At 43.9% G+C, this 144,179-nt stretch overlaps 2 protein-coding genes across 6 annotated transcripts; one reads left to right on the top strand and one right to left on the bottom strand.

The window, feature by feature from the left end:
• The first annotated feature begins 57,029 nt into the window (after positions 1-57,029).
• MUC4 (mucin 4, cell surface associated) lies at positions 57,030-118,157 on the top strand. Of its 5 annotated transcripts, XM_045851211.1 has the most exons (27): positions 57,039-57,206; positions 77,456-77,496; positions 84,391-88,851; positions 92,307-92,438; positions 92,799-92,951; positions 94,266-94,399; positions 95,181-95,345; positions 96,107-96,265; positions 97,320-97,450; positions 99,098-99,186; positions 101,002-101,181; positions 101,335-101,460; positions 102,267-102,386; positions 102,777-102,985; positions 103,509-103,587; positions 103,995-104,162; positions 104,730-104,831; positions 105,217-105,438; positions 108,381-108,521; positions 109,910-110,091; positions 111,276-111,435; positions 112,359-112,538; positions 112,974-113,047; positions 114,158-114,222; positions 114,308-114,546; positions 116,431-116,593; positions 117,561-118,157. In XM_045851211.1, exons 1-27 carry the CDS (start codon positions 57,175-57,177, stop codon positions 117,751-117,753), a joined length of 8,100 nt encoding a protein of 2,699 aa, XP_045707167.1. In that variant the 5' UTR covers positions 57,039-57,174; the 3' UTR covers positions 117,754-118,157. The 5 variants fall into 5 exon arrangements, with proteins under 5 accessions (XP_045707166.1, XP_045707165.1, XP_045707168.1 ...); XM_045851210.1 differs by lacking the exon at positions 77,456-77,496 and having other exon boundaries at positions 57,030-57,206; positions 92,310-92,438; XM_045851209.1 differs by lacking the exon at positions 77,456-77,496 and having other exon boundaries at positions 57,030-57,206.
• Positions 118,158-130,813: 12,656 nt separating this feature from the next.
• On the bottom strand, positions 130,814-143,506 carry MUC20 (mucin 20, cell surface associated). Its single transcript, XM_045851377.1, has 4 exons — positions 143,352-143,506; positions 136,851-138,164; positions 132,803-132,894; positions 130,814-131,224 (listed from the first exon to the last, which is right to left on the bottom strand). Exons 1-4 carry the CDS (start codon positions 143,425-143,427, stop codon positions 131,156-131,158), a joined length of 1,551 nt encoding a protein of 516 aa, XP_045707333.1. The 5' UTR covers positions 143,428-143,506; the 3' UTR covers positions 130,814-131,155.
• Between the last annotated feature and the right edge of the window lie 673 nt (positions 143,507-144,179).

The following is a 144,179-nucleotide window of genomic DNA, read 5'->3' as shown; positions in this document are numbered from 1 at the left end:
AAAGCTTTCATTTAGAATGGAAGGGCAGGTAAATTGCTTCCCAGATAGGGTCAAGTTCAAGGAGTTCATCATCACCAAGCCATTATTATATGAAATGTTAAATGGATTTATCTAAGACATTGAAGGAGATCAAAACTATGAACAGTAAAATAACAACAAATCACAACTATCAACAACTGAACCTAAAACAAACAAACAAACAAACCAAAAAACTAAACACAAACTAAGCAAACAACTAGAACAGGAATGGAGTCACAGAAATGGAGATCACTTAGAGGGTTAACAGCAGGGAGGGAGAGAGGGAGAATGGGGGAAAAGGTACAGGGAATAAGTAGCATAAATGGTAGGTACAAAATAGACAAGGGGAGGTTAAGAACAGTATAGGAAATGTAGAGACCAAAAAACTTCTATATGACCTGGGAACATGAACTAAGGGGGGTGGGGTGCTGGAGGACGGGGGGTTCATGTCAGAGGGGGTATTAAGGGGAGAAAAACATTGGGACAACTGTAATAGTATAATGAACAAAATATATTTAAAATATAAACAAATAAAATCTTTTTAAAAAGAATAAGAAGTATGCAAGTGGGTTTTTCTTAAAATGAAACCTATTCAATTTCTTTTAAAAATATTTATTTATTTATTTATAGAGAGAGAAAGGGAAGGAGAAAGAGAGGGAGAGAAACATGAATGAGAGAGAGAGAGAAATGCTGACCGAATCAAACTGATGACTTTTTTTCTTTTTGGTGGGATGATGCCCAATCAACTGAGCCACACTGGTCAGGGCAAAACTATTAAATTTCTAGGACTGTCTATTTTGAGACTTTTGTGCACCTACATTTTTGGTGTTGAATGGCAATAGTAGGTGGTAAATTTGTCCCCATGCCCTTATGTAGTAATGCCATGTCCAGTAGCCATGCTATGTTTAGCAATTACTATTTTATTTATTTAATTTTTGAGAGAGGGAAGAGAGGGAGAGAAAGATTGGGGACCAGACCTGCAGCCCAGGATGTGCCTTTACCTGGAGCCAAATCTACAACCTTTCCGTCTACAGGATGATTCTCCAACCAACTGAGCCACCCAGCAAGAGGAGGGCCAGCAATTACTAGTTTAATGATCCCTGAAATCTTATCTTCAGAACCTTTGGGCAAGAGTGCTTTTGAGTTAGGGAGCACCACCTATTGGCAACATGTGACATTGCCATCTCAGCCTGTTAGGGGAGGGATAAGATTGTGTAGTCATTGCCTATTAAATCAATTAAGTCTAAAAGCTGCTGGCTCGGGCCATGGGTGCTTAAAGATAGTCATTCCAGGGAACCTGGGAGGGAGGGAACACTATTGAAGCCAAGCAGAGGCCAGCTAGGATCTAATGCCAGGGAAAGGGACTACTAGATGGGGGGTTCTGAGGGAGGCCACCCCTAAACCAAGGGAAGAAACCCTGGATTACCTGGGAGGATGCTACAGACTAAGAGAGAGCATGCAGTCACTCACCAGTGAAAAGGCCTGGGATGACATAGTGCCCTTTGGGAAGCCCTGCACTGCCACTGTTTTTTTCTTTTAATGTTGTTTTTATGATTGTCATATGTATTCATTGTTGAATTGGAAGATTTGGGAAAGCACAATGAGAAAATTAAAATTACCCAGAAAGCCACTTGAAATTTTGAAATATTTTCTTCCAGTTTTGTTCCTGTGCAGATATATATGTTGTGTGTATTATGCTTTTATAAAAATAAAGTCACCTAGCTTCTACTGTTTTGTCACCTGCCTTTTTTACTTAATATTGTGTACCACAAGCAGTTTTCTATATCTTTAAATTCATATTTTCAAAGGATATTTAGATCCTGCATATTTTTCATTTTATAGAAATGAAAAAATTCTGTTATTTAACACATTATTTTAACATTTTTATTTAGTGACAAAATATTTTAACAGATGTTGCTAAATGACTTTCCTGAAAGATTGGCCTCCTTTACTAAAGTAAAACATATGTGCTTTTAAAGAGAGCACTTATATTTTGGAGATATGTTTTAAAGTATTTCTGAATGATCTATTGGGAATAGTCCAGATAGTTGGGGGAAAAGGCCATGAGTTGATAATTGTTGAAGCTAGTCATTGTACTACTCAACTTAAGAGGATGAATGCACCTTTCCACAATAAAAAGTTAAAGAAAAATACTCTTCAGGTGGGGAAATTCCCTCTGGTCCAGTCTTCTCTGAAGCTGCCCCTTTGGAGGTTTCTCACTTTGTTCCTGCTGCCACCACCAGGATGGCCCCCAGGGATGCATGGCTTCTCCCTTACATCAACCTTCTCAGCTCCTGAATAAGGTGGACAGAATCCTTTTTCTTTGCTGGCCTTTGTGAGATAGAAACAAGGTACAACTTTACAAACCACTGGACCAGATTCTGAGGGAAACATCTGCAGTAGTGTCATCACAGCCTTCTGTGTGCTTACCTTTTATCCTGGCATCTTGCTGCTGCTGCTGCTGCTGCTGCTGCTGCTGCTGCTGCTGCTGCTGCTGCTGCTGCTGTTTCTCCTCTTCCTTCTCCTTCCCCTCTTTCTCTCCCCCCTCCTTCCTTTTCTCCTCCTCCCCCTCTTCTTTCTTTCTTTTTTAAATCTTCACCTGAGGATATATTTAATGATTTTTAGAGAGAGGAAAAAACATCTATGTGAGAGAGAAACATCAATTGGTTGCTCCTGTACATGCCTCGACTGGACCAGGGATTGAACCTGGAACCTTGTTTGTTTGTTTGTTTGTTTGTTTGTTTGTTTGTTTTATACACAGGATGATGCTCCAACCATCTGAGCCACCAGGCCACAGCAGGTCTTGCTTCTTAAAGGGTGGTATGAGGTCAGGCAGCATCAGCATCACCTGCAAACCTGTGATAAATGCAGAACCCAGGCTCCATCCTGGATCTACTGACTAGCATCTTTATTCTACCAAGATTCCCCCAGGATTTGTAGATGCACTAAAATGGGTAAGATCTTGTAATAAGGCAGCTCTTGTCTAAGGTCTTGACTCCTGGGAGCCACTGAACCTCTCCAGGCAGGAATTTTGCTCTCTACTCACCTTCCCTGATGACCCATCCTAACTATCACCCTGTTTTTTTTAATAAAAAATTAATTTAGGACTTCCAGCCAAGATGGAGATATAGGTAGACACCCTGTGCCTTCTTGCACAACCAAAAGAAGAACAACAAATTTAAAAACAAAAAACAACCAGAACTGCCTGAAAATTGAACCCTATGTAAGTTCAACAACCAAGGAGTTAAGAAACACTTATCCAGACTGGTAGGAGGGTTGGAGACAGGCAGCCAGGTGGAGAGGACTCGAGGCAAGGTGGCTGCTGGTGGACCCGGTGAGGTGGCAGATTGCAGACTGGGCAGTCCCACATTCACGTGCAGATAAACCAGGAGGAACAACTAGGGAGTGAGACAGTCTGAGCAACCCAGCATGGGGAAATAAAGCCTCAAACCTCTGATTGAAAACACCTGTGGGGGTTAAGGTGGCAGCAGGAAAACTCCCAGCCTCACAGGAGAGTTTGTTGGAGAGACTCACAGAGTCTAGAACGTACACAAACCCACCCATTCAGGAACTAGCACCAGAAGGGCCCAATTTGCTTGCAGATAGTGAGGGAAGTGACTGAAAAGTGGCAGAGAGTGGATCAAGCACCATTGTTCCCTCTCAAACCCCTTCCCCACAAACAGCATCACAACACAGTGAAGTGGGTTGTCCTGCCCTGGTAAACATCTAAGGCTCCACCCCTTACTACATAACAGGTGCACCCAGACAAAAAAAAAATGGCTCAAATGAAAGAACAGATCAAGGCTCCAGAAAAATACAACTAAGCAATGAAGAGATAGCCAGTTTATCAGATGCACAGTTCAAAACACTGGCAATCAAGATGTTCACAGAATTAGTTGAATATGGTCACAAATTAGATGAAAAAATGAAGGCTATGCTAAGTAAAATAAAGGAAAATGTACAGGCAACCAATAGTGATGGGAAGGAAACTGGGACTCAATGGTTTGGAGCAGAAGGAAGAAATAAACATTCAACCAGAAGAGAATGAAAAAACAAGAATTCCAAAAAATGAGAAGAGGCTTAGGAACCTCCAGGACATCTTTAAACGCCCCAACATCCAAATCATAGGGGTGCCAGAAGGAGAAGGGGAAGAGCAAAAAATTGAAAACTTATTTGAACAAATAATGAAGGAGAACTTCCCCAATCTGGCAAAGGAAATAGACTTCCAGGAAGTTCAGGAAGCTCAGAGAGTCCCAAAGAAGTTGGACCCAAGGAAGCACACACCAAGGCACATCATAATTACATTAACCAAGATTAAAGATAAGGAGAGAATCCTAGAAGCAGGAAGAGATAAGGAGACAGTTACCTACAAAGGAGTTCTCATAAGACTGTCAGCTGATTTCTCAAAAGAAACCCTGCAGAAAAGAAAGGGCTGGAAAGAAGTATTCAAAGTCATGAAAGGCAAGGACCTACATCCAAGATTACTCTATCCAGCAAAGCTATCATTTAGAATGGAAAGGCTGATAAAGTGCTTCTCAGATAAGGTCAAGTTAAAGGGGTTCATCATCACTAAGACCTTATATGAAATGTTAAAGGAACTTATCTAAGAAAAAGAAGATAAAAAAACAGGAACAGTAAAATGATAACAAAATTGCAGTTATTAACAACTGAACCTAAAACAAAAACAAACTAAACAAATAACTAGAACAAGAACAGAATCACAGAAATGGAGATCACATGGAGGGTTATCAGTGGGGGAGTGAGAGGGGGAGAACAGGGGAAAAGTGCAGAGAATAAGCAGCATAAATGGTAGGTAGAAGATAGACAGGGGGCAGTTAAGAATAGAATAGGCAATGTAGAAGCCAAGGAACTTATATATATGACCCATGGACATGAACTAAAGGGGGGAAACGTGGGTGGGAGAGGGTGTGCAGGGTGGAGGTGAATAAAGGGGGAGCAAATGGGACAACTGTAATAGTGTAATCAATAAAACATATTTAAAATAAATAAATAATTTAAAAATATACATTGAACTTAATCACAACAGTGTTTATAATAGTAAATAATCAGAGACCATTAAAATGTTCCATAATAGGGGATTGTTTAAATATATTTTATTTCATCCACAGAGTAGGAAATAACACAGCAATCCAATCATCCTTAAAAGAGTTAATTAAAAGTCAATTAATATTAAAATAGATTATTTCTGAGTGATGGGATTGCACCTATTGAAAAGAGAAAGTAACTTCTGTATTCTGTAATATTGCAAAATGGCCTCCTGTCATACTTTTATTTTCAACTTTTTAAAAATAGAAGCCCCCCTAATGAGCATGAGGTGGAATCTTGTGGTTTTGAATTGCATCTCCCCAATCATTAGTGATGTTGAGCATCTTGTTGCTTATTGGTCATTTGTGTGTCTTCCATTTTTTAATTGGATTTTTTGTCATTCTAACTGCCTTCTTGCTGGACCCCATGACCTGGAGCCTCATTTCCCGCCATCTGGTTCTCTGGCTTTGGGAATCCTGCTTCTGCCTCTCTCTTCTCTCCAAGCAAAGGATGTGGGCCCAGCTCTCCCTCTGTGCACACCAGCACCTTCTATCCTGGCTGTTCCTTTTTTCAGGGTATTAGTGGCCTGCTCTTGGAGGAGAAGCACCTTGCATGTGGCTCTTCTCATCCCCACTAGCCTGGCTGTATACCAGGAGACTGCTGGCAGGCAGTCCTGCTGACGACCACCACCCTTGTGAAATGCTGCCTCCCCACGGTCTTCCCAGCCCCTCCAACCCAGGCTGCCTCTTCCGTGTGCCCATGGCCAGCGGTCCACGGGTCATTTCTCAGTGGTCCCATCTAGCTGTGCCAGTTATTGGCTACCATGGGCTCACAGTGATGAGGGGAGATGGCCACACACACAGATCCTTACATGAGACCCAACCAAGAGCTCTGACTGGGCAGACAGAGAAGAGGATCCCTGGACACCCAATCAAAGAAATATATGGACCTTGAAGGATGAGCAGTTGCCAGGAAAAGAAGGGGGAAATTAGAAGGAGCAAAGGTGTGTGTGTTGAGGTTGGGCAGGGTTCAGGGAGGCAGGAGAGAGGCCCAAAGAAAAAGCTGTGAAGGTGGTTTCAGGGGATGGTTTTCTCTTGGTGATTAGGTTTTAAGTTCTAGAGAACAGACCTTAATTCTTTAAAGTTCTCTAGGAAAGTGTCAATTGATTTCCTGTTTGATTTTGTCATTTTCCTGGTCAGCATTTTAGTTTCATTCCCCTTTCTTCTTTCTTCCTATTGTCCCTCATTCCCTCCCACCCTAAGTGGCTGTGTTGTGACTGAGCAGTACTGTTGGGTACTCAGAATACAGACATTTTTTTCATGTAAGACACACTGTCTATGATGGTAAATCACTGCCTCCCCAGTCCCCCCTCCCCTGTCAGAACCAGAGAGGCCTCTCAGGACAGTGAGCTTCTCCATCAGGGGCTGGCCGCTGGTGGCACACAGCCTGCAGCAAGGGCCCGCAGGTTTCTTCTTGGCCTGCCAGCCCATCTCTCTCATTTACTTGTTTCCCCTAAGACCCTCAGGTTCGTCATGGCATGGACGTAAGCAAAAGCTGGTTGGAGAAGGATGGCAGGGGTGCAGAGCATCAACATCAGGCCTATGTCTTGTCTATGCCTTGTCTATGCCAACTGTTTTGGCTGTTGATAGCCCTGGGGTTATGAGCACTGTGTCATGTCCGGTAGTTACACACTGTTTAACCACAGCCTGGTCCACAGGTAAGAAGGCTAACAGTTTCCTCTAATATGCAATTATTTTTCTTTGTCTCAATTACATAGTTCCCGTTTGAAATAATTCTTTAAAAAAATCCTCACCTAAGGATATGTTTACTGATTTGTGAGAGAGAGAGAGAGAGAGAAACATCAATCTGTTGTCTCCTGTATACACCATGACCGAGGATCAAAACCACAACCTAGGTATGTGCCCTGACTGGAAACGGAATCAGCAGCCTTTTGGTGTATGGGACAACACTCCAATCAACCGGGCCACCTGGCCATGGCTAGAATAATTCTGATTTTCAACTCCTTATTTCTCTACTGGGTGTTTTTAAATTTCAAGTATTAAATACTTCTAAATATGTCACTCATCCATCCATCCATCCATCCATCCATTTATTCATCAACAAATATTTCTGGCATTTTGATTGTACACCTGACAGTGAACTAGGAGGTAGAGATACAGCCATGAGCAAAATAGAAATGGGTTACCAGCCATGGAGTTTGCTTAGTGAGACAAACTATTGTTCCAGCTATCGTCCTCCCACCAAAATAAAAGAGTGGCTTCCCCCGCCACCCACCGCTGACAAAATAAACCACTTTTCTTTTTTATCAAAAGAATATTCTCATTATAGAAGTTCTGGAACATAGAAAAATATAATCTTCAGCTCATCTGTAGCCTGATACTTGAATACAACCACTGTTTAACATCTTGATGTTTCTGTTTTGTTAAATTAATTAATTGATTAATTAATTAACACTATATTCACTTCATCATAGATTCATAAACATAGTCCATTAAGTATACATGCCAAAATATTCTTAATCATTCCCCTTTGGGTGACTATAGAAGTAGCTCCCACTTTTCTTCTCTAATTCTTATTATCAAAGCTAATTGTGCTAAATCTATTACTATTTAATCAGCTCCTCTCAGTGCTTAGCATTTAATCTGGAGCATTCCTTTAAAAAAATACCAAGTACCCATCATGCTATTTTAGCAAAATCTTTACTTTGGACATCTAGACATAAGAAACTTTTTTTCTTGAACTGTGCACATTTTGGTAGAAAAGAAAAGAAAAGAAGAGGAAAGAAAAGAAATCCTTAATAAAACTTCTAAAAATCTTATAGTACTTAATTCTTCACAAACAAAGAAAGTTCAGGAAAGCAGATATTTCTGTCTTTGGTTGCATGACTAGGTAAGTTCCTCTTCCTTCCTGGGCCTGAGTTTCATAGGCCACGAAGGAGAAGGCGCGTGTTGGACGAAGGTCCTTGCTGCCTGCCTCTCACACTCTGGTTTTTGTCCCTGGAAGGAGACGGCTGGTGCTTTAATTCATCCCACAGCTGCCATCTGCACTCCTCTCTCTGCCTTGTTTCTCTTGTCTTCCCTGTTGAAAGGGCCCAAGGTTACAGGCAGAGCCCTGGTTTCAATCCCAGATCTGCTAAGCGCACGCAGCCTCATTCTCATCTTGCAATCTCTCAGGAGCATCAGTTTCAGACTGAGTAACTGCAAGAGCTCAATGTGTCAGGACCTCCAGCTGTAAGATCTTATTACCTATTAACTTTTGCTGCTCTCCTACAGCACTAGTTGGAGGTGAGTCTTCAATTTGCTGGACCTCCTGTGCCTTCTGCTGTGTGCACAGCAGTTCCAAGACAGAAAACCACCAGTCCCTTCCCAAGGGAGCTTAATTGCCCTGCTTACCACACACTTCCCATGACTGCAACGGCCTCTGACCAAGCAGAGAGAATGGAGAGAGAGGGAGACAAACAGTGGGATTTCCCTCATATTGTTGGGACCATGGGTCCTCTGAGCAGAGAGAAAATCCTGTGGGGCTTTAGGTGCCTGTCCAGCTGTTGTCACCACTGCTGCTGTAGGTTTGCTGGGGAATGGGTGTGGAAGAGAATGGACAAAACTACAACAAAAAACGTAGATTTCTTCCACTCACTTTAATCCCTAGGAAGCCCCTATTTTGCTCCTTTGACTGGAAATAAAGAGCTTCTTTTGGAGCTCTTTCTGTCTGCACTCAGACCACAATTCTAGGTTTCAGCTGTTTTTGAGTTCAGGATAGGAGATGCCAGAGTGGGGAAAAAAAGAAAAATTCATTGCTGGCTTGATGATACTTCAGGCTCCAGTTTTCTGCTCCACACACCTGCCACCACTTACTTCCCAGAGTGTCAAACAGCAAGCCTCAGACTAGAACAGAGATTTGCTTCCCAGGTTACTGCTCCTGAGGTGTTCATGTAGGAGAAGGCTATAGGCCAATGGAGAATTTACCCCAGTGTAGAAAACTTGGCCCTGCCACTTAATTAACATTGCCCTGATGACTCCAGTCCCACTTACCTACAAACCCCAATAGCATTGGCTCATAGGCCAATGCTAATTTTATTGAGCACCTACTAAGCAGCTGGCACATTCACAGACCTCACCTCATATAATAACACACAGATTAGATTTTATTGGTCCCATTTTATAGACAAGGAAACTGAGAGTCAGAAAGGTTAAGTGAGTTTCCCAAAGTCAAGGAACAAGATGGCTCTGGAATACAAATTCAGATCTGGGTGATCCCAGCACCAACATAGCTGCCTGCTGCCTAAGCACCCAATGTGACTTCCAAACTGGATTCTGGGACCCCAGCCATGAAGAGAGTCAGAGGACACTGAAGAAACCACATGACTTTTTGGAACTTCTCCTAGTGACCAGAGCTCACCTGCCAGATGAGCCTGTGCATTAAGGCTGCTCCAGACAATCCCCTAGGAGGGTTCTTTCACCACCCTCTGTCTTCAGTGAGTGGGCTGACCATCCTCCCCTCCCATTTCTCTGGTACATTCCTGTTTATGCCTATTGCTCCTGGCTATTGCTACCAGCATCCCTTTGCATTCTCAGAAGTGCCCCAGTACAGCCCTGGCTGGTGTGGCTCAGTGGACTGACTGCCAGCCTGTGAACCAAAAGGCTGCCAGTTCGATTCTCAGTCAGGGCGCCTGCCTGGGTTGTGGGCCAGGTCCCCAGTAAGGGGTGCTAGAGAGACAACCACACACTGATATTTCTCTCCCTCTTTTTCTTCCTCTCTAAAAATAAATAAAATCTTGGGGAAAAAAGTGTCCTAGTACACACCCCACAACACAGGTGGCAAACACAAGGCCTGCAGGCAGAATCCGGCCCTCTACCTTGTTTTATCCAGCCCAGCATCTTGTTTCTACCTGGCAGCAGTACTGAGCTCCTTGCCCCTCGTTAAGGAGTAGTTACATTTATGCAGCCCTAAAATTACATTTGGCCCTTTGAAGGCAACCATGAGGCTGATGTGGACCCCGGTGAAAATGAGTTTGACATCTCTGCCTTACAATATAACAGTCACTGCACCACTGGGGGATGCTTAGCCACATGGCTGGCCATATGCTCAGCCTTGTTCACCAGACAGGACAGGCACTGGCCCTATCAAACCTCCACATGGACAGTAGATATTTCCTGAATCTTCCTCTCACCCTCTTCTCCAGCCTGGAAGATCCCTAAGGGCTCTGGCAGGCTGTCCACCGCTGTGGAAAGGGAAAGAGCTTTGAAACCCAGAGACCTGTGTTCTCTTCTTGCCACTTCTAGCAAACTATTTAGACTGTTTGAGCCTGAGTTTCCTTATCCATAATATCGGCATGATAAAACACACATTTTAAGGTGGTTATAAGGATTTGATGAGGTAAAGAATGTAAAGCACTTGGCTGAAATGGCAGATTCTCCTTTTGAAGCTGGGAGAAGCTAAGGGCTAGGGATGCAGAAGAAGGCGCCAGAAGAGGCAACTCACAGCTGTGGGGGAGCCCTAATCAGTGGACAGCAGCATTGCTGGAGCACGCGTTCCTTGAACACATGCTAAGGTCTTAATAAAAACGCAGCCATGATGGTAATGGCTACTGACAGCACTTCAGAGAAGAGAACCCGGATGTCATGTACCCTGAAGTTAGCAATGCATGACCGTAGGTGGTAAAATTGTGGGAAATCTTCAGTTATTTTATTTTTATGAGATTTTCAATGTTCTAAATCACATATGTGTGTGTGGGTGTTTTATACTCAGAAGAAATCAAACATTATAGAAATAGACCATTGCAATAACTGTGGTTTTTAGTGTGTCAGAAAATTATTTTGGGCTAATGGATCCTGACTCCCTAAGTGGTTGATGGAAGAGCCTGTATGGAAAGTCAGAAAAATGCAGAAAAGTGTGTGCGTATCCATTTGCACAGAAAATGACCACTCTGTTCCCCTACCTGGGCCCTTGCCTAGCTTTCCTGGGGGCCCTGGGGCTGGACTGAGCCTTGAGGACCCAGACTCTGGGCAGAGGTGAAATTGCCCCAGGAAGGGGCTGGCACAACCAGAGGAGGGCAAAGTTGCCATGGAAGAGCCCCTGGGGTCTCCCACTCAGGACCCACCCCACTTCTCCTCAACTGGGCTCCAGTCTCTGCACATCTCTTCGACAAATGAGTCAGTGAGGGCCTGGGTGCAGGGTGACATGGTGGAGGGATGGCCACAGAGGGAAAGAGGCCCAGTGTGGGTTCAAGCACTCAGTAATAATTGAATGAATGAATGAAAGGACGGGCAAAAAACGACCATAATTGCCACCCAACTTCTTCCTCTGCCCCATGCTGCATTTCCCAGTCCTCATTGGTGTTTTCAAGAGCACACCCTAGTTCCCCACCTGCACAGAAATCTCCCTCCTGGAGTCTGTTTCCAGGGGAACTCACCCTAAGACAATGTCCTGTCATACAAAAGGATGGATAGAAGAAGTGCAATGTATAACAAAACATGTTCTGTATGTGTCATTGTTCAGGTGTGACTGCACTAGGACCTGGCAGCATCTAGGTCTCCTGGAGGCTGGTGAGAAAGGCCTGTCTCAGGCCCCACCTCAGACCTGCTGGAATTTGAATCTCTGCCTCAGTAAGGTCCCCAGGGGATGTGTGTGCACAGACAGCTTTAGAAGTGCCTCACCAAGAGATACTGCAAGGGTCAGATGTGACGTTACGAATGTGGATTGACGCACGGTTATCTCCCAGCCACTAAGTGGCAGTAAGGTCAGTGATAAGATTTTCCAAATCAGTAAACAACTCTTGGTAAGAGAGAAGCATCATGAAATTCCCTCAATTTATCCAGTATTTGTGTTCCTGGAAAATTCAGTGTGTCTTAAAATTGTGGAAAAACAAAAACCCTACTTGCCATGTAGAGCAGAGGACTTGTCTTCATTGTACATTATTGCTCTGCATTTACATTGTAGATCTCTGGTCCCTGCCTTTCACCCCAGTGACCACTAAAAATAACCCCAGGGTTTCCCGAACTTTCCACTAGGGGTCGTTACTGTCCTTGTTGAAAACCACTGGTCCCCTAGAGAAAACCCTGAGTGTGGAACTTTGCATATTATTTATCTAATCCTCCCATAACCTTAGGAGTTCCGGGTTGTGATTTCTCTCCTTAGCTGAAAAAATCAAGTTCAGAGAAGTTAAATAATGTGTCCAAGTTCACATAGCTAGTAATTAGGGGAGCAAGAAAGATTTGAACCCAATTCTTCCTGCCACCAAAGCCTATGATTACCCCTATGGGTTTCTTTGCAGGTGTTTGTAGTTTATTAAAAGTTTCCTGGTCACCAGGGTGTGGCCAGGTTTGTTTATACAGAAAAGAATAAAGTTTGAGGGCCCACCTTCTTTGTGGACACAGGGCAACTGTAGAAACTTGAGGCTGAGAGACGCTGGGCTTCCCTGGGAACTCCCACCTTAATGGCCTGTAACCTTGGAGCTTAGTGGGCAGATGGCCCTCTTCCTCTGGTGGCACCTCAAGTAGCTGTTTACCCCCATGTATCACAAACAGACCCCCAGAGAGACCAGCAGACCCAGATTCAGGAGGCACCAGTCAGTCTCTGCAGGCCCCTCCCACGCCCCTCACCCCCACACCTGGGCCCTAGATGGAGCAAAGAGTGTTCCAATATCTAGTTCAGATGTCATGCTGCTTCACCTTGAATTAACCTGGCCTTGAGTGAGGGTTAGAAGGGCAGCTAAGTTGGCAGGTGTAAGTGGGAGCCAACAAAGACATGGAGGTAGGGGCTGAGATGGGAGGACAGGGAAGCACATTCCCGCCATGTTTCCCCTGCCTCGCTGGACCTGGTGGTAGGAGAGCTAAGGGGCCCGCTCCCTATGCTCCTACGCCCCCTGCTGGCAGAATCCTGCTCAACTTCCTCAGTGAGTTGGGTTTGGTTGGGGCTGAGGGTGTGTGAAGATTTGCAGAGCCCAATGTTAGTCCAAATCCTCCAAGGAGCAGTCACCAATTTGGGAACAATGTCAAGGATTTTATTTGGGGAAGTGACTGTGTGAAAGAAAATGCGAGGAATCCAGAGACCCTGGGAGAGCCTTCACTACCACACAAGTCTGAACCTGAGTGAGGGAAAGAAGGAGGGAAGGCTGAGTTGAGTGTCCTAAGGCCCCTGAGTAGTCTACAGAAGCTTTGGCAAAGCCGTCCAGAGTCCTGGAGCCTGTCTCTCTCAGGAGTGGGCAATATCCCTGCCACAATCATAGTTAGGGAGCCCTGGGGATTTTCTGTGCTGACCCCAACCCTCACTGCCCCACACACATTGGGCTTTGTAGACCCCTCTGTCAGCCCAGGGTCTTGGCTCTGTCAACTCTTACAACTCCTGGAGCTGATGAGGAAACTTTAGCAGGGGGAGAGGTAGAAAAAAGACAGCCCTCCATGTGGAGCCTCAGAAAGGCACATCCACCAAACCAGGAAACCTTCCTTTTGTCGGTACCGATGGCTTCACAACTTTGGTGCACAATTTTGCTAAGAACATCTCTATTTTCTCCTCCATTTTCCTAAAGAACCCATCCAAGGAAGAGTGTGAGGTGGGGTGAATGTGGTGTCTCTTATATTGTTCATAGATTAGTGGGAGAAACACCTGGGAAGGTATGTTTCCAGCCAACCCCAGAGGCCAAGGCAAAGTGTCATGCTGTTCAGCAAGAGTGGGGCACCACAGAGGGGCTACTAGAGTTGGGGTGATCGGGGAGGAGGCTGTTGCAGGGAGCAGGACTGGGGCCAAGCAGGAAGCATGTTGATGTGTTGTCACACTTGAAAGAGAGGGAAGAGCCAGTGCGGGACTGGACACCCAGGGAAGCCAGTATTCCTCTCCTCTGGGCGTGCGAGCCACTCAGGCCAGTCACTGCTGGAACCCTACACCCAGTAACAGCTTCAGCTGGACTCACCACGGTCTGTGCTTTCTATTCTCTCAGGCAGGCTTGCTGTGGTCATTCAGAGTAGCCCAGAGTCTGTGAGACCCCGAGGTGAGTCCTTGCTCTGCAGGCCAGAACTTCTTCCCTGTCCTCCTGGTGACCTTGTTGTCTCTGTCATTCTTTTCTCTCTGAGCCAAGGGACTCATGCACAAAAATCTCCCCAGGAAGAGCAGAGACCAGGCTGAACTCTGCTGTGGAAATCAAGCCGAAAAGGATGTGGTTAGCAAGCCTGGCAGCAACTCATCATTGTCCATGGGTGCCAGGAGAGAGGAAGGAAGGAGGTCAAGGGAAAGAAGAGAGAGGGGCAGGTGGGGGAAGTGGATGAAAAGGGATGGGGAGAGATTTCCCAACAGACTGGGAGCTTCATGAGAGCAGGAATCAGGCTTGGATCATGTCTCCACAGCCTGGCAAGCAACTGGCACACAGTAAGCACTCAGTGAACATTTGTTGATTGACTGATTTATTGTTTGATTTTGAACAAAATCACTTAGAGGAGCTATTTTACTTCTTAGGAGAGACACAGCTTCTGGGCAAAAATGTAGAATGGCGGTTCTTTGGAGATGTCTAAGCAGGGGCATGGGAAAGGTCTAGCATGTGCACTCCAGGGAGGGACCTCCAATAATCCTGTGGCCCATGGTCAGTCACCAGTGTCCTATGGAGCATTCAAGAGGGAAAGATGACTGAGGACACAGGATGTGCTGTGCAGTCATTTCTTGACATGTGCTTGCTATTCACATCACGTTCAAGGGGGATGCCTGCAAGGTCCAGGATGGCAGCTACTAGCCACATGTGGTTCCTGAGCACTTGCAATGCAGCTAATCCCAAGTGAGATGTCCAGTAAATATAAAGTAACCTGGACTTACCAGACTTGGAGAAAAGCATTAAATATCTCATTAATACTTTTTCATATTTATATGTTTGAAATTATATTATTTTTAGATATATTGGGTTACATAAATATATTGTTAAAATGAATTTCATCTTTCTCTCTGTCTTTCTTTTTACTTTTTCTTTTTACTTTTAATATGGCTACTGGAACATTTAAAATTACATGTGTGACTTGCATTATATTTCTACTGGACAACACTGCCCTGAACATCTTCTTTTTTTACCTAACATATTATGGAAATTGTTTCAAATCAACACACATGGAGCTGTCTCATTCTTTTCAATGGTTGCATAGTATACAAGTATACAATTATGTGAAGATGCTATAATGCAGTTTTGACAGGGCGAGTTCATAGTGATTACAAAATCCCCAAGAGTTCATTGCTGGGAGCTGTGAGTCTTCCATCACACAGTTGAAAGGCACAGAGGGAATTCCAAGTGGGAGGTAGTGGGTTGCAGGTGATGGGAGGACTTAGGGTCAGAGTATGGACAGGTGAGCTGTCCATATAGTGACCCAGATGTCATCAAGGGGATGTATTGTATGCTGAAGGAAAGAACTAAGACTCGGGTGTTGGAGTGAGTTCACAATTGGGAGGGGAAGAAAGAGGAAGAGGAAAGAGGAAACAAGTAGACAAAGGACCAGTCAGAGAGTCAGAGAAGAGAACCAGGAAGGCCCAGGGCCAACCAGGTCAGGGAATGACCTTTTCTTAAGGACGATGAAGTCAAGGAGAGGTGGACATTGCATTGATAGGGGGGTTTTAACTTCAACAAGGAGTTTTCAGATTTGTGACTTAAAAATCATTCTGTGATTAAAAATACTGTTTTCACATTAAACATATATTAGTCATTGAATATATAGTTACTGAGCCCCTTCTGCGTGCCAGGCCTGTTCTGATATGGAGGTTCTGAGGTAAATAAGACAGGCAAGATTCCTGCTCTCAGGAAGTTTATATTTTAGTGCAAGGAAATGAATAATAAACAAGCAAATAAATTAGTAAGATTTTAGGTACTTATAAGTGCTTCAAGTGAAATATGATAGAGCGACTGGGGTGAGCAGTGGCCTGGCATTATCAAGGAAGGCCTCTCTGGAGGTGACACTGTGACACTGAGTGGAGATTTGAATAAGGAGAAGGAGTCAGCCACATGACCAACTGAGAGAGAGGTATGTATGAGAGTGTACCTCAGTGTTCTGCCACGGGCAGGCTCGTGTGGGGCTAGTCCACTTTGGAAGGTGGGCAAGAGATGAAGAAGAATGTCAGGGGATTCCAAGGTGGCTGTAGAGTAAGTGGAAGCTACACTTACCTGCTCCTGGCACCAAACTAGATTTGCAGCTAAATTATAGAGCAATGAACTTGAATACCAGCTGATGGCTAGCTGAACTGAAATATTATAACCAAACATTTACAGAAGAAGCCACATAGAGAATGCTAAGAAGGGCAAAGACACAGAAAGGGCCAGCCCCTGAACTCAGGTGTGGCAGCGCCTGAGAAGCCAGAGGGCTATCTCAGCTGCAATACTCCACACAGGGATCCCCAACCCAGAGTAACAGAGATAGAAGAGGAGCCTGCATAGCATCTGGTGGTGAAAATCAGAGGAGATTCAGTCTGTCTGGGAGAGAGGAGAGACTGCTAGAGAGCCAGAGGCCACCTTCTCAGGGTAGAGCACTCCTGTTGTTACAGCACAGGCCTGGGGAGTGCCCTGCTCGGTCCTCCAACTATTGGACTTTCCTGGGTCCCTTGGAGGCGTCAGTTGGCTGCACCTGGCAGGGACTTTTGGGGTGCTCTTTTTCTGGAGATGCTCTTGGCAGAGACTCAGACAGTGATTGAACTGTGTAGCTTTGGAAAGGGGGAAAGAATGGCCTCCAGGGGGCCATTCTTCCCCACCTGGAGTGCTCACCTGGCACCCACTTCCTGTCAAATCACTTGACCAGACCTGCCACTCTGTGGCCCTGCTTTGCTGAGTTCAGTTGTGCAGGAAGATCAGAGTGCTGTGCAGAGCTGAGACTTTTGAGTTTGCCACCTGGGTAGGATTTTGTCTGGGAATCAAATGGATGGGAGCTGGGTTATGTGACAACTTTGTGGGGGGCCACTCCTATCTCCTCTGTGAGCTTAGCCTGAGCTATCCTGGGAAGGAGAAGAAGTACCTGCTTCCCATCCTGTAGGCTTGCTCACAACACCCCCAACAAAAGACTGTTTGGATCTTCCCTCTTAAGTCCCAGTGGCCCCACCCTGCTGAGCTCAGTTCCACAGAGGGAAGGGTGTCCTGCTTAGAGCTGGGATACTTGGAGTGTGTCTCCTACAGATATTATTGTCTGGGTCTGGGATGAAGTGCTTGGCCCCCTCCTCTGGGCTCAGCCAGCACTACCCCCAGCAGGAGACTATTTTGATCAGTTCTCCTGAGCCCCAGTGGCTCTGCCCTGTTGCACTTGCTCCTGCAGAGCGGATGGCTGGCTGTACCCAACCTTAACCTGTGTGCTCCTCCTGGGGGAGCTGGAGTTGGAGTCTTTGGCAGAGACTGAGTGGTTTGGCTTTGGAGTACTAGCTACTTTGCCCTCAATAAGTGCTTGACCACATATCTCCCAAGTATAGGAACCATAGGCCCCGTCCTCCTGACTGTGGTCACTCTGCCCTACCAAGGTTGTAACCTATGGAAGGGACTGTGCATTTTGGTCAGCCTGGTCCCACTCTACAGTCTTTTTTTAAAAAATATATTTTATTGATTATGCTATTACAGTTGTCCCATTTTCCCCCTTCATTCACCTCCACCCTGCATACCCACTCCCACCCACATTCCCCTCCTTTAGTTCATGTCCATGTGTCATAAGTTCTTTAGCTTCTACATTTCCCATACTATTCTTACCCTCCCTCTGTCTATTTTCTACCTACCATCTATGCTACTTATTCTCTGTGCCTTTTCCCCCTCTTTCCCCCTCCCCTGTTGTTAACCCTCCATGTGATCCCCATTTCTGTGGTTCTGTTCCTGTTCTAGCTGTTTGCTTAGTTTGTTTTTGTTTTTGTTTTAGCTGTAGTTGTTAACAATTGTGAGTTTGCTGTCATTTTACTATACATGTTTTTTTATCTTATTTTTCTTAGATAAGTCCCTTTAACATTTCATAAAATAAGGGCTTGGTGATGATGAACTCCTTTAACTTGACCTTATCTGAGAAGCACTTTATCAGCCTTTCCATTCTAAATGAAAGCTTTGCTGGATAGAGCAATCTTGGATGTAGGTCCTTGCTTTTCATGACTTGGAATACTTCTTTCTAGCCCCTTCTTGTCTGCAAGGTCTCTTTTGAGAAATCAGCTGACAGTCTGATGGGAACTCCTTTGTAGGTAACTGTCTCCATTTCTCTTGCTGCTTCTAGGATTCTCTCCTTCATTTTTACCTTGGCTAATGTAATTATGATGTGTCTTGGTGTGTTCCTCCTTGGGTCCAACTTCTTTGGTACTCTCTGAGCTTCCTAGACTTCCTGGAAGTCTATTTCCTTTGCCAGCTTGGGGAAGTTCTCCTTTATTATTTGTTCAACTAACTTTTCCACTTGTTGGTCTTCCTCTTCCCCTTCTGGTACCCCTATAATTCAGATGTTGGAATGTTTCAAGATGTCCTGGAGGTTCCTAAGCCTCTCCTCATTTTTTTGAATTCTTGTTTCTTCATTCTTTTCTGTTTGATTGTTTCTATCTTCCTTCTGGTCCCCTCCATTGATTTGAGTCCCAGTGTCCTTCCCATCACGATTGGTTCCCTGTACATTTTCCTTTATTTCACTTATCGTAGCCTTCATTTTTTCATCTAATTTGTCACCAAATTCAACCAATTCTGTGAACATCCTGATCACCAGTGCTTTGAACTGTGTATCTGTTAGGTTGGCTATCTCTTTGTCTCTTAGTTGTATTTTTTCTGGTGCTTTGATCTGTTCTTTCATCTGGCCCCCTTTTTGTCTTGACATGCCTGTTATGTAGTAAGGGGCGGAGCCTTAGGTGTTCACCAGGGCAGGTCAACCCAGCCTCTGGGTTGTGATGCTGTATGTGGGGCAGGGGTCAGAGAGGGAACAATGGTGCCTGCTCCCCTCTCTGCCCAATTTCAGTCCCTTCTGCCACTTCCCCCAAGCAAACTGAGCCCCTCTTGTGCTGAATTCTATGTGGGTGGGCTTGTGTATGTTCTAGGACCCTGTGGGTCTCTCCAACAAACTCTCCTGTGAGCCTGGGATTCTCTCCCTGCACCTCAGTTCCCACAGGTGTTTTCAATTGGTGTTTTGAGGCTTTATTTCCCTGCACTGGAGCCCTGGGTTGTGCTGTCTGTCTCGCTCCCCAGTTTTGCCTGGTTTATCTGAATGCGAATGTGGGACTGCCCAGTCTGCCAGCCGCCTTGTGTGCTGCGCCCCTCCACCATCTGCCGCATTGCTAGGTCTGCCCATTGCCACCTCATGCCCAGGTCCTCCCACTGCCATCTTGTGCACTCGGGGTCTGCCAGCCACCACTTTTTTTGCCATGACCCCTCTCCGCTTAGCCACCCAACTCCACCCCTCCTACCGGTCTGGATGAATGTGTCTATTTTAACTTCTTGATTGTCGGACTTCTATACAGTTCAATTTTCTGTCAGTACTGGTTGTTTTTTCTTGTTTGTTTGTTTCTAAATTTTTGTTGTCTTTATTTTGGTTGTGTGAGGAGGTATAGTGTGTCTACTTATGTCTCCATCTTGGCCAGAAGTCCACTCTACAGTCTTTATCAAAAGGCTCTGAAGGAAGACCAGGCAACTTCAGGGGGAGGCAGAGTAGTTGATGGGTGGAGGTGGGCCTTTTATAGATCTGTCCCTAGCTCTAGGCTGGAGGAAGCCGATCCTTGTACACAGGTTGGCCCACGTACACCCAAGCCCAGTAGATGCAGACATAAACATTGAATAGTGTGGTGGCTCCACACAGGTAGCCAAAGGCCAGTTACACACAATGTCTGGCATTGACCTGTACCTGAACCGTGCCCAAGTGGACCCAGAACCAACAAAACCAGTGATGGGCTTCAGACCACACCAGAGCTAGACTCAACTAGCCACATCTGCAGCACACGCTAAGGGGCATTCCAGCGGACACCAGGCCCTCTAGGAACAACTCCATCTTGGGGACAGCCCCTAAAGAGTGACTCTTACATGATGATGAAGGTTTATGCTTATAGTCAGCCAGCCTGAAGGGTTAAGTCCACCTATGAAAGGGCAAATAACATTCAAGACTCAACTACAACAGGAGGATGAGCGTAACCCTCAAGAAACTTTCCTGGAACACTGAACTCAGGTGATCCAGAAGATTATGCCACTAAGACCAACAAAACACCTACATCATAAAACCATCATAACAAGTTTGTAAGTCATAACAGATATACTTAATACAAAGAAATAAAATGGGGAGACAAAGAAATATGCCTCAAATGAAAAAAACAAGAGAAATTCCCAGAAAAAGAATTAAATGGAATGGAAGCAACCAAGACACCAGATGTAGAGTTTAAAGCAATGGTTATAAGAATGCTCAAGAATTACAGGGGAAGAATGGATCATCTCAGTGAGAACTTAAACAAAAAGATAGTAAGCATTAAAAAGAACATAGAAACCATAAAAATAACTGGTTAGAAATTAAGAATACAATATCTTAAATGAAGAATACACCAGAATGAATCAACAGCAGATTAGATGAAGCAGAAGATCGAATCAGTTACTTAGGGGACTAGAAAACAGTATGCACCCAAACAGAGCATCAAAAAGAAAACAGAATTTTAAAAAATGAGAAAAGTACAAGGGACCTCTGGAACAACTTTAAGCATAACAATATCCTCATTTCAGGGGTATAGAAGAAGAGAGAGAGCAAGGGATTGACCACAAGTTTGAAGAAATAATGGCTGAAAACTTTTTTAACCTGGTGAAGGAAAAAGACACAAGTCCAGGAAGCATAGACAATCCTAATGAAGATGAACCCAAAGAAGCCCACATCAAGACACATGATAATTAAAGTGGTAAAGGCTAAAGACAAAGAGAGAATCTTAAAAACAGTGAGAGAGACAGGTATTTACCTACAAGGAAGCTTCCACAAGACCGTCAGTTGATTTCTCAACAGACCACCTCAGGCCGTAAGGGATGGGCATGAAATATTCAAAGTGATGAAAAGAAAGGAATGACAACCAAGATTACTCTATTCAGCAGTGCTATCATTTAAAATTGAAGGACAAATAAAGAGCTCCCCAGATAAAAACAATTAGAAGAGTTTGTTACCACCAAACCAATGTTGCAAGATATATTCAAGGGCCTGCCAGAAGAAGAAGGAGGAGGAGGAGGAGGAGGAGGAAGAGGGGGAAGGGGAGGGGAGGAGGAGGGGAAGGAGGGGAGGGGAGGGGAGGGGTGGAGAAAGAGAGAGGGACATAGGTATAAAGAACAAAATGGCGATAAATAAGTGTCTATCAATAATGACTTTATTTTTTATTATATTCTTAAAATATATTTTATTGATTATGTTATCACAGTTGTCTCATTTTCCCCCTTTATTCACCTCCACCCTGCACACCCTGTCCCTCCCACATTCCCCCCACTTTAGTTCATGTCCATGTGTCATACTTATAAGTTCTTTACCTTCTACGTTTCCCACACTATTCTTACCCTCACCCTATTTTCTACCTACCATCTATGCTACTTATTCTCTGTAACATTTCCCCCACTCCCCTCTCCCCTTCAATGCTGATAACCCTCCATGTGATCTCATTTCTGTGATTCTGTTCCTGTTCTAGTGGTTTGCTTAGTTTGTGTTTGTTTTTGTTTTTAGGTTTGGTTGTTGATAGTTGTGAGTTTGATGCCATTTTACTGATCATATTTTTTATTATCTTCTTTTTCTTAGATAAGTCCCTTTAACATTTTATATAATAAGGGCTTGGTGATGATGAACTCCTTTAACTTGACTTTATCTGGAAAGCACTTTACTGCCCTTCCATTCTAAATGATAGCTTTGCTGGATAGAGGAATCTTGGATGCAGGTCCTTGCCTTTCATGACTTGGAATACTTCTTTCCAGCCCCTTCTTGCCTGAAGGGTTTCTTTTGGAAATCAGCTGATAGCCTGATGCGAACTCCTTTGTAGATAACTGTCCCCTTTTCTCTTGCTTCTTTCAAGATTCTCCCCTTATCTTTAATCTTGCCTAATATAATTATTAATAAGTGCCTTGGTGTATGCTTCCTTGGGTTCAACTTTTTGGGACTCTGAGCTTCCTGGATTTCCTGGAGGTCTATTTCCTTTGCCAGATTAGAGAGGTTCTCCTGCATTATGTTTTCAAGTAAGTTTTTTATTCTTGTTCTTTCTCTTCTCCTTCTGGCACTCCTATGATTCAGATGTTGGAATGTTTAAAGTTATCCCAGGGATTCCTAAGCCTCTCCTCATTTTTTTGAATTCTTGTTTCCTCATTCTGTTCTGGGTGAATGTTTATTTCTTCCTTCTGGTCCAAACCATTGATTTGAGTCCCAGTTTCCTTCCCATCACTGTTGGTTCCCTGTACATTTTCCTTTATTTCACTTTTCATAGCCTCACTTTTTCCTCTATTTTGCTACAATACTCAACCAATTCTGTGAGCATCGTGATTGCCAGTGTTTCGAACTGTGTACTGGATAGGTTGGCTATCTCTTTGTTGTATAATTGTATTTTTTCTAGAGTTTTGATCTGTCCTTTCACTTGGGCCATATTTTTTTTTTTTTTGTCTTCATGCACCTGTTACGTAGTAAGAGGTGGAGCCTTAGATATTCACTAGGGCAGGGCAACCCACTTCACTGTGTTGTGGCACTGTATATAGGGGAGGGGTCTAAGACAGAACAATGGCACTCGCTCAGCTCTCCACCAGCTTTCAGTCACTTCTGCCGCTACTCACAAGCAAATTGGGCCCTTCTGATGCTGATTCCCGGTTGGGTGGTTTTGTGTACGTTCTAGGACCCTGTTGGTCCCTCCAACAAACCCTCCTGTGAGGATGGGAATTTCTCCTGCCTCTTCAACCCCCACAGGTTTTTTCAGTCAGAGGTTTTGAGACTTTATTTACCCTCACTGGAACCCTGGGTTGCATGGTCTTTCTTGCCCCCCAGTTGTTCCTCCCGGTTTACCCACATGCAAATGTGGGACCACCTGCTCCTCCAGTTGTCGCCTTGCCACATGTCCTCTCCACCCCTGCTGCCCATCTCTGCCCCTCCAACTAGTCTCATTGAATGTTCCTTCCTTAAGTCCTTATTTATCAGACTTCAATACAGTTTGATTTTCTGTCAGTTCTGGGGTTTTTTTTTGTTTTTAAATTTGTTGTTGTCCTTCTTTTGGTTGTTCATGGAGGTAAAGTGTATCTACCTACACCTCCATCTTGGCTGGAAGTCTCAATAATTACTTTAAATGTAAGATATTAACTGCTCCAATCAAAAGACAAGGGGTAGCTGAATGGATAGAAAACATGACCCATATGCTGTCTACAGAAAACCAACCTCAGAACAAAAGATACTACAAACTGAAAGTGAAGAGATGAAAAAAAATATTCCATACAAATGAAATAAACCACCCCCCCTGGGATAGTACTACTTATATCAGACAAAATAGACTTTAAAACAAAGGCCATAAAAGAGTCAAAGAAAGTCTTTAAAGTGATGGATCCAACAAGAGGATACAACATATGTGTTTGTAAACATATACGCACCCAATACAGGAGTACCTAAATATATGAAGAAAACCTTGGTGGACACTAAGGGAGAGAATGACAGCAATATGGTCATAGCAGGGTATTTTAACACCCCACTGATATCAATGGATAGATTTTTCTAAACAAACAAACAAAAAAAAACAAACAAGGAAACAGTGAGTGACCTTAAATGACACACAGGATTGGATGGATTTAACTGATATTTAAAGAACCTTCATCCCAAAGCAGTGGAATATTCATTATTTAAAAAAAAACATATATATAATGTATTTATATATAAATATATATAAAATATATGTATATTTTACCCCTCTGAGCCACACAAGCCAGGATCACTGGTTGATTCTTTTTTTAAAGTATATTTTATTCATCTTGCTATTACAGTGGTCCTAATTTTTTTCCCATTTGCCCCCTCTACCCAGTATCCCCCTTCCCTCCAGTAATCCACCCCCTTTAGTTCATGTCCATGGGTAATACATATAAGCTCTTTGGAGTCACCATTTCCCATACTATTCTTAACACCCCCTTGTCTATTTTGTACCTACCAATTATACTTCTTAATTCCTGTACCTTTTACCCCTGTCTCCCCATTCCTCCTTCCTGCTGATAACCCTCCGTGTGATCCCCATTTCTGTGATTCTGTTCCTGTTCTGGTTGTTTGCTTAGTTTGTGTTTGTTTTTTAGGTTCAGTTATTGATAGTTGTGAATTTGTTGTCATTTTACCGTTCATAGTTTTGATCTTTTTCTTTTTCTTAAAAAAATCCCTTTAACATTTCATATAGTGAGGTTGTGGTAATGATGAAACCTTTAGCTTTACCTTGTCTGGGAAGCACTTTATTTGCCATTCCATTCTAAATGATAGTGTTGCTGGATAGAGAAAACTTGGTGGCAGGTCCTTGCTTTCCATCACTTTGAATACTCCTTTCCAGGTGTTTCTTGCCTGCAACATTTCTTTTGAGAAGTCAGCTGATAGTCTTATGGGAACTCCTTGGTAGGTAACTGCCTTCTTTTCTCTTGCTGCTTTTAAGGTTCTCTCTTTATCTTTAACCTTGGCATTTTAATTATGATGTGTCTTGGTTTTGCCCTCTTTGGGTCCAATTTGTTTGGGACTCTCTGCTTCCCAGACTTGTATGCCTATTTCCTTCCCCAAATTAGGGAAGTTTTCTTTCATTATTTTTTCAAATAGATTTGAAATTTCTTGCTCTTCCTCTTCTCCTTCTGCCATTCTTATAATTCAGATGTTGACACATTTGGAGATGTCCAGAATCTTCTTATTCTCTCCTCATTTTAAAAAATTCTTGTTTCTTCATTCTGTTCTGGTTGACTGTTTATTTCTTTCTTATGTTCCAAATAATTGATTTGAACCCTGGTTTCCTTCCCTCCACCACTGGTTCCCTGTGGATTTTTCTTTATTTCACTTAGCGTCGCCTTAATTTCTTCCCTTATGCATTTGCCCTACTCAATGAGATCTCTAAGCATCCTTATCATCAGTGTTTGGAACTCTGCATTGGATAGGTTGGCTATGTTCATTTCACTTAGTTCTTTTTCTGGAGTTTCAATCTGTTCTTTCATTTGGACCATGTTTCTTTGTCTCCTCAATTTGGCAGCCTCCCTGTATTTGCTTGTGTATTAGGTAGAGCTGCTTTGACTCCATCTTGGTGCACTTATTAAGTTGTAAAGGGTGGAGCCTTAGGTATTTGCCAGGGTAGGGCAATCTGTTTCACTGCTTTGTGGTGCTTTATGTGGGGGAGAGATCGGAGAGGGAACAATGTCTCTTGCTTGGCTCTCACCATGTTTCCAGTCACTTCCCCCATTTCCTGTAAAGGACTGGTGCCCTTCCAGCTGCTGCTGTGGTGCTGAATCTGAGTGGGTGGGTTTGAGTACATTCTGGGGCCATGTGGGTCCTTTCAATGGGCTCTCTCGAGAGACTGGCAGTTTATTCTGCTACCCCAACCTGCACTGGTTTTTACAGCCAGAAGTTATGAGGCTTTATATTTCTGGCACTGGAACCCTGGGATGCATGGTCTGGCCTGGGCCTGGGCCTGGGCCTGGGATGGCCCACTCCCCAGGTGTCCCAGTTTTTGGATAAAAACTACAGGTGAATGTGGTATTGCTTGTTCCACTGACTGCCACTGCTGTTGCTTTACCGCTGCTACCACACTGCATCCTCTCCTCCCCGGCTGCACCCCTCCTACCCGTCTGGATGAATATTTCTCTTTAAATCCTTGGTTGTCAGACTTCCATACAGTTTGATTTTCTGGTAGTTCTGGCTATACTTTGTTTTGAGATTAGTTTTGACCCTTCTTACGGTTGTGCAAGGAGTCGAAGTGTGTCTACCTATGCCTCCATCTTGGCCAGAATCCCCTTATTTATTTATTTTTAGAGAGAGGTGGAGGGATAAAGACAGAGAGGGAGAGAAACATCAATGTAGGAAACATCAATTTGTTGCCTCTCATTCATGCCTAGGGGGATCGAACCTGCAACCCAGGCATGTTCCCTGACTGGGAATTGAAACAGCGATCTTGTGGTTTGTGGGACAATGCCCAATCAATCAAGCCACACTGGTCAGGGATGAATATACATTAAGTGTACATGGAACATTCTCTAAGATAGACTACATGTTAGGACACAAAAAAGTCTTAATAAATTCAAGAAGATTGAAATCATATCACGCATCTTCTCTGACCACACTAGTATGAAACTAGAAATCAATTAGAATAAAAAACTGAAAAACATTCAAACACATGAAGGCTAAATAGCATGTTATTAAGCAATGAATGGGTTAACAAAGAGATCAAGGAAGAAATCAAAAGTTACCTGGAGACAAATGAAAATGAATGCACAACAACAAACAAATCAATGGGACACAATGAAAGCAGTCCTGAGAGGGAAATTAATAGCATTACAGGCCTACCTCAAGAAGCAAAAAAACCCTCAAATAAACAATCTAATCCTACACCTAAAAGAACTAGGAAAAAGAACAACAAACAAAGCCCAGAATAAGTAGAAGGAAGGAAGTTATTAATAAAAAGTAGAATGGAAATAAATGACATGGAGACTGAAAAGACAGTACAAAAGGTCAATGAAACCAGGAGCTGGTTCTTGGAAAAAATAAACAAGATCAACAAACCTTTTACCAGCCCCATCAAGAAAAAGAGAGGACCCAAATAAATAAAATCAGAAGGGAAGGAGGGGCCCTGACTGGTGTGGCTCAGTGAGCTGGGCATCATCCTGCAAACCAAAAGATCACCAGTTTGATTTCAAGTTAGGGCACATGCCTGGATTATAAGCCAGGTTCCTGGTTGGGGGTGGGCTAGAAGCAACCTGTTGATTGATGTTTGTCTCACACATTAATGTTTCTCTTTCTCTCTTTCTTCCTCCCTTCCCCTCGCTCTGAAAATAAAAACTAAAAAAAAAAAAGTGAAAAAGGAGAAGTAACCACTAACACCACAGAAATACAAAGGCTTGTAAGAAAATACTATGAACAACTATGTGCCAACAAATTGGATAACTTGGGTGAAATGGATAAATTCCTAGAAACATACAGTTTTCCAAAACTGAATTAGGAAGAATCATAAAACCTGAATAGACCAAATACAACTAATCAAATTGAAGCAGTATCAAAAAACTCTCAGCAATCAAAAGTCCTGGACTGGATGACTTCACAGGTGAATTTTACCAAACATTCAAAAAAGAACTAACACCTCTCTTTCTCAAATTATTCCCAAAAATTCAAGACAAGGGAAGACTTCCCATCTTTTTACAAAGCCAGCATTATGCTAATTCCAAAACCAAATAAAGACACTACGAAGAAAGGAAATTACAGGCCAATATCCCTGATGAACACAGATGCTAAAATCCTCAGCAAAATATTAGTAAACCAGATCCAGCAGTATGTTAAAAAGATCATACATCATGATCAAATGGGATTTATTCTGGAGATGTAAGGTTGGTACAATATTCTCAAATCGATAGATGTGATACATCACACAAACAAAATGAAAGATAAAAATCACATGATCATATTAATAGATGCAGAAAAAGCATTTTATAAAATCCAGTACCCATTTATAATAAAAACTCTTAGCAAAGCTGGAATAGAGGGATCATACCTCAACATAATTAAGATAATGTATGACAAACCCACAGCCAACATCATACTCCATGGGAAAAACTGAAAGCATTTCCTTTAAGATCAGGACTAAGACAGGATGTCCGCTTTCACCTCTCTTATTCAACATAGTATTGGAAGTCTTAGCCACAGCAATCAGACAAGAAGAAGAAATAAAAGACATCCAAATTGGAGAGGAAGAAGTAAAACTGTCATTATTTATAGATGGCATATTGTATATAGAAAACCCTAAATACTCCATCAAAAAATCACTAGATCTAATAAATGAATTTGGCAAAGCAGTAGGATTGAAAATTAATATTCAGAAATTGGTGGCATTTTATGTACCATTAAAGAACTATCAGAAAGAGAAATTAAAAATAATTTTATTTATTATTGGAACAAAAAAAACAAGGTACCTAGGAACAAATTTAAACAAGAAGGTAAAAGACCTGTACTCAGAAAATTTTAAGATAGTGAAGAAAGAAACTGAGGAAGATACAAATAAGTGGAAGTATATGTTGTATTTATGAATAGGAAAAATTAACATCATTAAAATGTTCATACTACCCAAAGTGACCTACAGATTCAATGCAATTCCTATTAAAATACCAATGGCATATCTCACAGATCTAGAAAAAATACTCCAAAAATTTGTATGGAACCACAAAAGACACCGAAGAGCCACAACAATCTTGAGAAAGAAAAATAAAGTTAGAGGTTTCACACAACCTGATATCAAACTATACTATAAGGTCATAGTAATCAAAACAGTGTAGTATTGGCACAAGAACAGGCATATAGATCAATGGACATAAAGAACACAGAAATAAACCAATTTCTTTATTGTAAATTAATATTTGACAAAGGAGGCAAGAAAATACAATGAGTAAAGACAGTCTATTCAATAGTGTTGGGAAAAATGGATGGACAAATGCAAAAAAATGAAACTAGACCATCTTCTTACACCATACAAGAAAAACTTGAAATGGATTGAAGACTTAGATATAAGTTGCAACATCATAAAAATCCTGGAAGACAACATAGGCAGTAAAATTTCAGACACTTATTATAGCAATATTTTTGCCAATATATCTCCTTGGGCAAGAGAAACAAAGGAAAAAAATAAACAAATGGGATTATATCAAACCAAAAATCTTTTGTACAACAAAAGAAACCATTAACAAAATGAAAAGGAACCCATTGAATGGGAGAACATATTTGCCAATGATATATCTGATAAGGGGTTAATTATCAAAATATATAAAGAACTTATACTACTGAACACCAAGAAGACAACCCAATTTAAAATTGGGCAAAGGACCTGAATAGACACTTCTCCAAAGAGGACATACAGATGGCCAATAAACATGAAAAAATGTTCAATGCCACTAATCATCAGAGACATAAAAATTAAAATCATGCCTGTCAGAATGACTACTATCAATAAATCAACAAACATCAAATGCTGACAAGGATGTGGAGAAAGAGAACCCTTGTGTACTGTTGGTGGGAGTGCAGACTGGTGCAGCCACTGTGGAAAACGGCATGGCAGTTCCTCAAAAAATTAAAAATGGAACTGCCTTTTGATCCAGTGATCCCACTTCTGGGAATATATTTGAAGAAGCATGAAATGTTAATTCAAAAGAATATATGCACCCCTATGTTCATTGCAGTGTTATTTACAATAGCTAAGATCTGGAAACAGCCCAAGTGTCCCTCAGTAGATGAATGGATAAAAAAGTGGCACATTTACCCAAAGACATACTACTCAGCTGTAAAAAAAAAAAAAAAAGAAAAGAAAAAAGAAATCTTACTTTTTGCTACAGCATGCATGGAGATTATTATGGTAAGTGAAATAAGCTGGTGGGAGAAAAACAATACCATATGATCTCACTCATATGTGGAATCTAATGGACAAAATAAACTGAGGAACAAAATAGAAACAGACATTGACATATGGAACAGACTGTCAGCTGTCAAAGGGGAGGGTGTTGGGGGCGCTGAATGAGAGAAGGTGAAGGGATTAAGCAAAAAACATATCACACACACACACACACACACAACGCATAGACACAGACAACAGTGTTGTGACAGCCAGTGGGAAGGAGAAGTAGGTGGAAGTGGGCAAACGGGGTGAAATGAGCACATGATGCAGTGTGCAGATAATGTTTTGTTGAGTTGTACACTTGGAACCTGTATGACTTTGTAAACCAATATCACCCCCAATAAATTCAATTAGAAAATAAAAAATGAACTGTCCCCGTGAGTCTTGGTGGATGAGTCCCTACTTGTCATGGGGACAGCCTGGCTGGTCCGGACAGAGCGTTTGGTAAGCTGAAGTTTGGAATGCAAGATGAGGCTGAGAGCCAGCCAGGGCACATGTCCTGGAGGGGTTTATAAGCCATGATGAGAAATGTGGACTTTATCCTGAGGGCACTGGGCAGACATTGGAGGGAAAGCAGGATAGCAGGGAAATTAAGGTAGATCACTGTCACCACAAAGAAGAGAACGGATGGAAGGGACAGGGCTGGAGGAAGGGTGACAGTCCAGGGGTTGGGCAGTCATCTAGGTGAGAGAGGAGTGTGTCCTAAACTAGAGGAGGGTCCACGATGTTAGAGGACAGAAAAAGGGTGGGGAGGAGAGATTTAGAAGAGAATAGAACTGACAAGACTTTTATCTTGTCTGAGTGGATTTTGAGGGTGAATGGTAGGAAAACATCAAGAAAGACATCCCAAGACTTGGTTTGGAACACTGGATGAAGGGTGCTACTCAGTAGATACAGAGACAGATGCTAGAGCAGGTTCAGGATAAACAAACAGTACTCTACCCATACAAGGAATATTATTTGACCGTAAAAAGGAATGAAGTACTGATACATGCTACAACATGGATGAACTTGAAAACTTATGCTATGTGAAAGATGTCAGATGCAAAAGAGCAGATACTGCATGGTTCCATTTATATGGGATACTTAATGGGTATGATGATGTTTTGGGGGTGATCAAACTGTTCAGGAATAAATGGTGATAGTCACACTACTGAATTATACATTTTAAAATGGTTAAAATGATAAATTTTATGTCATGTGAATTTTATCTGAACGAAAGTTTTCATTGAAATTAAAGAGCAGTTTTATTATTCAATGACAAGGGGAGACCTGAAGTTGAAGTGTCTGAGACATCAAATGGAATAGTCCAGTAGGTATTTGTGGCATTTGACTCAGTGAAAGAGGCCTCCAATGGAGTTCTCAGTGAATACATAGAACTACACGGATGGCACCTCAGCCCCAGGCTGCCCCTGTCCTTCTTGTCCATTCTACCTTGGGAGCCCCTATTGGCTGCTTTAGGTCCGTGCCCATGGAGACAAAGATTAGGTCACTCTTTGTGCTAATTATTAGTCTTCTTTGTGGTGCAGATTTTGGAATTTTCATATAAGGAAATAGGGTCAGCTTCATGTGCACACTGTGTGATGAAAAGAGCTACCAAGGTAGACTCAGCCCACCAAAGACTTACACTTCTTGTCACAGAGCATGACCTCACAGTCAGTTCTTTGGGAATAGAATCCAGCTTTTCCCAGTGTCAACACTCAGAGTCACTCACTGGTTGGTTTCTCTGGGGTCATATATGTATATAATGAAAAATAGCTGTTTAATTCTCAGAAGTGGTAAAAATGCAAATTAAAATAATAGTATAACTTTTAAACTCTGAAACTATAGAAATAATTTTTCAAATACTTCCTAGGGCTTGCAAAGATTTATTTAAAGTGGTGCTATGCTGGTTAATTTTATGCATTAACTTGGTTGGGCCACGGTGATCATATATTTGTTCAAACATTATTCTGGATGTTTCTATGAAAGTGTTTTTTGGATAAGATTTACATTGAATTTATGGACTTTACATAAATTAGATTCCTCTTCATAATGTGGTGGGCCTCATTCAATCAGTTGAAGGTATAAGTAGAACAAAATTCTGACCTTGAGCAATAGGGAATTGTCCAGCAGACTGCCTTTTGATTTCATCTGAACACTGACTCTTCCTGGTTTTCTAGAAGACTTCCTCTGAACTTGAACTGCCACTCTTCCCTGAGTCTCCAGCCTGCCAGCCTCCTCCATCAGATTTTGGACTTACCAAGGCTCCACAGTTGTGAGCCACTTCTTTCAAATCAACCTCTCTCTCTCTCTCTGTGTCTCTGTGTCTCTGTCTCTGTTTCTCTCTCTGTTTCCCTCTTGTCTGTTTCTCTTGAGAACCCTGACTAATACAGGTACTTGTACATTGCTAGGTACAACATTTTTGAAAAACAATTTGGCAGTAGGTATTAAGAGTCAATAAAGAATTTATGCACCTTAACTCAGTAATATCACCTCTGGGAATCTATTTTTTAATATATTTTATTGATTATGCTATTACAGTTGTCCCATTTGCCCCCCTTCATTCACCCTCACCCTGCACACCCTCTTTCACCCACATTCCCCATCTTTAGTTCATGTCCATGTGTCATACTTATAAGTTCTTTACCTTCTATATTTCCCATACTATTCTTACCCTCCCTCTGTCTATTTTCTACCTACCATCTATGCTACTTATTCTCTGTACCTTTCCCCCCTCTCTCCTCCTCTTACTCCCCTGTTGCTAACCCTCCATGTGATCTCCATTTCTGTGGTCCTGTTCCTGTTCTAGTTGTTTGCTTAGTTGGTTTTTGTTTTTGTTTTAGGTGTGGTTGTTAATAATTGTGAGTTTGCTGTCATTTTACTATACATGTTTTTTATCTTCTTTTTCTTAAATAAGTCCCTTTAACATTTCATAAAATAAGGGCTTAGTGATGATGAACTCCTTTAACTTGACCTTATCTGAGAAGCACTTTATTGGCCCTTCCATTCTAAATGAAAGCTTTGCTGGATAGAGCAATCTTGGATGCAGGTCCTTGCTTTTCATGACTTAGAATACTTCTTTCCAGCCCCTTCTTGCCTGCAAGATCTCTTTTGAGAAATCAGCTGACAGTCTGATGGGAACTCCTCTGTAGGTTACTGTCCCCTTATCTCTTGCTGCTTCTAGGATTCTCTCCTTCGTTTTTACCTTAGCTAATGTAATTATGATGTGCCTTGGTGTGTGCTTCCTTGGGTCCAACCTGTTTGGGACTCTCTGAGCTTCCTGGACTTCCAGGAAGTCTATTTCCTTTGCCAGCTTGGGGAATTTCTCCTTTATTATTTGTTCAAACAACTTTTCCACTCGTTACTCTTCCTCTTCCCCTTCTGGCACCCCTATAATTTGAATGTTGGAACATTTCAAGATGTCCTGGAGGTTCCTAAGCCTCTCCTCATTTTTTTGAATTCTTGTTTCTTCATTCTTTTCTGTTTGATTGTTTCTATCTTCCTTCTGGTCCACTCCATTGATTTGAGCCCCAGTTTTCTTCCCATCACTATTGGTTTCCTGTGCATTTTCCTTCATATGACTTAGCATAACCTTCACTTTTTCATTTAATTTGTGACCAAATTCAACCAATTCTGTGAACATCCTGATCACCAATGCTTTGAACTGTGTATCTGATAGGTTGGCTATCTCTTGGTTGCTTAGTTGTATTTGCTGTGGAGCTTTGATCTGTTCTTCTCTTTGAGCCATTTTTTTTTCTTGTGCCTGTTATGTATGAGGGGCGGAGCCTTATGTGATCACTAGGGCAGGTCAACCCAGTCTCTGGGTCGTGATGCTGTATGTGGGGGCAGGGTCTAAGAGGGACCAATGGTGCTTGCTCTATTCTCGGTGGGACTTCAGTCCCTTCCACTGCTTCCCCCACCTTTCTGGTGCTAATTCCTATGTGGGTGGGCTTGTGCATATTCTAAGACCCTGTGGGTCTCTTCAGTGAACTCTGCTGTGAGGCTGGAAGTCTCTCCCTGCACCTCAACCCTCACAGGTGTTTTCAATCAGTGCCCTGAGGCTCTGTTTCCTGGAGCTGGGACCCTGAGTTGCACCATCTGTTTTTGCCTGGTTTATCTGCACTTAAATGTGGGACCACCCAGTCAGCCAGCCACCTTGCACACAGTGACTTGCTTCACAATGGCTGCCTTGCTGGGTCTTCCCATTGCCACCCTGTGCCTGGGGTCTGTCAGCTGTGATCTTGCATGCTTGGGGTGCCTTATGCGCCAGATCCCACCGCTCTTTGGGCCTAGGCCCCTCTCTGCCGGCTGCCCGACTCCGCCCCTCCTACCAGTCTAGATGAACATGTCTATTTTAACTCCTTGGTTGTTCGACTTCCATACAGTTCAATTTTCTATCAGTTCTGGTTGTTATTCTGTTTCTAAATTGTTGCTGTCCCTATCTTGGTTGTGCAAGGAGGCACAGTGTGTCTACCTACACTCCCATCTTGGCCGGAAGTTCTGGGAATCTATTTTAAGTAAATGATAACTGGAAGGAAAAGCTATTGGTATATTTATCATAGCATTATTTATAATAGTTAAACCAACCAACAAACAAAATACCTAAATATTCAACAATAGGAGAATAGTTAGATTATGGTATAACTACTTGATGAAACTTTCCACTGAAATTATAGACACTGTATAATATTGAAGATACTTAATAAAGTAAAGTAAAACAACTGATGCCAAAATTATATCTACAGTGTTGTTCCAGCCATATTAAAAAATATATATATATGGATGAGAAATAGGTAGAAAAAATTATTAGGTTTATTTTATGAAGAAGATGGGTTATATGTGATTTTCCACCCTCTAATGCTAGGGTTTGTAGAACATTTATATATTGCATTTATTCTTTTTTTTAATAAAAGGAATAAAGGAAGAGAGGAAGGGAGAAAGTGAGAGGGACAAAGGGAGAGAGGGGGAGGGAGAATGATTGAGAGGATACCTCCCAGTTACAAGTATTCTGGACACTGTTTTGGTGGTGAGCACAGTTATGCCTCCTACCTCTACCTCCCTCACAACCCCCTCCAGGAAGGAAGTGAACACGCTGCAGCTCCTGGAGGGGAGGGAAGAGTTTTGGTCTGGGCCTCCTTGTGCCACACCTTGTCTTCCACACCTGGGTTCCTCCTCCACCTACTCCAGTCCTACTATCCTTCAATGCCTGCTCACACCTAATGATTTGATTGATTAGCCAGAGTCTCTGTTGCTCTCCCAATGGGAATAAAGCAGGGAGCCAGGGTTAGGCCCAGACTCTCCCACCCAAAGATGGGGGAGAATGGAAACTCCTGGGTGTTTGCATATGCTTCTCCCTTTGCCTAGTTAATTGCTATAGTCCTGAAAGACAGCTAAATCATCACCTCCTGCAGGAAGCCTTCCTGGATACATACCTCCCTATAAGCTGGCTCAGGCTGGGAATACCAGGAGGACAGAGGGTGGCTTCCCAGGCTCTGGTAGAGCTGAAACTTAAAAAATATTTGTCAACTGAAAATAATTACTTGTTTATGATTGACTTGGCCCTTGGCCTCACATCTCCCTGGGCCCACAATACCCTGCACCACATATGCTATCTTTTGAAGAACAGCTTCTTTGATTAAATTTATGAACAATAGAGAGTGGAGAGACACTTTGGTGTTATGACAGCCAAAATACACTGCTCAGCTCTCCTGCTGAAGGGAGCATAATTGACTGACACCCTAGCTATAGCCCCTCTGCATCCACTACAACCTTTTCCCAGAGGCCATGCTTCCCCTGGGCTGCTCCCAGACAATGCCTGAGCATAGTGAGGGTATAATGCAGGCACATTCCAGCAAAACATGGTACTCCTCCAATGCATGACACTGGCTTGAGGAGATCTTATTGGCCTGCTGGAAATCTTAGACTGGGCTGCAGTCTGGGACTCTTCCTATCCAGCCCTTCTTCCTTCTTCCTTTCCCTCCCACAGGTCATTGAGGTCTGAAGGTTCTGCTCACCCTTTTGGCCTTCTTCCCTGTGGTAGCCAGTTTCCAAGATGGCTCTTAATGACCCCATCTCTTGCATTTACGTTCTTATGTAGCCTCCTCTACCAGTATTGGTCTGCATGATCAGTAGAATATGGCACAAGTGATAGTTAATCACCTCTGAGATTGGGTTATAAAAAATACTGCAATCTCTCTCTCTCTCTCTCCCTCCCCCGCTCCCTCCTTCTCTCTCTCAGAAGGCAGCTGCCATGCTGGTGAGCAGTTCTAGCCCACATGGTGAAGAGCTGAAACCTCTAGCCAGCAGCCACATGCGTGAGCTTGGGAGCCTTTAGCCGACTGCAGTCCCCATGGACAGCTCACTGTAACCCTCTAAGAGACCCTGAGTCAGGGCCACCTACCTAAGCCTCTCCAGATCCTGATCCTCAGCAACTGGGTGCAATAATAAACGTTTGCTGTTTTAAGCCACTAAGTTTTAGAGTAATCTGTTATGCAGCAATAGATGATTAATACACTCCCCTTTTCCTTCCGAGGCACTTCCTCCGATCTGTTTTGTGCTTGACCTTGTCACACCAACATTTCAGAGGATGGAAACAACAGAGGTGTCAGCAGATGGCCATAAAAACAGCTAAGCTTCATTGAACTTGTAGCAGTGGTAGACACTTTTAATCACCTATTAAATTAGCTAATCCTCACAATAATCCTATGTGGTACTATGACTGTCTCCATTTTATAAGATGAAGAAAAAAAAGAGAAAAGAAAAAAGAAAAAAAAGAAAAAAAATAAGATGAAGAAACCAAGATACAGAGATATTAACTCTTCTGACTGTGGAGAGAGAACCTAGAAGAGCGAAAAGAGCTGTGGTTACTGCAGGGGCTTCTGATTCTGGCTCAGCTGTGTGACTTTGGACAAGCCATTTTACTCCTCTGGGCCTTAGTTTCTTCCACCTACGATGAAGATATGGAAATAACCCATCTCTGAGGCCCATTTTAAGGGGAACACTAAGATATCAGTAGGATTCCAAGAGTTAGACTAGTAAAACTAACATGTAAGAGATAAGATCACACACACACACATACATGTATGTTATGTACAAAACTGTAAGTGACTCAAATGTTAACTGGAGTCACCCTTTCCTTGGGGTCTAAGGAGAAGGTTGGATTAGATCCCAGTCTACCTCCTTAATCGAGTCCAGAGTTCCCACTAACACTGAGAATCCTCTGGTGATGAGTGGGAACGGTGAAGCTCTGTGCCACCCTCCCCGCTCAAAGCCCCCTTTACTGTCCTGTCTCCTGGTGTCTTGAACTCCACCCTGCACAAGGCTGTTCTGCTTTTTTTCCCTGTCCCTGTGTCAACCCAAATGTGAGACACGGCCTTTTTCTCCTCAATTGCTGCCACCATGCCCCACCCCCAGGAGGCACTCATTTGAGCAGAACTCTGACTGTGCTCTCTGGGTCATTGGCCTCACTGCATGACCAACAGCTGCCCGTCACAGAGCAGCAGGCAGTCTTTCTGTCTCTCGCTTGGCCTACCTCTCCCCGCATTCCCCTTACTCCAGCCACCCAGGTCTCCCCTCTTGCTGCTGCATAGGGTTGCCAGATAAAAGTACAGGATGATCAGTTAAGTTAGAATTTCACATAAACAACAAGTACTTTTTAGTATAAGTATGTCTCAAATATTGTATGGAATATGTTATTTTAAAAATTATCCATTGTTTATGTGAAATTCAAATTTTACTGGACATTCCATATTATTATTTGTTAAATCTGGCTTCCTCTCCTTTTCCAAGGCTTCTCCTTACCTTTGCAAGGTCACCCCTGATGCTCAGATTATGTTTGCCGTGTAAGTCAGAACAATTCTGGTCTCCCCCAAATCTCATTGCCCAACTCAGCCCAGGTTCATGCCTGCATTTCTGAATCCCTCAAGGACATCTGCTCCTGTATTAGGTAGTGTACCCACAGTTTATAGATTGTTTTCTCGAATTCTTTTATCCTGTTCTTTCTAAACAGCACTTTCCTCCTCTGCTGCTGATGAAAATCATCTCAAACACAAAAAGGCTTCCAGAGCTGACATGAGAGTATAGAAAGTCTGCCAATTGCTTATGCAACACAAATAACACTGATAAAGAGTTTTCCAGCAGTGTTAGCCAGTTGGCTCAGTTGGGTGGGTTTTCATCCCATACACCAAAAGTTTGCTGGTTCAATTCCCAGTCAGGACACATATATCAGGTGTGGGTTCAATCCTCAGTAAGGGTGCATAAGGGAGGCAACCAATTACTGTTTCTCTTTCTCTCCCTCTCTCAAATCAATAAACATATCCTCGGGTGAGGATCAAAAGTTTTTTTGACAGCAGAGGCTAGGCAGCTGAAGTGTGTGGGCAGAGGCCCTGGGTGTAGGGACACAGCTGCCCTTGGAAGTGATCACTTCCAAGAAACCATCCCTGGTAGTAGCCATTCGAGAGTGTTAGGTAATAGAAGGGAAATGGTTTTGAGGTCAAATAAATTTGAAAAATTTCTGCTAAACCTGTGCTCGCTTCAGAGGCTTGAATAGGCTGACACACATTGTGAATTTTCAGGAGGAGGTGAAGTACACAGCCTTCTCCAAACTTAATTGGTTTTAAGAATCCTTTTCCTGTTCATGCAAGAGTGTTCTGCTTTGGGAAATGTGGCCTTTCATTCCCCTCTCCCCTGATTCTGATTCCAGGCTCACCAAACTACCTAATTGAGTCTTGAGATACCCAGAAGTTGTGAAGGGGACACCCTGTCATCTAATCTTTGCAAAGGGACAGCCCTCACTGCAGACTAGTAGACTGGAACAGGGATGAATAAATCAATAGGCATCATGCATTCGGCCAGTTTGAGAATTCTATCTTACATTTGCAGTTAATAAACTGCATTCTGATTTATGTATCAGCTGAACTCATGGATTTGCTTAGCAGGAGTCACTTCCTCAAAGGCTGGGGTACTGACAAGACGGGTCTCTCGGTGGCTGGGCTGAAAGGACAGGCCCGGCCACAGTGATCACTGGGCTCCTTGTTCTTCCCCACAGAGAGCCTTCCAAATCTAGAATGATGGGCTTTAGGAAATGTGTACTTTTTTTTTTACAAATTTTTGTTTCTTAACTATAGCTGACATTCAATATTATTATATATTAGTTTCAGATGTACAGTATAGTGATCAGTTACATACTTCACTAAGTGTTCCCCCTTTAATCCCAGTACTCACCTGACACCATGTATAGTTATTATGCACTATATTATGCAACTATATTCCCTATGCTGTTCTTTACATCCCTGTGACTATTGCGTAAGTACCAATTAGTACTTCTTAATCCCTTCATCTTTTTCACTTATCCCTACTGTGGATCTTTCATAAATGTTAAATTTTCTGAGGGCCAAAGGGGTCGCTGTGGGTCAGCCATCTCAGCAATAGACAAGAGACCAGTTAGTGGCCCGAAGTGCACGAGGAAGGAGAGACGTGAGCGAACGGGAAGTACAAAGAAGAGGAGACATGAGTCAAGGACGTGTGAGGTCAGACATGGGCAGGTGTGGCAAGTGCCCAGTACCGGAGGGCAGAGGGGACAGGAAAGTGTGGGAAATAGGAAGGCAGAGGAACCAGGCTGCTGTGGGCCTGGATTCAGAGCAGTTTCAGGCTGAACCAGGAGAACCAGCCAGGAGGAGAGATGTGCCCTAGCTGGGGAGACAGGGGGACAGCTGAGGGTCTGTGCTGCCATGGTGCGTTCTGCAGGGTGACCGAGCACGGAGGCCACCCCAGGGGGAGGCCCCTCTGGGGAGTTCTCACAGCTGGGGAGAAAGGGCCCACGGCTGGCGAGGGCCTGACTGGGGTTCTTGGTGACAGCAAGAAAAGTCTGGAAACGGAGGACTCAAAGCCTCCCCGTCCCATCTTCCCGCTGGACATCCCTTTCATCAACCACTGCCCTAGTCCTGCTCTTCTGACCTACCCTGGTTGTGAGAGGAGGGGGAGCTCCTTGTGGATCTGTGGAGAGTGGTGGGACTCCCACCGTAGGTGATCCCCCGACACACCTCTGCCAGGATACCATGGCAGCTGATTCCATTGCCTCCTCCTGGCTTGGGGCCAGAGCTCACAGCCACCTCCTCTCTGCCTAGTACATAGGAGCTGTGACAGCACGCCCTCCCCTCACCCCATTCCCCACCCAGCTCTCAGAAAAACCCAGACTGAATCTTATTTGAAACATTTTCTTACTTCCTTGTTCCTCTTGGCACCTGGGTCACTGTCGTTCTGGCCCAAAACACTCATTGTTCCAGCACCCTCTAGAACCAGGACCCACCCAGGCAAACTGAGTGCAACAGCGTCAGAGCTGGAACAACTTCCAGATTATAGTGACTGACTAGTCCAACCTCATTTCACAGAGGAGGAAACCAAGGCACAGAGTGGGCAGTAGCTGCCAAAGGTCACACAGCGGTGAGAGTGTTCAAGCTCTGAGATCTCCATGACCTCCCTAAAGCAAAGCAGTGCCCTCCCAGAGAGCCCTGGGGATCAAAGTCCAGAGGTCACTTTGTCTTGCCTCCTGCTTCCACAGACCCATGATAAGAGGGCTTGCTGCTGTCTCAACTTCTGGTGGGTGCAAGGACCACCCTGTCTGCCCCTTGACAAGTCCAGCCTGGCTCCCTCCCACATTTTTGTATTCTCCGACTTAACACAGGCCGTTGAGTAAATGGCTTCACTTAGTTGAGCCTCAGTGTATTCACCTGGAAAAGGGGAGAATGATACCAGTAACTCTTCTTCTTCCCAGAGGTATTGTAAAGCCAAAATGGGATTCAGATGCAAAGCCTTGTAGTGGGGATGTGTGAGGTGCCTACAAGGTGATGGGAGAAGGACACTTGCACCTCTGCCCTTTGGCTCTGAGAAGGCCAGTGGCTCTGTGGCTGCCTGGCCCTACCCACCTCTGAGCCACTTGGAACCTGGCTTCACAGACACTGTTCCCTTGTCTGCAGAGTCCCTCCTCCAGTCCTCTTTGCGCCCATCTGACACCACCTTCCTTTTAGAAGAGACAGTGTCCCTGTGGTCTGGAAGTCAGACAGAGCTGGATTCAAATGTACGCCAGTCAGCCTGCTGCACAGTTTGGGTTTCAACGGCTTTCCCTCTTCTTAGGAAAAGTCCCAGATCCTTGAAATGGTGGTAAGATCTAGGTCTGTATTCCTGAAAGTGTCCTCCTCCAGCCACCTAACTCAGCATCACTTGGGGAAACAGGTAAAACTGCAGGTTCTCTGGCTGGGGCTTGGGGGAGGGAGGACTCCGGAGCCGACACTGAGATCAGCTTCCCCAGAGATTCTTATTCCCATAGGTGGTTTTAAAAACCTGAAGGATCCACCTCCTACCCAGCTCTCTAGCCTCATTTCACTCATCCCTCCCATCAACCCCAGTCCCTCTGGCCTTCTTCAGATCCCTGACTAGGCAAAGTTTCTGTCCATCTCGGGGGCCTTAGCACATGCCAGTCCTCTGCTCACAGCTGTCTCATCCCACCTCCACCTGCAAGGCTGACTAGTGTTCCTCCTTTAGCCCAGCTTAGCCATCCTTCAGCCTGCCCCTCCACCTGACTAAAGTAAACGCCTTGCTGTTTTTCCCTGGAACACTTCCTGCTTTTCCTTCACAGCACTTATCACAACTGTAATTATTTGCTTGCCTGACCAGACTGATGAGGTCAGAAACTGTCAGTCTTGCTCTATACCGATGTTCAAGCCCCATATTTGGCACAGATAGGTACTCAATAAACATTATACAATAAAACAACCCCTGTGTTTATTTTTCTCTCTTGTAAAACACCTACTTCAAAACATTCCAGTGAATGATTAAAGATAATATGTCAGAATGCCAAACCCAGTGGATGCTCGACTCCTGGCAGCTTTAAAAAACAAAACAAAACAGCAAGTCAAATGCGATAACTGTCATGAAAGAGCCAGCAGAGAGGTTTGTTGTTAGTGGCAAATAAATTTTCTGTAATGAATGGTAAGCTCAATTTTCTTTTTATTTTTAAATTTAATTTATGTATTTTTAGAGAGAGGGGAAAGGAAGGAGAAAGAGAGGGAGAGAAATATCAAAGTGTGGTTGCCTCTTGTGTGCCCCCAACTGGGGACCTGGCCCACAACCCAGGCATGTGCCCTGACTGGGAATCGAACCTGTGACTCCCTGGTTCACAGGCCAGTGCTCAATCTACTGATCCATACCAGCCATGGCAATTTGCTCAACTTTCTTACCTGTGCATGTGGTGGCACTGGTTACCAGCCTCCGGGGGTGGGGGGTGAATGGGAGAGGTCTGTGTGGCCTGGAGGTGCCTGCTGGAGGGGCAGGGCTATTCGGGAGCTGGTTGAGGCCCAGAGGAGTTGGAGGGCATGTGGCTGGTAATATGCAGGTCACAGAGCTGGCTTCTCTCTCCCCAAGCACAAGGGATGGTTGCAGGCTGTACACAAAGCCTGAGTGGATGTGGTTCCACCAGCCTTCATGGGCGACTTAGCTTAGTGGTGACAGAGATGACTCGCATACACTCATCCTACCCTACCAGACCAGGGGCTCCTCAAGGCAGGTGGCTCAGTCTTTTTCATTCCCCAAATTGTCTTCCCTGAACCCAGCACAGAGCCAGACACAGAGTGGGCACTCAATAATTACTGAATGAATCTATGAATAAGTTAATGAGTGACATGACCTGGTATGGTGGCCTCAGTCCTGGGTGTGGGTGTGCGTGTGTGTGTGTCCCACATTAATGGACCAAGGGGCAGGAGAGAGGATGACTTCAGAAGAAGCAGTAGACGGCAAGGGTCTGGGAACCTGAGAGTGGAGGGTGGTTATAGATCTGAGTAGAGAGAGGGGAAGGTAGGCCTTGACTTGGGGATTACATGGGGACTGCCTTCAAACGTCTGATGTGCTGCCCAGGGAGAAGGGCGTTGGAGTGGCCAGCAGGGTAAGTCGGAGTTTGTTAAACTTAAAAAAAATATGTCTAGCAGTTTGTGCTGTCAAGAACCAGCACAAAATGTAGTGAGTTCCCCATCACCAGAAGGGCTCAGCCAGTGCCGGGGAGTGCTTGGTGAGGCTGCTATAGGCCAGCATGTCTCAAACTTTTTTAAAAAACTACAGCCTACATAAAAATACATTTCATGTTGCAGTCCTGGGCACGCGCACACACGGCTGGCCCACACCACTGTCAGGAGGCCCCGCGGCTAGGTGCCCGGCACCAGCCTTGGGAAAACACTGCGCCTGCCGGCCTGGAAGCCCCATCAGGCCTGGGCTTCCACAGATGTCTTCTCAAGGGACTCAGACTCCTTTTCCCTAGAAAAAACACATTTAGGAAGATGAATTGTTATTTAAAAAACTCACAAAATGTTTATCCTTTTAGTATGAAATAATATTTATTTTTGGAAGTTCCAACAAGCAATCTTCTTAAAAATTTTGGGGATCACATTGCATAAATCATTTTATAAAACATTTTCCTTCAGTGTTTTATTCACTTTTTCCTGATTGCTATATATTCTTCCACACGATCATTTAAAATGAGTGCATTATATGCCGTTGTACAACTGCATCATACGAACTGAACTGACTTCAGCAGCCATCCGTCAGGTAGTTTCCAGTTTTCGCCACAAACACGTCTTTGTGCCCCTGGCTTGTGATTTCTTCTGGATAAATTCCTAGAAGTGAATTTCGAAGTGTGGAAGTAAAATCTTGAGACTTTTGTTGTATATTAACAAATTACTTTCCAGAAATGTACCAATTTTTAATCCCAAGGACAATTATAAATACATGTTTCTCCACATGCCCATCAGCTCTGGGTATTACCATTTATTTCAAATCTTGACACATGTGATTTTTTAAAAAAATGGTACCTTGTTTTAATTTACATTTCTTTAAATACTAGTGGGATTGAAAATATCTTCAGGGTATTGCTTTGTTTATTCATGCCCTTTGCTCCCACTTTTATTTTATTTGAAAGTGTTATTATTAGTTTGCAAGGGCTCTATATAATTAAAGATACTATATCTTTCAATTATGTTGCAAATATTTTTCTTGAGTAATTTAAGATTTCCTTTCAAGTTTACATGCTTTTTGTTTTTACACATAGGGTTAACCTTCTTTCCAAATATTGCCAAATGCATTCAAAAACTAAAAATGATAATGTTTGGATTTTGCATGTTATTCTTCCCTCCTCCTCACTGCCCGCCCCCTGCCCCAATTCTTCCCTTCTCACGATGCCCACTCCAGAAGCAGACACTCAAGAGTTTCTTCAGGTTTGTGAGGCTTATCTCATTTTTCCATCTCTTATTTTCTCTGCCAATGACCAGGTCATAGATTACAACCATATAGTTAGTTAAACAGATGGCTTATGGGGAGGGGGGTACAACTATGGATATTCTACATCCTGGATTATCCTTCCATATAATCCAAACTGCAGCAATGCTGGTGGCTCTAGCCATGTATTCCTTCCCAGGCACAGTCTTCCCAAAGGCTGGCATCCCACTCTGCCCATGTGGCCTGAGCTCCCTCCCCCTGGCGCCTGCGCCCCCATTTCTGATGGGCTCATCAGGAAGATTCCAGGGAGAAAAGACCCTTCGAAGCCCTGTTTCTTGTGCCAGGCACAGCCATTCCTCACCTCAGACCAGCCCTTTCATAAGCATTGACCTCTCCACTAGCACACCGTCTTTCACTCTGTGAAGAAATCACAGGCTCTTTCAGCTTTGGGGAAATTTAAGTAACAAGAGCAAAAAAGCTGTGGAGAAAGAAAGACCTGCATTCTAATTCTGGCTCAGGCCCACTGTTAGCTGCATAATCCTGGACAATTTGCTTGGTCTCTGAGTTTAACATCTGAGGTGTTGCTTAGGGAAGAGGGAGTTGGGGGTGACTGGCCACGGCTATTTCCTCTGAAGGCTCCTTTTCCCTGAAATAACAGCTTTCAAATTCTGGTTTCCACCCACCTTCTTCTCTCTCTCGCTTCCCTCCATGAACTCAAGTCCTCCATTCCAGGTGGAAAGTGGGACATCCACTCCCAGGAAGCCCCCAAATACAACAACCCTCTGTTCAAAGTGCCACTCTCACCTCTGCCACAGGGAACTGTTCTGCATGGTATGGGGGATGTAGCCCAGCCCCTAACTCAGAAAATCCAGTGGGGAGTGAGGTTCAGCACCCAGGACCCATGCCTACAGATAGGTTCTCCCGTGGGGAATCAGGCCTTCATTGTACCTAGGCTGCTATAAGGCTCGCTTTTGCTGAAACTCCCTTACCCTGAATTGAGGCAGCAAACACCCACTGCATATTTTTAAGTAATTTCTTAAAATCTGTGCTGAACCTCCCAAGTATGGAGTGTAACCAGCTCAGCCACTTTTCCCTATGCATTTGCAAATATCCTTCTTCAGTGATATAATTAGCAGCATCATCTCCTTCATTATCTGTAAAAGGTAACCACCTACAGTAAACTTGTGCATAGTAAATGAGGACTATCTTCAATGTAATGTACCCAGAAAAGCAATAAAAGCCTGTCCAGGCAGGGGTCAGGGTCCTCTCTCAGAGAGTGGCCATGCCATACTTTTTTCTCCACAGGACTTCTGTAGTTCGTGTGAATTTTTTCATCGCATCCACAACACATGGACCCCGCGGGCCAGAGTCCACATCAACCCGCCCCCCCACCACACCTGCCAGCACAGTTGCTTCTTACAAAGCAGAGCCATTGGGCTCTTCTCTGCAGTCTCCCTCCTTTTTGATGCTCTTCCACTCCAGGCAGGCATTCTGCATGCCAGCCAGGTACCCAAAGGATCTCACCCACATTTAAGGGAGTTTGGGTGAGTCAGCTTAGCAGTACTTAATCACATTTCTCATGGTACCATGCAGGTTGGCAGCATTAAACCACTAGCACTCTGACAAAGGGTCTCTGGTTTCATGGCCTCATTTATTTGTTGTTAACATTCCCTCCACCCTCACACCTGGGCTTCCTTCACAGGGGTGGACCCCTGCTTTCACCTCAGTCAAAATGACTCTTCCTGTGTCCCAGGGACTCTGCCCACAGCAGCATTTTCCTGTTATTCAGTAGTTCAAGGGCTGGCCTGGATGCCTGGATGAACCTGTAGATTTGCTCAGCACTCCCCTCTGGCCTCCCCATTTTCTCCTTGCCTTCTTCACCCTCTGTATTTACCTGATAAAATGTCATATATAAGTTAGGTCCTGAGAAGGGTAGAAGTCATTGTTTTTTAAAAAATGCATTAGTCATTTATACAAAAATACAGACTCACAGATATATATAAAAACATGAATGAATTTTAATTTTGCCTCTCATTCTGCCCATGGCTAGTGAGGAGGCAAGGAGAGGCTTTAATCAAAGAACAAGAAGTTGAGTTTCTTGTTTTTAAGACTTTAGGAAAAGTATAGTGGTCTTTACTCTGATGGCATGGGGTGGGGGTGGGGTCGGTCTTCCCATAGCCAGGTCCTCTGAAAGCCAGGCCCTTGCACGTGTGGGCCTGTGTCTTGGCAGATGGGCAAACTAACCAAGGACGGTGGCCTCATTGTCTCAGAGCGGTGGGGGTCTGGCCACCCAGGTGCGTTAAAGGGAGTTAGATGTTCAGAGGCTCCCAGGCAGTAACAGTCATGAACCCTTTTCAAACGTTTTTACAAAACAACCTCACATTTAAATTAGGCTAATAAAATAATTATGTGTAATTTATACTATTATGTTACATATCACAATATATTCATTATTATAAAATAAAATATAGTAATTACTATAATAAGATATTGAAATCTTGTTTGGACTTCCAGTATACAATCAAGCTGCATCTAGGGCCTGCTGGCTTTCACTGCTCTGTAAGATCGTCTAGTGTTAGAATACAAAATGCCCTCAAATCAGGAAATGCCCTTCCAGGACCACCTCATCCTTCCCTTCACATGATGCTTTTTAGTAGATTGATTCAATACTATTGCTTTTGATTCTCCAAACCTCATGTTCTCAAAGAGGCTCCTCTCCCTCAGCCTCTAAACCATAGTCTTTGAAGAACTTACCAACCTGCATAATCATTGCATAAAATGAGTTTATCTGCATATGATTAATACCTGATCTAGCCAAGTGACCATGCCCCTGTTTACAGGACTGTGGTGGGGACACTAGCCTCCTGAGCCCAATAGCCTGGCCCAGCCGCTCATCTCCCTTCCAGGGCGCTTCACTCAGCAGGAGTCATACTCTAACCCCCTCACTTCCATGAGCAAGACCTTCCACCCAGAAAAACCCCAGGCTCTCGCTCCAAACAGTCTCTGGCTCTCTTTCCATGTCCATCTAACCTAGGGGGTGGGGGAGAGGGTAAACTAACACTGTTGAGAACCTTCTATGTGCAAAGCTAATAGGAAGTATGATTATTATTTCCATTTCACAGATGGAGAGTCTAAGGTTCAGCTAGGAAGCAGCTTGCCCATAGTGACTCCAAAGCCCTTGCTCTTTCCCTGGAACATTCACTCTGCCTTCCGGGACTCAACAGCTGCCCTCTCGAACCTCCTTCCTGAAGCACAACAGGTGATGATTCCTCCCCAGGCTCATCTCCTGGACCTGGGGCCAGGTCCTGGGCAGTTTATTCTGGACCTGGGACCTCACGGCTAAAGCAGCCACAAGACCGCAGAAGCTGAACTTGGATTTCAGTGAAAACTTCATCTTGGCAGTGATTGTGTCGTTTTGGGACACAGGCTTATTCATCGACATCCTCTTGCTTCCTCCTCTCACCTGCACCTCCTCTCTCTAGGGCTCCAGTGAGTGCATGTGGGAGCCCAAGGCTGGGGAGAGAGGACATTCCAAGCATACCTCAAGTAGTGACAAGGGGCTGGGGCAAGGTGAGAAGTTGCCTTTTTTTACTGTGAAAGGGGATCTGGAATTGTGGAGGCCAAAACCAACGTGTCTACTTCTTATTCTTCCCACCCTTAGAGAGTTGGTGGGGTGGGGGTCAGTTTGGGAGTGGGGAGTTGGAGACAAGTCCAGCTGTGGAACGGGTGGGGTTAGTTTATTTTGCAATATACTGGCCTGTTCCTCTCTCTTTGCCCAGCCTGTTCTCAGAGGGAAACCAGAAAGTAGCATGTCTTCACTCAGCTGTAGCAACTTTACCTTTGAGAGAGCGGGGCTGAAGTGTGTGCGGGTGGGGCATGGGGAGCCTGGTGGTCAGCTCGAGCTGGGCTGTTTTCCCCACTTCTCTTCAGCTCCCCTGAGCCTGCCCAGCTTCCTGCCCTGGGACGTTTGATCAGGGACTAGTCCAGCCGTTACCTTTGGTCACCCAGACTGACTTGTGACACAGTGGTGACAAGGGCAATTATTCGGGGACCAAGGCCAGCCAAGGATGAAATGGGCTCACCTGCTGGATCTCCCTGCCAAGGTCGCTGTTATTGTAATGATTCATAACTTACCTTGCTTAAACTTTTTTCGGAGACATTGTACTGAGTTGGATAAGTATCCCCCCAATATTTATGTCACCAAAACTTCAGAATGTGACCATATTAAAAATAGAGGTTTTGCACATGTATCAGTGACTGGATTACCATGGGTACAACTCCAGTGATCCGTGTCCTTAGAAGAAGAGAAAGCAGACACGGACACACAGGGAGAAGGCACCATGTGACGACAGAGGCAGAGGCTGGAGTGAACAAGAGGAGGATGCCTGCAACCAGCAGCTGTTGAAGGGGCAAGGAAGGATTCCTCCCTGGAGCCTTCAGAGGGCGCATGTTCCTAACAACACCAGACTTAGGACTTCTGGCCTCTAGAACTGTGTGAGAGAGAAAAATTTCTGCTGTTTTAAGCCAATGAGTTGGTGGTACTTTGTTATAGCAGCCCTAGAAAACTAATTCATAGATCCTGTCGGATTGCCCTCAGTGAGCTTCCTCCATTGCCCAACACACACCCAGACTGCAGGGCCACAGGCTGAGGGCCTGTCATTAAACGCTCTTTTCCACATGTATAGATCCCTCTAGATTGTGACCCTACGAGGGCAGGGGCTGTGTCTTGCTCATCTCAGCATTTCCTGTGCCAGACACACAGGTTCAGGGAGTAAGCTGGCTCTTGAAGTACCAGGCTGACCCTCCATCTGAGTTCTGGTGCTGCCACCATACACAGGGTGTTGGGGCTTGTTGGGATGCCTGGCTCTGCTCCCCTTGACTTTCCCCTGCAGCTTCAGCTGGTTCCTCTCCCTAAAGAGCCAGCCAGGCTTTGCTCCAGGACAATTTACATTCTCTTCTGCTCTAATCCTCTGGCTAAATGCCTCCCCTCAACCCCTTATCTCTTTCAAATTCCTTCTGGATCACTTCTCTAGGATATTCACCTGGGCTATGTATCAGGACTCAGGCATTCAAATGGAAGGCCTGGCAGTTGGTCATGGATCATGGCTGGGACCCTACACAGGGAGGCATCCTTCAGGGGCTCCACCTGTTTCCCAATCCACCTGCAGAGTCCTTAATCTACCCATCATTTTCAGCTTACCTGAGTAATTACCTCATTTTAATGTTGGTTTTACCTCTACCATTAGACTGTCAGCATTAGAGATTTTAAATGGACCCCAGGTGTCCAAGAATACACCCACATCCTGTAGACTTAGCTAATTCATGCTCATTGACTTCCTGCTGTAGGAGAACAAAGATCAGAGCAACCTAACGAAAACACACCAGGCCCTGGTTCCAGCTTAAGGAAATGAGCCTAAATACACAAGGAGCTTCAGGAGCAAAGATTCTCATCTCTGAGTTACTTATAATAGGCACAACTGTAAATAACCCAATTATCAAGGGTCCAATATAGTTAAATGATTTATAGTGGCAGTCTACTTAGTGGAATATTATGCAGTCTTTAAAAATATGTGAATAAAATATTTGTAATAACAGGAAAAAAGTTTAGGTTCAAAGTTATGTGATAAAGTAGGAATTCAAATCTTATCTATGATATGATAGATTAAAACTATGTATATAAGCTATTCATGGGGAAGAAACTAGAAATCTAATAGTGTATCAAGAGGGGCTTTTCTTGGGTGAAGAAACATTGAGTATGTTTTTTCTTCTCTCTACTTGTATCTTCCATACCTGCTAAAATAAGCATGTATTACTTTTATAATGGGAAAAACAACAACTAGTAAACTTTATTTTAAAAGACTATGTTAGGCATGGGCTAGGCTCTCTGTCAGAACCCTGTGTGGGTGATCTCTGCCAGGGTGGCAGCCACGTCCAAGAGGACAGTCTATCATCGTTCAGTGCCCGATACTCAGTAAAGGTTGTCACGACCCACAGAGCTTTAGACTAGGGGCAGTGGTTCTTTTTTTAAAAAAATATATTTTCTTGACTATGCTATTATAGTTGTACCACTTTTTCTCCCTTTTATTCCCCTCCACCCTGTAACCCCCCTCCCACCTTTATTCGCCCACCTTAGTTCATGTATATGGGTCGTATATATAAGTACTTTGGCTTCTCCATTTCCTACACCATTCCCGACCTCTCCTGTCTATTTTATACCTAACATTTATGCTTCTTATTCCCTGTACTTCCCCCCATTCTTCCCCATCAACCTCCCTGTTGACAACCCTCCATGTAATCTCTATTTCTGTGAATCTGTTCCTGTTCTAGCTGTTTGCTTAGTTCATTTTTCTTTTTTCTTTTTCTTTTTGTTTTAGGTTTGGTTATTGATAGTTGTGAACTTGTTGTCATTTTACTGTTCATATTTTTTATCTTCTTTTTCTTAGATAAGTCCCTTTAACATTTTATACAATGAGGGCTTGGTGATGATGAACTCCTTTAACTTGACCTTATCTGAGAAGCACTTTATCTGCCCTTCTATTCTGAATGTTGGCTTTGCTGGATACAGTAAACTTGGATGTAGGTCCTAGTCTTTCATGACTTCGAATATTTCTTTCCAGCCTCTTCTTGCCTGAAAGGTTTCTTTCAAGAAATCAGTTGATAGTTTTACAGAAACTCCTTTTTAGGTAACTGTCTCCTTTTCTCTGCTGCTTTTAAGATTCTTCCTTACCTTTCATCTTGGGTAATGTAATTATGATTCGCCTTTGTGTGTGCTTCCTTGGGTCCAACTTCTTTGGGACTCTCTGAGCTTCCTGGACTTCCGGGAAGTCTATATCCTTTGCCAGATTGGGGAAATTTTCCTTCATTATTTTTTCAAATAAGTTTTCAATTTCTTGCTATTTCTCTTCTCTTTCTGGCACCCCTATGATTTTTATGCTAGGACGTTTAAAGTTGTCCCACAGGTTCCTAAGCCTCTCCACATTTTTTTGAATTCTTGTTTCTTCATTTTGTTCTGGTTGAATGTTTATTTCTTCCTTCTTCTCCAAACCATTGATTTGAGTCCCAGTTTCCTTCCCTTCACTGTTGGTTCCCTGTACATTTTTCTTTATTTCACTTTGCATAGCCTTCACCTTTTCCTCTATTTTGTGACCATACTCAGCCACTTCTGTAAGCATCCAGGTTACCACTGTTATGAACTCTGCATTGGATAGGCTGGCTATCTCTTCATTGCTCAGTTGTATTTTTTCTGGAGCTTTGATCTGTTCTTTCACTTGGACCATATTTTTTTGTGTGCACCTATTATGCAGTAAGGGGTGGAGCCTTAGGTAGACACCAGCATGGGGCAACCCACTTCACTGTGTTGTGGTGCTGTATGTAGGGGAGGGGTCTGAGAAGGAACAATGTCACTTGCTCAGCTCTTCACTGGCTTTCAGTCACTTTTACCGCTACCCACAAGCAAATTGGGCCCTTCTGGTGCTGATCCCTGGGTGGGTGGTTTTGTGTATGTTCTAGGACCCTGTGGGTCTCTCCCATGGACTCTCCTGTGAGGCTGGGAGTTTCTCCTGCCTCCTCAACCCCCACAGGATTTTCAGTCAGAGGTGTTGAGGTTTTCTTTTCTTGCACTGGAACCCTGAATTGCAAGGTCTTTCTCACTCCACAGTTGTTCCTCCTGGTTTACCTGCACACATATGTGGGACCACCTGGTCTGCCAGCTGCCACCTTGCCCAGTCCACCAGCCACTGCCTGACTGTGTGTCCTCTCCATCTTGGCTGCCCATCCTCACCCCTTCTACTAGTCTGGATGAATCTTTCTTCTTGGTTGTCAGACTTCCATATAATTCGATTTTCTGGCAGTTCTGTTTTTTTGTTTTTTTGTTTTTAATTTGTTGGCCTTCTTTTGGTTGTGTGAGGAGGCACAGTGTGTCTACCTACTCCTCCATCTTGACTAGAAGTCTGGGTCAGTGGTTCTGACTGGGGTGCTAGGAGTATGCAAAGACAACTTAACAAACATGGGAGGCAGAGCAACAAAGCAGAAAAAGCACTGGAGACATGGGTTCAAGGCCCGCACCTGCCACTTACCACCTGAGTGAACTTGAACACTCCCTCTCTCTTTCTTGATAGAAAGAGGTGTGTGGACTATATGATTGCCAATATCTCTTCAAGTTCTAAAATTATGTTTAGATTCTTTTTTTTTTCTTTCAGAATTTAAAGAGGGAAGCCTAGCTATAGAACACAGCAAATCTGGGCACCTGGATTTTGGGTTTTTGGCTTAATACTGTTGCTATGTTCCTGGCCTTAGTTTTCTTCTTAAAGTTGAGTGAATGGATACATTTAGATTCCTGGGTCACAAGTCAGTGCTTCCCTTTTATCCCTACCCGTGCACTCAGTATGGCCCCTTCTTCACAAGGATCCTGTGCCCAGAAGGCATTGCTTGGGTAGGCATTATATTCCCATCTGTGTCAGAGGTAAAGTGAGAAGGGAAATGAGCTAATTGGTGTGAAAATGCTCTGCACTTTTAGAAAGTAGCTAAGAAACCCAATCCTGGGAGAATGATGGGGGATCTTGAGTGGCCCAAATGCCAGGGCTCCTGATTTCACCATGGCCTGGGAGCCAAGGCCTCAGGAGTGAGGCTTCCCCTTCACCACCTCAGTGCCCTCCTCTGCAGTAGCACTGATAGCAACATACAACACACTCCTGATGCAGGTCTAGTCACTAGCCCTGGTGTCAATTTCATTGGTCTGTATCTTTGCAGTATGAGAATCTTGTCTTATCAAGCAGATCATGTACTTCTCATGGACAGGGACTGTGCATGGCCAGGTGCCAGACCCACCAGGCCCACAGACCCTGTTGCTGAACAGTTGAGCATGGAGCAGTGGGAAGAGAACTTGGAGGTGTATAGATCTAAGTTTGGATCTCAGCTCAGAGGGTCAGTTTCTGTATCTGTGAAATGGGTGTCCTCTTTCAAATGAGTACTTCACGTAGGTCCTTCTAGAAGCAAACACTGAGATGGAGTGAAATGAAAGGCTTATTGGGAATAATACTTATGTTAGGAAAAGAAAGGAGGCAGAAGTGGGTAGGGGGACCCAACAGAGCTGACAAAGTCACAGGGTCCCTGCCAGCCTTATGGGGTGCTCTGGAGTGAAGACTGTCTGTTAGAGGAATCCCGTGAGGGTGGAAATAGCCAGAACCTTGCTCCATTGCCTTGCTTGATCATTGGCCCAAAGGTAACCCCAAGAAGAGCTTGATGTTGGCTTGACAGCTGAGGCCACCCTGAAGGAGCTAACAGCTGGAGGCTGTCAACTAACCACTCTTTCTTGCAGCTTGAACTGAATCCTTTTTTAAAGGTGCATCTCCATGTCTGCCTTCAGAAAACAACATAGTTCAGCACAGAGTGAGTACTCAGTACATATCAATTTCTTTCTTTTGCTTTGCAGCCAGACACACCTAGTCTCGAATTCCAGATTTCTGACTTACTGTGTGGCCTGGGCAAACATGATCAAGGAAATTACCATCCTCCAGTTTTACTTGATTACCCAACCTGGATCATGACTCAGTGATATTCACGTGTGAAATGGGGAGAATGATATGCACTTCACAGGGTAATAGGGGCATACACAGGACCTGGTACTCTAGTTACAAGTCTTTTTATTCAAGACTTAGTAAATCAAACTGAATAAATGTCTGCCTTCCTGCCCTGTCTCAGTCTAAATGCTTAAGTGTGACCAGAAGTAACTTTATTAGCATCATGAGGGTCTGTCAAGATATAAATTATATGGAGGTAAGCGATTTTAGCAGGCAGAGCACTCCCAAAATTGGTTAGCTTAAAAAAGAAATCTCCCTTTAAGATCTTTTCTTTCTTTTTTTTTTCAGATTTTACTTAGTTTTTTTGAGAGGTAGGAAAGGGAGGAAGAAAGAGAGGAAGAGAAACATCAATCAGTTGCCTCTTGCACACCCTCAGTGGGAACCTGGCTCACAACCCAGGCATGTCCCTGATGGGGAATCAAACTGGAGACCTTTTGGTTTGCAGGCCAGCACTCAGTCCACTGAACCAAACCAACCAGGGCTCCCTTTAAGGTCTTGATTTTGCCGTCCAGAACCCAAGCCATGTTTATTCAAACAAAACCTGTGTCTTCCTTCCATGTGAAAAAGTTATAATATTATACTTGCTCCAATTTACTTATACCCCAAGTCCAGACTGAGTTATCTTGTCCCCCCACCCCCCACCATGGAATGTCAACTTAAACTTGATTTCAGATCCCTGCCCCTGGGTAAACCCAGTCATCTGTGTTTCTAGGAGGTCTCCCCTAGGCAGAACCCAGAGAATCTATTTGTTTCTTCCCCTCCAACTCACCTCTCTCTGTCCTTATCAGATGCCTTGGGAGTGGAGCAGGAAGGAAAAATAGATAAAAAGAGGTATTTATCACAGAGACCTGAAAGCTTCTCAACTCTGGAAAATTTGCCAGTTAAGATGCAGTTGGGCTCCAAGGGAAACTGAGAAGGGAAATGGAGGTAGGCAAGGAGAAGATGAATTAGATTTGTATGTGCCAATGTAATAAAACCCAAAGGGGACACAGGAAAGACCTTGGTATGCAAATAGGCCTGGACATTCTTTTCCAGACTCTTCCTCCTCCTCCCTGTCTTCCCTTGTTTGTTTCTTTTTTTTTCTTCCAGAATTTTACAAATATTTTTAGTTTTAATTTTTTATTGTATTTTTCCATCACCACTTAGTCTCCTTATACCCCTGCCCTGCCCCCAAATCACCACACTGTTGTCCATGTCCATGAGTCCTTTTTCCTTTTTACTCAATCCCTCTGTTCCCTAACCCCACTCCAGCCCCTTCACTGTCACCCTGCTCTCTATCCTCCCTCACTTGCTACAACCTGTCAGAATGAAACTGAGGAGCTGAGGAGCCAAGTGCCCTCTACAGGTGTCTTAACATTTGTGATGCACTTTAACCTTTACAGACTCTTTCTCTTCTCACAACCTTTTGGGTAGGTATTATTTGGCACAGATTCTCTGCTTGGTCAAACTTTAGTCAAGTTCCTGAATTTTCTTCTAGGCCCATCTGTCTACTTCTTTGCAAAATCCAGTTTTAGCAATACCCATGCTAAGTCAGTTTAGCAGGAGTGTTCCCTCCTCAATATCTGGTCATCCAGAATGTCTGATCAGGTCCTTCATGCTCCACCATTCCCCAGGTGATGCCTGATCACTCTGGCCTGCCATCAGCAAAAAATCCTGTTAGGATGGTTTATCCAGAATTCCCTTCCTCCCTAATGTGTTCTCTTATTAATATTTTATTCACTGATCCCCTACCTGCTCCTTTGCTATGAATTCCCACTTGCCCATGCTGTACTTGGGAATTGAGCCCAGTTTTATACCTAGGTCTCTTTTCTCCTATTGCAGTAGTCCTGACTAAAATTCCCCTATGGCAATAATCCTGAATAAAAAATAGTCCTAAATAGCTTTTACCATTTCAACTACTGTCTACTTCTGGCTTTTCTTTGACATATTGCCCCTATTTTATAAATGAGGAAAATAAGGCTCAAAGAGGCTGTGACTTGCCTTGGATGACAGAAGCCAGGTATCCTGGGTTGGTATTTTGGCCACCACAATGGCCTCTGGAGAGTGCTCTGCACTTCTGGCCTTCCTTGTATTGAAAAGTGAGAGGTTATTTGCGTTAGGCCAACAAAACACCCCACTCTTACTTTGGTCTAATCTGGAGTGCTTTTTACTCCTCTTCTGTAGATGTGAAACTGAAGTCGAGAGTGTCACCAAACAAAACACATAGCAAACAAAATACACAGCAAGTTAATAGGAAAAATTCATGAGCAAGAACTGACACACACACAAAAATAATTAAGAAGACCAAGTTAGGCCTTGGTGTCTATGAAAATTCTCTTCAGTGATATCCTCCTCCTGTCCTGTCTGGGTGCTCTAGGCCTAAAATCTCTCTTCACTTCTGTGAGTTTCTTGCTCCCAGGAAAGAATGAAGTCAACTCTCCATGCAGAGGTGGAAGGACTAATGGGGGCACCATGCCCCTTCTCTGTGGTATCTGCATTATAACTGGAAGGTCCAGTGTTTGGGCTTCAGTTATAATTGGACTTTGAACTTCAGAAATCAAGTAGCCAACAGGGTGGGGGTTCCTCATGGTCCTCTGAGATGGCACCAGAGTGTTGGGCATCTACTTCTCCTTGGGCAAGGCTACTACTGCCAAGGAATGTGGAAATGTCGACTCCTCATCCTGAACTGCAGTGTCTGAGGGCCTGAGCTCCCTGCTCTGGCACCAGTCACTCCATGGACCCTACACTCAGAATCAAGTCTTCAGGAACCAGAAGCAGGGATTCTCACTGTGCCAAAGGGTTGGGGAAGGTCTCCGTTGTTTTCCTTTGCAGAGCTACACCAACTGCCTTCTCTTACCTCAGAACTCTGTTTGGCATGTCCTGCCAGGAGTTCCTATTCCTTTTATGGTGCCTGTGAATCCCAAAAAGTCAAAATGAAGTGACCTAAGGTCCAACGTCTCCATTATACCCTCATTTTCTTGTGCAGTCACAATTACTTCTACCCAGGTTCTACCCATCCCTGACCCCTCAAGCTACTTTCCCAGGTTGCCATGGCTCTCTGGACCCTGGCCCTGTGCTCCCTTGAGAAACCTACCATCTGGCCAGGGTCTACCATGTGCCTAGCATTAAGCAGATATCCTTAGCCTAACACTCCTTCCCCAAAATCACATACAGGGTATTTCTGATTCCTGCCTCTCACCCCACGTTGTTGCCCCTGCTCCCCATGTTTCTTAGGGACTTCTCAAATCTCACTCCTTTTCCTATTCATACAGTCCCTTCCTTCCACATTCTCCTCTGCCCTGCTTCTGGAACAACCCAGCTTCCTCCCACTATAACAGTCCAAAGCTCCAGTAGCATAGGGGTAGCCCTTAGGGAAGCAGAAGAGGGCCCAGGACCCCATGCCAGAGGGTGGACCACTCATTCCTAGTGTCCCCTGGTTTCTATTTCTTCAGTCCTTCCCTTCCCTCCTCCTACTTGGCTCAGGCTGACCAGGAGCAGAGAAGTGAGTACACAGGTTTTTTTCCTGGTGGGGGAAGGGGGTGGAGATTGATGAAAGAAAAGACGGCAAGGATGATTGGTATGGGGCCCCACCTTCTTTTGTCCTCTTCCCGTGGTACTCTGGTCCCTCAGGGAAATACACCTGTTTCAGTCCAGCAGCTAGTGGGGACAGGTTCACCTCTGCTTCTCACACCACTGCTCCTGCTCAGTGTCAGGGGAACCTGAAGGGCTTTTCTGAAGCTATGAGGGGAGCAAACTGGAGCAGGGTCCCCTCAGTGTTCCTGAGCTGCTTATGTTCCTGCCTCCTTTGGCCAGTGGTCCCAGGTAAGTGATGCCCTTGGAGCAACATTCTAAGGGGAAGGGAGACCATCAGGGAAGCTGGGGCCTGTCAAAAACAAGGAGTGGAATGAGAGAGAGAGCAAGAGAGAAAGAGGTGTGAATGGATGAACAGAGAGGGGCAAGATGAGAGAGAGAGAGGGGAAGAATGCTAGAGAGAGAAAGAACAGATGGAGACTGAACTAAGCAGAGAGCTGTCTCAGAGGCAAGAGTGCCCTGGTTTGGGGAAACCCACTGGGGGAGCTAGCACTTCTTTTGAAGAGAGAAAAAGACAGGCAGAGCTATAGAAAGATGAAGAAAGTGTTGAAGAGAGAAACTGACGCAGGGAAAAAACAGGAAAGCTAAGTAACAGAACCAGGAGAGAAAATTATACAAAGATGTACAGACAGAGGAACAGATGAATGAGAAACATGAATCAAAACAACGTAGACACACAGAGAGGAAAAAAATCAGAGGAGACAGGCAGAACTGAAAGGAAGGGGCAGCCTGGCTGGGAGAAACAAGGTGGGGAGTAGAGGGCTGCTGAGATGAGGGCAGTCAGCTTCTTGTCTCTGACATCTTGTTGGGTAATGTCTTTAGGGCAGGGCTCTTAGCCCTGGTGTTGGCCTGGGCCTCCCCCACACCCCAACCTCCCCTGTGTGTGTGGAGCTAGTGTGGAAGCAAGGCCTTTTGCAGAAGCTTCCCCAGGGTCCCCCACAGGCCTCTCCTCACCACCTCCTAAGCTGCCCCTCTGGCTGTAGGGCCAGGTTTCATTCTGTATTCTGGATATCCCAGTCTTCTGAGGATCTGGGGCTCAGGGGATTGTGAGGGGTCTGGAGATCAAGCCAAAGATATAATCACAGCTCCTTCCTTTTGCTCAAGAAGCCTGGAGAGGCTTCCACCCAATGAATCATTTCTTGGGGAGCAGGCCAGAAGGAACAGGCTCTCTTACAGATAGTAAGGGACACGATCCTGGTGAAGGGGAATATTCTGCCTTTTCTGAAATGTTTAAAGGCTTAGCTAAAAGCAGACATCCCCACCCATTCCCCACCAAGCCTCTTCCTCATTCAGCATACAGAAAACAGCAGCCAGAAGGAACCTTCAGAACCTAACCACTGAGAGTCCTGTCCTAGGGGTAAAATAGATGGATGTGGAAGAAGGTGTGTCCATGGGTCATGACTATGGGTAATGGGAAGAAGGTGGCTTAGAGTTAGGGGCCCTGGGACCCAGTCTCTTGGCTTTGCCACTAACTGATCTGGTTCCTGTGACCAGGTCCTATTGTATCTCTCTCTAGGCCTCAGTTTCCCAACATAAAAAGTGAGATGGTGATTTTCTGTGATTTAAAGTCAACACAAGAAGTGGTACCAGCTCCACACTTAGTCCTGTGTTAGAGCCATCAAGCTCAGGAGAAGCCAGGAAGTCTGTGGAGAGGAGCCCAAAAGGGCAAAAACGGGAGTGGGATTGGACAGGAAACTGAGGTGGGGAGCAATAGCGTGTGAGGGGTAGAAGGACTGTGAAAGCAGAAGGGAGTCCCTGTGATAACCCTGGAGAGGTGCGGGTATGCCCTGCAGTGCTGAGCCCTGTGCTTGGTTGAAGGGGACAAAATGGAGAAGGGCCAGAAAAGGAGGGGTTGTGAGGTGGGAGGAGGCACCCCAAGCATCTGATTGAGCACCAAGAGGACATTGGAAGGAAAAGTAGTCTCCACGGTCCAACCAGTTAGCCGCCCACGTCTTCTAGTGAGAGCTTCTGGGAGGATAGAAAATGGTTGGTACCATTGTCTTGGATCCCTGAGGGAACTTGTGGGTGATTTGACTATATTTGAGTCTAAGCTCTATTTCCACACTTACTTACCAACACCCTTGCCCAGGCCAAAGGGAGAAACCCCAGAGTTTCCACAAATGCACCACAGTGCTAAGGGTGTCCTTAACGAAAAGCCCTGACTCTAGGATATGAAAGGAGAAAAAAAGGGTGAATATAGGTGGGCTGGGCAGGTAGCCAAAGGAACTCAGTGGCTACTGGTGGCTCTCAGCAAGAATGACTCAGACGAAAGCCTGGCAACACTGATTCCATACCCTACAGTGATAAAACTGACTCAAAATGAGCCTCAGTCTCTAATACTATCAGTGACCCAGTAACCAAGGAGCCACCACCCTATGGGGCCACTGGGAGGTTATATGGGACTGTTACAAGTATAGGACGGGAGAGATCCATGGTCATGGGGGCCCCAGAGGGAAGGGTCTCCTGCTCTCCCTTTCCCAGAGAACCCCCAATCTGTCTGTTGGTCTGACAGAGGCCCACTCAACTTGCCACCAAGGCCACCAAAACCCCCCACAAGCCATCTGCAACTACCCTCCCCCAAATTGTCACTGTGCTTGGGGACACCCAAAAGGAGAGAATTTCTGAACAAGAGATGCTCACAAGAGAACTGAGCAAATTTAGGCCAATTGTTCAGCAAAATGTACAGCAAAGAGCAGAAGCTTCAAATCAGAAGATCCCATGTCAGGGTCACCACTTACCAGCCCAGGGTACTTGAGAAAGTTCCCTTTAATTCACTGTTTCCATTGGCAAGTTGAGTCAAATGGGAAGAGGCTGTAGAGAAGATAAAACAAAGTATAAAGTGGAAGAGCCATGAAACCTAGTTTGAGAGAGGAACTGCTCCATTTTAGAACTGGGAGATTGGGGGTGAGGAGGGTGATGGAGCCAGGAATGGGATGGGCACTCTGTCAGCCCAGAGGCATTTCCATTCATCCAAGGATCCATGAGTCTCTAAAAATGAACCCCATCCTTCCTGTGGGTTTGCAAAGGTCAGAAGGTGGCTCATTTTATGAACTGAATGAACACCAGGTCTTCCATCAGTCAGAGGCCCTGCTCTGGCTGACACCACCGCTTCACGGTTTCTTGCCTGGCAACTCCTCCACACCCTTGGTTTCTGGGCTCAGCTCCGGAGGCAGAGGCTATATTGTCTGTGTTTTATGTATGAGTGATTTATGTTTTCCTCTCCAGGAGAGGCCAAGAAGCAGTTGCTTTTTATGTGCTCAAACAACGGGGTTTGCTACTGTGTCTGTTCTCTGGTTTTGTGGAACTGCTGTGCTTCAGAGAGGCATATAATGTAGCCCTCAGAGCCACTTCTCTAAAGACCAGGACTGAAGACATTATAGGCTGTCTCTCCTCCTAGTTCCAACCTTTTGCCTCTGATGTTCATCTTCCTTCCTACTAAACTGAATTCATGGCAAGCAGACACTTAGTCATTATTGTATCCCCATTCCCCAGCATGGTGCTGAGGTGTTGATTTGAAGTGAACTCAATTTATTGGCACTTTATAGAGGTTTAAATACTATGCTTTTTCCTTGAGACTCTAAACAGGTCCCAGGAACTGGGCATCTGTGTGCGTGTGGCCTCTATAACCATGGCCTTGCTCACATGGAGGGCGCTGGCTTGTGCTGCAGGTGGCTCACTACTCCACATGGACATTTTTAAGGTCTATATGACATGTACTCTCTATTTAGGTAACCTCAACCAGAGTGGCAGTTTGAGCTCTAAAAGTCCTGTTGGTGAGTTTGGGGGAATTCAGAATAGGAAAGAGTCTGGAGTTATTCATTCGCTGACCTTCTACTTGTGTCAAGTATTCTGGACACAAAAATGATTAAGTTCAGACCTCCAAATCTTGTTTAAGGTCACATAGCTCATAAAAGGGGCAACTGGGACTAAAATTCAGCCTCCTGAATCCTTGTTCACTGGGTTTGCACTACAGCTCACAACCCCTTACAAACAAACCTCCAAATCAGCTCAGTCCATCAGTGGAGGAAGAACAGAAGCATTTACTTCCCCTGCTGATGTATTCATTTGTTCACTCATTCATGCATTCATTCATCCATATATTTGTTTTTTAAGTATATTTTATTGATTATGCCAGTACAGTTGTCCCATTCTTTTTTTCTCCCTTTTTCCCCCCTCCACCCTGCACCCCCCTCCCACTAGCATTTCCCCCACCTTTGTTCATGTCCATGGGTTTTACATATAACTTCTTTGGCTTCCCCATTTCCTATACTATTCTTAACTTCCACCTATCTATTTTGTATCTATCAATTACACCTTTTATTCCCTGTACTTTTCCCCCCATTCTTCCCCCAACCCCCTTCTCACTGATAACCCTCCATGTGATCTCCATTTCTGTGATTCTGTTCCTGGTCTAGTTGTTTGTTTAGTTTGTTTTTGTTTTTGTTTTTAGGTTCAGTTGTTGATAGTTGTGAGTTTGTTGTCATTTTCCTACATTTGTTAATTAAACTACTATTTAAACAGTACCTACCATGCACCTGACATTGTTCTAGGGCAGCACTGTGTCTGTACACAGAGAGAAATGGAACAGACAAGGCCCAGCCTCTTGGATATAAGATCTACAGAGAGACATAAAATATTTACAGAAAAATTCCCACCTACAAATGTCATGTTATAAGTATTGAATAAAAATTATGACAGTAAACTAGGGAGATTTTGTTTAGATTAGTAAATCTAGGAAGGCCTCTCTGAGGAAGTGCTGTACATATGAACTGAATCCTGAAGGCTAAGTAGTAAGCCAGATGGAGGGGTGGGGTGGAGCAACATGAGCTAGGCAGGGGGAAGGCACCCTGAGTCAAGAAAGAGTTTGACCCTTTGGAAGACTTGAAAGAGGTAAGCAGGTGCTAGATCATGCAGGACCTTATAAACTATGGAATGGGTTGTGAATTTAAGGAACTAAAGTGGACAGACAGGGATGGATTTTAGGTAAAGGAGTAGCATGATTGGATTAGATCCTTGGAATAATTGCTCTGGACACTGTGGAGGGAAACAGATTGGAAGAGGGCAAGAGTGAAATGGCAGACCAGGTAGGAGATGGCTGCAGGGGTTCAGGCAGAAGATGCTGTGGTTTGGCCTTCTGGTAGCAGTGGATATCTGGAAAGGGAATGAACACATATAAAAATAATAGTAAGTGGAAGTTCTCCCTTAATAAGGACACAGTCTCAAGGGTAGCTGCCTCTGCCAGGATCCCAAAAATTTATGGAGACCAAGATAATAGGCAGCACAGAGTGACATTTATTGAGCTTATGTACTGAGTTAAGCACTTTACATACATTACTCCATTGGTATTACCATTATCTACTATCATCTCACTTTTATAGATAAGGATCCCAAGCCTCAGAGAAGTCAAGCAACTGGCCCCAGTTGCATGGTGAATGTTGGTCAGTTTAAATCTAGAACCCATGGTCTTGTCAGATTTTGCTGGTACTAGTCTATCTCAGACTCAGAAAGGACCTTGTTTGTTAGGTGGTGTCAGAAAGTACCATGTGTGTCAGGTATCACCAAACCACAATAGTTACTACAATACAGCTTTCCTGCTTCATTTCCTCCTCTCCCAAGTCAAAGACCAGCTGACCTGTGTTCTGAGGCAACAGGGATATCTGAAAAGTCACTGACATCATTATAGCTTTCTTGAGTATCCCCATCCTTTTTTATTGGTAAATGGAGCCACCTCCTTTGAACTGACCTCAATAACACTGTTATTAGGTCACTGACACTGTTATTAGGTCAATAACACTGAGGAAAATAATTTAGAATCCACCCTTTACAGTTGACTCCAAGGCAAGAATCTTATCTCTTCTTTCCAGCTATACCACTGAAGTCACACCTCAAACAATAACTATCAACAGGTTTTTTCACCTTGAATATTGCCATGGGTCATTTGACTTAATTTCTCTCAGCCTCTGGTGTGACAAGCACCAAGGTTACTCCTGGAATAACCCCCGAAGCTCCAGAACCAAGCCAACAAGTGTCAAAACCCAGCTTTGACCATATGCTCACCAGCACAGCCCCAATTTTCTCTTCCCCCACACATTTCCCTCCTCAGAAGTTCAGCCTCTAGCCTCTACCATCTTGGTTTTGGAGCTCACCTCTCCCTAGCTCCATCCAAGAGAGGCATACCCTCCTAGCCTAGGGCTGCCCACAGAAGTTTGGCTGCCTTCTGCCACCATGCTGGTCACACCTCCCAGGCCACAACCATCAGATTGGTCTCCTCCTGGCTTGGGACCACTGTGACAGGCAAAGGAAAAACAGGTACAACCTCAAATTCTCTCCAACCTCAGCTAAAGGAACCAAAGAGGTGGGACATGTGACTTCACTGATTCAACAGAGGTCTATGAAGTAATTCCTGTGTGCCAGGCACTGTTCCAGGTGCTGGGGATAGGGCACTTTGAGGTAGCTACTCTTCTCATCTTGGTTTCTAAGAACAATGGAGGAAAAATGCCCCACAATCCCAACACTGGTCAGTTTCTGTTTCCACTAAGATAACAGCAGGAACACAAACCTCTGTCACCTGTCACAGTCATCAAACCCTGACCACGAAGGGGCAGAAGCCTGAAATCACCTACAATCTCGGAACTTCTTGGAAATTTCAATATTTGGACAGAGAATCTTCATCCTTGATCCTGGGAAGTGCCGATTTGTGTATAACAGTTTCCACAGCCTGCTTCCTCCACTATGAGGAGGGCCGAGGCTGCATCCAGACACGATGTGGGGAGGGGTGTTGTGCCGATTCTAAAGCTGAGACACACACACACACAAGTGGCCCTGGGCTCCCTACATGGGACAGCAAGGCTGGTGGTTCTGCCTCCCTCCTCCAACTTCCTCACACCTTTCAGGGCACCCACCACCCATCTCAGAGTCAGTTTTCTCTTCAAAGCTATCCTTGCAATTCTGGGCTTTCCTGGGCTCTATACTGTCCGAGGCACAGCCTGGTGAAGAGCCTCACAAATCAGGAGATAACAGCAGAAAAGCGAAACTTTGTGAGTGAAATGGCTAATGGGTTCCTTATCTCAAGTTCCAGGAATAACTTAAGACAAACAAATCAGGCACTATAAATAAGCCTCTGCCCACAACACAGGCACGCAAGACACAAGCTTTGTTTCCTCTTCAGGGAGGGACTTCATCACTCTGAGGGAATGTTACCTCCCACCATCATCACCATTTCTGCCACCACTCCTTTACCTAACAGCACACCCATCACCTCATCATCCCTGTGGGCCACACAGGAGAAATGCCTATCAACACCATCGACCTTGTCACCCCTGCAACCCTAAGGACTAGGACAACTGCTAGACATCTCCCAGCAGACATAGTTCAAGGAGGGAAAAACCACCTTGCAGAGGTAGCAGAGAAATCCATGAGGGCTCCAGGAGTCACAGTGAGGAACGCCACATCTCAGTGCTGGCTCCAGTGCCCTCACTGTCCCATAGAGAACTTATTTAAAATGATCAATTTTAGGTGATATCACACTCATGTCTTCTGACAACAGTCTTGTTCCTCCAGGGGTCAAGAGCCATCACAGCTCACTCTGACATCATCACAGAAAAGGAGGCAATAGGAAAACTGGCAGAAATATCCTGGAATCATATCACTGGCCCCTGAAAATGTGCCAGACTCATCCCCAGGGTCAGATCACTGCACATGTGGCAGGCCAGGAACTCAGGGCAGGTAGTCATCATTTCTCCACTTCTCACATCAGCTCTTTGGAGGAAGGGTTAGAAGAGCCCAACTGTGACGAGGCCATGCACTCAATGACAGTCCCACTGCTGAGCCACAGATCATACCTTCCAAGTCTTTACTCTTACCTGTGAGCCCCAGCCCTGTCCCTTACAAGTTATGTAATGTTGGACAAGTCACTTAGCCTCTCCAAATCTCATTTTCCTCATCTATTACGTGGGGGTACTATTAACTAAGAGTAACTATAAAGAACTATACAAATATATGGTATGAATACAACTATATAAGTTGTAAATCCCCAGTCAGTTAATACTCAAGGACTCAAAATGAAGACATCTTCCACAGAAACTGCCTGTGGGGTGGCAATGCCGTGGAAGTGGGCATTCCTCATTACAGAAATTATTCTATAGTGCATACAGACCTGCTGACAAGACTCTTTAAAAAAATTTTTTAAAAATTTATTTTTAGAGAGAGGGGAAGGGAGGGAGAAAGAGAGGAAGAAAAACATTTAACCCATAATCCAGGGATGTGCCCTGACCAGAATCGAACCGATGACCTTACACTTTGCGGGTTCACTTTGCAGGACCTTTCACAACCCAGACACGCCAGTCAGGGCCATTGACAAGACTCTTGAACACTTCTCAGCCACAATCAAAGGAAGGCTAGCCAATTCCAAATGTCCTCCCTTTGAGGACACATGCTTCAGGACCTTGGTTTTCTTATTACGGTTGTGAGAGAACTGTACTAACAATTCCAATCACCATTCTTCGTGGCTCTGATAAGACACCTAGATCCTCGCCCCCAGGATCCAAGCAGCTGCTTCCTGGGCAGGCAATACAGGCCTTTTCTAAAGCAATCTCTGCTAAGAAAATGATATAAGAAACTCTTTTTCCTGGTCCCCATAGCTGAAGATCAATTCAGCAATGATGTGATGAAAGCTAAGAGTCAAGGTAGGGAATGGAGGAGTCAGGAGGAGCAGTTAGGAGGCTGTGGCAATAGTTAGAGCAATGAGAGTAACACAGCAAAGTGAACAAGAAACCATGATGGGAGACATAATTTGGAGGAATAATAGTTGGTGCCAAACTATGATGTTGGGGACAAGGAAGAAGAAGGAACCAAAGGCGACTCAGGGGGTTCTGGCCCCAGTATCTGGGGGACTGATGTTACAATTAACATAAGGAAGGAGAATAGAAGAAACAGTTCAAGGAAACGTTCAATTTAGGCATGTTGCATTTGACAGACCAGCCAGGAAACCCCTGGAAATGTGAGTCTGGAAAATGGGTGTGAAGTCAGTGTAGTATTATAGATTTGTAAGGCATGAAAATAGGTGAAATTTAGCCAGCAAAAAAAAGTGTGGAAAGAGAGGGAAAGGGCTGGAGATAGCACCCAGAAGACTGACTTCATCAGGGATCTGATAAGAAGAGTAACAGCAAAGAACAGAAGGAACAGGGAAAATGTTGGGTGGAGAAGAATTGTCCAGCTTCAAGGAGGGCAAGTCTGTGCAAACACCAAGGGACACTGTTCAAGAAGGGAATGTTGAGGTAGATGTTCAATGAATATTTGTTGAATGAATGAATAAGTGGACGGCACCAAATTTTACAGAAACTAATGGGAACTGAGAAGAAATTGTTTTTGGTGACTAGAAAAGAGTTTCTTGGTAACTTTTGAGGAAAATGTTTTCAGTGAGGGGATTCAGGTGGAGGGCACATTTTGAGAAGTAGATGATGAAAAAGAAGTGAAGCTCATGGGTGAAACAAAAGAGGGGGACAAGGAGAAAATAAGACATATGAAAGACTTTTATTTTAGGTCAAGAGAAATGTAAATGTGATTGTCAGCCAAAGAGAAGGAGCAATGCAGAAAGAGGCTCTTGGACAGAGAAATGTGATGGACTAAGCCATCCAAGGAGGGAAGAGGGGAACAGACAGGGCCGTGTGTGTGTGTGTGTGTGTGTGTGTGTGTGTGTGTGTGTGTGTGTAGCCTTTCAGTGGAGATTTAGCCTCTCTTTTGGTTTGAGATAAGGGACCTGGTGAAGGCAGAGACATTTTCTAGTGGAGAGGGTTCTAGGACGTTAAAGGAGATCAAATAAAATGGTTTTGGTTTTTTCAGTGAAGTAGAAGATAAAGTGTCATAGAGAAAGGAGGGAGAGGAGAGGAGAGGACAGATCAAGAAAGGACAGGAGAGGAGAGGAGAAACCTATTTCTCTCAGATACCGATTCTTCATAGTCAAAACCCTAGCTCTCTGCCCTCCAAATGTTATGTATTCAGCCAGGGTAAGAAAAACAGGCTTCGACTGTCCAACACACTAATGGGAACTGAGGAGCCTGACTTGCATTCCGGTAAAAGACTAGGTCAGTTCATTCCAGCAAAGCTTGAGCAACAAGAATTAAGTCTGGGAATGTTCTTTAGAATAAAGCTTAATCACTATATTCCTGTACCTTACAACCACAGTAAGGTGGTTTTAGTGTATAATAAATGTTAGGAGAAGATACTGTCATTTTATTTTAATGATAATATTTCTTTTCCTTAAATTTGTTTTTGTTGTTGTTGGAGGATAGTGTTTCTTAAAATGTAGTTCATAACCGCCTATATCAGAATCACCTTAGGTGCATGTTAAAATGCAGATTCCTGGATTCCACCCCATATATAGGGCCTTGGACTCTGGTCATGGGCTCCAGAATACATTTTTATAGGCTCTCCCAGAGATTCAGATGCACCCTAACCTTTAAGAATCACTTTCTTGACAAAAAGAACTTTTCTGTAGCAACCTCCCCCCGCCCCCAGCCCACTAGAATTACTAGCCTAAGAATAACCTTCTCAAGTTTAGTAGATTGGGTTACCTGAAAACTGTTCTCCTAAATAGATGAATAACCCATTAAAGGAGGGGCTTAAGATTTATTGTTTAAACGGTGGTGAAAGACAAATACAACACTGTGGTTTTCATGTAACTAATGCTAATCTCTTCCTTCTAGCAACAAGCCCAAGAGATTTAGAGTCTTGTTAAGACTGTACCTCCTTCCCTCCTTACACAATAAAACTGTCATCAACATGAAGGGGCTCACCTTGCTATATGCTAGAGAAGGAGACTCCAATCAACTCAGCCCATGACTAGCGAGTTCTTTTAATAAAGATTCAAAACACAGGCACACCCCTGTTTGATGAGATTTAAAATTGGTATTACCAAAGATTTTTTCAAAGGGAGAGGGTATTAGGCAACAGGTACCCTCTCATACACTGCTAATGAAACTAAATTGACATGACTTTTATGCAAAGTATGTATTAATGACATGAAAATTTTATAATAGCATTAACCAATAATTTCTCCTAGAGCAATTTATGTTAAGGAAGCAAGCTGAAATAATGAAAACAAAACCAAATATTTATACACAAAGATAGTCATAAAAACTTTACATATAAGAGCAACACACTGAAAACAGTAAGTTAATTATGGGCTACCCTTATGATGGAATATTATTTCATGTATAAAGGTAATGTGCAATGTTCCATAAGGGGCATGGACACACACACTATCACACATACATATTAACAACAAACATAAAGTAAAATGGAACAATAGCATAAAGTAAGATGGAACAAACATAAAGTAAATTTTCTCTTTTAAAATATATTTTATTCATTATGCTATTACAGTTGTCCCATTCCCCCCTTCATTCCCCTCCACCCTGCACACCCTCTCCCACCCACATTCCCCATCTTTAGTTCATGTCCATGTGTCATAAGTTCTTTAGCTTCTACATTTCCCATACTATTCTTACCCTCCCCTATTTTCTACCTACCATCTATGCTACTTATTCTCTGTACCTTTCCCCCCTCTCTCCTCCTCCCACTCCCCTGTTGCTAACCCTCCATGTGATCTCCATTTCTGTGGTTCTGTTCCTGTTCCAGTTGTTTGCTTAGTTTGTTTTGTTTTTGTTTTAGGTGTGGTTGTTAATAATTGTGAGTTTGCTGTCATTTTACTATACACATTTTTTATCTTCTTTTTCTTAGATAAATCCCTTTAACATTTCATATAATAAGGGCTTAGTGATGATGAACTCCTTTAACTTGACCTTATCTGAGAAGCACTTTATCAGCCCTTCCATTCTAAATGAAAGCTTTGCTGGATAGAGAAATTTTGCATGCAGGTCCTTGCCTTTCATGACTTGGAATACTTCTTTCTAACCCCTTCTTGTCTGCAAGGTCTCTTTTGAGAAATCAGCTGACAGTCTGATAGGAACTCCTTTGTAGGTTACTGTCCCCTTATCTCTTCATGCTTCTAGAATTCTCTCCTTCATTTTAATCTTGGGTAACGTAATTATGATGTGCCTTGGTGTGTTCCTCCTTGGGTCCCACTTGTTTGGGACTCTCTGAGCTTCCTGGACTTCCTGGAAGTGTATTTCCTTTGCCAGATTGGAAAAGTTCTCCTTTATTATTTGTTCAAATAACTTTTCCACTTGTTGCTCTTCCTCTTCCCCTTCTGGTACCCTATAATTCGAATGTTGGAACGTTTCAAGATGTCCTGGAGGTTCCTAAGCCTCTCCTCATTTTTTTGAATTCTTATTTCTCCATTCTTTTCTGTTTGGTTGTTTCTTTCTTCCTTCTGGTCCACTCCATTGATTTGAGTCCCAGTTTCCTTCCCCTCACTACTGGTTCCCTGTGCATTTTCCTTCATTTCACTTAATGTAGCCTTCATTTTTTCATCTAATTTGTGACCAAATTCAGTCAATTCTGTGAGCATCCTGATCACCAGTTCTTTGAACTGTGTATCTGTTAGGTTGGCTATCACTTTGTCATTTAAAATTATTTGCTGTGAGGTTTTGATTTGTTCTTTCATTTGGGCCATTTTTTTTTCTTGCTGTACCTGTTACACATGAGGGGCGGAGCCTTAGGTGTTCACCAGGGTGGGTCAACCCAGTCTCTGGGTTGTGATGCTGTATGTGGGGGTGGGGTCTGAGAGAGAACAATGGCGCTTGCTCCTTTGTGTGTTGGATTTCAATCCCTTCTGCCACTTCCCCCAAGCTAACTGGCCCTTTCTGGTGCCTAATTTCCATGTTGGTGGGCGTGTGTACATTCTAGGACCCTGTGGGTCTTTCCAATGCACTCTCCTGTGAGGTGGGGAGTCTCTTCCTGAGCCTCAACCCCCCACAGGTGTTTTCAATCAGTGTCCCGAGGTTCTATTTCCCAGCGCTGGGACCCTGGGTTGCGCGGTTTGTCTCACTGCCCAGTTTCACCTGGTTTATCTGTGTGCGAATGTGGGATCACCCCAACAGCCGGGCACCTTGTGGCGCAGTGCCTGGCTTCAAAGTTGCTGCCTCACTGGGTCTGCCAGCCACCTGTGCACCCAGGGTCCACCCACTGCATTCTTGAGCTCAGGATGCCTTATGAGCCTGGTGCCACCATTTTCTGTGCCTCGACCCCTCTCCACCCAGCTACCTGACTCCGCCCCTCCTACCAGTCTGGATGAATGTGTATATTTTAACTCCTTGGTTGTCCGACTTCCATACAGTTCAATTTTCTGTAAGAGCTGGTTGTTATGTTGTTTCTAAATTGTTGCTGACCTTATTTTGGTTGTGTGAGGAGGTACGGTGTGTTTCCCTATGCCTCCATCTTGGCCGGAAGTCCCATAAAGTAAATTTTCTTAAGGAAAATATGACAAGAAGCATATTGCTTCTCAATTTCTGAGCTTTCATCAAGTCACAGATAGGTGGGAAAGCTGGACACATTCAGGATGTGCTCCTGGAGAGAGAAATCCACCCCTGTGCTGCTGCTATTTATAGGGAAATGGGAACAATAACAAAGAAAGGATTCCAGTGGAGGGAATACCTTTGTTGGAAAGGGGTCCTCCAGAGCTCAGCAAAGGATGTTGATATGGAACACCTAAGATCTTGCTGTTGGGCTTAGCTGCCCAGTCCCCCAGAGCTACTTCCTCCATGCTTCCAAAAGAGGAAAGAGAAAAAAACTACTATCCAAGACATAAAATATTTGTCTATCTTCAGGCTATGTGTACAAAAAATAAAAACGTGAAGAAACGCTCATGATATCAGCTAAAGTTTAAAAACAGAATATAAGCCCTGGCTGGTTGATTGACTGCTGGCCTACAAACCAAAGTGTCACTGGTTTGATTCCCAGTCAGGGCACATGCCTGGGTTGCAGGCCACCTCCCCAGTAGGGGGCACATGATGGGCAACCACACTTTGATGTTTCTCTCCCTCTCTTTCTCCCTCCCTTTTCCTCTCTAAAAATAAATAAATAAAATCTTAAAATATATATACATAATTCATGCTTAAAAAATAAAAAAAATAGGATATAAAGTTATAAATTCTGTAACTGAAAAAACTGTATGTTTTTTTAAAGTGTAGGAAAAAATCCTGGAAAGACACATAACAATGTTGTTTTTTGGGTAGTGAAATTACAGGTTTTTGGTCTCTCAGTTATCTATATTTTGCAATTCTTATTTGATGAGTATGTTTTCTTTAATATATTTCATGCTGTATAATTCTTTTAATGTGCTGCAGAACTTGATTTGTGGCTATTTTACTGAATATTTTTCCATTAATGCTCATAAGGAATATGGGTCATAGTGGATATAGTATTTCTTCTTACAGGATTTGTGTCTGGGTTTGGTATTAGGATAATGCTTGTCTAAGAAAATTAGTTAGGAAGTGTTTCTTTCTCTTCAATTTATTGGAAAACTTTGAGAAGGATTGGCATTAGCTCTTCTTCAAATGTTTGCTAGAATTCATTATTGAATCCATTAGGTCCAGGGTTTTTCTTTTGGGGGAACTTTTTAAATTGGTAATTCAATCTTTTTACAAGTTATGGGTTTATTCAGATTTTCTATTTATTCATCATTTTAAAAATTATTAAGAATACTTTATTTTTTACAGTTTTCATGTTTTATTTCTTTTAAAAATTATACAGTATTTTATTGTTTATGCTATTACTCTTGTCCCAATTTTTCCCCCTTTACACTCCTCTGACCAAGTCTCCCCACCCACTCCCTCAGGCAATCCCCACTCTGTTGTACATGTCCATGGGTTATACATATATGTTCTTTGGCTACTCCATTTCCAATGCTATACTTTACATCCCCATGACTATTCTGTAACTACCAATTTGTACTTCTTAATCCCTTCACCACTTCACTTATTGCCCCATACCCGCTCCCATCTGGCAATCAAATATTCTCTGTGTTTATAATTCTGTTTCCACTACATTTGTTTGTTCATTTTGGGTTTTTAGATTCAATTTTTGATAGATGTACTTATTGCCAACTTATTATTCACATTTTTAATCTTCTTCTTTAAACAAGACCCTTTAACATTTCACATAATACTGGTTTGGTGGTGATGTACTCCTTTAGGTTTTTCTTATCTGGGAAGCTCTTTATCTGTCCTTCAATTCTAAATGATAGCTTTGCTGTCTTCTGGAGGTATAGGTAGATATTCTTTGCTTCCTCCCGCAACCAAAAGAAGGATAACAACAAATCTAAAAACAAAAACAACCAGTACTTCCAGAAAAATCAAACTATGGAAATCCAACAACCAATGAGTTAAAAAAGAAACATTCATCCAGACTGGTAGGAGGGGTGGAGACAGGCAGCTGGGGCAGAGAGGATGAGTGGCAAGGTGGCAGCTGGCAGACTGGACAGGTGAGGCAGCGTCTGGAAGTCCCACATTCGTGTGCAGATAACCAGGAGGAACAACTGGGGAGCAAGACAGGGGTACAACCCAGGGTTACAATCCAGGGGTACAACCCAGGGTTCCAGTGCAGGAAAAGAAAGATACAAAACCTCTGGCTGTAAAAACCTGTGGGGATAGTGGTAGTGTGAAAAACTGCCAGTCTCACAGGAGAGTCCATTGGAGGGATCTGTAGGGTCCTAAAATGTACACAAGCTCACCCACCCACACAGAAATTAGCACCAGGGCAGAATCTCAAAGGGCTCAATTCAATTGTGGGTAGCAGGGGACATGACTGAAAGTGGGGAAATAGCTGAGCAAGCAGCATTGTTCCCTCTCTGACCCCTTCCCCACATACAGCACCACAATGCAGCAAAGTTGGTCGCACAACCCTGGCAAATACCTAAGGCTCCAACCCTTACAATGTAACAGGTGTGCTGAGACAAAGAAATATGGCCCAAATGAAAGAAAGCTCAAAGCTCCAGAAAAAGAGCTAAGCAACCAGGAGATAGCCAAACTGTCAGATGCAGAATTCAAAACACTGGTAATCAGGATGCTCACAGAAACGATTGAGTACAAACACAAAATAGAGGAAAAAGTGAAGGTTATAAAAAGTGAAGTGAAAAATATACAGGGAACTAACAGTGAAGGGAAGGAAACTGGGACTCAAACAAAGATTTTGAACAGAGGGGAAAGAAACATTTAACTGGAAGAGAATGAAGAAACCAGAATTCGAAAAAATAAGGAGAGGCTTAGGAAACTCAGGACACCTTTAAAAAGTGTTCTAACATCCAAATCATAGGTGTGCCAGAAGGAAAAGAGAAAGAACAAGAAATCGAAAAGTTATTTGAACAAATAATGAAGGAAAACTTTCCCAACCTGGTGAAGGAAATAGACATGCAAATCCAGGAAGCTCAGGGAGTCCAAAAGAAGTTGGACTCAAGGAGCAACACACCAAGACACATCATAATTAAGTTACACAAGATTAAAAATAAGGAAAGAATCTAAAAGCAGCAAGATAAAAGGAGACAGTTATCTACAAAGGAGTGCCCATAAGACTACCAGCTGATTGAATTTTCAAAAGAAGCCTTGCAGGCAAGAAGGGGCTGGAAAGAAGTATTCAAAGTCATGAAAGGCAAGGACATACATCCAAGGTTACTCTGTCTAGTAAAGCTATCACTTAGAATGGAAGGGCAGATAAAGTGATTCCCAGATAAGGTAAAATTGAAAGAGTTCATTACCACCAACACTTTATTATATGAAATGTTAAAGGGACTTATCTAAGAAAAAGAAGACCAAAACTATGAACAGTAAAATGACAACAAACTCGCACTATCAACAACTGAACCTAAAACAAAAACAAATACAAACTAAGCAAAGAACTAGAAAGGAACAGAATCACAGAAATGAAGATCACACGGAGGATTATCAGCAGGGCAGGACAAGGGGAGAATGGGGAAAAGGTACAGGGAATAAGAAGCATAACTGGTAGCTACAAAACAGATAGGGGGAGGTTAAGAATAGTACAGGAAATGTAGAAGCCAAAGAACTTATATGTACGACCATGGACATGAACTAAGGGGGGCGGGGAATGCTGGATACAGTAGGGTTACAGGGTGAAGGGAGATAAAGGGGTGAAAAAAATGGGGCTACTGTAATAGCATAATCAATACAACCTACTTAAAATAAAAGAAATAAATGATACTTTTTCTGGTTAGAGTAATATTGGTTGTAGGTAAACTTCTCATCACTCTGAATATTTCTTGTCAATCCCTTCTGGCCTGCAAAATTTCTTTTGAGAAATCAACTGACTGAATTATGGGAGCTACCTTGTAGGTAACTATCTGCTTTTCTTTTTTTTTTTTAAGTATATTCTATTGACTATGTAATTACAGTTTTCCCAATTTTTCCTTCTTTATTCCCCCTCTGCCCTGAACCCCCAACCCTCTGACATTCCCCTCACTTAGTTCATGTCCATGGGTTGTACATATAATCCATATACAGAGTTCTTTGAATTCTCTGTTTACTATACTGTTGTTAACCTCTCCCTGTCTATTTTATGCCTTCCAATTATATTTCTTATTCCCTGTACCTTTCCCCCCATATTCCTCCCCTTCCCTGAAAACCCTCCATGTGGTGTCCATTTCTCTGATTCTGTTCCTGTTCTAGTTGTTTGCTTAGTTTTTGTTTCTATTGTTTTTCTTCTTCTCCTCCTCCTCCCCCCCTCCTCCTCCCCCTCCTCCTCCTCCTCCTCCTTCTCCTCCTCCTCCTCCTCCTCCTCCTCCTCCTCCTCCTCCTCCTCCTCCTCCTCCTCCTCCTCCTCCTCCTCCTCCTCCTCCTCCTCCTCCTCCTCCTCCTCCTCCTCCTTCTTCTTCTTCTTCTTCTTCTTCTTCTTCTTCTTCTTCTTCTTCTTTCCAGTTGTTGGTAGTTGTGATTTGTTGTCATTTTACTGTTCATAGGTTTTGATTTTCTTCAATTTCTTAGATAAGTCCCTTTAACATTTCATATAATAAGGGCTTGGTGATGATGAACTCCTTGAACTTGACTTTATCTGAGAAGCACTTTATCTCCCCTTCCATTCTAAATGAAAGCTTTGCTGGGTACAGTAATCTTGGATGTAGGTCCTTGTCTTTCATGACTTTGAATACTTCTTTCCAGCCCCTTCTTGCCTTTAAGATTTCTTTTGAGAAATCAGATGGTAGTCTAATTGGAACTCCTTTGTAGGTAACTGTCTCCTTTTCTCTTGCTGCTTTTAGGATTCTCTATTTATCTTTTATTTTGGGTAACTTAATGATGATGTGCCTTGGTGTGTTCCTCTTTGGGTCCAACTTATTTAGGACCCTCTGAGCTTCATGGACTTGCATGTCTAGTTCCTTCTCCGGATTGGGGAAATTTTCTTTCATTATTTGTTCAAATAAGTTCAATTTCTTGCTCTTGTTCTTCTCCTTCTGGAACCCCTATGATTCAGATGTTGGAACATTTAAAGTTGTCCCAGAGGTTCCTAAGCCTCTCTTCATTTTTTCAAATTCTTGTTTCTTCATTATGTTCCAGCTGGATGTTTATTTCTTTCTTTTGTCCCAGATTGTTGATCTGAGTTCTGGTTTCCTTCCTGTCACTGTCGGTTCCCTGAATATTTTGCTTTATTTCATTTTGGGTATCTTTCATTTGTTTTTTTTCATCTCTCAACCAAGATCAATCAGTTCTGTGAGGATTTTGATTACCAGGGCTTTAAATTCTCCATCAGATAGGTTGACTATCTCTTCATTGCTTAGCTCTCTTTCTGGAGTTTCAAACTGTTGTTTCATTTGGGACATATTTCTTTCTTGGGGCACATCTGTTGAGTTGTAAGGGGGTGGGGCCTTAGGTATTCACCAGGGTGGGCAACCCTCTTTGCTGCTTTTTGGTGCTGTCTGCGGGGTAGGGGTCAGAGAGGGAACCATGCAGCTCACCTGCTCCTCTCTAGCCCACTTTCCAATGAACTCTCATGTGAGACTGGGAGATTCTCCCACCAGGTCAACCCCCACTGTAGTCCACAGTCAGCTCTGAGTTTCAGTTTCCTGCTCAGTCAGCCCCACCCGTGCGGTCCACGACCTTGCCACAGGTCTTCTCCACCCACCTGGCTGCCTGGCTCCTTCCTACCAGTCTGGTTGAATGTGTCTTTAATTCCTTCATTGTTGGAGTTCCATGCAGTTTGATTTTCTGGCACTTCTGGTTATTTATTATTTTTAGATTGGTTGTTATCCTCCTTTTGGTTGTGAAAGGAAGCAAAGGGTTTCTACCTATGCTTTCATCTTGGCCTGAACCTCTTAACTGTTTTTCTTTTGCAGCTTTTAAGATCCTCTTTGTCTTTAACCTTTGGCATTTTAATTATGATTTGTCTTTGGGTGATTTGTCTTTGGGTGGGCCTCTTTTGGGTTCATTTTTTTGGGACTCTATATTTTCTGAATTTCTTTTTTTTTTAATTTTTTTTAATTTTTTTATTTTTAGAGAGGGAATGGAGGGAGAAAGAGAGAGAGAGAGAGAAACATCAATGTGCGGTTGCTGGGGGTCATGGCCTGCAACCCACGCTTGTAGCCTGACTGGGAATCGAACCTGAGACACTTTGGTTCGCAGTCCGCGCTCAACCCACTGAGCTACGCCAGCCAGTATTTTCTGAATTTCTATGTGTATTTCCTTCACCAAGTTAGAAAATTTTTGTCATTTTTTTTTCAAAAAGGTTCCCAATTTCTTGCTCTTTCTCATCTCCTTCCAGCACCCCCTGATGCAAATGTTGGAACACTTGAAGTTGTCCCAGAGGCTCTTTGCACTATCATTTTTTCTGTATTTCTTTTTCCTTTTGCTGTTCTTATTGATTGTTTTTTCACTTCCTTACTCATTCTTGGCTTTATCCACTCTCTTGTTGATTCTCTGTAAATTTTTCTTTGTTTCAATTAGTGTATCCTTCATTTCTTACTGGATCTTTTTTATGCTGTTGAGGTTCTCATTAAGTTTAGTGAGCATTATTATAACCAGTGTTTTTCAACTCTGCACCTGACAGATTGCTTGTCTCCATCTTGTTTACTTTTTCTGGGGTTTTGTTCTCTTCTTTCATTTTTGTCATGTTTCTTTGTTTCTTCATTTTGGCAGCCTCCCTGTGTTTGTTCCTATGTATTAGGTAGAGTAGCTATGTCTCTCAAGCTTGGTAGCATGGCCTAATGTAGTAGGGGTCCTATAGAGTCCAGTGGCATAGCCTCACCTCTCACCCAAGCTGGGTGCTCAAGGTGTTCACCCAAGCTTGGTGTCCACTGTATCACCTGTTATAGTTGAGCCTTGATTGATATTGGCATGTTCAAGGTCAGCCACCACCTGTGTTCTTTCTGGGGACACACAGCATAAAGCTACAAAGTAATCTGCAGGTGGCCAGAGTCTCAGAAATGGTGCTGCCTGCCAGCTCTGACTCTGTGGGGGGCGGGTTCAAAACAGGAACAATGGCCTCTGCCAGCACTTCTGTTTGGGAGAAAGCTACCCCCAAGCTCTTGCCCTGATGCTAAACAATTCAGTTCCTACTCATATTTCTCTGATTCCTTTTAGTCTGTTGCCTCCAGGCTGGATCTCAGAGGAAGTAAGAGGAAGTAAGTTCGAGTAAGTCTGTGCATGGGCCCTTTAAGAGGAACTGCCTGGGACTCCAGAAGTTTCTGTCTTCCACAGCTTCATTACTTGTTGGTTTTTATTTTTTTAATTTAAAAAAAATTTTAATTGTTGTTTAAGTACCGTTTTATGCCTTTTAGCCCCATCCCAGCCACCCTCTCCCTGTTGGTTTTTACAACCAGAAGTTATGAAAGCTTATCTTCCTGGCACTGGAACCTTGGGTTGAGATGTCTGATGTGGGACCCCTCATCCTGAGATACCCTCCCGATTTTTAACCACCACATGTGGGTATGGAACCAGCCCATTTCTCACCTTCGCCCCTCCTACCAGTCTCTATGTGTTTTCTTCTTTAATTCCATAGTTGTTAGGACTTCCATTCAGCTCAGTTTCTGACAGTTCTGAATGATTGCTGTCATTCAAGGAGGTGAGTTGTGTTTACCAATGCTGCCATATCAATCAGAAGTCCTTCTGTTTTTCTAGAAATTTTATTTTTAGACAGAGGGGAAGGGGGTTACACCAGCCAGAGCCAGAAGTCCTTCTATCTATTCTTGGTTTAGTCTTGATAGGTTTTGTGTTTCTGATATAAACATTGACCATTTCAGCTAGGTTACCCAATATTTTGATGTATAATTATTCATTGTCCTGTCTTATAATCCTTTATATTTCAGCAGAATTTGTAGTATGTCTCCATTTTCATGTTTGATTTTAGTCTCTCTTTTTTTTCCTTATTCCATCTAGCTAAAATTTTGTCAATTTTGTTGATCTTTTCAAAGAACTAATTTTTGGTTTCATTGATTTTCTCCATTGCTTTTCTCACCTCTATTTCATTTATCTCTGCTCTAATCTTTATCTCCTTCCTTTCTTCCTCCCTCCCTTCCTTTCTTTCTTTTCCTTTCTCTCTTTTTTTAAGATTGTATTTATTTATTTTTAGAGAGGGAAGGGAAGGAGAAAGAGAGAGAGAGAGGATCATCAATGTGCGGTTGCTGGGGGCTGTGGCCTGCAACCCAGGCATGTGCCCTGACTGGGAATCGAACCTGCGGTGCTTTGGTTCGCAGCCCACGCTCAATCCACTGAGCTACGCCAGCCAGTGCCCTTTCTCTTTTTCTTAATTAACCTTGCCAGAGGCTGTCTATTTTATCTTCAAAGAACCAACTTTTGACTTTATTAATTTTATTTTCAGTTGTTTTTATATTATTAACTTCAGTTCTTTTCTTAATTAGGTCCTTCATTCATCTATCTTTTCCTTATTTCTTCCTGATGTTTCTAGCTTACCTTGTCAATGAGGGTTCTAGCTTTATGCATAAAATATTCAATTCATAGTGTCCTGGTTTAAGGTCAGTGTCTCCTTTCCCCATGTAGTCCTTAAAACTCTAAATACTAAATCTCAGAAATCTGCAAATCCTGTGAGAGCACTAACTTACCATCTTAGTTTTCAATTCCTTCAGGTCTGCATGTTTCCCTTTCTTCTTACCTTAGCTCTGCATTTAGAAAACATTTGTTGTACATTATCTGGCATTTGCAGGTTTTGTAGTTAAAGGCTTATCTCTTCTCTCATATTGCTGGAAAATAGAGCTGTATGACTTTTATAAACAAACAAAAGTCTTTACTTAAAAAATTGGACTGTGCTCTCAAGAAAATTTTGCTGCTGATATAGATTTTTACAGAGTTGATGTAGGCTCTGAAAAGATGCTACTTGCCAAGAATCTATAATAGTTTAGTATATTTGGCATGTCAGTAGCTTTTGTCTGGTAACTCAAATACAGATGATAGACCATTGCTCCTATTTATCTTCTGAAGAGAATGAAATAAGGTTAATAATAATTGCATAGTGAATGTTTTCCAATCTAAACTTTATCTGGAGAAACTGTTTTGAAACTTTATTGAGTAGAGGGTAGGCCCAAAATTTGCTATCCTCTAAACAAAGCTACTCATTATTCCAAATAAAGGAAGTTCCTTTCAGGAACTGTAAAGGACACATGGACAAAAACCAAGGAAGAGGATGGAAACAAGGGATGGAGGTGGGTTTGGCTGAGGTTAGGAGGGAGCAGTGGGGGGAAAAGCAGACAAGTGTAATTGAACAACAATAAAATAATTTTTTTTAAAAAGGAAGTTCCCTTTAAAGTTGAAACAAAATCATTTTGGGTTAAGTGGGGACCAAGTTTCTCCTAACACAGTCTGAAGCTCAAACCATGCATTTGTGCACACCAGCTGAGGAGTATGTCACCTGTAGTTAGTAACTATTAATTGAGTTTGGAAGTAAGTCACTTATTTTTAATAAATTAGAGGTGGCTCAGGCTTTGTCTGTAGCTAGTTTGAGTGCACTCAAACATTTTAAACAAAACACATTGGTATTTAAATATTCTGCCTGGAAAATAAATTGGAAAAAACGATCAATTAAATTAACATCATGTTATGATGTTACCAGGGCTAGAGTTTGTGTACCTACTTAGGTTTCTGCTAGATTGGGACAAATGGTAGAAATGGAAAAAAAAAGAAAAGGTGGGGAGGTAGAAACTTAATTTACTTTTTTAAAAATGCTATGATTCAGGTTGAAAGAGTTAACATTTCCTCCTACCACAGAATTTTAAATAGTCTGATCAGTTTTGTAGTCTAACCTTGACTTCTTCCTCACAAGAAAGACAACCATGAGTTGTTATATTCCTGGACTTTTTTTTTTTTTTAATTTGAAGCAACCCTGATCAGGCACCTCATTCTTTGAAAATCCTGCACTTCCACCCCTTAGTCTTTCTTTGTTGTTAATTTATTAATTCTTTTTAAATTTTATTTTAATTATTGTTCAAGTACAATTTTCTATCTTTTACTCCCATCTCGACCCACCCACCCAGCCCTCCCCACCTCCCTCCCATTTCCACCCACCCCTAGTTTTTGTCCATGTGTCCTTTATACTTGTTCCTGTAAACCCTTCCCTTTTTCCCCTGAAATTCCCTCCCCTCTCCCCTCTGAACACTGTCAGCCTGTTCTCTATTTCAGTGTCTTTGATTATATTTTGCTTGTTTCTTTGTTTTGCTGATTAGGTTCCTTTTAAAGGTGAGATCATATGGTATTTGTCTTTCACCGCTTGGCTTATTTCGCTTAGCATAATGCTTTCCGGTTGCATCCATGCTGTCACAAAGGGTAGGAGCTCCTTCTTTCTTTCTGCTGCATAGAATTCCATTGTGTAAATGTGTAAATTTATTGATTCTTAATGAGAGAGAGAGAGGGAAAATACTGATTTGCTGTTCCACCCACTTATGCATTCGTTGGTAGATTCTTATATGTGTCCTGACCTAGGATTGAATCCACAATCTTGTTGTATCAGGATAACACTATAACCCAGAGGTATCCAACCTTTTTGGTGCCAGGGACTGGTTTCATGGAAAACAATTTTTCCCTTCATGGAATATAGAGGGTCAGAGTCTGGGGAGACAGGAGGTTATGTGAGCAAAGAGTAACTCAATTGCTGCTGCTCACCTCATGCTGTGCGGCCTGGTTCCTAACAGGCCAGGGACTGGTACCAGGCTGTGGCTCAGGGACTGGGTACCCTTGCTCTGACCAATTAAGCTACATAGCCAAGGCCTAGTACTTAAAAAATTTTTCTTTTCAATTACAGTTGACATTCAATATTATATTAGTTTCAGGTGTACAGCATAGTGGTTAGACATTTATATAACTTAGGAAGTGATCCCCCAGATAATTCTAGTACCCACCTGACACCATACATACTTACAGTATTATTGACTATATTCCCTATGCTGTACTTTACATTCCTGTGACTATTTTGTAACTGCCAGTTTGTACTTTATAATTCCTTCACCTTTTTGACCCACCCTACCAACCCCCTCCCTCCTGGCAACCATCAGTTTGTTGTCTGTATCTATGAGCCTGTTTCTGTTTGTTCATTTATTTTGTTTCTTAGATTCCACATATGATTGAAATCATATGGTATTTGTCTTTCTCTGATTTATTTCACTTAGCATAATACCTTCTAGGTCTACCCATGTTGTCACAAATAGTAAGATTTCATTCTTTTTATGGCTGAGTGATAGTCCATTATATATACATGCCATTTTTTTTATCCAGTCATCTATCATTGGACACTTAGGTTGCTTCCATATATTGGCTACTATAAATAATGCTGCAATGAACACAAAGGTGCATATATCTTTTTGAATTTTCCACCTCTTAGTCTTTATTGCAGAATTTTTCCTTTAGGCTTTCCTCCAGGCATGTCTAAACTTTGTACCTAGAGCAGGTTTTTATTTTTTATTATCATCATTGTTATTTTTAATCCTCCCCCAAATGTATGTTTTCACTGATTTTTTTTTATAGAGAGAGAAAGTAGAGTGGGGGAGAGAGGGAGAGAGAGACAGACAGACAGATAGACATCTATGTGAGAGAGGAACATCCATCAGTTGCCTCCCACACACACCCCAGATGGGAGGTTGAACCCAGTCTTTTGGTGTACAGGATGATGCTCCACCAACTAGCTACCTGGCCAGGGTCACATTATAGGATATTAAAAAAATTAGAGTATGTAGTTGACAAATTTACTTTTGAGTCCTAAATGTATGCACCAGAACCCTCAAACACCAGAGAAGCAGTTTCTACTAAATATTAACCTTATTAATGTTTTGAATATTTTATTTTGACTAATTATGAAAAATCTCCCTCTTCCATTTAAGTATTTTTAAACCTTTCAGAAAAAAAGTTGTCCTCAAAATAAAAAGGAGCAGTGTCTTAGCCTTGATGTTCGTAATTATTTTTTTTAATTTTAAAAGATTTTGTTCATTTATTTCTAGAGAGTGGAAAAGGGAGGGAGAGAGGGAAAGAAACATCAATGTGTGGTTGCCTATCACACGGCTCCCACAGGGGACCTGGCCCACAACCCGGCATGTGCCCCAAGTGGGAATTGAACCAGTGACCCCTTTGTTCACAGGCCCGCACTCAATCTACTGAGCTACATCAGCCATGGCTTGATGTTCATAACTCTTGAGAGAATATCTCTTGACAAGCAGAAAAAAGTTTTTAGTAAAGAACCACATATTACAAATTTATTAAAACTGGATTCATTGTTATATTTCAATAACTGTATGGGGGAAACTTTAGCATTGACATAAGGGGTGAGTCAAAAAATTGGCTCTGGTTTTAAATAAACCTTTTCTGAAGGTAAATATAGTTTTGGGGAAAATCAAAACAAAGTACACAAACTAATGTAAAATATAAAACAATTAGATTGTGGTCAGTGAACTTATACTGTTAAGCCTTTTTTAATTGAGCTATAATTGACACTTAATGTTATACTAGTTTCAAGTGTACAATGTAATGATTTGATGTTTGTATATCTGTACCTTTATTAATGTGTCCAAACTCCTGTTTAGGCCACCTGGCAAGAGGGCCACACAATGCCCTCCATGGAACCTAGGTACTTTTGCTTTTTGAGGCCCCTTTCTTTGGTAAAAAAAAAATTTAAATTATGTTTTATGATTGTGTTGGACTAAAGACTAATGCAATCAAGGCTGGATTCATTATTACATGTTCATTATTATTATTATGCTATTTTTTTCCTTCTGATTGTGAAAGAAATGAACATAAAAACAGTTTTGTGGGATTCTAAAAGTAGTATAGTAGTAGTATACTATAGTAGTAGTAGTAGTGGTGGTAGTAGTAGTAGTAGTAGTAGTATAGTATTAAAGAAATTAGTTTGGGCCACCGGCTCTGTGAGTTCTGCACATCACCTATTCATGGTTCTGCTGAAAATTGATAGGTGGTGGTGTCCTGAGAAATTGTAACCTTGCTGAGGTTTGTAAAAAGCAGATGGTCCTGACATAAGTTCCTCACATGATTCTGAAAAGTAAACAGAATTTACCCTTAATAAAAAGAAAAACAAAAATGACATAGGAAGGGAAAGTTCTGGATTGTAGGTAGAGGGACTACCACAGAGAAAGTCCTCAGGGGAAGTAAGAGGAAATAAAAATAACTACATATCTTAATGTAAGACAAGGTATATGCCCCTCAAAGAAACCCCACATTATTCCAGAGAAAACTGATTCACTTTAAACTTGAGTCCTTATAAATTTCTTGTATTATTGGGTACACCCCAAAATGCTTTAAATTGAAAACAAAGTTGATTATGACACTACAAATTGTTCATATGTACTATAAAAATGCATGTATTTTGGTATGTTGGGCATTGAAATATACAGTTCACAACTTCCCCCCTCTCTCTGTTCAGAGAAGGTCCTAATATTCTAAAAAGTTTCAGGGCATTTCAAGTGCAATAGTAGAGAGAAATTAAGGACAAAATGTCACAAGATTATCAATAGAAGTAAAAACTGGAAGATTTTGGGGAATGATATGACAAGACAAACAAAAAAAACCTGGCAGAAATAGAAAGTGGAATAAAGATAAGAACGAATATCTCTATGGAAAGAGAGAGAGAAAGCTGCTTGTCCCCATTATAGTATTAAAGAAATGTGTGTAGATGATATACAAAATGTTTTTAATTTTCTTGATCACATGAAATACATGTGTATTATAATTTAAACACCATTCTGAGACTGAAGCATATGCTCTTGGCTATTAATGCCTTATATGGGAAAATTAGGAGATACTCTAAAAATGTTTTCATTATTATCCTTCTAAAATAATTGGTAATGCAGACAAAAACTTACTGCAAAAATATTCACTGCAAAATTACATACAATTAGCTCCCACTTTTGTTGCTAGAAATATTAGCTATGGTTAAATAGCTGAATCCTTACAGCTATACAATCTGGAGCACAACAATAAAGAATGATTTAGGGGCAAAATAATTGAGTCATACACTACCCAGTTACACAAAAGTAATATCTCATGTGTCTTTATCTCTTAATTTAAAGGAAGTGAAACCTCAACAACTCAAACTGCAAGGAATGTTTCTCACCACACATCTCCTTTTAGTGTGGTCACTACAGCTGCAAGCACAGCATATTTGTCCAATGTACCTACCTCAACAGACACTAATGAAAACAAATTACAGAGTTTCTTCACAGCTTCTTCACAGAGCAACTTTACTGAGAGCAGAGAGTCCTCCCAGAAAGGAGAAACCAGCATGGTCACAGGAATGAGCACAGCAGCCCCTTCGCCCTTAACAAGTGGACACAATGCTACTTCACATGTTCCTCGGGAGACATCCTATTCTACTGAGACCACATCTTCCTCCCATTCTAGTGATAGCCCCACACATCTGAGAACTTCACAAATGACAGCCCCAACCTCAACAACACTCTACAATGTTGGAAAAACAGACCACTTGTCACTGTCTGTAACTACAACTATTACTACAGTCACCTCAGCAGTCTCAGAGACAATTGAAGGAAGTGGAAACACAACAGCATCCTCTTTCAGCACCTCCACTCACAATACACCAGCTTCTACACAGAGCCACTTCACTGAGAGCAGAGAGACCTCCCTGAAAGCAGAAACCAGCACCGTCCCAGGAGTGAGCACATCACCTGCTTCATCCTCACCAAGTGGAACCATTGTTACTTCACATATTCCTCAGGACACATCCTATTCAGCTGCCACCACCACTTCATCCAACCCTAGTGTCACCCACACATATCTGTCAACATCCCAAATGACGACAGCCCCACCTTCAACATACACTGCTCCTGGGAAAAGAGAGGATAGGTCACTGTCTGGAACTACAACTTCTACTGCAGTCACCACAGCAGTCTCAGAGACAACTGAAGGAAGTGGAAACACAACAGCATCCTCTTTCAGCACCTCCACTCACAATACACCAGCGTCTTCACAGAGCCACTTCACTGAGAGCAGAGAGACTTCCCTGAAAGCAGAAACCGGCACCGTCCCGGGAGTGAGCACATCAGCTGCTTCATCCTCACCAAGTGGAACCATTGTTGCTTCACATGTTCCTCAGGACACATCCTATTCAGCTGCCACAACCACTTCATCCAACCCTAGTGTCACCCACACATATCTGTCAACATCACAAATGACGACAGCCCCACCTTCAACATCCACTGCTCCTGGGAAAACACAGGACAGGTCACTGTCTGGAACTACAACTTCTACTGCAGTCACCACAGGAGTCTCAGAGACAACTGAAGGAAGTGGAAACACAACAGCATCCTCTTTCAGCATCTCCACTCAGAATATACCAGCTTCTTCACAGAGCCACATCACTGGGAGCAGAGAGACCTCACAGAAAGCAGAAACCGGCACCATCCCAGGAGTGAGCACATCAGCTCCTTCATCCTCACCAAGTGGAACCATTGTTACTTCACATGTTCCTCAGGACACATCCTATTCAGCTGCCACCACCACTTCATCCAACCCTAGTGTCACCCACACATATCTGTCAACATCACAAATGACGACAGCCCCATCTTCAACATCCACTGCTCCTGGGAAAACACAGGACAGGTCACTGTCTGGAACTACAACTTCTACTGCAGTCACCACAGCAGTCTCAGAGACAACTGAAGGAAGTGGAAACACAACAGCATCCTCTTTCAGCATCTCCATTCAGAATATACCAGCTTCTTCACAGAGCCACATCACTGGGAGCAGAGAGACCTCACAGAACGCAGAAACCAGCACCGTCCCAGGAGTGAGCACATCAGCTCCTTCATCCTCACCAAGTGGAACCATTGTTACTTCACATGTTCCTCAGGACACATCCTATTCAGCTGCCACCACCACTACATCCAACCCTAGTGTCACCCACACATATCTGTCAACATCACAAATGATGACAGCCCCACCTTCAACATCCACTGCTCCTGGGAAAACACAGGACAGGTCACTGTCTGGAACTACAACTTCTACTGCAGTCACCACAGCAGTCTCAGAGACAACTGAAGGAAGTGGAAACACAACAGCATCCTCTTTCAGCACCTCCACTCACAATACACCAGCGTCTTCACAGAGCCACTTCACTGAGAGCAGAGAGACCTCCCAGAAAGCAGAAACCAGCACCGTCCCAGGAGTGAGGACATCAGCTCCTTCATCCTCACCAAGTGGAACCATTGTTACTTCACATGTTCCTCAGGACACATCCTATTCAGCTGCCACCACCACTTCATCCAACCCTAGTGTCACCCACACATATCTGTCAACATCACAAATGACGACAGCCCCACCTTCAACATCCACTGCTCCTGGGAAAACACAGGACAGGTCACTGTCTGGAACTACAACTTCTACTGCAGTCACCACAGCAGTCTCAGAGACAACTGAAGGAAGTGGAAACACAACAGCATCCTCTTTCAGCACCTCTCCTCAGAATGTACCAGCTTCTTCACAGAAACACTTCACTGAGAGCAGAGAGACCTCACAGAAAGCAGAAACCGGCACCATCCCAGGAGTGAAGACATCAGCTCCTTCATCCTCACCAAGTGGAACCATTGTTACTTCACATGTTCCTCAGGACACATCCTATTCTGCTGCCACCACCACTTCATCCAACCCTAGTGTCACCCACACATATCTGTCAACATCACAAATGATGACAGCCCCACCTTCAACTTCCACTGCTCCTGGGAAAACACAGGACAGGTCACTGTCTAGCACTACAACTTCTACTGCAGTCACCACAGGAGTCTCAGAGACAACTGAAGGAAGTGGAAACACAACAGCATCCTCTTTCAGCATCTCCACTCAGAATATACCAGCTTCTTCACAGAGCCACATCACTGGGAGCAGAGAGACCTCACAGAAAGCAGAAACCGGCACCGTCCCAGGAGTGAGCACATCAGCTCCTTCATCCTCACCAAGTGGAACCATTGTTACTTCACATGTTCCTCAGGACACATCCTATTCAGCTACGACCACCACTACATCCAACCCTAGTGTCACCCACACATATCTGTCAACATCACAAATGACGACAGCCCCACCTTCAACATACACTGCTCCTGGGAAAACACAGGACAGGTCACTGTCTGGAACTACAACTTCTACTGCAGTCACCACAGCAGTCTCAGAGACAACTGAAGGAAGTGGAAACACAACAGCATCCTCTTTCAGCACCTCCACTCACAATACACCAGCGTCTTCACAGAGCCACTTCACTGAGAGCAGAGAGACCTCCCAGAAAGCAGAAACCAGCACCGTCCCAGGAGTGAGGACATCAGCTCCTTCATCTTCACCAAGTGGAACCATTGTTACTTCACATGTTCCTCAGGACACATCCTATTCAGCTGCCACAACCACTACATCCAACCCTAGTGTCACCCACACATATCTGTCAACATCACAAATGAGGACCGCCCCACCTTCAACATCCACTGCTCCTGGGAAAACACAGGACAGGTCACTGTCTGGAACTACAACTTCTACTGCAGTCACCACAGCAGTCTCAGAGACAACTGAAGGAAGTGGAAACACAACAGCATCCTCTTTCAGCACCTCTCCTCAGAATGTACCAGCTTCTTCACAGAAACACTTCACTGAGAGCAGAGAGACTTCCCTGAAAGCAGAAACTGGCACCATCCCAGGAGTGAAGACATCAGCTCCTTCATCTTCACCAAGTGGAACCATTGTTACTTCACATGTTCCTCAGGACACATCCTATTCAGCTGCCACCACCACTTCATCCAACCCTAGTGTCACCCACACATATCTGTCAACATCACAAATGACGACAGCCCCATCTTCAACATCCACTGCTCCTGGGAAAACACAGGACAGGTCACTGTCTGGAACTACAACTTCTACTGCAGTCACCACAGGAGTCTCAGAGACAACTGAGGGAAATGGAAACACAACAGCATCCTCTTTCAGCATCTCCACTCAGAATATACCAGCTTCTTCACAGAGCCACATCACTGGGAGCAGAGAGACCTCACAGAAAGCAGAAACCGGCACCGTCCCAGGAGTGAGCACATCAGCTGCTTCATCCTCACCAAGTGGAACCATTGTTACTTCACATGTTCCTCAGGACACATCCTATTCAGCTGCCACCACCACTTCATCCAACCCTAGTGTCACCCACACATATCTGTCAACATCACAAATGACGACAGCCCCACCTTCAACATCCACTGCTCCTGGGAAAACACAGGACAGGTCACTATCTGAAACTACCACTTCTACTGCAGTCACCACAGGAGTCTCAGAGAGAACTGAAGGAAGTGGAAACACAACAGCATCCTCTTTTAGCATCTCCACTCAGAATGTACCAGCTTCTTCACAGAAACACTTCACTGAGAGCAGAGAGACCACCAAGAAAGGGGAAACCAGCATGGTCACCAGACTGAGCACCACAGCCCCTTCATCCTTACCAAGTGGAAACAATATTATTTCACCTGTTCCTCAGGAGACATCCTATACAGGTGAGACCATGTCTTCCTCCCATTCTAGTGTCAGCCACACACATGTCATATGTCTGAAATCATGACAATCTCAAACTCAGCACACATCCTTTGGGAAAACAGAGGCTATGTCACTGTCTTTCACTATGACATCTAGTTCAGTCACCTTAGCAGTGTCAGAGACAACTGAAGTAGATGGAAACCCAGCAGCACCATCTTTCAGCACTTGTGCTCACGGCACAGCTACATCATTACAGAGCCCCCACTATCAGCACAATGAGACCACCAAAGAATCACAAACCAGCATCATCACAGATATCAACACCTGAGCCTCTTCTTCCTCATCTAGTGGAAACATGTTACTCAGGTGTCATTCAATTCAGATGAGACGATCACTGCATCCCATTCTCATGTCAGCCACACACCACTGACAACTTCTCTAATGGTGGGAACACCAGCCTCAGCACACACCAGTTTTGGCAAAACAGAGGACACATCACTCTCTGTAACTACAGCTTCCACTCCAGTCACCTCAGTAGTCTCAGTGAACACTGATGTAAATGAACTAGCAACAGCATCCTCTTTCAGTGCCTCTAGTCTGTACACATCAGCATCTTTTCATGACCGTCAGACTCAACATGGAGATCAACAGGGAATCTCCAACCAGTGGTATCTCAGCAGTTAGCACTCCTTTCTTTTCCACAAGTGAACACAATTACAGAAGGCATTTCTCAGGAGAGAACCACCATTGATCAAACAAGCACTTTATTTGTTTCCAGTGTCAGCATTCATCTCCGACATTATCAGATATTTGAACAGTGGCAATTTCAACTTATAGCTCTCTAAGAAACACAATGGGCACACCACTACCTGAAAGTAAAAGTATTAGTACAGTCACCTTAGCAGTATCAGTGACAACTGGACTAGAGGGACAACCCAAAACTTCTTCCTTCAGTACATTTACTCAGGACACACCCGCATCTTCTCAGAACTACCAGACTGAGGTCATGGAAACCACTGTGGAACCTGAAGTCAGTGAAATCACAGTAGTGAGCACATCAACTCCTTTCTTTTTACCAAGTGAACATACTTTCTGTCTGGGAGCATTTCTCTGGCAACCTCCTCTTCTGGTGAAACAACTCCTTTATCTTCCTTCAGTGTCAGCAATAGCTCTGTCAACATCTGAAATGTTGACAGCACCAACCTCAAAATACACCATGGTAGATAATACCAGGGAGACATCACTATCTGTATCTAGAAGTTTTCTTCCATTCACTTCTAAAGTTTCTACAACATGGGAGTCAGACGTACCATCAATACCACTCTCTATCAGTTCTTCAACTCCACACCCACCAGAACAAAGGCACAAAGACAATGGGATGGCCACATAAAAGCAGCTTATACTTTACAGATATTTCTCATGAAACATTCACTCCCAGTGAAACAACAACCCTAACTTCTTCATCCTTCATTGATAGCCATGTCACTCAATCACAAAAAGAACTATTGTCAATACCAATAGCTGCCACTATAGTGGTCACAGAAAACATATCTACTTCTACAGCTAGCACAATTTCCTGGGTTACTTCTAAAGTCTCAACAATAGGTGAATGGGGAGATCTGACTACATAACCCTACCTGAGCATATCTCTTCAGGAAACAACCACAGCACTTTCCCAAACTCACTGATCACAAGGCCCAGGGACAACTGCAGATACTCCTGTCAGAAGCACAAGCTCCAGCATGACTCAAACCACCAAAACAGTCAAATCTGCATCTTCTTCATCCATACCAAGTAGACACACATCTCAACAATATGTAACAGTAGGCCCAACAAGACTGTTAGCACCACTCTCTACCACCACCTCTCCTCAAGAATCATCAATTATTCCCCAGATAAATCACACTCAAGGCACACAGACCACACAAAAATCACAAACCACAAGTTTAGTCTCTTCCATGACAAACACAATCAAGAGAGTCAAATCTGTAACTTCTTCATTCAAACCAACTGGACATTCATTCTCAGAAAATGTTCCTCAGGATACATCCAATGCAGGTGAAGTTACAACATTCACCCCAACACCTTTCAGGGAAAGTCACACAACTCAGGTCACTACTACTACCACAGAACTGTGGGCAGCACCAACCAGCCCTGACACCACCCTGGGAACCTCAGGAGACATATCATTACCCATAACAAGCACCATTCCTCAGTCCACCTCTGTAGTGTCAACACTGACAAGACCAGGAAGACCATCAGCATTTCCTGTTACCAGCACCTCAGCTGACACATCAACCATTTTCCAGACCCACCAGTTTCAAGACATGGTGACAATTAGGGAACCGCTCACCAGCCCAATGGCCTCTTTGGTGATGGAAACCACCAGGCATAGCTACAGCTTCTTCCTCTATTGCAAGTAGCCAAACAACTTCAGGAAGTGCTTCTTCAGAAACATCCATCTCAGATAAGATCAAGAGTTTCTCTCCAACTTCCTGCAGAGAAAGCTACACAACTCAGTCTACAAATGAATTGTTGTCCACTGCAACCAGTCATTAGACTACTCCAGGAACCATGGGAATCACACCCACTATTGTCCCCAACACCATTTCAACTATCATCTCTGAGGTCTCAACAACAGGGAGACTAACAAGACAGTCAACCCTAACTTCTCCCAACACCTCTCCTCAGGGAACATCAGCTATTTCCAAGATAGCTCAGATTCAACATACAGGAACCACTGGTGGATCTGAAACTGTCAGTTCCATCCACCAGGTGACTAACACCTTCTCAACAGTCACATTTCCATTCACACCAAATGTGCACACATCTCCAAAAACTGTTATCCATACTCTGTAACCTTCAAGGACCAGCACAACAATCATCTCAAACCCAGTCAAAGGCAGTCACAGGACCCAAACAGCAATGCCAGCTTTGTCATCTGGGGCAACTGAAGGGCTAACTACAGTCAGTTCTACCACCCTGAGTGAGGCAGCCTCTTGTTCTCCTTTTACTACTTTGTCCAGAAGTGGAGAAGTTCTGACAACAACCACAAAAACATGACCACAGTGGTCATTACCACTGTGGATTCTGGCAGTAACTCCTTGACAAATACCATGCAAGTACTGAAATCCTCAGTGAGCAAGTCAAGCACACCCACCCCTGAGCATCCTGCAACTGTTCAAATGGTAGCCTCCACTACCAACTCTACAACAAGGCCAACATATATGAGTTCTACGAGTAATCACAATAGCATAGTTGGATCCACACTAACTTTTTCATTTCCATGTACAACTTACCCTTTAATCAAGGCCACCCCAATACTTCTTCAGCATCTAAGTATTCTAAGATTACATTGCCTACACTACAGCCATTAACAGGCTATGCTTTCTCTGACTCCACTTCTGGTAATGTGAGCAAAGCCCAGACCATACCGAGTTTCTATGCTTCAACCATAATTCTTTATTCTCTCAAGCAGCCCCTGGCCCTGCAGTCACCTGGAACTCCACCACCATATTCACAGATCATCCCACACTCCTGTCTGACATCAGCACTTTCTCACCATCCACAGTACACTCAAGCTCCACTGTGAAGACTGAGACATCAGGTAGGAGGGGACCCCAGTGTCTTGGCCTCTTACTCAATCTGGCCCCATTTGCTCAATCTGGCCTAGAAGAGTGCTTGAGAGAGGATGGTGAGTTAACAATACCAGGTAATTGTTAACCTGGTTAGGACTGAGGTGAGGTCCACAAGAGGATAAAGTGAATGGGGATGTGGTGGGTGACAAAGTCACATTTTCTCTGCCCCACCAGACAACTGCTTACCTTCAGGAGGTGGTTTGGGTGTGATCAGAAGACAGACAAAAGGGTTTCTAGTTGTCTCGTCCAGCTCCTTAAGTCTATGACTTTTTGACTCTGCTACTCTGTGACTGTAAGACCCAATCCAGTCTTCTCTCCCTGCATGCCAGGAGCAATCACAACCTCACTGAGGACAGACAGTGAGAAAAGCACAGCAACATCACTACCCTCAACAACTTCCCAGACCCTTATAACCTCAACTCCCAGCACATCCACAGGCACACACTCAACAGTTACCCCAGTCCCTATCAATCCTGAGAAAGGTAAGTGGTGCCATAGAGCTGGGACTTTTTGGCCCTGATATGGAGAGGATTTAGCTAGATGTGGAGCTTGTAGTTGTGGCAGATGGATTGGAGCTACTAATGAGGGCCCTTGTGGTAAGTTCTGTGGATATCTCCACTGCCCCTTTTGGGCCATGGAAAGTCAAGCTTCTCCCCATGTCCTCTTTATAGGATGATGTAATTGAATGCTCAGCCTCAGCCTGCTTGCTCATAGATTCTGCTCTTTCATGTCAGAAGGGCCTCACAGGGAACAATCAGACAGCATCAGAGTTGGGTGCTGAGGGCTGGCTTTGCACATGGCACGGCAGCAGGAGGTGAAGACAGAAAAATGATCAAGGTGCTGTCCAGGAAGAAACAGATCTGCTGCCTCAGTAGGTGCAATTACAGGAATAAGCCCAGAGTATTAAGGCACACACAGTGAAAGGCCCCTAAGGGATGTGGGAGTGGGTTCAAGGTGATGAGGAGGCTTCCTAGAAAGAATTAATAGGAGCTGGGGGAGAGGAAAGACTCCAAGCCAGCAGGAGGGCCTGGACAGCTGGAATAAAGGTATAGATATGAAAAACAGTCTCATTATAGCATGGGGAGAAGATCCCCAAAGCATGGGCACGTTGCTGGAAGTAAAGTGGAGAGTATTGAGAACTGAGGCTGTGATGTAAGGGAGTCTTGTGGATAATGGGAACTAGGGGGTACGTGGCTAGATTTGCATTTACAAATGGTGCTATGGTGGCTGGGGTGGAGTATGGATTCACAGGCTAGGAGAGCAGTGTGGAGATTGCTGTGAATTCCAAGCAACACCAGGTGAGTATGGAAAGGAGACCCATTTGAGAAATGTTTAGGACAGAGTTTCTCAAACCACCCAAGGACTTCTAGGGGATCCTAGGACAAATTCTAGGGTGTCTTCAAGTTTATCTAGAGAAATACCATCTCAGGAAATGTCTCATTCTATGAAGTGATTTTTTGAGTACTCAACTTCACTATATTGGAGGAGTTTTGTCTTTTCCCCTTTAAAACAATTATGAGTGCCATAAGAGATGCAGAATAATTTGTTGGTATTCTGATAGCAGGACTTGATTTTCTGCAAGCTGGGGAAGAATGACAATACCAGTTTAAAGGGTAAAATGAGGAGATGTGTTGAACACAAGTGGAAAAGTGGAGAGAGGACAACTTGATGGCTCCTAGTTAGGGGAACAGAAGACAGGGTAGAGGAGCAGCTGGGGAAACTCTCTGGGGATCCCTGTCAGACTGAATAAAGTGGGAGCCCATGAGGACTTTCTGTTCTTCTTTCTTCTGGCCCAGGTGTTTCCCTCTTCCCCTATGGGCCACATGTTGGAGATCAGGAGTTTGTCAGGAGGAAAGCAGACTTCACCTCGCCGCTCTTCAAGCCCCAGATTGGCTTCCCTTTCGGCTCCTCTCTCCGAGATTTCCTCTACGTGAGTCCCCGGCTGCGGCCCAAAGGGCAGGACTTGAAACCTGTGTTCCCTGGGCTCTGGTTCACTTTCCAGAGCTCCAAGATGGCCCTGTGACTGTGACCATGATCCTGATGGAAAGGAAGGATCATGGTCACAGCAACACTTGTTGGGCACCTACTGTATCTCTGCCTCTGGCTCAGTTTGCATTCAGAGTCTTTAATATCAGAGTGTCAGCCAAGGTAGGCAGGGAGTTAGGCAAGGCTCACCTAGCCACATGAGCAAAAGTGTCTTTACCACAGTAAAGAGATCCTGGGGCCCAGTAAGCTCTCTACCATTTCTGCAGGGCCCTTTTTATGAACAGAAAGCTCCATTTGGGAAACAACTGTTTAGTGCTGTTTACATGGTCTGTAATCCTATGAAAGTGATGGGGTGAGGGTTTCAGTCATTTAGCCCCATCTGATGTGGCACCAGCTTCAGGATGGGGCCGAGGGGATTTACCCGGACAAGTCTGCTCTGTGACAGGCTGGTCTATAGATGGCACTGCTGTTGAAGCCGGATGAAACCTAGCACCTTAAGAAGGACTTGAGGAGGAATGTCCTGAGGGTAAAGCGTATTTGTGTGAGAACTAGGAAAAGGGGCTCTCCCAGAAGGCAAGGAGATGGATGATGTGACCTTCCAGAGGCTGTTGACACATCTGAAGTGCTACCCAGAGAGTCCCTTGGGGGTTGTACTTCTGAGGAGCTGTTCCTAGGCTGCTCTGCCTCCCTCCCTGAATACTAACTGGAAGAACCTTTGTGCTCAGTTCACAGATAATGGTCAGATCATTTTCCCGGAATCAGAGTACCAGATTTTCGCCTACCCCATCCCTCCCCTTAGAGGTTTCACAGACAGGGACCAGCTGGCCATTGTGGCTCCATTCTGGGACGATGCTGATTTCTCCAGCCACAAGGGAACCATATTTTACCAGGTGAGCCTTTCAAAGAATGGCATTCAGGATCCCCCAGAAGCTAGCAAGGAGAGACAAAGGGCTATGTGGAAGGTGGTGCACAAGTTACTGCTGTCAGAGCCGGTACATGGGTAGGGATTGGTGCTTAAATATGAGGGTGGGGAGGAAGCAGATTAGGACTATTATACAAACTCAGGAGAAGGTCTGCAGGTGACAGGGATGGGGGTTGGCAGTCCAGGGTTTTAGTTTAGAATAAGGTTGTAGGGGTCTTACCTACCAAGCCTGAGTCAAGCAGGGCCCCTGCGTGAGCTCCTGGATCGGGTTAATGATTCCAATCGGTGGGAGCAGGTAACAAAAAGCTCCTGCAGGCAAACGTAGGCTGTGTGCCTGCCTTAGACAAAGCACTGGAGAAGGTCCAAAGATGGAGAAACACATGCCTGTCCTCAAGGAGCCTTCAGCTGGACCTGGGCAGGTTCAAATAGGCACAGGTGGTTAGCACTGTCAGAGCCAGTTTGTACTAAGAGATGAGTGAGTTCAGGTCCATAAGACTTGGGTTCCTGGGCTTTGACTCTCCACTCCACACACCCCAGGCTTCCTTGCTGCCCAATATGAATTGATCTTAAGGTCCAAGGAGCTACCTGAAAATGTAGGTCTGGAGGAGGGAAGGATGCCATATGTGGGTGGACTAAGGTGATCAGCATCACCATGTAGAAAGTGGGGGCCTTTGGGAGTGTTGAGCTGGGCCCCTCATTTCCTTGTCCTTATCTGCCTGCCTTTCCTAGGAATATGAGACTCTCTATGATGACTACAAACCACCTGTAGTCCAGCAGGTGGAATCTTGGATTAAAAAGTTTACAAACACCTGGAACTACAAAGCCAGGTGGACCCTAAAGGTCACATGGGTCAATGCCTCTGCCTATCCTGCCCAGTGGACCTATGGGGTGAGTGGACCGATGGACAGCTCCCTATAAAGCATCTGGAAGTCAGACAGGGTCCAGACCTCCAAAACCCTCTCTAACTCAAGGACAGATTGCTGATTATAGCACTCCTGCCCACCCCCACCTTGATGCTGAGCACTTACCACGCACCAGGCTGCCCCAACACTTTACTTTTATGAACTCAGCAGCCCAGATCACTGGATATTAGGAGGCTGAAATTTAGGAAATGGATTTTTTGTAAGTCAAAATGGTTAGCTATTGGCAATTTTATATGGCTCAACCTGATAATATTATCCATATTTTAGAGATGAGAAAGATGATATTTAGAGAAGTTAAGCAACTTACACAAGGTCACCCAGCTAGCAAATAACAAAGCCAGGCCCAGAACCAAGGTTTTTCTGACCTCAAATGCTGGCTCTCAACTGTAAGCCCTCCAATGGAAATGGGCACACCACATAATCCCCCTAGTCTTCCCTCTGGAGATGCACAGCTCTTACAGTCAGAAGTTCTTCCTTGTGTCTGGTCTAAAGTCACTTGTCTCTTCACTGGTTCAACAAGTTCATTGACTACCTACTTCATACAAGCATGGTGCTTGGCATTCGCCTTCAGAGAACCTTCAGAGTCTCACCTGCTGTGGTTCTCCCCACCATTCAGGTTAAGGAGACATTTGCACAATGTCCTTAAATGTCCCTGAGGAAGCCACATAAACCTCTCCCAGGTCTCTGGTGTCTTTGCTAATCTCTCAGGTTCCTGATTCTGTCTTATACAAGTTGTCTTCCAACTGATTTCTAACCCAGAGCCTTTTATGACCCCTTCATGGAAAGAAGTCACAAAGAAGGCAAATCTACCTTGTTAGGTACTTTGACACCAAAGGTGAAAGGTGTCCTACGCTCTCCCAAAGTTGTCAGCATGTTAAGCCCATGCCTTTCCTCTAGGTAGGCCAGGAAAAGGTGATGTGTGCATCGAGGCATGGGTGTGGGATGAATGATGGGACAACAGGGATGACATTCCAGCTCTCTCACAGGCACCTCCTTGTTTGTCTCCAACCTACCCCTAGACCAGCACCTACCAGGCCATCCTTTCCACAGATGGAAGCAGATCCTTCACCCTGTTTCTCTACCAAAGTGGTGGGATGCAGTGGGATGTGACCCAGCACCCAGGCAATTGGGTCCTCATGGGCTTCTCCAGGTAGGACAGGCCCCTCAGGGGCCTGACAGGGGCTGTCAGCACTAATCACATAACAGGAAATGGTGCAGAGTAGTGTTTTTGCTGCAGACACATTCCCATACCCCAGGACCAGGCTGAGTCCTCATTGCTGATGCTTCTGACTCACCCTGGTGCTACTTCCCATTAAAAGATCCTATTTCTTGCTGTTTCACATGAAAAGATCTCTATTCACTGCCATTGTCTTTCCTCTCCCAGAACCTATGCAATGTATATATTCCCAGAGCTTTGATTTCTCAGATTTCTGCTGATATTAGCTAGCATCTCTTGACTTCTCAAATATCATGACAGCAAATATTTATTGTACTAAGTACTTAATATGTATTATTTCATTTAATTATCACAACTCCATGAAAGATATACTATTTATTACCCATTCTACAGGAAAGGAAACTGAGGTACAAATACATTAGCAATTGCCCAAAGTTACAGAGCTGGGAAGTGACAAAGCAGGAATTTGAACTCAACATGAGGCTGAAATCTGCCTTCCTAGTTTCTGGTGCCTCTGGTGGAGAATTAACTCCTCCCCCAGGGCCATCAATAGCTTGTGTAGGGGCACTGGGAAAGATGTAGAGCAGAGGGAGAGAGCTGTAGAGGAGGACACATGTTCCTGTGTGTGAAGGCAACTTGGTCTCTGACACAACAGTTCTTAACCATGGTATTTCCTGGTGCTGGTGTGTGTAATCATTTGTGAACATCCCATGTAATTTGTTACTGGTAATTGCTGCAAATTATTTTCTCTTAGAGGGTGTTCAGGACTGCCCCTATAATTGTATAGCTTTTACTTGGTTTTTAATGTTTGTGAAGGAGAAAGGAGTGGAATTATCCAACTACCCAGGAATTTCACACCATTCTGAGTGTGCCTGACCCCTTGCCCAAGGTGTCACGCCTGTGTGAGTCACCCATCTGTGTCAGAGAAGAGTAAAAGATCAGGAGTCACTGCTCTGAGACATGCACCTAGAGTGAGGCTGCAGGCTCCATGTGGGATTTTCTCTTTCCTGGAGCAGAGAGATTTGAACCCCTCCCCTGGGGGGCTGTGCACCTATTGCATCAGGTCCTCAGTTCTGAGGGATTTACAAATGTTACATTTTATCTTTGCAGTACTGTGAGGTAGATGCTACTGTAATCTCTTTTACACAGATGTAAAAACTAAGAATCAAAGAGGTTAAGTAACTTGCCCACGGTTACCAAGCTACTAAGGGCTGGAATCAAGAATTGAACTCATGACTGCCTAACTTCAGAGACTGGCTCTTAACCTAACCATCCCAACATACTGTCCCCACCAATCCCTAGTTGAAGGGAAACAAACCTGAAGGAGGCCTGAACTCTGCTGTTTTCACACCCCTGCCTCATGATCAGTTTCCGGCCTGTTATCGATCAGATGTGAAATGGATTAGTCTCCCCACCCACCTCCACCCCTTTCCTGCTTGGTGGGAATCAGAGATTCTGGCTGGCTGACTGACCAACTCATTGAATAGCCGCCTGACCAGCCAATAACTGATGACTAGTTGGACTGAGTGAATGAGTGACTGGCTGACTGGCTGAATGGCTGAATGAATAACTTGACAACTGTGTGTGACAGAGGCCTACAATTCTTTCTTTTGTTTGCAGTGGAGATGGGTATTATAAAAACAGCCCACTGACATTCCAGCCAGCATGGGAGAAGTATCGTCCAGACCAATTCTTGAATTCCAACTCAGGTAAAAAGTGCCACTTAATCACACTTGAGCTGGGCTTAAATCCTCTTCTGTCCTCCGCTTTGTGGGCCATAACAGTCCTAGAGGGGCAGCTCCCTCGCATGTCCACCATTCTACAGGGTGTCCCCAGCATAAACCGACCTCCCACAGATGTAATAAGCCCTTGGCACTGCCCAGGGAGCAGCTGGTAGCTTGGCTGGGACTTTGTCTGCTTCCTGGGATGAGCCAAACCCAGGAGGTCTCTCAGTGGGGGTCCAGATTCTGGAAGTGAGAATGGGGGTATGGCAGGGTATAGGAATGTGAATGAGTAGTTGGAACAATACTCCAAGTGTCCTGTCCCAGAAATGGGATGTGAATCTGGATGAGATCCCTTAAGGGAATGTACAAAGAGAGAGGACTGACATTCATGTAGTCATTATTTTAATTGAGCACCTGCTATGTGTGGGACACTGTGCGAGAACCAGGAATATGAAACAAAAGGGAAAAGACTGACTATTTTTGTTTTCAAAGAACTCCCTTTCTGGTAAGAAGGCTAGTACTTCAGTGTCAGGAAGAAGCCCATGGGGCCTCCCCCATGACTCAGTGTAGTGTCTGGGGCCCTGAAGGGAAAGGAAGTATCATTTACAAAATGAGAAAGAACAAAGAACATTTTAGCATTATAAATCAGCTTGTAAATTGTGAAGCATAAATCCCGCTCTATTTGTTCTGTGGCAAGAAATTTTGGTAAATAGAAGCTAAGTCAAAGCACAGGTGCCATCTTGTGGAGAGTGCTGTCCAGTCGAATTAGGGCCCTTCTATCAAGATGCATCAACTTGTGGCCTAAGGGGTGCACTACAATAGAGAGACACTGTATGCGCGTTTGTGTGTGTGTGTGTGTGTGTGTGTGTGTGTGTGTTTTGGGGAGAGTATCTGATGTTTTCCCCGATACCAGGTTGCTATAGAGAAGATACATGAACAGATAATCATAAACAATGATTATTCTTTTCAGAGCCTTAACAACTTGTAATTATCTTGACAGTTACTTCTTTTGTGTGAGAACAGGGTAAAGATCTAATGTCCTGTCATATCTTATTGGAGTCTGGAGGCCCACTTCTCACTCATGGCAGCTGGGGTGGGCAGTATGTAATTTACAGTTAATTGAAGGTCTGTTTCAGTTCAAACTCCCCCTCAGGGTTTCTTCTCCCACTTACTTCCCCCTTCCAAGGATAGTATCTGGGTACAAAGGATGCTTCCTCAGCCTTGTGGTGTTGGAGCAAGTCCCAGTGTCACATGCCAGCTTCTCTGTGGCTCCCCAGCTGGCCTCTGAGCATCGGCCTCTTCCCTGGCTGCTTTGGCCACTGACATGTCTGGGCTGGCGGAACCAGGGGTCAAGGGTGAAAGCTAAGTGTCTGAGCAGGTGGCTAGTGGCTGGTGGCATCATTTGCTGACATATAGGATGCATGTGGAGGAACTGGTTTTGGGGGCCATTGGAAGGTGCTGGAGCTTACAGTGACAGACAAAAGAGTAGAGGATGGGATGAACTGAATGTCCGCACCAGGGTTTGGCTTTGAGTTGGGTACATGTGAGCCCTCCTTGCCCAGTCCTTGTCTCTGGGTTTTGCCCAAAGATCCAAGCTTTGAGGGCTTTTGGAGGTCACATCAAATGGAGTCTTTGGGGAGGAACTGCTGCCAATCTGAATTGGGTCCCCTCCTCGGAAGAGCTATCCAGAGGGGAAAAGTGGCACACAGGGCACATTTCTGAGTTTTGGTTTTCCCTAAAGCTAAAGTGGAACCTGTGGGCCAAAGCCCTGGGATAACCCCTTCTTCCTTTGTTCCTCAGGCCCCAAGGGGCTACAGGTCTATAATCTACACAGTAGAGAAAGACCCAACTACCGTCTCAGGTGCCTGCAGCGGTTGAAGAGACAGCCTCAGTTGCCCAGCTTGGACTGGGACCACATCTCCTGCCCTTGCTCTTGGCAGCAGGGACTATGGGACTTACGGTTCCAGCCCATCCACATAGGTAACACCTCCTTCCAGTTTCTTGGAGCATCTCCATTGTCTCCCACAAGCCTGCCCATCATCCCTCTGGTCACACCTAACCTGTCCCTCCCCAGAAACACACCCCCACCCAGGCCTGGCATCCTGGGCCTGAGTATGTCTGGACTTGTTGCAGGTTGGTGGGGCCTCAGCAGCAGGCAGCTGTGCAGCTTCTCCTCCTGGCGTGGGGGCGTGTGTTGCAGCTACGGGCCATGGGGAGAGCTTCTCCAAGGCTGGAGAGTGCAGAGTCTTTGGCAGCTTGGTATGTGTGTCCACAGAGATCTGAGCCCTTCCTTTGGAGCTCTCTGCTCTTCTCTGTCAGAGACCAGCCCTGGGATTCACACTAAGCAATGGGACCCACAGAATGATGCCTTTTGTCCCCATTCCCTCCCAGTTCCTTCCCCTCACTGGCTGTCAATTTCCTGATCTTGTAACCTTAGGCAGCTCCCAACATCCCTTCCAGCTGACATCTTAGGGGTTTATGATTGACTTCTTGCCCCATCTCCATTTGACTCCATAGCCCCAGCTCAGAGTGGAGGCATCTTTCTAGGGAAGGAGAGGGGTCTAGTTTGACCCTGTTCCTCTGGACCCATATTAGCAGGCTGTCCAGGGGAAGACACGGAATTAGCTCCCTCAGAGACTGACTCTTCAAAGGAGCTAGAGGGCACAGGTGTGGTGGGGCAGGTAATAGGTGTCCTCCCCCTGCTCCGTGTAATTGAAGCAGCCTCCACAGTCCCAGACCATCAGCCATGCCCTCCCACCCCAGCACTTTGAACTCAGCACCCCACCCTTCAAGAAAGAAAGATCCTTATCTCCGACCCTGCCCTGGCCCACCTGGGGGCTTGGTTGCAACACGCCTACAAGGGAAACAGTCGCTGGTCAATAGCCTAAGGTCACTGAGCAGGGTGGGATCTGTACAGAGGTATTCCTGATTCCCAAAGCATCCCCTTGCCACACATCTCATCTTGCCCCATGAACCTTCCATCTGGGTTCTGCCAGTCCTCCATGTCCCATCCCACCCCCACCCGCCCCACCCCACACTTCTCAACACGCTGCTCTCCTCCACAGAGCAAGAACTAGAGCTGCAGGACTGCTGCTGCCGCAAGACTGACCATTCCTCCTTCTGCGTCCTGTACCACCAAAGGCAGCCCCGCATCAGCTGTGCTTGGTACCAGCCCCCAAGGCCCGGTGAGGCTGCTGGGGCCTGCCCTGGAGCCGATGTCTGGGGAAGGGTAGCTTCCTGGGGCCTGGACCAGGGCAGAACTAGATTCCTGGGTCAGGGCTGTGACCACAAGGGAAGGTGGAGATGGTTCTGGCATTTGGTGGATGGCAAACAGAGGGATTTTGTACATGGTATTGGGGCAGGGGTGGGAACGGGGGGTGGGAGTTAATGAGTAGACATAGGTAGGGTGGGGGCACAAAAATGCAAGAGGGCTTCCAGGGAGGATTCTATAAGCCACACTGAACAGCTCCCCAGGCTTCAGTCTACCTGAGCACGTGCCCTGCCTGGGGGCAGTGGGGAAGCTCAGACCTTTCCCTTGTCTGACATGCCAATGTGGTATCTATCTCCTTTTCCAGCCTGGATGTTTGGGGACCCCCACATCACCACCTTGGATGGTGCCAATTATACCTTCAACGGGCTGGGGGACTTTCTGCTAGTCCGAGCCAGGGACGGAAACTCCTCCTTCCTGCTTCAGGGCCGCACTGCCCAGACCGGCTCAGCCCGGGCTACCAACTTCATTGCCTTTGCTGCTCAATACAATACCAGCAGCCTGGCTCCCATCACGGTGAGTGAGGCAGAGGGTGTTAGACACACATCCCTGCCCCCGCCCAGCACCCCCTAGAGAGCCCTCAAGCACCTCCAGCTGGAAATCAAGGCCCAGGAGGAGAAAGAGAAGGAAGAAGGAGGGAAGGGGGCAGGAAGTAGGGAGGATGCCTCCTGCCAGTGTATAGTTTGAGAGTCAACCCCGGAGACACAGGATTAGGGTCCGGACTGCACCAAATATTTGATTAAAGAGATAATTTAACTCCAAGTGCCTTAGTTTTCTTATAGAAATATAGGGATAATAATGTTACCTACCCCACAGGGCTGTTGTGAGATTTTAATGAGATGATCTAAGAAATGTGCCTAGCTCAGAGCCTGGCCCATGCTAAGTACTCCATAGACATTAGGTAGAAAATCTCATCGTCACACTCTTTATCACCTTCATCTTTGTCCAGGGCTCAGGTTCTAAGCTCTTTGCAGCCTCCTTTCTCAGCCTCTGGGACCACCTGTAGGTCAAGCTTAGTCCTCCTCCAATTTCCTTCCAGATTCAGTGGCTTCTTGAGCCCAATGACAGAGTCCACGTGTGGCTCAATAATCAGGCTGTGACCTTTGAAGATGGCGAAGGTAGGCTGGGGACAGCCGTGAGGGTTCAGAGCGTGCTCCACGCCTGGAAGCAGAGTTATGGGGTGTGGAGGCAGCAGCACTGGGGCAGAGGAGGGTAGTGGCCTCCCCGTGCTTGAGCAGCTTCTTCACCCGGCAGCTGGGCATTAAACGTTCGGAAGAGGTCACTTCTCTCCTTCCAGTGCTGTGACAGCTTCGATGCGGGAGCCCCTGTCTTTGGGCCCAGGTAGAATTGGTGGTGCAACCCTGAGGGGTATTCTGTATGTTTGGTTTGGGGTCCCTGCAGAAAACACCTGCAGGATATCCCAGAGCTGCTTCCAGTCTCCTCTCTGAGCCTTCATTACTGTCAAGTCTTGGGCCTGCAGGGACCCGATGCTGGTTTCTTCCTCATCTGTCTCCCAACATTCCAGACCAGGAAATCTTCAATACCACTGGAGTTGTAATGAACCGCAATGGCTCCCTGGTGTCAGCCAGCTTAGATGGGACAGTGATCGTCTCAGTGATTGCTCTCTCCAACATCCTTCATGCCTCCTGCAGCCTCCCAGAAGAGTACCGAAACCATACAGAGGGCCTCCTGGGTAAGAAGCAGGCAGGGCCCTGCCTCTGAGGCAGCAGCCACAACAGGAGCTCAGACCCCCAGGCCCCAGGCAGGCCCTCCTCCCACTGGCTGTGGGCATCCCAGGCGGTTTCCTTTTCTCAGCCTCCTTGGAACAGAGTCCTGTGGGCACAGAATGGTAGGCAAGGACTGGGACCTCCTCAGCTACCTTTAAGGCCCACTTCCTGTCCTCCCAAAGCCCCACTTGGGGGACAGCTGAGGAAACATCCAGGAAGGGCTCTGAGGAGGGTGGGGCCAGCAGCCACCCTTCTTCTCACTGCCCCTCACACCCTCCCACCCCTCCCTCCATCGCCTCTATTCCCTTCCTCCTTCTCTCCTCCTCCCTCCCTGAAGCAGAGGAGTCGGTGCTGAGGTTATGGTGTATCCTCTACCCTCCTCCTGGAGGACTGAACTAAGAACAGATACAACAGAAAGAGGGTTCCTGGGCCCCCTGCTCCTCCTCACATCTTGAGTGTGACATGCAGGATGCTCCCAGGGAATGGGAAGAACCACAGTCCCAGAGGAGCTGACCTCCTACTCTGTCCCACAGGGGTGTGGAATGACTCTCCAGGTGATGACTTCAAGATGCCCAATGGCACTGTTATTCCCCAAGGGAGCACTGAAGAGGAACTTTTTCACTATGGAATGACCTGTGAGTCTGGACTTCACAGTGCTGGGGTATATGGGACAAGGCCAGGTTGTCTCCCTCGGGCCTGTGGGAACCAAACCTTTGTCTTTCATGAGGGAGGGGTGGAAAAGTGAGGAGGAGACACTGAGGTTTCTGGTACCACCCCAGATTTGTCCCCCCCCATTCCCTCCCACACGTGTTTCTCTACCTGAAAGAGAGGATGAGGGAAGTGGGTGGTCCTCAGTCTCTAGAGCAGGGATTTCCAGACTCAGAAGTCACAAGCCAACCTGTCTTTCCATGCCCTTCTCCCCGACCCCAAGCCATATAAAGTGAGGGTAAGAGGACACTGCAAAAGTGTAGCTGGAGTCCCACCTCTGGCACCACCATCATCGAATCTCATGTGTTATAGGGGAAATCAATGGAACAAGCCTCCTTGGCAAGAGGGACAACCACCTGCCTTCCAACTTCACCCCGGTCTTCTTTGACGATCTGTTGCAAAACGGCTCCTTGACCTCCGGGTGTAATGGAGACAAACAATGTATCCATGACACCCTGGCCACAGGAAACACAGAGACTGGACTGCATACTGAAATGCTCTTGAGAAGATACCAGGAGATGAACAACACCCTCAGTAAGTGGCCTGAGGCCCAGGGAAGTATTTTCAGAGTTAGGGGACAGATGAGGAGCCCTAAGCTACAAATTTTTTAATTTACAATAATTTTTGAAAAGTATATTTAATTGATTATGCTATTACAGTTGTCCCATTTCCCCCTTTTATTTCGCTCTACCCTACACCCCCCCTGCACCAGCATTCCCCCACCTTATACCACATTCACAGCTCATACATATAAGTTCTTTGGCTTCTCCATTTCCTATACTATTCATATCCTCCCCCTGTCTACTTTGTACCTACCATTTATGCTTCTTATTTCCTGTATCTTTCCCCCCATTCTCCTCCCTCCTCCTCCCCACTGACAACCCTTCACGTGATCTCCATTTCTGTGATTCTGTTTATTCTAGTTGTTTGCTTTGCTTGTTTTTGTTTTTATTTAGGTTCAGTTGTTGATAGTTGTGAGTCTGTTGTCATTTTACTATTCATAGTTTTTATTTTCTTTTTCTTAAGTCCCTTTAACATTTCATACAATGAGGGCTTGGTGACCATGAACTCCTTTAACTTGACCTTTTCTGGGAAGCACTTTATCTGCCCTTCCATTTTAAATGATAGCTTTGCTGGATACAGTAATCTTGAATGTAGGTCCTTGTCTTTCATGACTTTGAATACTTCTTTCCAGCCCCTTCTTGCCTGAAAGGTTTCCTTTGAGAAATCACCTGATAGTCTTCTGGGAACTCCTTTGTAGGTGACTCTTTCCTTTCCTCTTGCTGCATTTAAGATTCTCTCCTTATCTTTAATCTTGGGGTAATGTAATTATGATATGCCTTGGTGTATGCTTCCTTGGGTCCAACTTCTTTGGGACTCTCTGAGCTTCCTGGACTTCCTGGAAGTCTATTTCCTTTGCCAGATTGGAGAAGTTCTCCTCCATTTCTTGCTCTTCCTCTTCTGCTTCTGGCACACCTATGATTCAGATGTTGAAATGTAAAGTTGTCCCAGAGGTTCCTAGGCTTCTCCTCATTTTTTTGAATTCTTGTTTCTTCATTCTGTTCTAGTTGAATGTTTATTTCTTCCTTCTGCTTCAAATTGTTGATTTGAGTCCCAGTTCCCTTCCTTTCACTGTTAATTCCCTGTATATTTTTCTTCATTTCACTTTGCATAGCCTTCACTTTTTCCTCTATTTTGCAACCATACTCAACAATCTGTGAGCATCCTGATTACCAGTGTTTTGAACTCTGGTTTGGCTATCTCTTCATCACTTAGTTGTTTTTGTGGAGTTTTGATCTGTTCTTTCATTTGGGCCATGTTTCTTTGTCTCAGTGTACCTGTTATGTTGTAAGGGGCAGAACCTTAGGTATTCACCAGCATCGGGCAACCCACTTCACTGTGTTATGATGCTGTATGTGGGGGAGGGGCCAAGAGGGAACAATGCCACTTGCTGGGCTCTTAGATGGCTTTCAGTACTTCCTTTGCTACCCCCAAACCAATTGGGCCTTCCTGGTGCTGATTCCTGGATGGGTGATTTTGTGTATGTTCTAAGACCCCCTGGGTCACTCCAATGAACTTTCTTGCGAGACTGGGAGTTTGTCCCACTGCTGCAATCCCCACAGATTTTTACAGCCAGAGGTTTTGAGGCTTTCTTTTCCTGCATTGGAACCCTGGGTTGTGAGGTCTGTCTCACTCCCCAGTTGTTCCTCCTGGGTTATCCAATGCAAATGTGGGACTGCCAGTCTGCCAGCCTCCACTTAACCTTCCCAGTTCTCCAGCTGCCACTTTGTGTCATGTCCTCTCTGCCCTGGCTGCCCATCTCTGCCACTCCTACCAGTCTGGATGAATGTTCCTTCTTTAATTCCTTGGTTGTCAGACTTCCATACAGTTCGATTTTCTGGCAGTTCTGGTTGTTTTTTGTTTTCGAATTTGTTGTTGTCCTTCTTTTGGTTGTACAAGGCAGCAAAGTGTATCTACCATCTTGGCTGGTAGATTTTTTTCTTTTGACTTATGTTATTCATCTGCTCAAACCCTCCCATGACTCCCCATCTCACTCTGTCCTTATAATTCCCTTCAAAGCCTTATCCAATTTGCATCTGGAAATCTTCTCCTAGTACTCCCACCTCACTCCCTTTGCTCCAGCCCCATTGGTTTCTTTGTGTTCTCCAAACACACCAAGCTAACTCTCAACTCCAAGACTCCACATATGCTGTTCTCTTTGCCTGAAATGCCCTTCCCCCAGGCAGCCACATGCTAGCCCTTCACCTCTTTGAGTCTATATTTAAATGTCACCTTTTTTGGCTAGCCTGTCTAAAATTTCACATTCATCACACTTCCTAGTTCCTTTCCTTGTTTTAATTTTTCCTTAGCATGTATAATTATCAAGCATATTTTCTAATTTTCATAGGTATCTTTTTTATTAGTTGTTCATTGCTGTGACTTCACTAATGAGAACAGTGCCAGCCATATTGTAGGTGCTCAATAAATACTTGTTAAGTGACCGACTGACTTAATGAACAAAAAATGAAATGGAAATAGCAGCGCTCCAAAAACAGACACCATTGAGAAGGTTTAACTTCCCATTTCCTGACAAATGCAATGCCCATTGAGATATTACCCTCACAGTTTTCAGCCCTCTTCCAAAGGTAAAAGTCTGTGATGGTCTGAACAATCCTCTTTTTGGATTCAGTTCATACCAAGCCCAGCATAGTGTTCTGATCTGGAAAGAACTTGAAATGAATCTTGTTTGAGGAGAAGATAAAGGGAAAATAAAGACTTGGCCATGAGGGCAATATGACCCTAACCTGCTCTACATAGGCCTGAGAGCAGATACACAGAATAATTCCTGTTTCTGCAGGTGAGTCACAGTCTTGTGAAAGCTGCACACAGGTGAGAAGTCTAGAGAAAGAGGAAGGAGGCCTCCAAGGCTAAAGAGTATCCTGCCTCAGGCACCAAGCCCCCTCTTTGTGTTCCAGATCAGTACCCGCCCTCTATAGATGGTTCCCAAGAGTTGAGAGCCCACGTGGGGAGCACCGAGTGGATTCACTACAAAAGCAAGTCTAAGGACGTCACATTCACTCTCAGAAACAACAACACTGATGACTTCAAGCTTTTTGGTAAGGATGCTTGACTGGGGCCATAAGAGATGAGTCAGAGTCAAACTTTGGATAATTTTGCATTATTATACCCTGCACAACTTCATGTCAGCTTTCCATTCAAATATCTGGGATCAGCATTTCTTAGGAATGACTCCTATAATTTAAATAGGAGTCATTACCCACCCCCCTGGTGATGGCCAGCTAGCTAGACTGATGCTGGGCATGTACAACTGACTCAAAGATCATTTCATCTCAGTCTAAAAATATGCAATCACCTTTATTCACCTCTTTGTGTAATCACCAGATTATTAGAATAGAGTATAACAACTAACAAATACTAATTTAAGACATTTTCATATCTACCTTTTAAAAGGATATAATGTGGAAGACTTATAGAAATACAAATACCATCAGTTGGACCATTTGTCACTACTTTGATGTTTGTCAACCATGTCTACCTAACTTTGTCTCTCTGTCTGCTTTTCTGTGCTAGGACAAAGCACAGCTTCATCTCCCTTTCTCAGCAATGGTGCGGAGATCCCCATGCCGGCAGCTTGCCTTCTGCTGCCAGCACTAATTACACTGGTGACCATTCTTTACTAAACCAAAGCCCTTAGTTATCTTATTCTGAGCACCTCTCTGCCTCATTTTCTTTCTCTGGGCATAAGAAGAAACTGTTTTGTCTGTACCCTTTTACTCCATGTGGCATCCTCCCAGGGGCTAGACAATAGCATCAGGAGATTTTCTCCTCCACTGGATTCTTCTCCTAGAGAGCGATGGCCTGGAAGTTATTCTTGTCTTTTCCTACTATCAGCTCCTCTTAACTTGCTGTTTTAAGAAGACTTTCCTATTTTCTTGAAAAATATAAGGTAGGTTTGATCAGAAGAGTCCTTATTGATATGTAGCAGTGTTTTTACTGCAGTCTGGTGTCTGAAGGGGTGGCTAGTCAAAGGCCCAGGAAGTGAGAGAAATGGGCGGGACAGCAGGTCAAGGGACGGAGCTGCTGTAAAGGAGAAGCCAGTTTGGCCTGCAGTGTAGCCTGGGGATGTGTCAGGAGGATCCTGACCTTCCTCCTACATCCCCCCTTGCCCTGGATGTCCCATCCTGTGCAGGCTCAGGCAGGTTGCCCTTTGGGAGTTTCTTCAAGAAGCAACAGCTTTCTCTTTTACAGAGTTTCACCCTACTATCAGTTAGTTGGTCTAGTGTTACCTCCATCTTGGAGCATGTCCAGGATCACCCCAAGAAATCAGCCTTGCTCAAGGAAACTCCTGATGAGGTCTGAGAGGTGGCCTGAGAGAGGTGGCAGAAATCTAGCATCAGCTCTCAGGGTGTTAGAAGCCAAGGTGGGTCAGATGGCAGAGAAGAGGCTTCTTCTTCTCTCAACAATCTCATCTTCCCGGGGGCAGAGAATGGAACATTGCTGTGGACACCAAGCTTGCTGAAACCATTCACTCTGGAGATTCTAGCAAGAAGTGCCAGGGACAACTTATCATCTGTACTCCAGCCAAAGACTGTGGTCTGTGCTTGTAAGGAAAAGAAACAGTGCTTATACAACCAGACCAGATGGGTGGGCAATTCCTCCCTGGAGGTGAGTGCTGGGAGGAGGGTGGGAAGGAGGTTTTCCTTTTGAGGGGAAAAGAGGTGGGCATTGAAGGGATGTCATCAGTCCCTCTGTGGTATGTCTGTGTTGGGAGGTGGGTGGAGCTGTGGTAGGTGAGTAGAATAGATACCAATCTCAGGCCACAAGCTTCTTTGTGTGAGAAATAGAACTCTCTTTACTGCTTATAGCTCAGCTGAATTTCTGTCTCCCAGCTCCCATTCTGCCAGGCTGGCAGGAAACTTCCACTTCAGGAATTCTTAGTGGTCCCCAGCTCTATGTTTCTGGAACAAGGACTGAGGAGTGGGGTAGGAAAGTGTGACCCGTGGGCATGAGTCTACACTGATCACAAACTCCATACCCACTCCTCTTCAGACCCAGGCCAGTGCTCTGCAGTTCTGTGCCTTGCTCAGACACGGAAAATCTTTATAAGGTGGCTTCATGTCCCAAAAAGCCATTTTTCTCTGGGGTCTCATCATCATGGTGCTGAGAAGAGAGGTGGGGGGAACCCAGGGGCTGGAAAATTGAAAAAAACATACAAAGTGGGGAAAAAGAGATTGAAGTCAATATATTATTCTAGATATCCCCAAATCTCCAGTTGTGGAAAGGGAAAGTGTTGGAGAGTTGCTTTTCAGGGAGATTTCCAGAGTCATTGAAGTAGAGGGGTCAGAAAGGAGAGACCAGGGAGCTTGAGGAGGTTTCCAGAACCGTACCTTCCCTGTGCCATTGTTCTGGTTACATGTGTTCTGGTTGTGCTGAGCAGTGAGGCTCTGTCTTCCTGGTTTGGGAGTCAACAAGGGAAGAATGAGCAGGTAACTACATCTTACAGGGGATCCAGTTTTCAAGGGATAGTAGAATATTTATTTAGGTATTTAGCCCCCATCTTACTCTAGAAAGGATTTCAGACAAGGAGACATGATATGAGAGGGAAGAGGCTGAGGACCTGGGGTAAAAGGCCTTGGGGGAAAGAACGGCCCAGGGAGGAGAGTGGGCTAGAGGACAGTGTGCCCTTGGGCAGGGGAATGCCAGCCCAAGGTCAAGAAGGTGCTCAGTAGACACTGGCAGAATAAGACAAGCACTTGGGATCCATGGGTTCTCAGACAGGAGGAGTCAGTACTTAAATGCCCTTAATGGTTCAGCCTCCTGGCTACCCAGTGATCAGCAACCCATTTCAGGTGGCCGGTTGCAAGTGTGACAACAACAATTTTGGTCACTACTGTGAACGCTCCAAGGACCTCTGTGATGAGCAGTGCTTCCCGAATGTTAAGTGCATCCCTGGGCAGGGCTGCGAGGCTTGTCCTTCAAACCTAACTGGGGATGGACGTCACTGTGCACGTAAGCTGGGAACAGGGCCCTGGCAGAGAAAGGTTCTGGGGGGAGGTGACAGCTGAAGGGTCTAGGACAGCCAGGAGCAAACCATTTCTCTCCCTTTTCTAGCAAGTATTTAGAATGATCAACATAGACAGGTGTGGTAAGGAGGTAAGGTAGGCATGCTGGGGTGTGAGGCTGAAGGAGAAGAGATTGGGAGAGGCAGGGCAGAGCAGCCCTGAGACATTGATGGGGACAACCTAGGGCAAAAGATTGAAGGTGGCCTAGAGAGGAGAGGAGACTTCTAGCAGAGGCAAGGTACAAGAGGCAAGCTGGGCCCTCAGATTCCTTGGGGTCTTCTGAGTTGCAAGACCAGGAGTCTCTGTACCTTCCCTCCTACCCCCCACAAGTTAGGACACTTGGAGGGATTGTCATAGGCATCTGACAGAAGGGGTGCCTCATTTTTCCTTTGAGTTCTCCTCCAACCGTCTGTTCCTTGATCTCTGAGCCATTGGAATCATGATGAGGGCAATCACAGGAAGGCCTCCACTGAACCCAAGTGAAATCTGAGCACTGGCCAGAGTGGGTAGAACCACAGCCTTATAAAGGCAGAAAAGGAGACAGAAGTGGGGAAAGCCTTCTGAGTCCTTTCCTGATTTACAGAGTCTGATAAACAACCCTCTTCCCTCGGCAGAAGTTGGGAGATACCTGCCTAGTAAAGGAATAGGGGTTTCCAGTATAGAAGTTTTCAGTATAGAACTTGGAAAAGGGAGAAGGATAGTTAGGGGTTCAGAGTGGCCCACAAGCAGAATGTAGATTGTGTAGGCTTTGGGGGGAAGGAAACCAAGCCTTCTCTGGGAGCAGGTTTCCATGGTCAGTGATGGGCAGCAGAGAGGGGGGCTCCCCACTGCTGTCCAGCATGTTGTTGCTGATCTCTGCTCTCTGCGTAGCTCCGCAATACTATGAACTCTGTCAGAATACGTCCTGCCCTGTGAATTACTGCTACAACCAAGGCCACTGCTACATCTCCCAGACTCTGGGCTGCCAGGCCACCTGCACCTGCCCCCCAGCCTTTACAGATGCCCGCTGCTTCCTGGCTGGGAACAATTTCACTCCAACCCTCAAGTCAGGTATCACCAGATGCCTCCACCATCCTTGCCGCCACTCTTGGGGCTACTCTTGGGGGCCAGGGAAGAGTTCCTCAAACTCACAGGAGAGAACTCCAAGTTTTATTTGGGTGATGGTATGTTGTGTGGGCCATGGGAGCGGGTGGAGGGAGCTGTCCCAGCATGAACTACAGGCCTGAGTGATCTTATGAGAAAAGACTTTTTTCTTATGATAAAAAGACATATGGCTCAGTGAGAAGAGAGTCAGGGAAGCCCTGATCATAGTCCAGTGAGCTCTCAGGTGCAGATCAGCAGACTCAGCCACTTCTGATTCCTCTCGTGACCTATCAGACCTATTACTGTAGAATAGGACTGTCTCCCTGGTCTGGCCCAACGGTCTTTTTGGTAAGCCTGGGTAAACCCATGAGGTGATCATGAATCTGTTTCTCTCATCTCCAGAGCTTCCATTAAGAACCATCCAGATCTTTCTCAGTGAAGAAGAAAATGCCTCTGCAGAAGAGGTCAACACCTCGGTCAGTACCGCAGATGGCTCTGAGTGGGAAGGAGGAACCTGCTGCCCAGCAGGTTCTGGGCATGGTCTTAGCTATCACTTGTGCATTCTGTGGTTTTATCATCCACCTAGATTCAACTACCAGGGGAGATGGGACCTCCTGCCTCAGGAAAGGCCAGGGTGAGGAAGGCAGGAAGTCTCAGGACAGAGACCTCTGAGGGGGCTGGAATGGCTAACTTGAGATGAGCAGAATCTAGGGTAGCCGAGTCACCCCAGCCTCTCTGTCTGAGAGTCCCTTGAGAGCTGCATTTGGGTGTTATATGGAAAAAACACAAGAAGGACTTTCACCTCCAGGAAGCCTTCTCTGACTCCCCAAAGAGAACTGGGGGCTCCTTCTTCCTGACTCCCATCCCCTGATCATTCCTCAGTCATGGGCAAAGTAGCACAGTGGTTGAGTTACTAAGGTTCTAGAATTGTGCATACCTGGGTTTTAAACCCAGGCTCTACCACCCATTAGACAAGGTACAATAATTAGACAAATTATTTGATGTCTCATCTATAAAAATAGAAATAATAATCATACCTGTATCGATGGGTTGTGTCAAGGTTTAAATGGTAATGTATGTAAAGTATTAAGCATGGTGCCTGAAACACAAGTGTTCAAAAAAAAAATAGAATAATTACTACTACTACTACTACTCAGCACTCTACAGTCTGGTAAAATCTGTGGACATTTGTTTACTGCACCACACTATGGATCTTTGAATATGGACCCTCCCCTAGGTCTGGACATAATCTGTTTAGTATACATGTGGGGAGAGAATGAGTGAGTGAGTCAGGGGTCAAAGGCAAGGTGGAGGCCATTCATTTTAGGTTATCCCCTTGTAATAGGAGACTGGGGTGGGAGGAGGTTTGTAAAGTCCTTCACTTACCAACAAACCTTTATTTAGCAGGAACCCATGCCAGTGACAGGGCTAGGCTGGGGCATTAGGATGCAGAAATAGATGAGATGGGGTTGTGGGTCTCAAAGATGGAAACAGCCAGGGATGAGGAAATGCATTACAGTGGGAGAGGTCTCCTCTCTGAACTCAGCCTCACCACCACCCCCATTATCCCCAACCATCTGCCTCAGGTGGCCTATAGACTGGAGAACCTGGATGTACGGGCCTTTGTACTGAACAGTGAAGTGGAAAAAATGTAAGTGGAATAGTTCCCGTTGGGTCCCTGAATCCTCCATCTTATTCCTCATTTCTTAGCTACTCACTCTGCCTCTCCCACACAGTGGTCGTCCAGTAACACTGACCTCAGGAAAATCCCTTCAACAATGGAGGGTTGTATCGAAGTTCCAGTACCGCCTTTGGGGTCCTGTCATCGACTTCCTCAACACCCGGCTGCTGGATGCAGTGGTGGAGGCATTTTTACTACAGGCCCCGAGAGGGCGTTGGAAGAGAAGTGAGGGGCCCAGGAACAACGTGGTCTTCAACACCATCTCCAGAAGAGATGTGCACAGTTTGAGGGCCTGTGAGTCACTACTATCTTGGGGACAGTCACAGGGATAATTGAGGGAGGAGGTAACTGGAGGGAGGTTGTCACAGATATTCAGCCTACACAAACCCATGGTTAAAAAAAAGTATTCTACTTGCAAGAAGCAAGGGAATTTAGTTTTTTGTTTGTAGTTTTTGAGAAATTGTAAACATTTTACCTTCCAGCTGTCTAGATTTAAGAGCAAAAGCAAAAAACACTACTTCATGAATACTCATATGCGTAGTTTTCCAGAGCAATTACCCCAACTGCTGCTTTCCTAACCTCTGCTGCTAATGGTTTACTTTCCCTTAATAAAATTATTAGTGATTTTTCAGCATTTAAAAAAAGATTTTATTTATTTATTTTTAGAGAGAGGAAAGGGAGGAAGAAAGAAACATCAGTGTGTGGTTGCCTTTCATGCACCCCGTACTGAGGACCTGGCCAGGGACCCAGGCATGTGCCCTGACTGGGAATCAAGCTGGCAACCCTTTGGTTCACAGGCCAGTGCTCCATCCACTGAGCTACACCAGTCATGGATGTTAGTGGTTTTGTTAAAGTACCACTGTACTTTATATACATAAACAAAGACATTCTTTGCCTTGGACCTCCAGCTGGAGGACATTAAGCTGAAGGCTGGGGACCCAGCCCAAGGGCAGAGATACCCCCTCCCTGAAAGGGTGTGTGATCCTTTGCAAAAGCCATACCAAGTCCTGCCCTCAGGTCTCCCATCAAGAAAATGAGATGGGATTTCTGAGGTCCCTTTCAGCCCTGACAGCCCTTTACTGTCCCTGAACAGGGATGAAATAAGTTGACAGCCTTGTCAGAGAAGGAAAAGAATAGCCCAACCTATTTTGGACTGAGACAGAGAACAGGACAGTGACCATGCCAAATCCAACAGAAGCCCTTGTATTACTCAGGTCCAGGACCAAGCAAGAGGTTCTTTTAGAATGTAGGTTAAGCCTCATCCACACATATTCATACTCAAATTACTATGAGTATGTGTGGTAGGGAAGTAGGGTTGGGGGTAAGGGAACAACTACCTCCAGACAAGATTACACCTTTTGTTCAAGAAAACAAACAAAACCCCATGGTGGTTATTACACAAGTACTATATGTTTATTTTATAAACTTTAGGAAATAAAAATTAACAAAAAGAAGAGAAAAAAATCACCAGTATTTCCAGTCCCCAGAGACAAATACATTTTGCACATATCCTTCTGATGTTTCTTTTATGCACAGGCATCTTCACACATATCAAATTTTTTTACAGTAAAGGGTTCAAATTACACCAAAATTTTCACAACCTTATCAAACAATTGTGAACACATTATATTGAATGTTGTGTGCATATTCCCATTTAAAATATTTTTATAATATATTTTAATATGGGGTGATATAATATATTTTAAATAGAATATTATACTAATTGTGACTGTTAATTTAGTACCTACTGTGTCATGTACTATACTGAATACTCTAATATATTATCTGATTTAAACTTTCGCAGCAAGGTAGGTGCTATTAACTTTTTTTTTAAGATAAGGAAACTAAGACTGAAAGAATTAAGAAATTTCACACAACTAGTTAGTAGAAGAGGTTGAATTTCTACTCAGGCCTGGCTGACGCCAAAGCATATGCTCTTAACCAATGCATTTCCTGTACTGGTGCTTAGTGGTTGCATAATATTCCTTATTTAACAAAACTTGTTAAACATTGTTACTATTTAAACCATGCTGCTCTGGACATCCATGAACGTAAGTATTTGTGCACTCTTCCAATTATTTCTAAGGATAAATGGCTAAAATGGAATTCTTGGTTGACAAGGTATAGATTTGGTGTTAACCAATTGCTTTCCGTATTCATCTGTGTCCTACCTAACAGGGAACGTGAGCATACTGCGGACTTACTTAAAGTGCAGTGGCTACAAGGGCTACAAACTGGTCTACAGCCTGCAGGGCGGCTTCACCTGCATGTCCCCCTGCAGCGAGGGCTACTGTGAGCACGGAGGCCAGTGCCAACACCTGCCGGATGGGCCCCACTGCAGGTGAGTGGTGCATGAGGCAGAGGGCAGTGCAGGGGAATCCAAGCTGAGCAAAGACACTGCAAGGGGTCCAGAGAAGTCATGGCACCTGAAAATTATGATGGTTCCCTTTGTAACTGAGAGAATGGGGATGTAAGAGAATAGGGGACAATGGAAGAAAAGGTGTGAACGCCTACTCTGCGTGGAGAATAAAGGTGCTATATTACCTCTGAAACTCAAATTGGCTACTAGGTAAGTATTATGACTTTTAAAGATGAGAAAACTGCAGTTCAGAGATGAGGGCCCTGCCAAGGTACCCAGTAAAGTTAAGTAGCAGGATATGTGTTCCAAAGTCAAATTCTTCCACCTGGTTTTCCTTCTTGGGTGGACATCCTGCTGTCTTCTTGTGGAAAAAAGGAACCCTTTATCTTGTGCCCCTTCTTCAGAGCACCAGGCATCGGAGGCCCTCTCAGACTGGTGCCTTAAGCCCTGTTGCTCCATCAACAGTCTGAGGGGCTCCAGGTGAGGAAAATGCACTAAGTCTGTAGGCCTGGTAAGGAGAAGGGCAGCGCCACCTGGGCGCTCTTGTCACAGCAGCGCCCTCTGCCTACCCTCACTCCACTGCAGCAGCGGACCAGCTTGCCCTCTCTCAAGGAGGCGGGGGATAGAGCTGGGGCATGAGGTAGAGGGTGGAGCGCAGAGCCAAGCTCTCCCCGGGCGAGAGGGGTTTGTGACTGCGCGCGCCCATCTGTGGCCAGCCCCTCACTTCCCCCTGCTTGACTGACGCTGACCCCGAGTGAATGGGCACCGCATCTGCTTTGTTTGCACGGTGGCCGCTCTTCAGCCCCATCTCAGGGCTAACCCGGCCTCCATCCGTAAAGGGGAGCCCAACCTCAGGAATTGAAAACCTCAGGCCCCGCCGCAGGAGAGGGTGGCAAAGCTGAGCGCCGCCCTCCCCACCACTGACCGTGTCCCCTCTCTCTGTCCCCAGCTGTGTGCCCTTCTCCATCTACATGCCCTGGGGCAAGCACTGTGAGCACCTGAGCATGAAACTCGGCGCCTTCTTCGGGATTCTCTTTGGGGCCCTGGGTGCCCTCTTACTACTTGGGGTCATAGCATTTGTGGTCCTGCACTTCTGGCGCTCCAGGGCCCAGTACTCCTACCCCCTGGACTCAGAAAGCTGAAGCCTCGCCCCCCAGGGGGATAACTGTGCCTTCAGATACCTCAAGACCCTCCCCAGCCTCACCTGCATACTTCCAGGCGCCTTTCCTTTGGACAGATTGGAAAAAGGAAGATGACTGAAGGTCATTAAGGATTCTTCAAGGAGAATGAATAATGGGAATGAATAATGATAAAGAGGAGCACATTTATCAGTAGACACAGAGGTGAACTGGAAGAGACTGTAAAGATCTACATAAACCAATGGATTCTCACAAGGAGAACACTGATACACACACACACACACACACAAGAGTGGGGTGATGGCTCCAACTTAAAAACCAAAATGCATTTGCACATAAAACTCTCCAGTTTACATCTAAGTAAAGTCTATTTAAATAAAATCTCTCTGACTTACTGTGTTTGCAGAGCCTTGGGTTCCATTTGTTGTTTTCCTCCATTGGCTAACAGGCCAGGCACAGGGGGTGGAGGAGCAGAGGTGGGTTAGACCCAGTCCTGCTTCAGCCCTCGGTACTCCACATTCCTCCAGCCCAGACTTGGATCCTTGCTTCTCCCTCCACATCACTTTCTTCCCCTCACCCTGACACAAGCCAAAGCCTGGCCCTCTGAAAGACCGTAGCGATACCTCCCATACTTTGTCCTTTCCTGGACTCTAGGCAGAGTCTTCTGAGCTTCTCCACCCCACAGTCACTCTGCCTGCTTGTTCCCAGCAACCAGATCTGTTTCCACCTTATCCTCCTCTCTTTGAGGACAGAACTTTACACCTCCCTTACGTAACAACTCCAACAACTGGTCCGCAACTCCTGTGTCTCTCGAACCTCAGTTCCAACTCTATGCAGAAACTGGGTAACTGCCTCTTGGTCCTAAACACCAAATCCCTGGAGAGATAATCTGATTGGTCCAAATTATGTCAATTGTCCATCTCTGGTCCAATCTAGTGTGGCCCTAGGGTAGGACAGGAGGTCACATGTTACAAACCTGGTGCTCAGGTTCACTCTTGTAGATGAGTGAGTAGTGGCTTGGGAGGAAGTTCCCACAGAAATTTGGTCTTTGATCTGAGCAGTGCTCCAAACTATCTGCTTTAGATAGAGAGTGGCTTCTCCCAGCAGGTCCCTCTCATGTGTACAAAGCTGTAGCTTTAACTTCAAATGCCCCAAAATGTAATCATGTCTCCATATAAAACCACATTCATTTAACCCCAGTATTCATTTATCAATTAAGCACAGAGCCCAAATGGGCTCACTGTGAAGCCTACCAAACATTTCAGGAAGAAATTCTACCAATTCTCTATAATCTCTTTCAGAAGATTGAAGCAGAAGGAATATTTCTTAACTCATTTTATAAGGCTAGCATTATTCCAGTACCAAAGCCATCATACCTAATAAGACATTAATACCTGATAAGATATCATAAGAAAAGACTTCTGGCCAAGACGGAGGTGTAGGTAGACACACTGTGCCCCCTCACATAACCAAAAGGAGGACAAAACTAATTAAAAAAAAACACCCAGAACTAACAGAAAATCAAACTGTGTGAAAGTCCAATAACCAAGGAGTTAAAGAAGCATTTATCCAGACCAGTAGGAGGGCAGAGACCAGTAGCCAGGTGGAAAGGACTTACTGCTGGGCGGTGGCTTTTGGACTGGGTGGTCCCACATTCAAATGCAGATAAACCAGGAGTAACAACTGGGGAGTGAGATAGTCTGTGCAACCAGTATTTCCAGTATGGGGAAATAAAGCCTCAGAGCTTCTGACTGAAAACACCTGTGGGGGTTGAGGTGGCACTGGGAGAAACTCCCAGCCTCACAGGAGCATTTGTTGGAGAGACCCACAAGGTCCTAGAATGTACACAAGCCCACCCACACAGGAATCAGCACCAGAAGGGCCCAATTTGATTGTGGTTAGCGAGGGAAGTGACTGAAAACTGGCAGAGAGCAGAGCAAGTTATGGTGTTCCCTCTCGGACCCCTCCCCCACATACAGTGTCACAACACAGCCATGTGGGTTGCTCTGCCCTGGTGAATACCTAAGTCTCCACCCTTTACTACATAACAGGTGCACTAGGACAAAAAAAATGACCCAAATGAAAGGACAGATCAAAGCTCCAGAAAAATACAACTAAGCAACGAAGAAATAGCCAACCTATCAGATGCACAGTTCAAAACACTGGTAATCAGGATGCTCACAGAATTGGATGAATATGGTCACAAAATACAGGAAAAAATTAAGGCTATGAAAAGTGAAATAAAGGAAAGTGTATAGGGAACCAACAATGACAGGAAGGAAACCAGGACTCAAATCAATGATTTGGACCAGAAGAAAGAAATAAACATTCAACCTGAATAGAATAAAGAAACAAGAATTCAAAAAAAATGAGGAGAGGCCTCAAATAAGGACCTCCAGGACATCTTTAAATGTTCCAACATCCAAGTCATAGAGGTGCCAGAAGGAGAAGAGGAAGAGCAATAAGTAGAAAAGGTATTTGAACAAATAATGAAGGAGAACTTCCCCAATCTGGCAAAGGAAATAGACTTCCAGGAAGTTCAGGAAGCTCAGAGAGTCCCAGAGAACTTGGACCCAAGGAAGCACACACCAAGGCACATCATAATTACATTACCCAAGAATAAAGATAAGGAGAGAATCTTAAAAGCAGCAAGAGAGAAGGAGATAGTTACCGACAAAGGAGTTCCCATAAGACTATCAGGTGATTTCTCAAAAGAAACCTTGCAGGCAAGAAGGGGCTGGAAAGAAGTATTTAAAGTCATGAAAGGCAAGGACCTACATTCAAGATTACTCTATCCAGCAAAGCTATCATTTAGAATGTAAGGGCAGATAAAGTACTTCCCAGATGAGGTCAAGTTAAAGGAGTTCATCATCACCAAGCTCCTATTATATGAAATGTTAAAGGGACTTATCTAAGAAAAAGAAGATAAAAACTATGAACAGTAAAATGACAAGAAACTCACAGCTATTAACAACTGAACCTAAAAACAAGCTAAGCAAACAAGTAGAACAGAAACAGGATCACAGAAATGGAGATCCCATGGAGGGATATCAGCAGAGGAGTGAAAGGGGGAGAGAAGGGGAAAGGTACAGAGAATAAGTAGCATAAATGGTAGGTACAAAATAGACAGGGGGAGGTTAAGAATAGTATAGGAAATGGAGAAGCCAAAGAACTTATATGTATGACCCATGGACATGAACTAAGGTGGAGGAATGCAGGTGGGAGGGGTGTGCAGGGCAGAGAGGAATAAAGGGGAGAAATAGGACAACTGTAATAGCATAATAAATAAAATATATTTTAAATGAAGGCATCATAAGAAAAGAAAACTATGCACCAATAGCTCTCATGAATATAGATGCAAAAACTCCTCTACAAAATATTACCAAATCAACTCTAACAATGAATAGAAAGAATTACACACCACAACCAAACAGTATTTATCCTAGGTATGCAAGCCTGCCTGGTTCAACACACAAAAAAAAACAATTAATGTAATCTGTCACATCAAATGACTAAAGAAGAAAATCATATGATCACATCAACAAGTACAAGAAAAGGCATTTAACAAAATCAAATGTCAATTTATGATCAAAACTCTCAGCAAACTAGGAATAGAAGGGATCTTCCTCAGGCTGATAAAAATAAATATGGATGGTGTTATACGGGTTCAAGACTCATGGGGTGAGCAGGCTATAAGTTATATAAATGTCTAATTATTATGTTGTACACCTGAAACTAATATATTGTATGTCAACTGTAATTGAAACATTAAATTTAAATCTACAAAAAACCTAAAGCTATTATCATACTTAATAGTGAGAAACTCAGAACTTTTCAGTTAAGATTAGGAACAAAGCAAGGATGTCCCTTTCCAACCTAGTATGCTGTTGAAAAGCAAAATCTGAATTGCTTTTCAACATCATACTGGGAGTCCTAATTAAGTCACATACCAAAAGGAGGGGGGATAAAAGATATACAGATTGGGGAGGAAAAAAAATGTCATTGTTCACAGATGACATGATCATCGATGCAGAAAATCTGAAACTAATAGTGATTTTGGCAAGGTTGTAGGATACAAGGTTAATGTATGGAAGTCAATTGCTCTCTTATGTAACAGCAATGAATAAATGGAATTTGAAATTACACATTACCACTTACATTAGCAAATCCCAGACTGAAATACTTAGGAATAAATCTAACAAAATATTTATATCTATATAAAGAAAAACTACAAAACTGGTGAAAGATGTCAAAGAACTAAATAAATGGAGATATATTCTATGTTCATGGATAGAAAGACTCAATATTGTTCAATATTGTTTAGATGTTAGTTCTTCCCAACCTGATTTACAGATTCAGTGCAATCCCAATCAAAATCTCAGCAAGACTTTTCATAGATATTGACATACTGGTTCTAAAATTTATTTGGAGTGTGAAAAGATCCAGAATAACCAATTCAATATTGAAGAAGAACAAAGTTAGAGGACTGATGCTACTCAATATCAAGGCTTACTCTAAATATTTTATAAGCTGCAGTAATCAAGACAATGTGGTATTGGCAAAAATATATATATACACAAATAGATCAATGGAACAGACTAGAAAGCCCCAAATTAGACCCACATAGATGTAATGAACTGATCTTTGATGAAGGAGCAAAGGCAACACAATGAACAAAGGTAGGCTTTTCAACAAATGGTATCAGAATAACTGAACATCTTCATGCAAGAAAATGAATCTGGGCACAGATCTTACAGTTTTTATAAAAATTAACTCAAAATGGATCATAGAACAAAGTATAAAACACAAAACACAGGTTATAGACCTAAATTTAAAACTCCTAAAAGATAACATAGGAGAAAATGTAGATGACCTTGGGAATGGTGATGACTTTTCAGATACAACAATAAAGATATGATCCATGAAAGAAAAAACTGATAAGCTGGACTTCATTAAAATTAAAAGCTTCTGCTTTGTGACAGACAATGTCAGGAGAATGAGAAAACAAGGCACAAAAAACACAGCTGATAAAGGACCTATTAGAATGCTCAAAATATACAAAGGACACTTAAAACTAAACAGTAAGAAAATGAACAATCTGATTAAAAAATAGGCAGAAGACCTGAACATAGATCTCATCAAATAAGATATAACACGGCAAATAAGGATATGAAAAGATGTTCAACATCACATGTCATTAGGAAGTTGCAAATTAAAACAACAAGATACCAATACATACCTGTTAGAATACTCAAAATCCAGAACACTGGCAACACCAAATGCTGGTAAGGACATGGAACAAAAGGAATTCTCATTTGTTGTTGGTGGGAATGCAAAATGGTGCAGCCACTTTGGAAGACATTTTGACATATAGGAGACTGTTCTGTGTGGTGTGGGCCCAGCTCCCACTTAGAGATACACAGGACCTATGCCCACGGATAGGTTCTCCCGTGGGGAATCAGGCCTGCGTTGTACCTAGACTGCTATGAGACTTGCTTTTGCTAAAACTCTCTCACCCCCTGAATTGAGGCAGCAAACATTTACTGCAAAGTAACTTCCTAAAATCCATGCTAAACCTTCCAAGGATGAATGTGATCAGTTCAACCACTTTTCCCTTTGCATTTGTAAATACCCTTCTTCTGCGATGCAATTAGTGGCATCGTCTCCTTTGTTTTCTGTAAAAGGTAACCACCTAAAGCAAACCTGTGCATAGTAAATAAGAACCATCATGTAATGTGCCCAGAAAAGAAATAAAGGCGAGTCAAGGCAAGGGCCAAGGCTTTTTCTCCCCTTGAGAGAAAAGCCATGCTGTCCCTTTTCCTCCACAGGACTCGGTAGTCTGTGTGAATTTCTTGTGCCTGATCCACAATGTGGTGGACCCCATGAGCCGGGGTCCATATCAAAACATACTTCTACCACATGATCTAGCAATCACACTATTTCATATTTACCCAAAGAAGTAAAAAATTTATGTCCACACCAAAACCTGTTACATGTAGCTTGATTCATAATTGTAAAAATTTGGAAGTAACCAAAATGTCTTTCAGTAGATAAATAGATAAACTATGGTACATCTAGACAATGGAATATTATTCAGTACTAAAAAGATATGATCTTTGATTCAAGCCAAGAAAAGACATGAAGGAAACTTAAATACATATTATTACATGAAAGAAGCCAATCTAAAAAGGCTACATACCTACGATTCCAAGTATGGCATTCTGGAAAAGGCAAAACTATGGAGACAGTAAAAAGATCCGTGGTTACCAGGGATTAAGGAGCAGGAAAAGATGAACAGGAAGAGCACAGAGGATTTTTAGAGCAGTAAAAGTACTGATACTACAGTTGTGGATGCATGCCATACATTTCTTCAAACCCATACACTGTACAACACCAAGAGTGAACCCTAATGTGAACTATGGACTTTGGGTGATTATGATGTGCTCATGTAGGGGACAAATGCACTCTGGTGGGGACTGTTGGTTAGGGAGGCTGTAAACATGGGGGCAAAGGAAACATATGGGAATTCTTTGTACTTTCGGCTTAGTTTTGCTGTGGACATAAAATTACTGTAAAAAGCTTATTATTTTAAAAGTATAAAAATTTTAAGTAAAAAGAATGAAGCACATATAGCACTGGAAAAGATGGGGTGGGGAGGTGGAGCACATTGTGCAGCATTTAGAAAGAGAGAGATGTAAAACAAGGAGGGAGGGACGAGGCAAGCATGGTGGACTGATGAGACTGTTCAGGCCCTGACCACTGCAATCCTAAATTACGTGATTAGGACTTCATAATGTGACTCGAGAGCAGAGAGGGAAAGGCTCTATTTTAGCATAAGGTCCAAACTGTTACATCTCATCCTAAACCCAGGCAGGACTCTTGGCAAAGGATTGACCCATGAGATACAAGACATGATTGTTATAGTTATTTTGCGTCATCAAACCTGGGAAAGGAGGACCTGAAATTACCAAAGCAAAGTGGCAAGTAGGGAACAAAGCCCCTACTTGCTCCCTACCAAAGTCCTTCCTCCCCTCATCTGTCTTCATACACTGTTTCTTCTCCTCCCACTGAGCAATGCAGAGGGAGCAAGAAGGCAGAATGTGTGGCAGGCAACCGGGCCGGAGGCACTGGAGATGTCCAAATCCTGACAGGAAGTTGGGGTTCACTGTAGCAGAAGGAAACCCACAGATCAGAAAAAGATAGGAGGCCTACCTTTACCCTGGTGGAAAAGGACACTTAAAGGAGGGTTGTCAAGTTTAGGAAATAAAAATACTGTAAACCCAGTTAAATCTGAATTTCAGATAAATCATAAATAAGTGTAGGGATGGAGTATCTGAGAAATCCACATACTTTAAAAAGTATTCATTGTTTATCTGAAACTGTGATTCAATTGGTGTCCTGTGTTTAATCTGGTAACCTGGTCAAGACAGCTGAGTCACTGAGCACAGAGAGAAAGGGTGCCATGAGAAAGGAAGAAGGCACCTGTGGGGGACACTCTCCTCTGGCTAGGAAGGAAAGGCTTCTTTGTAAATGGTGCAGTTAGATCAAGGACACAGTGGTAAATTTTCCTCAGCCCACTCCCTGACTCTCTGTGGTTTGGATCCTACCACTTATGCACCTGGATTGAAGAACTGATGGGCACTTCTTCAGGGCTCCAGACACATAGTTGCTTGGCAGAGAAGAGAAGCAGACCACCCACCCTCACCCCCAGTTGGTGGCGGGCAGCTGAGACACCCTCAGTGGGCCCCGGGAGAGCTGTCTGGGAGATGCTTTGCCAGAGACACAGATTCCCTTGCCCATACATTTCTGTTCTGAGAGGAACCTTTCAGAAACTGCCTGTGAGCCAGAGGCAAGCAGCTTTTAATGATCAGGATGACCAGTAATAGATAACTGGCATAATATACCAATACAAGTATTTATTATAACAAAAAATTATGCCCACTCATATGAATTTGAGGCACACCCACAGGATTATTTACCATTCACTGCTTTCTACTATCTGGTGGCCAGTACACTTCACAAGGGATGAAGGAAAACCAGCCTCGGGCAGAAGCTTCAGTTGAAGTCTCTTGTCAGAAAAGTTCCACCTCTCATTGTCCTCATGGCCTTGTGTTTTTCCCTCTGAGATTGTGCTGAGTCACAGGTGACCTTAGGCAGGCTATCTTGTTTAGGTCCACATCCACCTTTGTCCTTATAAAATATGTGGCATTTTCACCTCATATACATACACCTTTGAATCTTAAATAACGAGAATTTTCTCCAGGCACTTTTGGTTCTTGTTGGTTTATAACATTACTTCCTCTAATTTTAGTCATCTCCAGTAATTCATTCTCTCTCTCTCTCTCTCTCTCACACACACACACATTTATACTTTTTGATTCCCAAATGCTTCTAATTAGTGTATCCCATATTTTACAAACTTTTTGGCTTTCAACAATAGTAATCAGCATTGTATGTACCTGTATGTCCTTAAATGTATGTAATTAAGATTAAATTATCCACTTTATTAGGTATCACTGAATTGAATCAGTGCAAAGCAAGAAAAGAAAAAAATTTTAAGAATTAGATTTACATAACAGCAGCATTATAGTCATTTATGCAAACTGCTCTCTATTTATGCCTATAGTGCAGCTTAATAATAATTACATCATAAAATTTATATTTTGTTTGACTTCAACATTGAATGCCATTTTCTTCTTTTTCTTTTTTTTTAAGACTTTAAAAAAATCTCACCCAAGGACATGACTATTGATTTTAGAGAGAGAGGAAGAGACGGAGAAAAACATTGATATGAGAGAGAGACATTGATAGGTTGCTTCTTGCATGCACCCTGACCAGGGACCGAGCCCATAACCAGGCACATAACCTGACAGGGAATCAAACCCATGATGTTTTGGTTTATGCGGCAATGCTCCAACCAACTGAGCCACATCAGCCAGCGCTGAATGTCATTTCCTTAACTTTCAGAATCCAGGGCCCATATTTCATGGCTGTCTGCTCACTGGCCCATCATCTCAGTCATTCAGCAAACATTTGAGTGACCTCCATGAACAGGGCTCTGTGGCTACAGAGATGAATACTAGGTAGCTCTGGTCCTGAAGTGCATATGACTGAACAAACTTGTAAATAAATAAATCATGGCATAGCATGTTAAGTGTTATAACAGAAACCTAAATAGACTTTAGGGAATTTGGGGAAAGCCTACACAAGGAAACGTTAAATGAACTGAGCTTAAAAGCATGACCAGGAGTTTTCTAGATGAAGGGACCAGAGGGAGGGAAAACATTCCAAGGATAGGAATCATGATGTGAAAACACGTTTGACCAAAGAAAGTATGACTAGGAAGTAGTGAAAAGTTCCCTGTAGGAGGAACATAGGATGCAGGAGATGGAGATGAAGCCATAGGACACAGAGCTGAGAAAGTTGGCTAAGGCTGTATTACATAGACCCTTTTATTTAAAGTTGGCAGGGCGGGGTGGGGGGCGCGGGCGTGCAGTTAACCCTGAAGGTAAGAATAGGACTAGCTTTGATTTTAGAAAGGAAAGCTCTGGATGCAGTGTGAAGAGTATCTTGAAATTTAAAACAAGTGGTTTCATCTTAAGAAAATAAAAGAGAACAGAATATGTCATGAATTTCTTTCCATGTAAATAAATATACATCTCAACAACACTTCTATAGATTGTGTAAAATAACTCTATCATTAACCGAATGGCTACACTGGGATATCTTACTTTTGTTTTGTTTTGTTTTGTTTTTCTTTTATTGGCTGTTATAAATAGTTCTGTAATTGAACATTAAAAAATTAATTTATTTTCCAATTCCAATTGTCATACATTAGTTTCAGGTGTACAACATAGTGACTAGACATTTATATACCTTATGAAGTGACCACCCCAATAAGTGTAGTACCAATCTGAAACCATACATATTTAATGAACATATTTATTTATCAGTCTTTGCACAAATTCCTAATTATTCCCTTAAGATGAACTCCTAGGAATAAAATCTGAGTTAAAGGGTTGCACATTTTTAAGACTTTGGGTAGTCAAATTGTTCTCTATAAAGGTTGTACCAATTTTATTCAAACCTATTAAATAAAAGGTTGTTTTATTTAAACAAAGGTTTAAGAGTGCCCTTTTTCTCATACCTTCATTAGTAGAAATGTTGTAATTTTTATAAATTTTTACTTATTGACAAACAACAAGAATATCTTATTGTATTAATTTACCTTTTTCCTGATGAAGTCAAAGTTTCTTTTTTGTGGAAAAAAGGCACTTATAGTTCTTCTTTTTGAATTGTCTGTCTTTGCCATTTGTTCACTTTTCTATGGTATGTTTGCCTTTTATTGCTTTGTAAGAACTCTTTGTATATTAAGGGTATTTTGGTTTTGCCATGTATGATATAAATAAGTTCTTTCAGATTGTTATTTCTATACATCTCTAACCTCCTCTACTAACTTTAATTCCTGTGGCTTAAGACACCTTTGAGTCCTCCATGGCACATAACATAATGTTTCTTCTATTGATGGTGCTCAACAAGTATGCTGGGATGAATGTTTTAATTAATTTTGTCCAACCTACTTTATAAAACTCATTATTCCCCCATTCTGCAAGAGGAAGAGAGTCAATCAAATATGTATACTCCCCTTATTCAGAGCAATATTCAAGTTGCCTTTTTTCCTTCATTCATTTAACAAATATTTACTGAGCACTTTTTATGTGTCAGGCACTGTCCTAGACACTAGAGATACAGCAGTGAGCAAACTCTTTCATTCTAGTTGAGGGAGACAGATAATAATAAGGCAAATAAATAAAATATGCATTATGTCATGTTGTGACCAGTGTTACAAAGAAAATTGAAGCAGAAGAGGGTGACCAGGTAGACTCGCCAAGGAGATCAAGGAGGTGGAGCAGTTAGCTGAGTGGGTATCAGAAGGTAAAGCATTCTAAGCAGACTGAGCAATGCATGCAAAGGTCCCAAGGCAGGACCATGCTCCCAAGGTCTCATGCATTCAAGGAACAGCAAGGAAGTCAGTGTGACTGGAGTGCAGTCTGCAGGTTAAGGAGGCTGGCAAGGGCGTGCATATTGTGTATAGCTTCAGGAGCCAACCAACAGCTGACCTTTGACACAGTCAGGTTGGATGAGACTCATGTGCACAGCAGAGGTGACTATGGCTGGATCTCCTATCTATCTCCTCCTATGTGCCTGTCCCTGCTAGCAATAGGTAGTGAGAATTCTAGATACCTGTGTGTTATAACAAAAAATCTGCACGATGCCTCTGATTCTGCGCTAAATGATTTGCTGACCACAGAATAGAGATCCCTAGCAACCCTAATGCTGCCTGCTTCCCCCACCTGGGAAGTTAAGGACAAAATTAAACTATGGGCAGACCAACTGCCGGAACACTGAAGGAAACTGTTGCTAGGAATGTTTCTTAAGGAGTCACCACTCAAAAGCTTAAGATTTATTAGAGCCACTACCCCTCCCATACTCTGGACAGGAGAGTAAAGAGCAAGGAGTTCTAGTTGAAAATAATAATCTCAATACATGGAAATGAACACAAAACACGCCCCGCCCCAAGATGTATAAATCAAAAAACCTAGGCAAAAAACCAGTAACCTAACTGAGACAAATTTAATCTCAACGGACAATAGTTGATTTCTATATACCTATAAATCACCCCTTGTACCCTTTTAATTTAGACCAATCCCTAGAATCTTAATAGATACCTAGTTACTAATTGGCACCTGAAAGTTTGTGCCCGTATAGCTTCGTTGGCTATCTGATTGATGACCCTCTTGGTCAAAATAACCTTTGTTTGATATGGTTGATCTGTGGGACCTCCTGTACTTTTCAGTTATTTCTTTGTTTAACATGATGGATCTGTAAAACCTTCTGGGTTTTTCGAAATTATTTCTATGGTAACCATTTCTGTTTTGATAATCACACTATGCATTGAATGTTGTATAGCCTCCCCTATAAAAATAAAGATTGATTTTTCTCGGTGAGTCAGCCAGGCCCAAAAAGCCTGACTGTCCTCCGGCACCCCATCGGGTGTCTCCCTTCATTCACTTCACCTTAGCCATGCATCCTTCGGGATCCTGCCGAGGCTGGACCCCGGCACAGCTTTGCAGGCCTTTGAAGAACTTAGCTTTTTCTCTAAATGAAATGGAAGGGTTTGGAACAAAAGCATGGCATGGTCTGCCTTACATTATAAAAAGAGACCTGACCAATGCAGTAGAACTAGACTGGGGGTGGGAGGCAAAGGTAGAATTAGGGGGGGTCTGTTAGGAGGATATTAGTAATCTAGTTAAGAGATGATGGTAGCTTGGACCAGGGTGAGGGCAGTGGAGATGTAAGGAGTGGTCAGAGTCTGGGTATATTTTTACAACAGTAAAGTCAACAAAATTTCCTGATGAATTGGATGTAAAATGTGCAATTGACATTAACTGAGATAAAGAAGATGCAGGCACTGCAGGTTTAGGGAAAAACATGAGGATGTGATTTTGGAAATGTTGAATGTGAGGTATTAGACCAAGTGGAGATGTTGAGTATATATGTTAACAATAGTTATATGTAAGAGGTGAGGTTTTAGGAACTTTTTTTGTTCTTTTCCCCTCCCCTTTTCATTTCTTTTTCTTTTTTTCCTCTGGTTCTTTTGAATTTTTTTAAAATTTTATATCATAAGCAAGTTCTACTTTTATAATAGAAAAAAGGAACATTTAATTTTAAAAATAGTAATAATGTGATTTATGAGATATAGGCAGAGGAATAAATGAGTATTACAGACTTCTTTTTAAATCTGCCTGAGTCTAGAACTTGCAATTCAAGTCAATTCAACAAACATTCTCTGTGATCTTACTACAGGCCAGGCACTCTGCTAGGTTCAGGGGATGCTGAGATAAACAAATATGGTCCCTGCTTTGAAGGAGCTCACAGTTTAACAGCCTCAGTAAGTGCTGTGGTCCAGATCCAAACCAAGAACCAGAGGACATGAAGAAGGAAGGTGGCAGTGAGGATATATCATAAAAATGTCAAAAACACACAGGTCAAATATATAACATTTGGGTCACACTGAGTATAATTTTATTGTGAGATGGAAGCACATAGTCAATAACAGATGGGTGATCTAAGGTTACTCTTTACAGAAAGACAGTCTATATGCAAGGTAAGTCCAAGGATATATAGAACAGAGGAAGCCCCAATCCCCACACAACTCAGGCATCTGTGAGCCAGGGTCCCACTGCCATGTCTGGGATTAAGGGTTAGGCCAGCTGACCTTCATGGGAACCTTCCAGGTACATCTTGGTGTAGTAACGGACTTCATTCTGCTGTGGGTCTCAGGCCATAAGCAGTACAGCCCCACTCTTGGCACACAGTCATGCCTGGCTGCAGCTGATGTTCTTTAGTCCCTCCTGACATGCAGCAGGGAGACTTGGGTGGGAGGCATGTGGGTGTGCAGTTCATGGTGGAGCTGGAGGGCAAAAAGAGCAGGTGAGTAATTCCAGCCCATCTGGCCTATGAGCTCCCCACAGACCTAGTACAGGAAGGGACAGTGGGAGAGAACAAATGAGGAGGCCAGCAACATTTCTTAAGCCTCCCACAGGCTGGGCATGGGCTAGGGGCTTTGTGCACATAATGTCATTTAAACATCCCAGTGAACTTTTAAAGCAGGTACTATTAGCCTTATTTTATAAGATAGGAGAGTAATGTGAAGTAACTTACCCGATATCACTCAGTTAGGATTTACACCCAGATCTATGTGGCTCAAAAGTTTCTTGTTTGTCTGACCCCTGGGCCCTACACAAAGAAATGGCCAGCTCCCAAGAACTGATGGCTAACGCCACAATGGCCTGGTTCCTGCACCTCCACTCCTGCCTGCTCCTATCCCCCTACTTTCTTTCTGACCCCTGAAATAGTTTCCAGTTTGGGGGGAGGGGCTCAGATATGACACAACCCTGGCTTTTCCCTCCAACTGGGATTCACACTTGCTACTTTGATTATCATGTGCAGTGGGCATTTGTCATTTATTTGGCTGCCTTGCTTCAAACTCTCCATGCCATGTTCAGGGAACTACTTATTATGGGAGTCTGATGGGTCTCCTTCTCCCTAGCAGAACTTCAAGGGTCCAAATATTCCCATCCCCTGGTAGCAAGATGTGGGCACAAGAGCTAGGCTGAGCTGACCCATTTTAACCTTCAAAAATTCAACCATTCCCCAAAAACTTAACCCCAGAATTTCACCACTAGAAGTTTTACTCAGTGATCTGGTTTTAGGAAAATTTTCCCAATTTTCTCTACAAATATATGCCAATGTTAGTCCCAATCTACAGCATACATCAATGGGTTTTTTTTTTTCTGCTTAGCATCCCTATTTCCTTTGGGGCCTGTCCTGATCATTCCATGTGGTTCAAGTCATGGAGCTGTCAGTCATGGTGGCCCTTGTAGATCAATGAGGTCAGTCCTTCCTGAGTATGATATGCAGATCTTGGGAGAGTAAGTGCCTTGTGAATCTAGGGTTGTCACAGCCACCTTTTCTTACATATGGAGAGAGGCTCTGAACAATGAAGAGAACAGAGCTAAGAGAGAGAGAGAAAGAGAAAACCCTGATGATCATGTTTGAGCTGCCAGATCTAGCATAACAGAAGCTGAAACTGCCACTTCTAACTATCTTAGCCAATACCTTGCCTTTTCTGTAAAAACTATGATGGGTTGGTTTTCTGTCTCTTGCAACCAAAAGTTCTGCCTATCTGCCCATTAATATGATTGACCTTCTCCCAGAAGGCCTGACTTTCTAAAAGCCTGGGTAAATTGGGGGTGAGGAAAAAAATTTTTTTTTACATAGCAAAGAAGGGGAATTCAGAACTCAGGAAAAATAGGCAGAGACTGTTAGATTTAGCTTTTAATACTTCATAAGAAACTAGGCTCCTCCCAAGTGTAACAGTTGCTCTTCTGTGTCCCGCAGGAGTTCCCAAGAATCTCTCACTCTCCTCTACTCTCCTGACTCCTCTACTCTCCTGACTCTCCTACTGTCTCAGTAAGTGTCTACTTACCTGGTACATCAGTCTTTTTGCCACTCTGGGGTCAGTGAGGTCTTCTGGGGAGGCCACACTCAGTCGCAGGAGGAGGAAGCCTTCATCTCCATCTGCAAGTTGAGAACAGTAGGAAGATAAAAATATGGCAAAGGTGGTACAACATTCACAAATCAATAAATGTGATTCACCACACAAACAAAATGAAGGATAAAACTCACATGCTCATATCAATAGATGCAGAAAAATATTTGACAAAATCCAGCACCCATTTATGATAAAAACTCTCAGCAAAGTGGGAATAGAGGGAACATACTTAATATAATAAAGGCCATATATGACAAAACCACTGCCAGCATCATACTCAATGGGCAAAAACTACAAGTGTTTACCTTAAGATTGGGAACAAGAAAGGGATGTTTGCTTTCACCTCTCTTATTCAACATAATACTAGAAGTCCTAGACACAGCAATAAGACAAGAAGAAAAAAAAAGGCATCCAAATTGTAAAGGAAGAAGTAAAACTGTCTTTATTTGCAGATGACATGATACTATGCATAGAGAAGCCCAAAGATGCTATCAGGAAATTACTAGAACAAATAAATGAATTCAGCAAAGTAGCAGGATACAAAATTGATATCCAGAAATCAGTTGTATTTTTATATGCCAATAATGAATTAACAGAAAGGGAAATTTAGAAAACAATCCCATTTGTAATTGCTTCAAAATGAATAAAATACCTAGGAATAACCTAACCAAGGAGGTAAAAGACCTGTACATGGAAAATTATAAGACACTGAAGAAAGAAATTGAAGATACAAATAAATAGAAGCATACACCATGTTCATAGATAGGAAGAATTAATATCATTAAGATGCCCATATTACCCAAAACAATCTATAGATTCAACACAAGTCCTATCAAGATTCCAATGACATATTTAACAAAACTAGAACAAATATTTAAAAATTTAGCCCTGGCTGGTGTGGCTTAGTGGATTGAGTATGGGCCTGCAAAGCAACGGATCACTGATTCAATTCCCAGTCAGGACACATGCTTGGGTTCCAAGAGGCAACCGCATATTGATGTTTCTCTCCCTCTATTTTTTCCTCCCTTCCCTTCTAAATCTAAATAAATAAAGTCTTTAAAAAATGTATATGGAACCACAAAAGGCATAGCAACAGTGATCCTAAGAAAGAGAACACAGTTGGAGGAATCACACTACCAAACATCAAACTATACTACAAGGCCATAGTAATCAAAACAACCTGGTACTGGCATAAAAACAGACACATAGCTCAATGGAACAGAATAGCCCAGAAATAAACCCACAACTTTGTAGTTAACTAATATTCAACAGAGCAAACAAGCACATACAATGGGCTAAAGATAGTTTATGCAATAAATGGTGTTGGAAAAATTAGACAGATAGGTACAGAAAAATGAAATTCAACCACCTTTTTATACCACACAGAAGAATAAATTAAAAAATAGACCAAAGACCAAATGATAGACCTGAAACCATAGAAACCCTAGAAGAAAGCATAGGCAGCAAAAGTTTGGATATTGCTCATAGAAATTTTCTATCAGGTATAGCTCCCTAGGCAAGGGAAACAAAAGAAAACTAAACAAATGGGGCTATATCAAACTAAAAAGATTTTGCACAACAAATGAAAACATCAACAAAATAAAAAACAACTCACAGAATGGAGAACATATTCGTTGATACATCTGATAAGGGGTTAATATCCAAAATATATAAAGTACTTACAAAACTCAACACCAAAAAAAACAAACAACCCAATTAAAAAATGGGCAAAGGACCTAAATAGACACTTCCCCAAAGAGGACATATAAATAGATGGCCAATAGACATATGAAAAGATTCTCAATGTCACTAATCATCAGAGAAATACAAAGTGAAATCACAGTGAGATACTATCTCACACCTGTCAGAATGGCTGTCATCAATAAATCAACAAACAACAAGTGCTGATGAGGATGCAGAGAAAGGGGAATGCTTTTGCACCGCTGGTGGGAATGCAGATTGGTGCAGCCACTGTGGAGAGCAGTACGCAGATACCTCAAAAAATTAAAAATGGATCTGCCTTTTGACCCAGAGATCCCACTTGTGGGAATATACTCGAAGGAGCCCAAAACACTAATTCAAAAGAACATAAGCACCTGTATGTTTATTGCAGCATTATTTACAGTGCCAAGATCTGGAAGCCGCCCAAGTGTCCATTGGTAGATGAATGGATAAAACCACTACGGGACATTTACAAACAGAATTCTACCTGGCTGTAAAAAGGAAGAAAATTTTATCCTTTGCAATGATAAGGATGGACCTGGAAAACATTATGTTAAGGGAAATAAGCCAGTCAGAGAAAGACAAATACCGTATGATTTCACTCATATGTGGTATCTAATGAACAAACTGAACTAACAAGCAAAATAGAGACAGATTCATAGAGAACAGGATGATAAGGTGGAAGGGAGGTTAAGTGTTGGAAGGACTGAACAAAAAGGAAAAAGGACTCATGGACATGGACAACAGTGTGGTAATTGCTTGGGGGAGGGGACTATAAGAGGACTAAATAGTAATGGAAAAATATAATAAAGATTAAATTTAAAAAGAAAAAAGAAAAAGAAAAAGAAAAAATTTTTAAAAGCATTTTAAAATAAAAATATATTGATAAATTGAATTTTTAAAAATAAAAATACAATAGGAGACTATGAGTTTGGGCATCAAAGAGACTTTCATTTGGAACCCTACTGCTCTCTTTTTTCTTTAAATCTGTTTCCATCACCTGTCATATGGGATAATCATACCCACTTCAAGTGATGGGTTTGTTAATTATCATTTTAAATTTTATTTTTAAATTTCATTTGACATTTAATATAATTTTACATTAGTTTCAGGTGTACAGTGTAGTAGTTAGATGGTCTTATAATTTATAAAGTGATTCTCCAGTATTTCAAGCACCCACCTGGCACCACACACAGTACATTATTTACTATATTCCCTATGCTGAACTTTACATCTCTGCAATTATTTTGTAACTATCAATGTGTACTTCTTAATCCTTTCCCCTTCTCCTAGCTCCTCATCATGTGGTGGATTTGAGTATTTAATTAGAGGAGAGAGCATGCAAAGATCATAGTACACGCCTGGCATGAGAGAAAACTTTCTTTGGTTGTGAAGTATTTTTATATCACCTCTGCCTGGAATAAAAAGAAATTCAGCAAGGTGATTGTAATTAATATTTTTATTTTACCTTCCCAGAAAGGCAGGGCAATTGGAGGATATTGCAGGGACGAAGCATGAGGACAGAGTGATGGCAAGTGGAGATGGAGGCCACAGGCTGACCAGGAGCTGAGTTAACCAAGCAGCCTTGGATACAGGACTTCTTCTCTGAGAATTATGTTGTCTTAGAGATGTTGTCTTAGCTTTGAGCGCCCAAACCTTCACCTCCTTTATTTATTTTGTCACGATTTGTGGAGCCACCTCCAGCGACTGCATCCAGTGAGCCCCATTTCATGGGGTCCAAGCTGCTCGGAGGGCAGCAGCTTGGGCCAGATGCCCACATGGTGCTCCTCTGTGTGGCTCTGGCCGAACCAGAGGCTTCTAGAGCATGAAGGCTGTGCCTTCTAGACAAACTTTGGGGCTTCACCTGGTGCACAGCAGTTACTCAACCGTTAACTTCATAGAAGGGCAGAGCTAGAGGACCTCATTGTTCATCCATTTGCAACCCCCTCCAGCTACTGGTGGAGAAACTCAGGCTCAGAGAGGGAGAAGAATCTTTCCTAGGTCACTCAGGTCAAGGGCAGAGCCAAGATCTCAAAAAATTTCTTCAGACATTCGTCCTCATGCTCTTTCCATACACCACCCTAACTCTGCTTGTTACTGATTTTAGCAAGAACCACTAGAAGATCATGAAGAGGAGAGACATCAGAGACAGGGCTCAGAATTGGCCCTCCAGATCCTTCCTCCCTACACCTTAAGCATGTAGACATCCTAGAGCCTCTAAACCCCAAGTCCCCAAGACCACACCTGAATAGCCTGTTACCTGTAGTATCTTCTGTGGTCCACCTTGTCTGAGAAGTGGTAGGTGTGGCTGCTGGCTTCCCTCCAGCTGTGCTGGCTGTCTTTGAAGTCTTTGCTGAAGCTGTAGTCTTGGCTGAGGTGATACCAGTTTCTTGGCTGCTGTTGGTTGTAGTCAGAAGGACAGAAGGAATAGAGCTCCTGCTGATGGGAACAGGCCCACTGGTTGTGCTGTGTGTGGTAGACGTCTCTGAGTGGGTGTATTTCTGGATGGGGGCTATTTCTGAAAGACTGTAGATCATACCTGAGGACCCAGCAGAGGAAGTCACTTTGCCCACTGTTGATCCAGCCTCCGTGGAGATTGTAACTGCTCCTGAGACCTTAGTATGGCTTGCTGTCTCAACAGAGAGGGGTAAGGTTTGTTCCAAGGGGTTTATGGTTATTGTCATTAAAGTTCCACTGGAGGTGGCGGCCTGGGCTGCTGTTGATTCTCCTTCTGTGGTGCTATTGGCGGTGTGTGGGGTCTCAACTGTGGTATCAGGAGTGCTGGCTGTTGACAAGGTCTCAGAAGAGGTCATGATCTTAGTGAGGTATGATTTTGCTTCAGTAAAGTCAGGCAAAGCTGACGTCTCAGGAGTGGACAGGGTCCCCCTTTCTCCTGTCGGGCTATGATCTATGTCTGAGGTCCCAGCAATGATGGCAGTTGTTTCTAGTTCTACAGTGCTGCAATTGGTAACCGCAATGTCAGCGATGGTGTAGGCAACCAAGGCTTTAGATGGAACTGTGATGTCAGGTGCCAGGGTTTGTGAGCTAGTGATGGCTGGAACTGAGCTGTTCTCCAAGGCCAGAGCCCTGGCTTCTGCAGACATGTGAGCCAATGGCAAGGCATCAGTTGTGATCCTCTTTGTCTCTTCAGAGCTGTCATCAGTGCAGAGGATACCAAAGACCAAGAGATCACTACCTGTAACAGTCTCCATTGTGGTTGCTCCAGCTTCTGAGGAACTGCCACTTGTGGCTGATGTCTCCACGGGAACAGTCATCACAACCATGAACTTGGAAGGTGTTATTTTTGTGAGGGCCCTGGTCTCTGTTGCAGAAAATATGGTTTTGGTTTCCCTGGTCTCTGATTCTGAGATGGTGCTGGCTGGTATTAAGATCCTGTCAAAGGTCTGGGTGTCCAGGGTTTGAGTTTCTAAAGGGATGTGGCTCTGCACAGAGGGCTCAGCAAGGCCGATAGAATGGGAAGCTCCCTCTGAGCTTGTGTTGACCCCCAGAGTCACAGCAGGCAGTTCTGTGTGGTTCATTGTCACTAGAAGCCCTGGTTTGCGGGTGCTGGGGCCTGTGTTGGGTAAGATAACTTTGTGAGCCATGAGTTTCAGTGGACTGACCTCACAGAAGTTCTTATGTTTATGCCCTGGGCACTTCTGGGAAGAGGGTGGGAAGGAGAGTTGCCTTCACTCCATGGGCCATCTATATTTACAAGGAAGAAGGAGGTAGTATTGGGAAGACCAGCTCCATGTGACAGCCACAGAACTGGGGTAGCTCTAACTGACATCCTCTGATGGCCCACTTGAGGCAAGCAAACCCCAGAATCTAGTTGTTTATTGGGCTGAAGGCTTCAGAGGGACTATGTGGGGCCAGGACCCAGCCTCAAAGGAGAGAGAGCAAAGAAGGCAGAAATCCACATGAGCCAAGAACTACAGAACAGGGACCTCAATTCTCAGAACTTTCTAAAAGAATGTTTATCACTTTCCATCAATATTCTTCTCATCCAGTAAATGTTTCCCCATGGAAATAAAAACACTCCAACCATAAGAAACATTGGAGGACGGTGAAGGCTGGCGTTATATTGCTGGAACCCACAGGGGTTAAGGAGATAGTTAAATCATTAACCACAAGCTTCAGCTGAATGTGACTGTAACTTTTTCAGAAGAAATATTTATCATTTAGGTAGCCTGGGAATGGAGCAATTATGCCTGCAGTTTTTCCCTGAGCCTGTGAAATGTCCTTGAGCTTTATTCAACTAACTCTTATAAAATAAACACGGAGACCGTGTTCAGGGTCATTGTCTCTCCATCAAAGGACAATGTCCGACCTGGCCCCGCTTTTCCTTTAACTGTCCGTGTCTGTGTCTTTCTTAATCTCCCATCGCCCCCGCTCAGGGACCTCCTCCCCACACAGGTCACAGCAGGAAACAGCTGTAGTTTTGTGTTTAGAGGTAACTGGGGGATTAGGAGAGAGGAATCTCCAGAGACGGTATGGGTGGTGGCTGCTGCAAAGGGGAGGGGAGCAGGCAGAATCCTTGGGGTTCTAGCAAAGTGAGAGGGGCGAGTTTCCTGTTACTGCTCAATTCTCTCCTAAACATGTGCCTGAGATGGCAGAGACAGAACCCCAGGACCCCAAAAATTATGTACCCAGAAGTTTTCACAGGAAATAGGGAGTTAGGTGAGGTAAAAGTTCACTTTTTAGAGAGATTCTCCTAGCATTTCTCCACAGGGTACAGTGTCTCTGTTCACTGTTGACAAGTCCTCTGAGATTGTGTAAGTGGAGGGCCAGTGGGTGCTCATTGCCCTGAGAGAGGTGACAACAAGCTCTTTCATAGGTTGACAACGGTGCCTCTCCAATCTGCTGAAGGGGAGGGACTCACTCTGTGCATGGACCAAGGACCCTCTTGGGGAGAGTTGCCAGAGTTAGCAAATAAAAATACAGGATGTTCAGTTAAATTTGAATTTAAATTTCAGATAAACAAAGAATGATTTTAATGACAAATAATTGTTCTAGTATGTGTATTTGTTTCCCATGCAATATTTGAGACATACTAAAAATACTTCATTATCTGAAATTCAAATTTAAGGGGACACTCTGTGTTTTACTAGCAATCCTACTCTTGGAAGGAAGACAATCAAAATATAAGCCCTCCTTTTTAGAATTCTGATCATTTGAGATGGTCTTTAATGAGATCTATTGTCCCAAAAGTCTCCAAGGACCTAAAGGCGGTCCAGAACCATGTGGTCACATCTACCAAGGGTGTCAGGACAGAGTCCCGGGTCCTCAGCTTGTCCTCCTGTGTCTCCCACTGAATGGTGAAAGAGCGCTGGGTTCTAGTCCCAGGTCTGTTGCTTACTAGGTTTGGAGTCTAATGATTTAATGATTCAAATGCTGACTCTGCCTCCTACTAGTGAGGGCAGCCACTAGGCCTCCCCAAGCCTGTGAAAGACAGCCCTAGTCCCTGCCCTGCTGTGGTGATGAGGACAAAGGGGTGAAGGGAAATGGGAAAACTCTGGTATTCCAAAGCCGGCCAAGCGTTATTAAGCATCTGCTTCCCACCATGTCCTCTCAACGAGTCACTTGAGGGCACACAACTTATTTTAACACAGTGAGAATTTCACTGTGTTAAAGCATGGCTGTACCCACATGCCTTAGGTAGGTCACAGCATTTGCTCTCATGCCTTGTTCTGTGCAGTCCAACTACACACACAGAGCATGCTTTTACAAGAATGTACTTTCAAAGCCCAAGATATTTCTCTGAGCCTCCTCAGTCCCCACACAATGGAAGGAAACAGAGACTTTCTGGGTCAGCCCACACAGCCTGAAACCCAAACAGTGGTTTGGGTCTTGAGGTCTGACCACTGACCTCCCCTGACACCCTTTTGTCCTCTTCCAGGAGCCATGTGGTGTCATCCTGCTTCCCAAACCCATAGCCTCTTCATTTCCAGGGCTTTCACAGTCCCCTACCCACATCTCTTACACACAAAGGGTCTTCTCAAAAAGAAGACCTCAAGACAGGGGTGTTCTCAAAGTCCATCCTGGCCTCTATAGCTCTAGAATGTTCCAACTTTCCTGCTTCGTAAACTTAAATCAAACTAGTGGACAGTGAAGCGTGTGAACTTTGCACCCTGAGTTTGAGTTCTCTCTTTGCTGCTTGCCCTGCAGCTTACCACCTACATGATGCTGGCAGGGTCTCCTGGCTCCAAGATTCCATTTTCATAAAATTGTGGAGATTAAATTAAATTAAATGTAAAATGTGTAGCACAAGCCTTATAGGTCAGAGTGCATGCAAGAGGTGGTTTGTGTGTCCACTGGTTAGGCATGTGTGGCATCAAAACCTGGCTCTGCAGGTATTACTTAATCCTGGTAAACTTCAGTCCCCTCACTCTTCATGGTTGGGAGAGGGTAAGAATCATATCTCTCTCATTGGGTTATTGTGAGGATTAAAAAGAGTGTACTCGAGTAATATGGGATATTTTTGTACCTCTTCTCAATTTTGCTAACCTAAATTTTCTCTTAAGAAAATAAAGTCTTAGCCCTGACTGGTGTGGCTCAGTTTGTTGGTGAAAGGCTGCCAGTTTGATTCCCTGGTTCAGTCCCTGGTCAGGGCATATACGATAGGCAACCAATAGATGTTTCTCACATCAATATTTCTCTCCATCTTTCTCTCCCTCCCTTATCCTTTCTCTAAATAAAACAAAATAAAGTAAAATAAAATAAAATAAAATAAAAGATTTAAAGATAAATAAAATTTAAAAAAAAACCTCTGGGGAAATGAGAGCCTCATGAAGGTAAGAAATGAGCCTGATGACCAAGAACTCCACCCTCAGAGAAGAGGCAGATCTGTGTCTTCCCTGGTGTTTGAGGAGCCAGCCTGGAGTCCAGCACACCCCACCCCTCCCCCAGTACCATGTGTGGTCCCCTCTGCATCTGTCCTTCCCACCCTTCTCAGATGAATGGAGACTGACACATTTCTTCCTCCCTGTGTTCACCAGGGTTGTTGGGACATTATGTGATTTCTCAGTGATTTCCGACAGTGTTGGCTCCTCCCTCGAGGCTGGGAAGTGATAACCATCCTAGAAATCCTCAATAAATTTTTATTGCTTAAGCTGGAAAAAAGATAAGGCATGTATAGGGTAAATGGAGGCAGTCTGGCTTCCTCACTGAGGTGTCTGGGTAACTAAGTGAAGCAGTTTTCCCATAACCTTGAATGGGCCAGATAAGTAGTGTTCTCATAGCCTTGAGACTGGGTTTGATAAATGGTTCCCATAACATGAAGTGGGCTCACTTGCATAGAATCATGCTATGTTATGTCACTTTTTGGCTTTTTGCTGGCTTTGTCTCTAGTACTTAAGCAGGCAGAGGCTTCTCACTAGAGAGACATGCAGCTTGCAGCATCTGTGGCTCCCCCACCCATGAATAAAGGCATGTCAAGCATCCCCACAGCTCCATGCATTTTCTTCCATCTCCCTGAATCTAGAGTGGACCTGCCAGGCCTTGACCACCTGTAACACAGCATGATAATTATTTGTCAATGGAAGTTTATTGATTATAACACAGGTACCATTCTGGCACAGGACGATGAGTGTGAGGTATGTGGGAATCTCTGTATTTTGTGCTCGATTTTGCTGTGAACCTAAAACTACTCTAAAAAATAGTCCATAAAAAAAGATAATGCATGTGACAAGCTTGGCACAGTTCCTGTTATAGATCAATATTAGTTCTCTCATAAAAGTCCTGCTTCTCAAATTCACCCTCTCCTAACAGTCTGTCACAGTCAGATATTTCCCACAAAAACTGTATTTTAAAGGATAAACTTGAAGGAGTTAGAATCTTGTTAAGCCATGCTTTTTAGCTTTAATCATGTTTACCATGAGCTGGCACCTCCCTGTCCCCACTTGCTCACACTCCCACAGGCAGAAAGGCAAGCCCTCAGTGACCTCACAGTGACATCGCTCATTTGTATGGACTGAAGTGTCATACATGCTTAAAGGGACACACTGCCATTGGTATATTCTTTATCAGTAATAGTGAAACTGAAGGTCCTTATGACTTTGATTAATTTACCTTTAAATCCTAGCACTAGAAATCATCTCTCTCTTTCTGTGTGTGTGTGTGTGTATACACGCAACACACCCCTCAAAGACCTAGCCTGTCCAACACAATCAGCAACAGAAGTCGCTAGCCTGAATCTCACTGATGACCACAAGGTCCAGACCTCTGGCAGACTAAAGATAACATCCTGACCTAAGTTATGTTTCAGTTCCTGAGCCCTAAGGTGGACGGACCCCCTGGCTACTTTCCCATGAACCCATAATAGATATCAGAGGTGTCCTCAAGATCTAGAGAAATGATTTATGACCCTTACCTCACCTCCAACCAATCAGTTCCCAGCACGACCCCGAAGCCCCTAACCCACAATGTCTTGTGATTTTGCCCTATGTAATCTGTGACCTACATGACATTATATAGTTCAGACTTTTGAGCATTAGCTTCCTGTTCTCTTGGATAGCACCATTCATAATAAAATAGCCAATCTTTCTCTACTGATAGTCTGAGTATTTAGTGTCCAGCTGTGCTAGTGCCAGATAGAGGAACTCTTTTTGTTAGATAACACAAGTAATACTTCACATATAGCTTAATGGTTAATTAAGTAGCTCAAGATAGCTGCCCTCATCCACAAAGAGTTGCCAGGATAGAAACATACACCCAGAGCCCTGCTGGGAGAGAAGCCCATGGGACTCTCTTGTCCCCTTACCTGCAGAGCTCCCAGCAGCTCCAGCCTCCCAGAAGCAGAAAAAAAGGGACAGAGCCAGGCCCCAGAGAGAGCCCATCCTAGCTGGGACTCCAGCCACTGCTGCCCTGCAGGCCTTCTCCCCACCTCTCACAGCCACCTGTTCCTGCTTCCTCTATCCAAGGAGGAGGGGCCGGCCACCCGCCTAGGTGTGACCAAGCAGTTCCCAGACTGCAGCCAGCTAGCTGATCACAGATGCACAGGCTGAGAGCTGGCAGGGTGCATGTCAAGGGCTGTCAGTTAAATAACCCTCCTGCTTTCCCTTGCCCAGTGACCTCTCCTCTCTTAGGTTTGATTTAAAGATAGGGAATCATTTCCACAGTGACACTCACCCTGTAGTCCCGCAGGTACTACAGTAGCTTCACAAACCTTCCCCCCCTCCCCACCTTCTTATGCCTCTGGCTTGGGCTATTAGTTAGACAGACTTGGGTCTCATTCCTAATCTTAGACTTTATTAGTATAATCTAGGGCAAATTAGAGAAACCTTCTGAACCTCAGCTTCCTGGTTGTTAAATGGGCATAATTCCTACCTTGCTGGAATGTTTTGTAAGGGTTATATGAGACAGTGAAGTCTTACACAGTGCCTCCTACATACTTGGTGCTCACCAAAAACATGCATTTTAGGCACTCAGTAAATGAGTGAGGGCCCTGATGTCTGCTCCAAACCACACAAAGTAGAGAAGGGACGGCCCCTTGAGGTCTGGAGGAGACAGCTTGCCAGGGCAAGGCAGGTAGAACTCTGATTCTTACATCCTTCCAGTGTCATATCCTGTGATTCTGCACCCCAGTCAG

This window comes from Phyllostomus hastatus, unplaced genomic scaffold (genome assembly GCF_019186645.2).
Source record: "Phyllostomus hastatus isolate PE091 unplaced genomic scaffold, TTU_PhHast_1.1 phas_contig_86, whole genome shotgun sequence".
In the NCBI taxonomy this organism is placed as follows: domain Eukaryota; kingdom Metazoa; phylum Chordata; class Mammalia; order Chiroptera; family Phyllostomidae; genus Phyllostomus; species Phyllostomus hastatus.
This window is presented reverse-complemented; position numbering and strand designations above follow the sequence as displayed.

Bases quoted from the DNA above. Each gene is read 5' to 3' on its own strand.
- MUC4 (XM_045851209.1), top strand. From the start codon at position 57,125: ATGAGGGGAGCAAACTGGAGCAGGGTCCCCTCAGTGTTCCTGAGCTGC. The intron at 92,952-94,265 runs GTAAGTGGTGCC...CTTCTGGCCCAG, and splicing joins CCCTATCAATCCTGAGAAAG to GTGTTTCCCTCTTCCCCTAT. The intron at 103,588-103,994 runs GTAGGCTGGGGA...CCAACATTCCAG, and splicing joins GACCTTTGAAGATGGCGAAG to ACCAGGAAATCTTCAATACC.
- MUC20 (XM_045851377.1), bottom strand. From the start codon at position 143,427: ATGGGCTCTCTCTGGGGCCTGGCTCTGTCCCTTTTTTTCTGCTTCTGG. The intron at 138,165-143,351 runs GTAAGGGGACAA...TACCCAACACAG, and splicing joins AGCTGCTGGGAGCTCTGCAG to GCCCCAGCACCCGCAAACCA. The intron at 131,225-132,802 runs GTAAGTAGACAC...TTTGCCCTCCAG, and splicing joins CAAAAAGACTGATGTACCAG to CTCCACCATGAACTGCACAC.